Genomic DNA, 144,179 nt, shown 5'->3' on the forward strand with positions numbered 1-144,179 from the left:
TCCTGTGGAGCCCTAAGAAATAGAAATTCAGATGGTACAATACAAGAAGTAATATTTTTAAAATTCAGAGCATGCCAAACAAAAAACAGTTGGTCAGCAGAAACTGTATGAATATGAGACATGCAGGAGAATCCAAACGTGGGCTTGAGGACACAGGAAGTGACTAGCTGATCATCGGTATTCTTTCTAACCATGAGCTGCTATGATTCTTCTTTTCCTCCCTTCTTTAATCCCAATTCCTACAGCAGGACTAAATTTCATGGATCTGATATGACAAGAATGACTGAGATACTTCAGGATACAAAGATAACTTTTAAAAAATGTGTGTTGATTAAAATATAATTTACATACTTTCATAACTGATGAAGAGTCAATACAAAACCTTCACACGAATGTTTGCAGAAGCTTTGTTCATAATTGACAAAAATTGGAAGCAACCAAGTTGTCTTTCGACAGGTAAATGGATAAAGAAACGATGGTACCTCCATGTAATGGAATATTATTCAGTGATGAAAAGAAATGACTATTGAGCCACAAAAGGACATGGATGAATCTTACAAGAAGCATATTGCTAAGTGAAAGAAGCCAATCTGAAACGGCTACATATTTAATGATTCCAACTAGATGACATTCTGGAAAAGGCAAAACTTTGGAGACAGGAGAAAGATTGGTGATTGCCAGAAGGTTGGGGGTGAGGGGGGAGTGAGGAATGAATAGGTGGAGCACAGGGGATTTTTCGGGCAGTGAAACTACTCTGTATGATAATGATGGACACATGTCATTGTAGATGTGTCAAAACTCAGAGAATATAAAACACAAAGAGTGAACTATATGTAAACTATAGACTTTAGTTAATAATGTATCAATATTGGTTCATCAATTGTAACAAATATACCACATCAATGTAAGACATTAATAATAAAGGAAACTGAGTGGAAGGATGGGAGTGCATGGGAACTTTCTGTACTTTCTGCTCTATTTTTCTGTAAACATAAAAATGCTCTAAAAATGTAGTCTATTCATTTAAAAATATGGATAACTACTTACATAACTTTCGTAACGGATGGAGGAAGCTTTAAAAACCCACGCAATAGGGCTTCCCTGGTGGCGCAGTGGTTGCCAGTCCGCCTGCCGATGCAGGGGACACGCGTTCGTGCCCCGGTCCGGGAGGATCCCACATGCCGCGGAGCGGCTGCGCTCTGCACTTCTGGAGCCTGTGCTCCGCAGCGGGAGAGACCACAACAGTGAGAGGCCCGCGTACCTCAAAACAAACAAACAAAAAAACCCAACGCAATTAAAGTGATCAATGCAATATTAAATGGAGACCTTGCTTTAAACGTTGAAAAGATAAAATACTGTACTATCCCGAGTGCTTTTTATTCTTCTTTCTTAACAGAAAAAGTCACAGGATAAATTTTACGACTAATCAGTACTGCTTCCTTAGGGATCAGTCTTCCTACAAGTTTGTTTTATGGTCCACCGTATTTGGCACAGCTAGCTAGGATTATTTACTTTTTTATTGAGGTGTGTTTTTTGGCTGACTTTATCACTTTTTTAAAATACAAGGCTCCAGGGCATATCTTGCTTTCTCTTCAATTTAGATTTCATTTTTATGTGGGAAACTCTTAATTGATGTAATTTATATCCAGTCTCATACACACACACACACTAAACACCATATATGATTGTGTATTTATGCACACATGTACTAGCCCTAGAATCAGCCACGAATTACTTTGAAACTGCATTACTTCCTAATAGATGCTGTATGGCCTTCTTTCAAAGATATTTTCGATTGTGCATTTTGAATCTGCCTGAGGCACTTCTAACTGGAGGCTGGGAATCTGCTTCTCTCCTCCAGTTAACTCATGTGAGGCAGTAGTGATTGGAAATAATTCATTCTTTAAAATTATACAACATAATTGGTAGAATTTGTGCAGTTGGCAAATTGTTGCTCATACCTATTACTTTGTCTTCTCCTCTGGTGGCCAAGGCAGATACACTATATTTAAACCTGGGCCATTTCTATTCTTGCCTTTGGGTGTAGATCCTGATGATGTTTAGAATTCAATTCAGCCCAAGTGAGGATTCAAACAGGAAATTTCTCTGTTTCCTTGGAAACCTAAAAGACACTTCTTTCTAACATGGAGGCTAGAAGCTTTTGGCATCAGTGTATCGTGCCTAATTCTCAGGACCAGGCTTAAAATATTTGGATAAGTCTCTCACTTTTGAGAGTGGTGGGAGGCACTCTTTTTAACCTGATGAATCGCAACTACCTAGAACTGTGAGTTGTTGATACAGTCTAGGAGACTCACTGAAGTAAAGGTATTCACAAACATCAATGGAAAATTGTATGATTTGTCACATTAGAAAAAGGTGCTATTCCTTGGAAGGATAGCATAAGGGCCTAAAAAAAAAAGTAAAAGAGAGTAGGATATTCTTAATATCTTATTTTGTAAAGAAGTGTACTACATATTGACTGTGTTTATCTGAGTGTTCTATAACTTTAGGATCTACCAGAATCACCTGGAAGGCTTATTCAAACACAGATTGCTGGTCCCTAAGCTGGAAGTTTCTGATTCAGTATGTCTGGGTAGAGCCTGAGAATTTACATTTCTGAGAAGTTCTCGGGTGTGACTTGGAACTTCTTGAATTTCCAGATAAATTTATTCTTATTTTCTACCAGCAATAGTTGAAAGTATGTGGCATTCCATAATTGCAATCCCAAGCAATTAAATGATGGATAAGATAGTCTTCTACTTATAGGAATTCTTAGCCTTCCAGAATTGACAAATAATCATAGTTTAGTGTTGTTTTATTTACACACTCAATGCCGCTAGATTGTATTAAATGGTTATCTAATGCAGAATGGCTTAATGCAGAGGTGGGGACAGTTTTCTGGAGATTAAACCTACTAGTTTCTACAACTGTCGATTGGCATCTTCCTTCCTGCCTTGCTTCCTCCTATGGTAGAGGCCTGTTACCCTTTACCAATTCATGTGTATATGGAAAGAATTGAATCTATTTTGGACCTACCTATCTTGAATTCATAAAGCACTGAATACCTTGACTAGGATATGGCTTCTTTTTGTAGAAAAAGAAAAAAAGGAAAAGAAAAAATATCTTTATTGAGATATAATTCATATACTGTGCAATTCACCCATTTAATTTATACAATTCAGTGTTCTATAGTATATTCTCAGACTCAAGCATCTATTACCAGAATATAAGTTTAGAACATTATCATCATGCCCAAAAAAATCCCGTCCCCATTAGCAATCACTCATCGTTTACCATACTTTCAGCCCCAGGCAACCACTAATCCATTTTCTGTCTCTAAAGATTTACCAACTGTGGACATGTTATATGAATAGAATCATATGATATTGGTCTTTTGCAATGGGCTTCCTTCGCTTAGCATAAAGTTTTCAAGTTTTGTTCATGTTTTTTTTAAAATTTTTATTTTATAGTGGAGTATAGTTAATTAACAATGTTGTGTTAGTTTCAGGTGTACAGCAAAGTAATTCAGTTATACATATACATGTATCTATTCTTTTTCACATTCTTTTCCCATTTAGGTTGTTACAGAATATTGAGCAGAGTTCCCTGTGCTACACAGTAGGTTCTTGTTGGTTATATATTATATTTTAAATACAGTAGTGTGTATATGTCAATCCCAAACTCCCAATTTATCCGTCCACCGCACCTTTCCCCTTTGGTAACCATAAGTTTGTTTTCTAAGTTTGTGAATCTGTTTCTGTTACGTAAATAAGTTCATTTGCATATATATTTTTTAGATTCTGCATATAAGTGATATCATATGATATTTGTCTTTATCTGACTTTCTTCACTTAGTGTGATAAGTTTCGTTCATGTTGTAGCATATATGTCAATACTTTGCTCCTTCTTTATGATTGATTAATATCCCACTGTATGGATACATCACATTGTGTTCATCTATTCATCAATTAACGGACATTTGAGCTATTTCAAAAATTTAGCTATTATAAATAATACTATGAACATGTACAAACAAATTTTTTGTGTTTTCATTTTTTCCCTAGGAGTGGAATTGCTGGTGATACTGTAACTCTATAGTTAACATTTGTGGAACTACTGAACTGTTTTCCAAAGTGACTGATCCATTTTAAATTCCCACTAGCAGTGAATGAGGATTCCAGTAATTGTCTATCCTGTTGATTATAGTCATCCTAATGGATATGAAGTGGTATCTCATTGTGGTTCTGTTTTGCATTTCCCTAGTGAATAATGGCATCAAGTGTTATTTCATGTGCATGGCTATTTGTATATTTTCTTTAGAGAAATGTCTACTGAAATCCTTTGTAAATATTTGAGTTGTCTTTTTATTATTGAGTTGTAGGAATTCTTTATATATTCTGGATACAAGTTCCTCATCAGATATATAATTTGAAAATATTTTTCCCATTCTGTGGGTTGTCTTTTCACTTTATTGATTGTATAATTTACAAAAGCAATCTCATCTGGTTAGGGAATGCATTCCATTGGTAACAGCACAACAGGGACACACTTCTCCTTCTGAAAACTCTCAAATCTTTGTACCAATTCCAAAGCATCCACATTCCTTCACAGACAGGGACTTTAATGAAAAATTAGTTTCTTTATTATTACCAAAGCAATATTTGATCTCTGTGAAAAATAAAAAAGTATATAGAATAAAAATTGAATTTCTTATCTTAATCCTGTACCCTCAACCAACCCCCTGTGTGTTTACAGACATATGATTTATTAACCAAAGAATGAGATTTCTTCTATTTAGCATTGCGATTTTAGATTTAACAAATTTTCATGCATATTTTACACGGTAATAAACACATCTGATGTATCATAATTTATTTTACCATCATTTTTTGATCAGTGTATTCATTTAAGATACTTCTTGTTGTAAGAAGTTGAAGTCATATTAATAAGGGATAAATGTTTTCACTGTGTCATTTTAATTTTAATTCCTCCAGTAACTAATATTATTGGGCATTTTTAGTACATGAATTGTTCATATGTATTCTATGAATTACTTCTCCACTTTTGCCGCTTTTTCCAGGTAGTTTGTCATTTAAATTTTGATTTGTACAGACTCTTAATATACAAAGGGTATTATTATAATTGTCTTGTTACATAACAAGCCACCCATGAAAGTAGTTGCTTAAAAAAATAACATTTATTTTATTCACAAAGTTGCAATTTGGGTAAGATTTGGTAGAGACATCTTATTTCTGTTCCACTCTGCCTAATTTGGTCTAAATCAGAGGTTAAGGACTAGAATCATCTTAAGACTTATTCACTTGCATATCTCTTGGGTGATACTGGCTTTCATCTTGGAAATTAGCTGGAATTATTGACCAGAAACCTACATACGGGCTCTCTTTGGGCCCTGGGCTTGCTTATAACATGGTAGATGAGTTCTAAGAGCTAGCACCTCAAGAGAGATTTGGGCAAAAACAGTACTGCCTGTTCTGCACTAGCCTCTAATGTCAGGCAGAGTCATTTCTGCTGCCCTCCATTTGTTAGATACAAGTATTTTAGACTGACCCATATTCAACAGGAGGATAATTAGACATTAGGCTACACCTTTTGTTGGAAAGAATGTCAAAGAATTTAAAGAACTGTTTTAAAGTCATCGCAGTTTCATCACAAACTGAAATTCATGCCTTTGGAAATGTCTCGGTTATTTCAGCTAGTCGAAATGGCTCATGTTCTGCTATATTCTTCCAGTCCCCAGGACCATTTTCATATGATTCGCACCCTCTTTTAACCTCTTCCTAATGTGCTCCTCATTTGCCCAATACTTTGCTTCACAAGATGACTCTGGAAATCCAGTTTTTCCCACCTGTTTTGCAGAGTAAAGTTGTTCTCTTTTCTACTTGCCATTATGATTCTTACCTGAGACTCCCCATTTCACACCTAAAATGTTCATCTAAATTAAAAAATATATTTTAAATACTTTAACATTTAGTTTTCTAGACAGTTTTAGAGTCAAGTTGTTGTATTCCTTTAAAACAATTGGGATTTGGATTTAGAATGTTTTATGTTTGGGGGTACATTTTATTGGCCATTGCCACCATTATAATCTTGCAACAATTTTTGTATATAAATCTTCCCAAGCATACCTCCTCCCGCCCTCCAGAACAATACTGTCTGTTGCTCAGGTTTTTATTGTCCTTTAGCACAATTTTATTGTTTTCCACCTTTTGGTTAATCCTTTCCTAGCCCTGCTAGAAGGGTCCAACATTCCTGATTATAATAAGGGACAGGGATAAGTTATTAACCAATAGGTAGCTGTCACTGCTTAGATCCCAAGGCAGGAGGACAATGTATTTTTACACTTTCCAAACCTTTGTTCTTCCCAGGTAGCAGTTACTCTCTAACACAATGGGTGGACAGTAGAGATAACCAACTCGTGAAATATCACTGGCCAGAATTAGCTGGAGTGCTTTTTGCCTCATGCAGAATTATTTTAAACATACAGGCTCAAGATATCTCTTATATTTGTAAAGGAAATTCTTTCCCTGCATCTCATCCTGTGTGGCATAAATCACTGTCAAACTCCTTTCCAGATACTCCTCAGGGTAAGGATAGCCAGCCACTAATTATTGTTTACTTCGTTGTCAAAGTTTAAGTTGATGATACTGTAATTAATGCAAAATGGAGATTCTAGTGCCAGAATAACTGGCATTGGAGGAGCTGAGTGTCAGCTCTCGTTAGAGGCACTGACTCTATTTTATTTCTTTATTTAAAAAAATTTTTTTCATATCTTTATTGGCATATAATTGCTTACAATGTTGTGTTAGTTTCTGCTGTACCATAAAGTGAATCAGCTGTATGTATACATATATCCCCATATCACCTCCCTCTTGAGCCTCCCTCCCACCCTCCCTATCCCACCCCTCTAGGTCATCACAAAGCATTGAGTTGATCTCCCTGTGCTATGCAGCAGCTTCCCACTAGCCATCCATTTTACATTTGGTAGTGTATATATGTCAATGCTTCCCCTTCCCCCTTTGTGTCCTAAAGTCGATTCTCTATGTCTGTGTCTTGATTCCTGCCCTGACACTAGGTTCATCAGTACCGATTTTTAGATTCCATATACATGTGTTAGCATACGGTATTTGTTTTCCTCTTTCTGACTTACTTCACTCTGTATGACAGACTCTGCGTCCATCCACCTCACTACAAATAACTCAGTTTCATTTCTTTTTATGGCTGAGTAATATTCCATTGTATATATGTACCACATCTTTATTTATTCATCTGTTGATGGACATTTAAGTTGCTTCCAGTTCTTGGTGGGGCTAATGGCGGACTCTGGGAGGGCTCACGCCAAGGAGTACTTCCCAGAACTTCTGCTACCAGTGTCCTTGTCCTCACGGTGAGGCAAAGCCACCCCCTGCCTCTGCAGGAGACCCTCCAACACTAGCAGTGACCTCGGCATATTCCACCTTATCCAAGGGAGGCAGGAGAGTTTAACATCAAGGGCATGGACCCTCCCAGCTCTGGAAATCTGTAGGGAGAAGCAAGAACTACAATCCTGCAGCCTGTGGAACAAAAACCACATTCACAGGAAGATAGACAAGATGAAAAGGCAGAAGGCTATGTACCACATGAAGGAACAAGATAAAAGCCCAGAAAAACAACTAAATGAAGTGGAGATAGGCAACCTTTCAGAAAAAGAATTCAGTATAATGATAGTGAAGATGATCCAGGACCGCGGAAAAAGAATGGAGGCAAAGATCGAGAAGATGCAAGAAATGTTTAACAAAGACCTAGAAGAATTAAAGAACAAACAAACAGAGATGAACAATACAATAACTGAAATGAAAAATACTAGAAGGAATCAATAGCAGAATAACTGAGGCAGAAGAACAGATAAGTGACCTGGAAGACAGAATGGTGGAATTCACTGCCGTGGAACAGAATAAAGAAAAAAGAATGAAAAGAAATGAAGACAGCTTAAGAGACCTCTGGGACAACATTAAACGCAACAATATTCTCATAATAGTGGTCCCAGAAGGAGAAGAGAGAGAGAAAGGACCAGAGAAAATATTTGAAGAGATTATAGTTGAAAACTTCCCTAACATGGAAAAGGAAATAGCCACCCAAGTCCAGGAGGCACAGAGAGGCCAATACAGGATAAACCCAAGGAGAAACATACTGAGACACATAGTAATCAAATTGGCAAAAATTAAAGACAAAGAAAAATTATTGAAAGCAGCAAGGGAAAAAGGATAAATAACATACAAGGGAACTCCCATAAGGTTAACAACTGATTTCTCAGCAGAAACTCTACAAGAAGGGAGTGGCATGATATACTTAAAGTGATGAAAGGGAAGAACCTACAACCAAGATTACTGTACCTGGCAAGGATCTCATTCAGATTTGATGGAGAAATCAAAAGCATTACAGACAAGCAAAAGCTAAGAGAATTCAGCACCACCAAACCAGCTCTACAACAAATGCTAAAGGAACTTCTCTAAGTGGGAAACACAAAAGAAGAAAAGGACCTACAAAAACAAACCCAAAACAATTAAGAAAATGGTCATAGGAATGTACATACTGATAATTACCTTAAACGTGAATGGATTAAATGCTCCAACTAAGAGACACAGGCTTGCTGAATGGATACAAAAACAAGACCCATATATGCTGTCTACAAGACACCCACTTCAGACCTAGGGGCACGTACAGACTGAAAGTGAGGGGATGCAAAAAGATATTCCATGCAAATTGAAATCAAAAGAAACCTGGAGTAGTAATACTCATATCAGATAAAATAGACTTTAAAATAAAGAATGTTACAAGAGACAAGGAAGGACACTACGTAATGATCAAGGGATCAATCCAAGAAGAAGATATAAAAATTATAAATATATATGTACCCAACATAGGAGCACCTCAATACAAAAGGCAACTGCTAACAGCTATAAAAGAGGAAATCGACAGTAACACAGTACTAGTGGGGGACTTAAACACCTCACTTACACCAGTGGACAGATCATCCAAAATGAAAATAAATAAGGAAACAGAAGCTTTAAATGACATGATAGGCCAGATAGATTTAATTGATATTTATAGGACATTCCATCCAAAAACAGCAGATTACACTTTCTTCTCAAGTGCGCACAGAACATTCTCCAGGATAGATCACATCTTGGGTCACAAATCAAGCCTCAGTAAATTTAAGAAAATTGAAATCATATCAAGCATCTTTTCTGACCACAATGCTATGAGATTAGAAATGAATTACAGGGAAAAAATGTAAAAAACACAAACACATGGAGGCTAAACAATATGTTACTAAATAACCAAGAGATCACTGAAGAAATCAAAGAGGAAATCAAAAAGTAACTAGAGACAAATGACAATGAAAACAAGATGATCCAAAACCTATGGGATGCAGCAAAAACAGTTCTAAGAGGGAAGTTTATAGCAATACAATCTTACATCAGGAAATAAGAAAAATCTAAAATAGACAACCTGACCTTACACCTAAACGAACTAGAGAAAGAAGAACAAACAAAACCAAAAGCAGAAGGAAAGAAATCATAAAGATCAGAGCAGAAATAAATGAAATAGAAACAAAGAAAACAATAGCAAAGATCAATAAAACTAAAAGCTGGTTCTTTGAGAAGATAAACAAAATTGATAAACCATTAGCCGGACTCATCAAGAAAAAGAGGGAGAGGACTCAGATCAATAAAATTAGAAATGAAAAAGGAGAAGTTACAACAGGCACCACAGAAATGCAAAGCATCCTAAGAGACTACTACAAGCAACTCTATGCGAACAAAATGGACAACCTGGAAGAAATGGACAAATTCTTAGGTATAACCTTCCAAGACTGAACCAGGGAGAAATAGAAAATATGAACAGACCAATCATAAGTAATGAAATTGAAACTGTGATTAAAAATCTTCCAACAAACAAAAGTCCAGGAGCAGATGCCTTCACAGCTGAATTCTATCAAACATTTACGGAAGAGCTAATACCCAACCTTCTCAAACTCTTCCAAAAAATTTCAGAGGAAGGAACACTTCCAAACTCATTCTGTGAGGCCACTATCACCCTGATACCAAAGCCAGACAAACATACTAAAAAAAGAAACAAACATACTAAAAAAAGAAAATTATAGACCAGTATCACTGATGAATATAGATTAAAATATCCTCAACAAAATACTAGCAAACAGAATCCAACAGCACATTAAAAGGATCATACACCATGATCAAGTGGGATTTATCCCAGGTATGCAAGCATTCTTCAATATACGCAAATCAATCAATGTGATACACCGTATTAACAAATTGAAGTAGAAAAACCATATGATCATCTCAATAGATGCAGAAAAAGCTTTTGACAAAATTCAGCACCGTTTATGATAAAAACTCTCCAGTAAGTGGGCATAGAGGGAACCTACCTCAACATAATAAAGTCCATATATGACAAACCCATGGCAAACATCAATCTCAATGGTGAAAAACTGAAAGCATTTCCTGTTAGATCAGGAACAAGGCAAGGATGTCCACTCGCACAACTACTATTCAACAGAGTTTTCGAAGTCCTAGCCACGGCAATCAGAGAAGGAAAAGAAATAAAAGGAATACAAATTGATAAACAAGAAGTAAAACTGTCACTGTATGCAAGCAACCTAAATGCCCATCGACAGATGAATAGATAAAGAAGATGTGGTACATATATGCAATGGAATATTAGCCATAAAAAGAAACAAAACTGGGTCATTTGTTGAGACGTGAATGGATCTAGAGATTGTCATACAGAGTGAAGTAAGTCCGAAAGAGAAAAACAAATATCGTATATTAACGCATATATGTGGTACCTAGAAAAATGGTACAGATGAACCGGTTTGCAGAGCAGAAGTTGAGACACAGATGTAGAGAACAAGCGTACGGACACCAAGGTGGGAAGGCGGCAGGGGTGGTGGTGATGGTGGTGCGATGAATTGGGTGATTGGGATTGACACGTATACACTGATGTGTATAAAATTGATGACTAATAAGAATCTGCTGTATAAAAAAGAAGTAAAATTAGATTAAAAAAAAAGTTGCTTCCATGTCCTGACTATTGTAAATAGTACTGCAATGAACATTTTGGTACATGACCCATTTTGAATTATGGTTTTCTCAGGGTATATGCTCAGTAGTGGGATTGGTGGGTCATATGGTAGTTCGATTTTTAGTTTTTTAAGGAACCTCCATACTGTTCTCCATAGTGGCTGTATCAATTTACATTCCCACCACAGCGCAGGAGGGTTCCCTTTTCTTCACACCCCCCTCCAGCATTTTTGGTTTCTAGATTTTTTTGATGGTGCCCATTCTGAGTGGTGTGAGGTGATACCTCATTTTTGTTTTGATTTGCATTTCTCTAATAATTAGTGACCTTGAGCATCTTTTCATGTGTTTGTTGGCAATCTGTATGTCTTCTTTGGAGAAATGTCTATTTAGGTCTTCCACCCATTTTTGACTCTGTTTAAACCACACTGCCTTGCTGTTAGTACTTTTGTACTGACAGAAGGTAATCAAAGCATTTCACAGTTCTGTGCTTTCTCTCTCTTGCTTATAAAGTTTTGATGGATTTATACATTTTGCTAAGTTTTTTGGTAGCTAATTTCTCTTCTGAATGTTCTTCTTAACATAGTATTTCACATTTGTTTCATAAGATATTATATAATTTTGCTACTAATTGATGGAGTTTTTTTCACTTTTTAGGTGGTTATTACATTTTTAGGTGTAAGGATTGATTTTTTGTTTGATTATCTTGAATATATATTGATATATATGATATTGATATACCAATTGATATACGTGTACATGCATATATGTATTTTATATATATATCAACTGATTATGTACACATATATACATACATATTACATAGTTTATACATGTATATATCAACTGATTTTCAAGCTCATTGACATAGAGTATTTGCCTTTTAAAGACATCTGTGTAGAGTTACATTAGCTTTCATGTTGCTATTGCTGTATATTATTTTTGGTCAGGTTGTCTGGATTTATCTTTATTGTTTTTATTTATTTTGTTAAATTAATTAAATTTTAATTTTTAAAAATACATTTATTTTTTAATTTATTGGCTGCCTTGGGTCTTTGTTGCTGGACGTGGGCTTTCTCTAGCTGTGGCAAGCAGGGGCTACTCTTCATTGCTGTGTGCGGGCTTCTCATTGCTGTGGCTTCTCTTGTTGCAGAGCACGGGCTCTAGAGCGCAGGCTCAGTAGTTGTGGCTCACGGGCCTAGTACTCTATAGAGTACTCCGCTTTATGAAAATGCTGTGTTATTTTCTAATAACTGAACTGAATAGTGTATTTTTCCTCTGAATGCTATAGATGACATGTACAGAATGCTCTCAATTCTAATCATTTTTTTAAAAAAATTATTTATTTATTTTTGGCTGCTCTGGGTCTTCGTTGCTGTGCACAGACTTTCTCTAGTTGCGGCGAACGGGGGCTATTCTTGGTTGTAGTGTGTGGGTTTCTCATTGCAGTGGCTTCTCTTATTTTGGAGCACAGCCTCTGGGTGCGTGGGCTTCAGTAGTTGCAGCACGCAGGCTCCGTAGCTGTGGCTTACAGGCTGTAGAGCACAGGGTGAGTAGTTGTGGTGCATGGGCTTAGTTGCTCCACGGCATGTGGGATCTTCCCAGACCAGGGATTGAATCCGTGTCCTGTGCATTGGCAGGCGATTCTTAACCACTGCACCACCAGAGAAATCCCAATTCTAATCATTTAAAAAAATCCCTTATTTTGGTTTTAGTTTCCTCTATAACCCAAGTTATTTAGTTATTTATAGTTATTTATTTATTTATAGTTATTATATGTATTTATGTATTTAGTTATTTATGTATATTTAATTTCCAAATTGGTTATTGTTCGCTATTCTTCTACAGTTAATTACATGTTATTTTATATTGTTTTACATAGTTTTTCTACTTGTTTCTTTCTTTTTTTTTTTTCTGGCTGTGCTGCACATCTTGTGGCATCTTAGTCCCTGGCCAGGGATCAAACCCGGGCCCCAGCAGTGAAAGTGCCAAATCCTAACCACTGGACTGCCAAAGAATTCCCTACTTGCTTGATCTTTGCATGATTTAGTGCACTTTGTGTATTGCTAACAGTATAACATATATTTGTATTTAAATTTTTCTTGAGCATCTGAATGTATTTTATTTTTACTGGATAGAAGGCCCCCAAATATAAAATATGTGAATCTTATTAAACTGTTATTCAACTTATTTCTCTATTTATTGTATTATAGCCACTTCATATATTACTTACTGAGATAACTCTGTTAAAACTTTCAGCTTATAATTGTCGTTGTGCCATAGACTTCTATTACATATTAATTTTCATTTCTAACTTTTGTTTCCTATATTTATTTAGCAAGATATCTTTTAAATGGGATACCTTGTTGTGGTATAAGGCATATGTGAAATTAATGCTCATTTTTTCTAGTAAGTGATGGAAATAGAAATCACTTTAACCATATCTTTATTCTGGAAAACATTCATTTGTGTGTTCTTCTGTGTGTTTCAAGTGTAGAGTAAGAAAGTATTAACATTTTTTTGTAAGTATATTTTATTTTCCTTTAGAACAGCTTGAAAAAAACTACCTCAGTCCTTGTTATTCAACAAGTTTCACTGTGGAAGACCTGGGCAAACTTATTGAATTAACATCTCCAGTTGTGAAGTCCAAGATCCAAGGTTAGGAAGATTATTGCAATGGAAAAGTAGTTCTAACCAACCAAATTCTAGTGGTGAAGAAAGCCAGGGAAAATTCTGAAATAACATCATCTTGAAGAATGAAAGATGAGTCTAGGATAGTGATCCAGCTTTAAGACAAAAGATTATTTGTGATAGGTGGCAATACTGCAATAAGAGCATGTCACAAGACATCTGATCTACACTGGGGAGTTGGGGTAGGGGATCTTTTTTTGAGGAAGTTGAAATTTGAAGAAGAAGACCCATTTAACTGGCAGCTTTCTTTGCAGCATCATAATGCCAGAATTAAGTAGACTTTTTCTTGCAAGTACATAAAATATGTTGAGCTAGCTATAACAACAAAAACAATAAAATAAATATGACGGATGTTGAAAGAAGGTTGTGGAATCCCCTTATAGCAGAAATAAAGTGGAATCTTAAAAGAACCTGCTTGTGAAGTGATGTAGCAAGGAACTGGGGAAATGTCAGAAGAGGATTGAGACTGAGGATTTAACATCTACAAAACTGGAAAGATGTGCCCACTGGGCCTTTGAAAGGGGCAGAGAACCTTGAAGGAAGTGGAATTAAAAAAGGCCAAGTGACAAAGAAGCTTGACTCTGTCCTGGAACTCTGGGTGACTCCTGTGAGAGACATTGTCATGGAGTCTTAATTTAAATAGCAACATGTAGAATGTATCCTCAAGGTGGTGAAATTACTGTGAGATTATTCTAATCAATAAAACAACAGCTGCAAACAACACACACACACACACACACGCACACAAACACGGCAGTTGGCAAGAGGAATTTAAAAACCATCTGTAGGAATTTTGTCAAAATAAAGGACACGTTAGATTCCACATGAGGGGAATCAGCAATAGGAAGGAGATAAAAATTCTGAATACCCATGGTGTGAGTGACTAGAACAATTTGAAAGGCACTATAAAGTAAATATGTTGAAAGGATTAGATGGATAAAATAAGGATTAGAAAAAATGGAAACTATAAGAAGAATAGCCATATTTTAAAAAGAATCAAATAAAACTTCTAGAAATAAAATTATAGCCCTTGATATAAAAAACCTCAATGAATGTTAAATAGCAGATTAAGCACATTTAAAGAGAGATTTAGTCAACTGAAAGATAGATCTGAGAATATTATCCACAATGCAGCACAGAAATGGAAAAAGGAAATTTGAGAGGTAAAAGTTATAAAGAAGAGATTGGGAACATATCTAAGAATCAATCTGCCAAGATGTACAAGGCTACTATAGAGAAAACTTTAAAATTTTACAAAGTACAGACGCAAGAGCGAGGGGATATGGGGGTATATGTATACATGTAGCTGATTCACTTTGTTATACAGCAGAAACTAACACAACCATGTAAAGCAATTATACTCCACTAAAGATGTTTAAAAAAATTTATTTTACAAAGTACATAAAAGAAGGCCTGTATTAATAAAGAGATATCTCACTTCATGGATGAAAGACTCAGTATCTTAAAGATGTCACATCTTCTCACATGTAAATAAACAACTAAATGTGTTTTTTTCCACAGAGCTTTAACAGAGTGATCTTAAATTTAGACAGATGATTTAGAATTTAGAATTTCTGATAACAGACAGACATGACAGTTTTAGAGCAGAATAAGGTGGGAGGTAGGTAAAAAGAAATTGCTGTACTAGGTACCCAAATATGTTATAAAGCTATGGTAATGAGAACAGTGTGATATAGGCAGAAGAATAGACTTAGAGGGAAACAACAGAATAAAGATTCCAGAAGCAAATCCTTTATGGGAACTTGGCATATACAAGTCACAGTTTATAAAACAGTAAACAAATGATTGACTAGTCTGGGCATTGGAAAATTTCTTTAAGATCTAGATATTAACTATTTTAGGTATTGAGTGCCATATAGTCCCTGTCACAACTACTCAGCTCTGCTGTTGTAGCACAAAAGTAACCAAATATATAACAGGATGAGGGGTGCTGTGTTTAGTACAGCTTTATTTACAAAACTAGGCAGGTGGCCCATAAGCCACAGTTTACCAGTCTCTGGTCTGTTTAATAAAGTACTTTCAGATATCTGACAATTTGATTTGGAAAATTATGAGATTAGATCCCCACCTTATCCTCCTGCACATAGGACAAATCCCACATGGTCTAGTGCTTTAAATAGAAAACAAACAAACAAACAAACAAAATAACTCTTTGCTTAGAGAAATATACAGGGGAGTGTCATGGTAGGATAAGGCTTTTTGAACAAGAAACAATCACAAAAATTAAAATGTAAGATATTGATAAATTTGGCATTATATTTTTAAAGTTTCTATATGTCTAAATATATGACATGAGCTAAGTTTTAAAATAGGCTACAGTTTGGAAAATGATATTAGCAACATATAAAATGAGACCAAAGGATTCCCTGGTGGTCCAGTGGTTAAGACTCTGTGCTTCCGATGTAGGGGGCTTGGGTTCGATCCCTGGCCAGGAAACTAAGATCCTGTATGCCACTCGCGGCCAAAAGAGAAAAAGGAAAAGAAAATAACCAAAAACCAGCCCAGGATTAAGTAAAAGAATGCTTATAGAACTTACAGATCAATAAGAAAAACTAGCCAAAATAAAAATAGAATGAGCAAACAACATCTAGAGTCTATTTAGGAAGAGGAAATTCAAATATTGGATACATATGAAAATATGCTTAATTTCTAGTAATCAGGTAAATATAACATCTTCTTTAGCCATTCATCTGTCAGTGGACACAAAGGTTGCTTCCATGTCTCAGTTATCATAAACAATGCCATTTGCAGCAACATGGATGGACCCAGATATTATTATACTAAGTGAAGTGAGTCAGAAAGAGAAAGACAAATACCATATGATATCACTTATATGTGGAATCTAAAATATGAAACGAACTTAATCTATGAAACAGAAACAGACTCACAGATATAGGGAACAGACTTGTGGTTGCCAAGGGGGAGGTGGGATGGATGAGGGATGGATTGGGAGTTTGGGATTAGCAGATGCAAACTATTATATATAGAATGGATAAACAAGGTCCTACTCTATAGCACAGGGAACTATATTTAATATCCTGTAATAAACAATAATGGAAAAGAATATGAATATATATATATAATATATATATATCTGAATCACTTTGCTATATACCAGAAACTAACCAACATTGTAAATAAAGTGAACTTCAATAAAATACATTAAAAAAATATTGCTTCCAAAATATATAAGCAGCTCATGTAGCTCAATATCAAAAAAAAACAAACAACCCAATCCAAAAATGGGCAGAAGACCTAAATAGACATTTCTCCAAAGAAGACATACAGATGGCCAAGAGGCCCATGAGAAGCTGCTCGACATCACTAATTATTAGAGAAATGCAAATCAAAACTACAGTGAGATATCACCTCACACCTGTTAGAATGGGCATCATCAGAAAATCTACAAACAATAAATGCTGGAGAGGGTGTGGAGAAAAGGGAACCCTCTTGCATTGTTGGTGGGAATGTAAAATGATACAGCCACTATGGAGAACAGTATGGAGGTTCCTTAAAAAACTAAAAATAGGGGCTTCCCTGGTGGCGCAGTGGTTGAGAGTCCGCCTGCTGATGCAGGGGACGCGGATTCGTGCCCCGGTCTGGGAAGATCCCACATGGCGCGGAGTGGCTAGGCCAGTGAGCCATGGCTGCTGAGCCTGCGCGTCCGGAACCTGTGCTCCGCAACAGGAGAGGCCACAACAGTGAGAGGCCCGCGTACTGCAAAAAAAAAAAACTAAAAAAACCCACTAAAAATAGAATTACCATATGACCCAGCAATCCAACTACTGGGCATACCCAGAGAAAACCATAATTCAAAAAGACACATGCACTCCAGTGTTCATTGCAGCACTACTTACAATAGCCAGGTCATGGAAGCAACCTAAATGCCCATCGACAGACGAATGGATAAAGAAGATGTGGTACATATATACAATGGAATATTACTCAGCCATAAAAAGGAATGAAATTGGGTCATTTGTAGAGACTTGGATGGACCTAGAGACTGTCATACAGAGTGAAGTAAGTCAGAAGGAGAAAAACAAATATCGTATATTAACGCATATAGGTGGCATCTAGAAAAATGGTACAGATGGACCGGTTTGCGAGGCAGAAATAGAGACACAGATGCAGAGAACAAACGTATGGACACCAAGGGGGGAAAGTGGGGAGGGGCGCATTAACTGGGAGATTGGGATTGACATATATACACCAATATGTATAAAATATGTAACCAATAAGAACCTGCCGTATAGCACAGGGAACTCCACTTAGCTGTACAGTAGAAACTAATACAACATTATAAAACAACTATACCCCAATTAAAAAAATTTTTTTTTTAAATTCACAATCTTAAAAGTTATTGTGTATTTTGGCTTGAGAAGCAGTATACCTGAAACTAACATAATATTGTACATCAACCATATTTCAATTAAAAAATAGTTTCAGTTACAATATTTCTGTAAACAAAGTCAGTATTATAATCTTTATATAATACTAAGATACTATAATATCTGCTCATCAAACTGTAGAGAGTAGTGGAAGTAAATCACACTTAAGTTAGAAAGTGTTGAAGCTACCAGACATTTTTTTCCTCTTATTTAGCACAAGCCAAAACACTTTATCAAAGCTTGCTTTGGGTATCCGTATACCCAAAGCTCCCCGTGGGAAAGCCAATGGAAAGGGGGTTTGTACAGGACCTATTTAAACCAAAGGACCTGGTTTCAGCATTGGAAGCCTAGAGTTGTATTTACTGGGAAAATGTAGAGGGGGGGAAACATATTGCTGCTTTAAGTGCCTACAACCATGGTGGAAAGCAATTTGCCAATATTTAATAATGCTGAAGTTGTGTGTACACTAATATCCATCAATTTCCAGTATATATTCAGGAGAAACTCTTACACATATGCACATGGAGACATATAAGGACTTTCTTGTGACCTTTTTTATAGTCGCAAAAAGAAAGGCAAGCAAAAAAGAAATATTCCTCAATGGAGGAAAGATGAATACTTTCAGTGTTAATGAGTACATTATTTTCACAGATATATTTTATGTATATCAACATTATAACATTGAAACCTTGCAGAATTATAATAATATTACTTTTTCATAACAATGGAAAATGCAGAAAACAATGCAGTATATTGCTGTTTTAGTCAGACAGAGAGAAAGAGGGGGAAAATAAATGGATTATAAATAGATAAGGATTTGTGGACTTGGCTGGAAAGGAAAACCACAAATTTCCAGAGTCTGCATGCCTCTTGAGAAATAGAGGAATGAAATTGGAGAGAAATTCCATGGGAACATTGTATTTATAATATTTTATTTTCTTAGAAGTGACATTAAGCAGTTTTGACAATGATACCTTTATTATATATGGGTGATGGGTACAGCTGACATCACATCTTATTTATGTAGTTTTCTCCATGCTTAAATAATAATTTTCGAATAGGAAAAGAAGAAAAACAATGTGTGTTTGTCTTTTTCTATATGTAAACTGATGTATATATACACATATCCATACACATAAAAAGAGTGAGGAAGAGTGGTGGAGGTTTGGTTATTCAAGGCAAAAGTGTGCAAAGAAAGTAAAAAAAAATTGAGAAATTTCAGGGCTGCAGGTACAAGATAAGGTTTGAAATATTTGTAGGTAATAGATCATGCAGAGCATTGTTAGGCAACATAGAATTTCATTGAAGGTTTTTAAATTGAGGTGGGAGAGAAGTTGGTTATAATAAATTCTGTTTTAAAGGATCTTGGAGAATGCAGCAAAGAAAATGTACTGAGAAGCACACCCGAACATTGCAGATTAGCTACTTAGAGATCTATTTCAGCGGTTTCAAGAAGAAACAATGGCAGCTTGTAGTAGTCGAGGGTGTAATATCAATAGAACGTGGTGATAAATTGGGTGAAAGAAATGAAAGTATCAAAATGGTTCAGAGTATTTAGCCTACACTGTGCCATCCCATTAGGCAAAGGATATAGGAAAAAGTGAAGATCATAATTTCAGTTTGAATATGTTTAGTTAGGTATGAACTTGAGACATGTAAGTGGAGATGTCAGGTCATCCCAGAGCTTAGCACAGTTTTGGTTGGAGTTTGCGAATTTTGCATATTTTGGTAATTGAAGTTATGGGCCAGTATTGTACAGCCTAGGAGAGCATAGAGTCAGAGGAAAAATGGCCCTTATCTTTAACCTTGAAGAACTTCAGTTTCAAATGTCAACGTGAAGAAGAGGTGCATGGGAATAAGACTGAGAAGTTGTCAGGGAGTTAGGGAGAAAAGCAGGCTACAGATATGTCAGTAGTATAAAGAGAAGTAAAAGGAAGACAGTGCTTCCAGGAAAAAGTAGTCAAATAGGATTGAAAGCTAGTGGGAGGTGAGATAGGATGAAGACTGAAAAATACCTACTGGACTCAGTGACTCAGTGGTTCATCTTTTTGGAGAGAGGGATGGTTATATCTGGAAAGGGCTGCTGGATCAAAATTTGATATAGTATATTTAACGGGAAATTAAATTGAAAGGAAGAAAGATGTTGAATATTCCAGGCAGAAAGGCAGACATTCTGACGTTAGTGAGAACGGGAATTCTACACATGGGTAGAGGAATCAGACTCAAATACAGGGAAGGACAGTTTATTTTCTGTAAAAGGAGGGAGGGGAGGAAGATTTGTTGGATAGTATATTCCTCAGAAAGAAGCTGAAGAATTCTGACTTTTCTCTTAAGGAAAAGTACACGCATCTGTAGGACTAGGGGTTGGGACTGAGGGGCAGAGTGTTTGAGGAGTGACGACAAGGTATAAAATTGTTACTGCAGAGAGTGAGAGAGCAGAAAGAACCAGAGTTCTTTCTTGCAGTTTTGCAGGCCTGTTTGAGATCATGTTCATGAATTTATGGCTGTAAGGATGTGCAATGACAAGTGAAATTCTCTAGCTGCCTTTGACTCTTCAGATGTAGGCATAGACAAAGCATGCAGCTGCAGATATGCTGGGGGATGGGGTGCTTTTGCTCCCCTGGTGCAATAACGATTCAAGGTGTTTCTGCATTGGGGCAGAATGGCCTGGAATCTAAGTTGTATACAGAGAAAGGACAGGAGAGGACTGACAGAATCTTTTACAACTGGTGCCTTCCTTTTCTGGGGGAAGATAAAAAACAAAATTGTCAGATTACATTTTTAAGGAAATTTTCCTGTAGTTCACGGATAATTAAATTTCCGAGCCCTTATTTGCTCCATGTATATTTTTTTCCACACTGTGTGAACCATAATTTAATGAATTTTCAGAGAGTCAGCACTCATGTATCCACATCCAGACAATTAGAGCATTTCCAGTGCTCAGAAGAGCACAGTGTACACATCACAAATTATAGCCTCATTATTCTCCCCTAGAGATGATCATTATCCTGAGCTTTATGATAATCATTTTGTTGTTTTTCTTCATATTACTATCCATATATGTATCCCTATAAATTATAGGTTGGTTTTTTTCTGTGTTTTAAATTCTATTATATGGAATTATACACTGTGCATACTTTGGTGCTTTTTTTTTTTTTTTTTTTTTTGCGGTGCGGGCCTCTCACTGTTGTGGCCTCTCCTGTTGCGGAGCACAGGCTCTGGACACGCAGGCTCAGCGGCCATGGTTCACGGGCCCAGCCTCTCCGCGGCATGTGGGATCTTCCCGGACCGGGGCACGAACCCATGTCCCTTGCATCGGCAGGTGGACTCTCAACCACTGCGCCACCAGGGAAGCCCACTTTGGTGCTTTTTGAGCTTCATTCATGCTTTGCAAGTGGCTATACCTTGATTATTTTCATTGCTATATAGTATTCCATTGTGTGAATATTGTATAATTTATCCATTTGCTGTTTATGGACATTAAGATTGCATATATTTTGGAGCTACTGTGAACAATACATGTAATCTAATACACATGGGCTTGAGTTTTTCTAGGAGAAGTTGCTTGTGATAAGGTATTGTAGTCTTCTGATTTCTAAGCCCTTACGTATAGAAGAGTGAGAGCAAGGGGTAACTGTAAGAAACAGAGGGACATACCTAATGAACTTTTCTAAATCTGTTGGTTCCTTTGTACAATGCAGACAATGCAAGTTTATTATATCAGTAATGGACCAATACCTGTTATTTAGGAAAAAATCTTGGTGAGTTAAATAATTTTTCACTGTAAGGGATAATAAAAAATATTCTGGGCATCAACAAATAACACTTTTGCATGAATTGACTTTTCTTACTAAGACCCACTAGTTATAGTTTATTTGTTCATCTTAGTGACTTTGAGTTCTGTTTCCTCAATCTGGAGACCTCATTCATTGTAAAACATACCAGCAATTTAATAACAGCTCTTCAAGAAATAAAAAGAAAAGATATCAACACACTAAATATATACATATACTGTAAGAAATATTCCAGTCCCAGAATCATCAAGGTGAGAAATATGTAAATATTAAAAAAAAAGGAACTGTGGTGGGTAGAGGAACAGTAACCATGCTATTTCATGTGAGCAATCAGGTGATAACAGAGTTCTCTGTGGTTTGGGTGTGTGTGGGATATTGACTTCTCCCATTCTGTGGAAAAGGAAATTGAGACTCAGAGGAGTTCAGTAATTCCCCTATTTAACAAATTGTGAAAACAGCATGGAAACATATGTCTCCATGATTTCCAATTCCAGGCTTGATTTGGTAAACTGTAATGCCTTTATGAGTCAAAAAGTATCACCACTTAATTCCACCAGAGGCATTGAATTTGGCCTACTTAATAAGTTTAGAAAAATAAACTTCATTATTTCTTTAGTGCTAACCATAGAAATGGCATCACTATTCCTTGGGTGTGAAATCAATCCCAGCTTCTCTTTGAGAATGTTTTTCAATCTTTATTCTCTAACAATTTAGCAAGCAAGGAAAATCCTTAATAACTTGGTGTACACAGGGAATGTAGACATTTTTTTCAACCTAATTGGAAGTGAATAAAAGTTACAAAGCTTTTTGTAAATCCATGTATTTTCTTTTAACTTTGAACAGAATTTACATTTAAGTACTTTTCTGCTTATCTGCAAAAAGACCACAGAACTTTTCTGCCTATAGGTAAGTGCAGGTAGATTCGATGAGCTGATGGTGAACTACTGAGATTTCTCTTAGTTTATTCATGGTTATTCTGTATGTGGCTTCTAAAGTGTTCTTAGCCATTTTTTCTCTTAAGGAAAGTCATGGACCACTTCAACTAAAAGTATGCAGACACAGAGTACGTATTTTCTTTTGCTAATCCCAATTCTGAATGCATCGCTTTCCCTTGCCCTGGCAACTTGTATTACTACAAATGTGCTATTTCTCTGTTTTTGCTGCTATCTGAACTCAGATTGTTACAGTGCTATTCCTAGAGTGATTCCTTAATAGACTATTGCTTAGAGGCATCATCATAGACTGGTGATAAAAGAATATGCCATGGAATAGACTGGGATGCAATCCAGTGTTTTCATAGTTGGTTATGTGTTCTGTCCCCTGCTAACTTCTACTTCTTCATCTCTGAGGTTGAAATAATTAATGAAATGATTACCTGTAATGAGAATTAAATGAGAAAATGTGGGAAAACTTTAACAAATGCTATAGCTACTTCTCAACATATTTCATTCTAATGAAAAATATTTTCCCTAGTCTTTAGCCTCGTTGCCTGGTGCACCTGTTAACTGACTTGTACACAAGTGTTTTACTTTCTCCTTAGAAAGGTAGAGTTTTACATCAATAACTGAGGTTTCTCTTTCCTCTTCCCTCCTCTCTCTCTCTTTCTCTCTATTCCTCCCTCTCTCCCTCCCTTCCTTCCTTCCTTCTTCTTTTTCCTTTCCTTCATAGGGAAACCAGGAGAAAGAAAAAGGATTAGGAAAATCTGGCAAATTCCAGATATTCAAGGAAAGGATTTCACGTGGAAAATGAATATTGTCTTCATCTCTAGTATCATACAAACAAAAATGAGTTATAATATCCAAATGAATTATTCAATCATTGGGAATTTAAATATCTACAGAGTCAATTTACACTCGATAATAGATTATGGTATACTTGGATTCTTCTAGGCATAGTCTAAGTTTGTTTGGAAGTAGGTGGTAGTTAGGAGCTTGGTGTAACGTATAGAAGATTTTAAAGATTTTACATGAAAGTTGGTTTCTAGCTGGGTGCTCAATAAACCCTTGCCCTAGTCAAGGCAGAAGCCACCTCCATAGGCTATGACCTTCTACTCTTTTTGTTCATTGATGACCCCCGTTTTATTCATCATTCTCTGTTGAAAACAGCTGGAAGCTTTTCACCCTATCCAATATTATTCCCCTGAGTTTTTCTTTTCTTTTCTTTTTCCCTGCTTCCTTCCTTCCATCCACAGAGGAATTGAATTGTGTAAGGAAAGAGGATTCTTTCATTGTTAAGTGGTCCTTGGGTTCTTAGGAGCCGCATAATAGGTACTTGACCTCGCTAGTTCACTTCAATTACTTAAACTAATAAGAGACCTAGAGAAAGTTGTTTGCTAGCCTTCAACTTCTACAGTGTCAAAACCGTAGGCTTTACAAGATGATCTTTGATGCCTTTTGTAGCATACCACAGGACGACATCTACAGGTGGAGAGTCTCCCAACCCTGCATTTGTTGCTGAACATGGGTGTTGGGCATAGAGTTTAGCCACTTCCCATGTTCTTTAAAGAGGAAGTAAAACCACGCAACTAAGGTGATTGTTTATCTATATAGCTTTTTGAGCTACATACGTATCTTGAATGAATGATGATTTTTAAATGGCAGTTTAAGGACGTAAGTGATATGTGCTAAAAATGTAAATCATGAATTTTGCACAAAGTAAACTTGTAAGAATAAAATATTCTAAAAACCTATATAACAGGGCTTCCCTGGTGGCGCAGTGGTTGAGAGTCCACCTGCCGATGCAGGGGACACGGGTTTGTGCCCCGGTCCAGGAAGATCCCACATGCTGCGGAGCGGCTGGACCCGTGGGCCACAGCTACTGAGCCTGCGCGTCTGGAGCCTGTGCTCCGCAACAGGAGAGGCCGCAACAGTGAGAGGCCCTCGCACCGCGATAAAAAAACCCATAAAAACCCCTATATAACATTAAAATGAACAAGGAATCGGAAAGGGCAGGCCACACATTTATAAATGCTGATTTATTCTTCTCGTGAGCATAGTCAGGGTGAATTTTTGAATCGAATATCAACCACACGGAGCCTCTTCCAGTGCTGTAGGATTCCAGAAAGTGGATTGCTCACAAACAGTTAAAGAAGTTTTTTTTCTTGACTGTGTAAACAAAAGTGATCATAATAATGTAAGCGGATAGGTTAGGGGGTTCCTGGAGAAAGAGAAGCAGGAATGGCTTTCTTGACATAAGAGAAGCCATTTTGTGATCTACAACTGGCCATAATGCTTGCCCTTGAACAGGTCTCAATAATTAATGATCTTAAGGGAACAAAGGAATGCAGGAACAGAGAAAGGGCAGTCAAACAATAGTGTATTGATAAAGGAGAACCCTAGTTCCTCCTCAAGGGATATACATAATAATATATCTTTGAGTTCTTCAGTAACTAAGGCCCCCACCCAGGTGGAGAATGGAATGATGATGTTGACCCTACTGACTTAAATCAACTAAAGCTTGGACTCTGTTGACCTTTGCCCAAATTCTATGCTGAATTCTCCTCTGGTCAAGCCCCTTCATGAATATTCAGGTACCCTTAGCTTAAAACTTCCTCAATTTTGCTGTTAAGGGGAGACACTGCTTTGGGAAATGTCCCCGTTGTTCTTACTTGGGGCAAGTAGTAATAAATCCTTCCTTCCTTCCAACCTTTGGCTTGGTTGTGTCTTTTGGCTAGACACCCACGAAGAGGCAAACCCAGTTTTCAGGTAACAATAATGCCAAATATTCATTTTTTTATTTATAAAGCTTACAATATTAGTGTAATATGTGAATTTTCTTTAAAATAACAATCCAGTGTAAATATCTTATTTTTAAATAATTAGTTGTTCACAGTTATTTAGTGACTCACTAAAATCACATAGCCAGTTGGTGACAAATGTCAGAAGCCATGATAGCTTTCTTGAAAAATACTGTTTCCATACTAAATGCTCCCCCTTGACCCTTGGGTATGGACCTTTAGGTCATCCTTTTTGTTGTTGTTGTTTTCCCTCTAATGTTCCTTCTCCCTGGTGCTCCAAAGTGCCTACTGTTTGGATGTGGACTGAAGCAGATATTTACTGGGGACATAGTCCAAGGATCCTGACTTGGAGATCATTATGCTAGCCAGCTATGCTTTGTTAAAGAAACATTTTTTCATAATACTTGGTAAAGTCAGTAAGGATAAAGGACTCCTGCAATGAGGGTTTTGCAGTAGGGCGGAGAGATTGGGCTCAACTCCACATACAACAAGGGCTAGTGAGGATTTATAATGGGGGTTGGGTGAGAGGAAACATTGGGGTAAGGGAGATTATGGGTAAACAGAGTTGGCAGGATTCTTGCTGAAGGAAGGCCAGGGTGATAATACATCAAGGGTGGGGGATGAGGAATTTGATCAGGTGTCCAGAGTGAGGATGGGGGACTGCTAACTGAAGCAGCAGGATTCTTGCTAAAAATGGACTAAGCAGGTAAAAGACAGAACTCAGGATCAGGGTCTAGTGGAGGAGAGAGCTCCAAGGAGCCTGACTCAGGTAATGGCAGAGTCTTGATGCCAGCTTCTTTGGCCCAGTTGGAACAAAAGGAACCTTCTGTTCCTCGCTGCACTCCCAATATGGTTGTCCTTTGTCTCCATGGGAGGAAAGATGTCAAGCCAAGGGCCAAATGTTAATCTCACTACAAACAAGCAATTTAAGATGTTCTGAGAAAAAAAAAAAAAGTCACTGCTTCTTTCAGTTGTTAGTGAACCAGTAACCTTTTTTCCTTGGACAGCATTTTAAAGAAGCCCAGGGCCGGGGAACGGCTCATTTGCCATAGGTTGGCCACAAGAACTGAAATATCCAGAAAGACCTTGAGTGTGTAGGTGAAGCTTAAGCTGTTCATCTTCCACTTGACATAGGTTTTAAAGTGCATTGGATACTTATGCAAGGGACATTGATTCTTTGTTTGCTTTTATTCATTTTTGCAAAAGATTAAAGAGAGACAAGTTGTTCTCCTTGTATTTCAAGTTGCATGTATGGAATTGTAATTGTAATTCAGTTGTATTTAGTTACAGAGCCCGGTAAATTTTTGTTGTTGGTGGTTTTTCTTTAGAACCTTATATCAACATTACTCTGTGCTCTAGGAGGGAGGTTCCCCCTCTCTCCTGTGTTGTCCAGGCTGGCTCAAGCTGTCACCAACTCTCCCTGAGAATCACAGCTGAGTGGGAGTCCCAGCTTGTTATGCCCAAGTAATGATACCTGCTTGAGTGAAACTCAAATGGTCTGGGATTAGGTGTGGAGACTGTCTGCTGCTCAAAACATTCTCACTGATACTGAAACTATGTCATTAAACAGTAAATGCATCTTTACTTTTCGTTATTTTATTGTGAATTTAGAGCCTTCCTGCCGCTTACCAATTTACAGTGTTAGGGAAAGTTTTCCTTTTATTTGTCTCAAAACTGATCAGTGTCAAACCTGACCATTCATTCTAAAGTCTTAATTTTTAATCCTAGAAGATCTAGAAACTTTTGTGCTTTGGGGGAACTTGGTGGCAGGTTCCATTAAAGACATACATTTTTTGCAAATTAGATGTAGGATAAATGTTAGTATTACAACTAACAGGTGCAGAGACATTTATCCAGTTTGGGTCTGTGCCTACAATAATGCTTTTTAATGACACAAATTATAGTAATTTTATTTGAATACATTGAATTTCACACGTGAACAATTAAGTCATGAATTTATATGTTCATTTATTCAAGAAATATTAATGAATACCTTATAAATGACAAGCACTGTAGTGATGAGCAAAAATAAAACAAAAACAACCGACAAAAATCAGACACAACCCACAAACTGCTTATGATCCTAGTTCATTTTTTGTTACCATCTTTGGTGAGAAATAAGATAAACTGTATCAATTTAAATTGTTCATTTCAGTTGGTTTCAGTAGTTATAGAAACCTATGAAGCCACAACCACAGATAAGATACAGACCATTTCCATCATGCCCTAAAGATTTCCTGTGCACCTTTGCAATGCTCCCAATCTCTGCTGTCATTCACAGGCAAGTATTGATCTATACAAGATTAATTTGCATTTTATAGAAATGGAATCATACAACATATACTCTTTTGTGTCTAGCTTCTTTCTCTAAGCATGATAATTTAGGGGTTCAGTTGTGTTGTTCAATGTATCAGTAGATGTTTCTTTTTATTGACGTGTAGTGTTCCAGCATATGGTTCCCCCACCTTTGTTTATATATTTCTTTGTTGATGGACACGTGGGTAGTTTCCAGTTTTTGAATTTTATGAACAAAGTTGTTTGAACCTTTCTGTACAAGTCTTTAGGTTAATGTATGTTTTCATTGCTCTTGGGTAAGTACCTAGGGATGGAATAGATAAGTTATATGTTAGGTACATACTTAACTTTTTCAGAAATTGCCAAACCATTTTTTAAAGTGGTTGTACAATTCCACTTTACTACCAGAAACAAGTATGAATTCTAGTTGCTCTACGTCTTCACCAGGGTGTTGTTTTTTTTAAATTTTAGCACTTCTCTTAGGTATGTAGTGATATTTACGGTGGTTTACATGTGCATTTCCCTAAAGACTAATGATGAGCGTATTTACATATGTTATTTGAGTACTTTTTAATCTACCTTCTCTCATGAAATATCTGTCTAAATATCTATTTAAAAAGTTATGTTCTTTATGTAATGATTATATAAATATCTTTATGATATTATACTATGTCCTAAAACTGGGTTACAAATATTTCCTCCTATGTTTTCTTAAAAGAGTTTTATAATTTTAGTTTTTACATTTAGGTCCATGATCCATTTCAAGCACATTTTTCTATATGACGTGAAGTAGTGTTGTTTATGCTGTGTAGATAACCAGTTGTTCCAGTACAAGTCTTTTTTTTTTAATATTGAAGTATAGTTGATTTACAATGTTGTGTTAGTTTCTGCTGTACAGCAAAGTGATTCAGTTATACATATATATATTCTTTTTCATAATGGTTTATTACAGGTAATTGAATCTAGTTCCCTGTGCTATACAATAGGACCTTCTTATTCCAGTACAAGTCTCGAAATTATGTTGTGTAGGTGTTCCAACTTCGTTTTTCTTTTAAAAAATTGCTTTGGGTATTCTACATTTTATGGATTTCCCTATATATTTTATTTATTTACTTAGTTGTTTGGGCTGCACTGGGTCTCCGTTGCTGCATGCGGGCTTTCTCCAGTTCCGCGAGCGGGGGCTACTCTTCGTTGCAGTGCTCAGGCTTCTCATTGCAATGGCTTCTCTTGTTGTGGAGCGCAGTCTCTAGGCACGCAGGCTTCACTAGTTGTGGCACACGGGCTACAGTAGTTATGGCTCACAGGTTCTAGAGTGCAGGTTCAGTAGTTGTGGTACACGGGCTTAGTTGTTCCATGGTACGTGGGATCTTCCCAGACCAGGGCTCGAACCCTTGTCCCCTGCATTGGCAGGTGGATTCTTAACCACTGTGCCATGAGGGAAGCCCCTCCCTGTATACTTTAGAATCAGCTTGTTAATTTTTATAAAAATGCATGTTATAATTTGTAAATTGCACTGTTTATGTATTGTACACCGATGTTATGGGCATTGTATGCCCATTTCCTAAGTAATTTGTATGTTTCAGTACATGTTATAAAATTTTATTTTCCCATCGCTAGCTACATGTGCATAAAATACAACTGATTTATCTAAATTAACTTTGCATTCTGTGACCTTACTAACTTCACTTTTCAATTTTACTAGTTGATTTGTAGAGGCTAAAATTTCTGCGTAAACATGATGCCACCTGCAAATAGAAGTGGTTGTAATTCTTCGTGATCTTTATTGTCTTTATTTTATCTTTCTAGTTTTATGTACTGGATAGTACTTTCTCTTAGCAATGTTTTGTAGTTTTCAGTGTTTAGTTTTGCATGTCTATTATTAAATTTTTTTCTAAAATTTTATGTAGTTTTCAGTGTTTAGTTTTGCATGTCTATTAAAATTTAGTTTTCAGTGTTTAGTTTTGCATGTCTATTATTAAATTTTTTTCTAAAATTTTATGTGTTTTGGTGGTATTGTAAATGTATTTTTAATTTTATTCTTCCATTGTTTGCAGTCATTGGTCTCTCTATTCTGTTCCATTAATTCATTTGTCTATGCTTTCACCAGTATTTTGTGGTTTTGATTACTGTAACCTTAAAAAAAATCTTAAAATCCATACTGGGAGTTCTCTAACTTTCTTCTTTATTGTTCCTTTTTTATTATTTTTTGACTTTATTTTTTTAGAGCAGTTTTAGATTCACAGCAGATTGTGACATTTCCTGTTTACTGCCTGCCCCCATATATGCATAGCCTTCCTCGTGATCAACGTCCCCCACCAGAGTGGTACATTTGTTACAACTGATGTCACCTTGCTTGGGTCTTACCCAGAAGTCTGGAAGTTAACTCAAGTCTCTTTATTTTGATCTCAAACTCCAGGCTTTGTCTCCATATTACGTAGCCTCTGAGATTTCTTTTCTTGGCAGTTTTTTTGTTAATCATTTTCTGTTCTTAATATTGAATTTTTGTTTACATTTTCAAATATTTATTGTCATTTCAGAATATTAATGGAGTTTCTTACATAGAGCCTTTTTTTTTCCTTAAATGCCTATTTTATATACTAATATAGATGCATTTTCACCAAAGTTTTACTTTACTCTCAACAGATCACTCATATTTTTCTTTCTTTTGAGTTTATTTCCCTTAGAAAAATATGTCCAGTCATAAAACAGAAGAATTTTCACCAAAATATTACTTCACTGTTCAGAGATCACGCATGTCTACTTTCTTATTGGCCATAAATTTGTGTTCGTATTACTTTTTCAATATGAGTGATGAATTAGTATTTTTAATCCATGAATTTCACACCAAAAACTATAATCAGTAGAAAAATGGGCAGAACTGTTTAATAGACATTCACAAAAATAATAATAAAAGAGCAAAAATGTACACTTTTATTCTTTAAAAATTTAAACTAAAATAATCCACATATTTTTTTATCTTGAGGATTTAAAAATTAAAAAGAATGTTAATATCAAGTGTTGATTCAAATGTACACCAACAGTGTTAAAGACTAGAAAGGGTATTAATGTCAAATATTTGAGAAATTATGAACTGCGTGATACGTTCACACAATGAAACATATGCAACTCTTGATAATAATAATGTATAGTTTAATGAACATAAAACACTTTTATTATTGTATTTAAAAAGTCAATATGTGTACAAAATATTGTTTACAATAAAATCCCATAAGTGTGTATATGCATCCTGAAAAATATATGTGTAAATGTTAATAATGCTTATTTCTGGAGTGGTGGCATTTTAAACGATTTTTATTTCATCTTCCCTTTAGAATATCTTTATTTTCTAAATTTTTATAACAATCACACATTAATACACTACTGCTTTTTAAGTTATTAAAAATGTAAAGAAATTGGCAAATCAGTTATCACAGCTTTGTGTGTGTGTGTGTGTGTGTGTGTGTGTGTGAAACAGAAAGAGACAGAGAGAGAGAGAGAGAGAGAGAAATAAGGAAGAGAATTGTTCTGTATAAGTTTGACTCCTGGTCTGGTTGATTTTTTTCCCATTATAGTGTGCTTTCCTTCCTGTATCTGATCTGAATATTGTCATCAGTGTCAATGAAATCTGCTGATGGAAACTTATAAGTTACTTGAGATAACTTCTTGCATTGTGAAAGGGAAATTCTTTTTCCTCACTGTGCAAACCCTGGAGATATGTAGGCAACAGCCTTAAACAGAAGGCTTAATAACAATGGAGTAAGTCCTATAAATTTGCACATCCTAACCATAAAATATCATTGGAAAGTATTAGCGATTTTTCTGTAAATGGAAAACCCTCATTTATCATTGCTCCATAGAAATGATGTTAAAAAGTTAGCACAGGGGCTTCCCTGGTGTCGCAGTGGTTGAGAGTCCGCCTGCCGATGCGGGGGACACGGGTTCGTGCCCCGGTCAGGGAAGATCCCACATGCCGCGGAGCGGCTGGGCCCGTGAGCCATGGCCGCTGAGTCTGCTCGTCCGGAGCCTGTGCTCTGCAACGGGAGAGGCCACAGCAGTGAGAGGCCTGCGTACCGCAAAAAAAAAAAAAAAAAGTTAGCACATTCGTTGTTTTATAGCCTCTATTTTTTATGACCATTTGTCCTTTCTCTACAGAAAGAATTGTTATATCAGCTGTTGAACTACTTCTGTTTTCTTATCTGTCTGTTTCTCTGCTTTACTGTGGCCATACAGTCTTCATTCACCTTTATTAGATCTGCAGAAGCTGAAAAAGCCTGTCTAGTGTGAAAGTTCTTGTCAATTATTTAAAGAGGGAAAAAGCTAAGTTGGTAAAGGCTTATGGAATTGTTCTGGTTTTTCTTACGTAGTTAGGCAATCCTTGCTGTCCAACCCCATAATTCAAGAGGACTCAGATTTTCTTAAACCCCATAAATCATGGCACAAAACCTTCCAGCCTAATTAAGAAGAGAGGGAAATTAGATCCAGTCCAATGGTTAATGAAGTGTGAATGGTGGTCTACATGAAGTAGAATGTAATGACCCATTTTAAAAGTTGGCCTTATTCAGAATTAGACTAATTTCTGCAGATCCAGATAGAGCACCATTCACCCTGGTTTTCTAATCTTAGTTTCTCAAGCCTGATAATAAATAACATTATTATATTTCCATTCTTTTGGGTTTAGCAACCAATTTCTTTCAGGTACGGCACTCAAGTGCCTAATCCAGAAAGAGGATGGTGCCTAGGGTATCATGCCTCATCAGTAGAGCTTCCTGAGAGGGCATAGGACCAATGTTTACATCTTGGAGCCAAGGTTAGTAAGGTCTGTTGCCTGGAAGGCAGTGAGAAGTGTCATACAAAGAGGAAGAATGTAATCCAAGAACCAGTAAGTGACACATGGATAAAGTGCCAACAGACTAATTAAGTAGACTGTGAGACTGAAAAATCAGAATGTCTGAAAAGCAAAGGGAGACTCCCAGACAGACAGAACGATCCAGCACTAATACCGCATACAGTACATTTAATTCCATATTTTTGTTGGGCTCTTAGTATTCTTTTATTTAAAACCTCTCCCATCCATTAAACTTTATTAAAATAATCTGTGAAATATATACATAAAATTTACTGGTAAAAAGTGTTACTCATACTTCTGTTATACTGTATATGTAATTTTGTAGCTGGTCATGTAAGCATTATCCATAAATTTGTATTAATTAGCTATATAAAGGTATAATCACATGGATGGTTTGATTTTTAGCAGTTTCCATACATTTGAGATATTTTTCCTATAATATATAGCACTGCCACGAACAGATTTGTGTAGGTACTTTACCTTAAAAATATTGCTGGACTTCCCTGGTGGCGTAGTGGTTAAGAATCCACCTGCCAGTGCAGGGGCCACGGGTTCGAGCCCTGGTCCGGGAAGATCCCAAATGCCGCGGAAGAACTAAGCCCGTGCACCACAACTACTGAGCCTGTGCTCTAGAGCCCACGAGCCACAACTACTGAGCCCGCATGCCACAACTACTGAAGCCCGTGCGCCTAGAGCCTGTGCTCTGCAACAAGAGAAGCCACTGCCGTGAGAAGCCTGCGCGCTGCAACAAAGAGTAGCCTCTGCACGCAGCAACGAAGACCCAATACAGCCATAAATAAATAAAATTCTTACTGGTAAAAAAGAAAATATTGTTAAATTATTTTCCAAAGTCATTGTAATACATTGTAGTCTCAAAAGTAGAGTATTTGGCCAGTGCTTCTTGAATTTTAATGTGCATATGAGTCACCTGGGGATGTAGTTAAAATACAGATCCTGATTCAGTTAGGTCTTGGGTGTGGCCTGAGATTTTGAAATTCTAACAAGTTTTCAGGTGATGCCAACATGACTGGTTTATGGACCACACTTCCAGCTGCAAAGTAATAGGTTCCATGTTCAATAAATCCTCATCCACTGTGAATATTTTCATTTTTTGAATGTTGGTTATTTTGATAGTTGATAAGGAATAATCACAGAATATTAATTCTCATTATTTTAAATTGCTGGAAAGAGTAGACAGTTTTGCAAATTCTTACATTTTTTTTCTCTTTCCTTATTTGTCTGTGTCCTTTTTTCATTGCTTAAGCAAGAGCTGTGACAAAGAACTCACTATTTTATGGATTTTAATTTTGTATGTGCTTGTCGTTTGACAACTTGCTTTAATCTCCAGAACAAGTTTGAATTTATTATAAATAAATATATTATCCATAAAATGGATAAATTTGAATATAATAATGTTAAGGAATTCTATTTATCATTTTACTTTAAAGAAAGTAAAAGATTATAAATTCTGAAAGGATTTTTTAAATGTATAATTTACAAAAGATTAGTTTCAAATATATAAATAACTCTTAAAATCAATAAGAAAAAGCGAATAGAAAAGTCAGCAAAATAAATGAGCAGCATTTCAAACAAAAGAAAACACACATAGCTAAACATTTTTAAAAAATGTTATCTTCATTAGAACCATAAAAATATCAATCAAGATCCCAATGAAATTCCATTTTTAAAAATAAAATTTCAAAATGAAGCCTGACAGTGCCAATTGTTAGAGGACTCATGGATCAGGATCCCCCTACACATTATTGATGGGAGTTTAAATTAGTGCAATTGCTTTGAAAACTATTCTAGAACTCTTTGTAATGCTGAACTTTCATGTATCATACACTTGGAAATTCCATTCTTGGGTATAAACTGATGAAAAAAATATGCATATGTGTAACATGTGGCATTTACAAGAATGCTAATAATAACAAAAATTCTGGAAGCAACATACATCCACAGAAAAGAGAAGGGATGCCACAATATGTATAATGGCATATTCTTATAATGCAATACCCAAAGCTATCAAAAAGAATCACAGTCACATACAATATCATGGTTAAAGTTAGTAGTATTATATTGCATAAAAAGGAAAGTCAGAGAAGAGCTATATTACATGATATCTTTTATATACAATTTTCAAATGAGAAAATCTAAATAATTTATTGCGTAGGCATGTATATTTATATGAAGAACAGAAAGAAAGAAAGTACTCACAATTGAGTATACTTGTTACCTCTGAGCAAGGACATAAAAAGATGGGCTAGTGAAAGAAATGGGATAATCATTTTTTTGGTGGTGTTCCAGTTTATTAATTGGACAGTTTACTATGTATTTTATTTTTTAATGTCAGGTCAAAATCTGGTTTTGGATTGGAGGCCCTGGATTACCTGGATCACAAAACTGGGCATAGAAAGGTAATGAGGGAGAAAAAAAAGAGAATTTCAATCAAATTTATAACACATGAGCTAACATATTACTCTAAGAGAGATAGCCAACAAAACCGACAAACTAATAACCAGATGATGAAGAAGATAAACTAGTATAAGAACCTAGAAAATAATTTAAAGCTGCTTATTAGAAAAAAGTAGGCAGAACTAAAGTGAAAATAGTTGGGTATAAAATAAAACCAATTAGAAACTTGTTTTAAATGCAAAACAGAAACTCTAATGAAAAATAAGGGCATTTGTTACTATTAAGTGGGTAGAGTATGAAAATATTTAACTTGTTCAGGATCTGTTTAGAAATATTGAATGATTATTAGATATATTAGAAAAAAGCATAGCTATGCATGTATATTAAGCATTTAATGACAAAAGATTCTAATATCAAACTCCTTTCTTCTATGAATTGTCATTTTATTATATTTTATTTTATTTACTAAATGTTTATTTAAAACATTTATGTTTACTTTCATTTTATTTGAATTATTTTTCATTTATGCTAATTACTTTTCATTTATGCTAATTATCTATCTGGAATATATTTTCACGTTTTACATGAAAAATGAATCTAATATTTTAAGAGAATTTTCCACTTAAGAAACCAGTAGTCCTAGCATTGGTCAAAATAGTCCCTTTTCCCACTGATAATGACTCTACCATATATCAGTTTCCGATTATGCATAAGTTTTATAGGCTCTCTAATCTTTTCTATTTGATTATAAATAAACAAAGAAAAAAACTGTATTTATTACCATATCTTTGTAAAAACTATTTATATAGTAAATAGCAGGGCAAATCATTCTTTCTCTTTTTCATACTTTTTGTTGTTGTTACGCTTGACCCTGTGCCCTCATATTTATAACTTTCTCCATTAAAGCCTGGCATGTATTCTATTGGATATTCTTAGACCCACTGTGGATATTATGTTATTGTGAATGAAATGTTTAGTATATTTCCTAATTGATTTTGTATATTGATCTTTCATCTACCATCCCTGCCAAATTTTTTTAATACCTTAAGCAGTGTATAGATTATTTTATATTTTCTAATGTGGATAACTATATTGTTTGGAAATGAAGACAACTGTTACCTCTTACTTCTTTCCAATTCTCATACTTCCTTATTGGCTAGAATCTCTAGTAGACAATAGAAGTAGTTACAGTAGCCTTCTTGTCTTGTTCCTGACTTGTAAATTTTGATCCCTATGCAAGTTGTTTTCCTTATAATTTTCATACATACCACTTAGCACATTGTGAAAATTCCCTTCTATTCCTCATTTGCCAAGAGTTCCATTATGAATGTTTGTTGATTTTTTTATCGAATGATTTTTCCACATTATAGACACATTTTCTTCTCTTATCTATTAATATACATTTTCCTTTGTACATTGCTTTAACTATTGTGGAATTTGTAAGATTCACAAATATTCACTATTCCCATTCCCTGTAAAAGGTTTAGAAATCTGCACCCATTGTCATGTGACATGATATTGCTATGCCAACGGTGGGAAGACTATATATCACCTCCTCCAACTTTGCTCTTGTCTAGAGGAATGTTTTGGTTAAAACTTGAATAGAAACACAGTCTGGAGCAAAGCTGCAGCTGAGAGCAGAGCCATAACTGACCTGCAGCCTACATGAAAAAAGAGTTATAGAGGAAATTGTCATTTTAAGTCACTGAGACTGGAGGATTGTTTATGAGGAAGAGCTGATTAAAACAGACTTACTACGTAATATCTGTTCCATAATATTTTTTCTAGCATCATTTTATAAAGATTTTGCAAATTAAATTTTGATTCTTTTCTTATAAACATTTCCAATATCGGGGTTTATTTGTTTCCCCATTGAACTGCAAATTTCACTGTATTGTTTTAAAATATGTTGGGTTATATTTTTCCTATGAATTGTCATTTTATTATATTTTATTTTATTTACTAAAAGGTCAGTTTTAAAACAGTCTCCATGTGTGTTTGAAAAGATACTTCTGTTTTTAGAGAACATGCTAGTTATGTGTGTGTGTGTGTGTATTCTACACATACATGCTATATAAATCAAAATGACCATATTTATTATATCTTTTCACACCTCTATTCTTTTAGGTACTCTAATTTATCTCTGAGGTGTTGAAAATGAAGAATAAAAGTCTATAACAATCTGTAAATATCTATTTTATACATCATAAAGGACTGACTCTAATAGTTTTTCTCCTTTTTTTTTGCCTTGATTTTAATATCATGACTGTTCCTTGCTATTCATTTACAAGTATCTGTTCTGTCTTTGTCTATTCTTTGCTTTTAAACATTTATGACATCTTTTGTTTCAGATTATTTTTGTATATTTTAACACTATCTGCATTCCTTTCACTTTTAAAAGTTTTACTTTCATTTATTAATATGAAAATATGTTTAGTCTTTGTTTCTAGCATTTTCATTTGTTTCATTTTTGAGGAACATATATTCCACTTACATACTATACTTTGTTGTGTCATATGAGTTTCTTTTCTTTTTTTCTATGTATTTGTTTTCCTTTTTAGAGTTTAAAACATTTATAGCCCCTTTTTTATTTATAGCTATAACTTTCATATGTAAATATATTGATATATAGTTTTTAAACTTCTTTATTATTAACTTTAATCAGTGTGAATTTACTTGCAATTTCAATAAAAAATATAAAATCGGTGCTTTTAATCTTCCAGTATTCTCTCTCCCTAAATGCTCATCTTCCCTGGTTATATTGCTATAATCATATGTTTTTTTCTTCTAGCTTTGAATTACATTCATTTGAATAATATACTTAAACTGTTTGCTCCCTTATTTATCATATTTAGACTATATTATGTGGAATACACACTATGAAAGATGAGAGCTGTGCCCTCACTTCTTTAAGTCTCTTACCCATTTTAAAATTCTATTTTTACATTATCAAGGCTTACTAAATTTATATTCTATTTTGTCCTAAATATCCTAGACTTTTCTAGCCTTATATATTTCAATTGCTTTGGTTCTCAATAATGTTTTGTTATTTTTTTGTTTGTTTCTAGTAATAGCAGCTTAAGTTAAATTTTAAAATTTGTCTTGTCTCTTGGCTAGAAGAATTTATTTTGGTGAATCTATTGAGATGATCATATGTTTTTTGCTCCTTTAATGTTGCATATGTTAAATTATATTGATTAGTGAATGTTTAATGAAACCTGTCATTCTTGGTCTGGGAAAAACTACTTGGTTATTGCATATACACTTTTTATATCTTGGGAATACGCCTAGCTAATATTTTATAAAATATTTTAAATTTTGGCTCTGGGGGATATTTTTGTGGTGTTTTTTCTCCCTATTTTCGGGATCATGGAATTTCCTGCCTTATAAAATAAGTTGGAAAATGTGGTAGGCAGGATAATGGTTCCCCCCAAAGATGTCCATGTCCTAACCCCTGGAACCTGTGAATATGCTATCTTACATGGCAAAAAACACTTTGTAGATGTGAAAAAATTAAGAATCTTGAGATGGAGATTACCCTGTATTATCTCGGTGGCCCAAATACAATCATTGTTATCCTTATATGAGAGGGACATGTGGGTCAGAATCAGAGAAGATGTTAAAGAAGAATCTTGAGGGCAGCAAGAGATTAATTATGCCTTACCTATAAAACAATTTGAATGATGTATTTCTCAACAGAACCCATAGAGACCAGAAGGAAGTGGCACATTTTTTAAGTACTGAAAGAAAAGAACTGACAACCTGAAACCGTGTAACTCAGATTGGGACTTGAATCCACCAGCCAGAACTGGAACCCAGCCAAAACCCAGACTGGGGCTTGAACCCATGGTCTTTTAATTGAGATCACACACCTGGTCTCAGGACTTAATGAAGCTCAGGTTCTTCTTGTCTCAATGCAGAAGGAATTCAGCAAGAGGCAAATTGATAGGTAAGAACAACTCTATGCCAATAAAATGGACAACCTGGAAGAAATGGACAAATTCTTAGAAAGGTATAACCTTCCAAGACTGAACCAGGAAGAAATAGAAAATATGAACAGACCAATCACAAGTAATGAAATTGAAACTGTGATTAAAAATCTTCCAACAAACAAAAGTCCAGGACTGGGTGGCTTCACAGTTGAATTCTATCAAACATTTAGAGAAGAGCTAACACCCATCCTTCTCAAACTCTTCCAAAAAATTTCAGAGGAAGGAACACTCCCAAACTCATTCTGTGAGGCCACCATCACCCTGATACCAAAACCAGACAAAGATACTACAAAAAAAGAAAATTACAGACCAATATCACTGATGAATATAGATGCAAAAATCCTCAACAAAATACTAGCAAACAGAAATCCAACAACACATTAAAAGAATCATACACCAATAAAAAAAAAAAAGAAGTGGATTTACTTAGAGAGAAACACACTCCACAGACAGTGTGTGGGCCATGAGAGGCGCCAGGGTATGGCATTGTCAGTTTTTATAGGGATGGGTAATTTCATAGGCTAATGGAGGGCGGAGTATTCCAGCTATTTGGGGGAACGGTTGGGGATTTACAGGAATTGGGCCACCACCTGCTTTTTTTTTTTTTTTAACATTCTTATTTATTTATTTATTTTTGGCTGCCATTGGGTCTTCGTTGCTGGGTGCAGGCTTTCTCTAGTTGCAGAGAGCAGGGGATACTCTTTCTTGTGGTGCCCGGGCTTCTCATTGCAGTGGCTTCTCACTGCAGTGGTTTCTCTTGTTGCAGAGCACGGGCTCTAGGTGCACAGGCTTCAGTAGTTGTGGTGCACGGGCTTAGTAGTTGTGGCTCGCAGGCTCTAGAGCATAGGCTCAGTAGTTGTGGTGCACAGGCTTAGTTGCTCCGCGGCATGTGGGATCGTCCCAGACCAGGGATCGAACCCTTGTCCCCTGCATTGGCAGGCGGATTCTTAACCACTGCGCCACCAGGGAAGCCCCACCACCCACTTTTTGACCTTTAAGGTCTGCCTTGGAACTGTCATGACGCCTGTGGGTGTGTCATTTAGCTTGCTGATGTTTTGCAATGAGCATGTACTGAGGCTCAAGGTCTAGTGGAATTCGACTTGTCCGCCATCTTGGACCTATTTGGTTCTGATCAGTTTATGTCCTGTCCTTGGGCTATGTCATTCTTTTAAAGGTTGTGCCCTGCCCCTTTCCTGCCTGTTTCAAACCCAGAATCCTATGCCCAGAAAATATCTTTCCATAATAAAGGGAAGACCAAGACATTCTCAGATGAAAGACAACTAAGATTTGTTACCAGCGTACCTCCTCAAAAAGAAGGCTAATGAATTCTTTAAACAGGAAGGAAATGAAGAAAGAAGACATTTTGGAACATTAATAAGGAAGAAAAAATATGGTAAGCAAAAATATGAGAATATACAATAACATTTCTCCTCTTGGATTTTAAAAATTATGTTTGTTGAAGTAAACATTATAATTCTGTTTCATGTGATTATAAATGTATGTAGAGAATATATTTGACAGTTGTAAATGGGGAGGGCAAATGGACTAAAGAGAGATAATGTTTCAATATTTCATTCAGACTGATAAAGTCATACCATAGACAGTGATGGAAGATAATAAAGGTCTCAGTAATAGAAGTACACAAATTTGTCCAACTTATTTTTGACAAAGGTGCAAAAGCAATTCAATGAAGAAGAGATGGATTTTTTTAAACAAAGATGTTGGAGCAGTTGGGTATCCATAGGCAAAGAATGAACTTCACCTTATATAGAAATTAACTCAAAATGGGTCACAGAATTAAATGTACAATGTGAAAATTTAAAAAACACTTTTAGAAAGCAATATAGGCAAAATCCTTCTGGATCTGAGGATAGATCAGTAGTTTTTAAAATTGACCCCAAACCCCACAATCTGTAAGAATAGTTTATAAACTGCACTTCATCAAAATTAAAACTTTTGTTCTGTAAAAGATTTTCTTAATGGTGTGGAAAGATAAGCTGTAGAGTGGGAGAAAATATCTGCGAACCACATATGTGACTAATCACTAGTATCTAGAATATAGAACTCTCAAAACACAAAAGTAAAAAAAAGAAAATCCAATTAACAAATGGGTAAAAAGATATAAACATAAATTTCACTGAAGCTGATATAGAGATATCAAATGAGTGCATTAAAAGACCTTTAACAGGCATTAGAGAAATGCAAATTAAAACCACAGTGTGATATCACTACACAGATATCAGAATGGCTAAACTAAAAAACAGTGCCAACATCAGATGCTGGTCAGGATGCAAAGAAACTGAATGACTCATACATTGCTGTTAGATATGTAAAACAGCTCACCCACTCTGCAAAACCTTTTGGCAGTTTCTTAAAAAAAAAAAAAAATTATACGACTACTATATGACCCTTCAGTTGTACTCTTGGTCATTTATTTTAGGGAAATGAGTATTTACATTTACACAAAAACGTGCATGAATTTTTGTAGCAGCTTTATTCATAGCTCCAAATTGGAAACAACCCAGGTATTCTTCAATGAGTAACTGATTAAACATACAAACTTTGCTACCATACCATGGAGTGCCGCTAAGCAATAAAAAGGAATTTTAGTTTATTTTAATTTTTTTTTTAGCGGTACGCGGGCCTCTCACTGTTGTGGCCTCTCCCGTTGCGGAGCACAGGCTCCGGATGCGCAGGCTCAGCGGCCATGGCTCACGGGCCCAGCCGCTCCGCAGCACGTGGGATCTTCCCGGACCGGGGCACGAACCTGTGTCCCCTGCATCGGCAGGTGGACTCTCAACCACTGCGCCACCAGGGAAGCCCCCAGGAATTAATTTTTAATACATAGTTCAACCTGGATGAATCAGAAGAATTATACTAAGTGAAAAAAGCCTATTGAAGTTATATACTGTATGATTCCTTTGAAGTTACATTTAAAAAATGACAAAATTATAGAAATGGAGAACAGATTAGAGGCTGCCTTGAAAGGCAAAAGTGAAGATAGAAGGGAAGTCGCTATAGCTTTAAAAGAGCAAAATGAAGAATACTTTTTAAAAAAATTTATCTTATTTATTTATTTGGCTGCGTTGGGCCTTTGTTTCTGCACGTGGGCTTTTCTCTGGTTGCGGCGAGTGGCGGCTACTCTTCGTTGCGGTGTGTGGACTTCTCATTGCGGTGGCTTCTCGTTGCGGAGCACGGGCTCTAGGCCTGCAGGCTTCAGTAGTTGTGGCACGTGGGCTCAGTAGTTGTGGCTCATGGGCTCTAGCGCGCAGGCTCAGTAGTTGTGGTGCACGGGCGTAGTTGCTCCACGGCATGTGGGATCTTACCAGACCAGGGCTCGAACCCGTGTCCCCTGCATTGGCAGGTGGGTTCTTAACCACTGTGCCACCAGGGAAGCCCTTGAAAAATACTTTTTGTGGTGGAAATATTTTGTATCTTGACTGTATCAATGTCACCATCCTGGTTTAATATTGTAGTTTTTCAAGATCGTACCATATGGGGAGACTGAAAAAAGGGTATATGGATCTCTCTGTATTTCTCTTACAACTGCATGTGAATCTTTGCTTATCTCAAATTTAAAAGTTTAATAAGGTATAATGGAGGATGTTTTGAGCAATAAATTTGAAAATTTAGATGAGATTTTCCTAGGAAAACATGTCCAATTCATTAAAATTTAAATATCAAATTTAAAGTATCTTACATCTTCCAAAGAAACAGAATTTTAATAGAAATAGTTTCTAGAAATTAATCCTTCAGTCTATTTGTCTTCCAGGATGAACTCTTTCAAATTTTAAGCAAGAAATATTCTCCAATCTTATACAAACTCCAATTATAAGAAAGGAGGGAACACTTCCTCTATTTATTTTCTAGTGCTGCCATAACAAATGGCACAGATTTGATGGCTTAAAACAAATCAAATCATTCTTTCAGAGCCATGGAGCCCACAAGTGTGAAATCAAGGTGGCAGCAGGGCCACCTTCTCTGAGGGCTGTATGGGAGAATCCCACCTTGCTTCGTCCAACTTTTGGCCCCAGGGGTTCCTTGACTTGTAGCAGCGTAACTCCAGTCTCTGCCTCCATCTTCACGTGGTCTTCTCTCCTGTTTTCTTGGACAGACAACTCTCCCTTAATTTAGGGCCCACATTAAACCCAGGATGGTTTCACGTCAACATCCTTAATTACACTGGCAAAGACCTTTTTTTTCCAAATAAGGTCACATTTACAGGTTCCAGGCATGAGGACATGGAAATATCTGTTGGGGGCCATTATTCAACCTGCTACATGTCCCAACATATTGTATGAGGCCAGAAGTACCTTAATACCAATATTTGACAAGGATATTACAAGAAACCTATAGGCCAATTTCTCTTAAATATAATTAAAATTTTTCTAAAGAAAATATTAGCAAATCAAATCAGTATGAATTAAAAGAAATATCACAGGAAATTGTGTTTCTTTAAGGAATATAATATTAGCTTATATTTAAAAAAATTAATCATAACATTTGCTATAATAAAAAGAGCATATAACCATTACAACATTTATTTATTATAAAACCTCTTAGTAATCTAGGAATAGAAAGGAAATTCTTTGGTATAATAAAAAAAGAATTTCATTGAAAACTTTGAAAGCTTTTTCTTTGCTATCATAACTTTTATCAGCAATACAGTATAGTTCCTTGCTATTGTCAGAAGGCAGGAAACCAACAGTAAAAGTCATGAAAAGGAAGAAATAAAATTGTCATTATTTCCAGACGACATGAATGTGAATGAACAAAATTCAAAAGAATCTACACTTAGGACGTAGGACTAAGTGAATTCACAAGGTAACTGAATAAAATGTCAATATAAGAAATCAATTTTATTTAAATTTGCTGGTAATCAACAAAAAATTAAATTTAGGAAATAGTGCCAGTTAAAAATAGCATTTAAAAATCAAATACCTAAAAAAAATTTATTCCATTTTTGAAGATTATATGTTTGGTCCTGCAATTTCTGACAAAGAATGTTATCCAAAATATTGATATGTGAAGAAAACATTCAAATCAAGTTTTTTAAAAGGCAGTCAACTAAATAGAGAAAAGAGGCAAACGATTTAAAGACATTTCACAAAGCGGTCTATCCAAATGGCTGATGAACTTAAAAAATAGTGTACAACCTCATTAGTTATCACAGAAATATAAATTAAAACCGCAATGGCATAATGCCTAAAATGAAATGACTAACACCAAATAATAGTGAGGATTTAGAGCACCAGTAAGTATCAAAAGAAGCATAACTGTGGTGTGTAACTTTGTATAAACACTTCTTGACAATATTTACAGATCCCACGATTCAGCATTTCCACTCTGAAAGGTTATGAATAACCATATAATGCAGACATATGTTTATCAAAATATATGTACAGTGACATTCGCAGTGGCGTTATTTATAGTAAAAAAAATTGGAAATTGTAGAATAGATAATTTATGACATGTTCTTACATAGAATACTACTTTACAACAAGAAGAATCTAAAAACTTAAATTTGAGCAAAAGAGTCTTGGTGTAAAATGTTACAAACTGTAAGATCTCATTTACATAACCATCAAAAACTGATCAAGATGTTATTAAGAGTTACCATGGGAGAGGGATGGTGACTGGGAGGGCCAGGGATACTTCTGAGGGATAGATGCTTTTCCATCTGAGGTCTAGTTACATCCATTAAATAATTTCTGTCCATTATATGCATCATGCTTCGTTAAATGTTCACAAAATAAACACTAGAGATAATGCCAGCTTTAGTTATCTAAAAATTTTGCTTTGATCTTCACATTTGAGAAGAATACACATTGGGATAAAAAAAGAGCATTTTATACAAGTGGGGGGAAATTATAGACTTTCGAAAAAGTTGGAATTATTGGCTATCTCTTTGGAAGAGCATAATTTTGTTGTTCTGAACCTTGAATCATCCATTAAAATAAATTACAGATGCCTTAAAAAGATAAAAAGGAAAAGTTAACCATATAAGAATGAGAAAAAATATGAACAAACATTGCTATAATTTTGAGGTGAGGGAAGAATTTCTGAGCATAAAAGAAAAACAGGATAATTAAAGTGAATATACAAATTTAACTATATCTAATATAAATATTTTGAGTGAGTAATGAATTATCCTATATAAAATGAAAAATTGAATAATAAATAATTTATAGATTAGGCATAAGATTAACAACCTTGATATTAAAAGAGTTCTTCCAAGTCAATTAGAAATTAATAAATAGATACAAGGATATTTAGAGGAGAATCTCTCAAAGGAAAAACTAAAAATATTAATATTATAATAAACAAAGGAGAAAATGTTCACTTTTTGCAGTCAGATAAATTCAGATTAATACATGTGCTTCCAATAAACTATCAGATGCAAAACAGAGTAGAGACTGAGAGAGAGACAGAGAGAGGGAAAAAGAAGGAGGAGGAGAAAGAAAAAAAATGAAAATAACATGTCGAGTATTGTCCTGGGGTAGGAGGAAAAAAACCCACATATGTTGGGTAGAATGTTTTATCCTTCCTTTTGTTTTAACCTTTTTAATGTAAAAACAAACATTTAGAAAAGCATACAAATGTCTAATTTAGTGGAATATTATAAAACAAACACCCTTGTAAGCACAATACAAGCCTAGCCATTGAACTCTGCCAGACATTCCAGAAATTCTTTCTTTTGACCTCTTTTGACTTGTAAGAATCTTTTCATTGGCAGGACCCCCTCCCCCCACCCCCCCCACACACCCCTACACCCCGTCCCTTTCCTTTCTTTATAGTTTACTAGTTAAAAATCTTGGCCTTTTAACCTGTAGGTTCCTACAGTCTTGATATTGCTGATTGCATCCTCAGTCAGGATTGCATCCTCAGTTGGAAGGACTAAAGGAAGGATAAAAACTTTGGATATCTGTCTTTTGTGATTTTAGTGACTCAGTGCCTAGACAAAGCCACAGTCCAGTAATCCTTTGGGAGGATGCCACATGGTGATGTTCAACTTTTATAACTGTTTTTTCATTTATTAGTTAGAATTATTTTTATAAAATAACACTTTCCTTTATCTACTACTATTTGATTATCCAATGGTATAATTCATAAAGAAAAGGCAGGAAAAATGTTTGATACTTTCTTGCATTTTCTTCTTTTACATAATGGATTTATTTCCAGTCATTTTCCTAGGGGGGCTTATTAGCTTTTGTTTTAATAGTTTTATGAATTTACTGATTTAAACACATTTGGTGGGTTTTGATAAATCAAAATTATTAGCTGTTTGGGAGCTCAAATTGTCCAATTTCTGACCAGTCAAAGGCTCTTCTAACTAGATCTTGACATGACCATAGCAGTTATTGAGAGTTTCCTTGTTTCCTGTTATGTGAAAATTTACATTTCCTGCCTCAGACATGGAGTCAGCTCTTTCTTTAAGATGCCCTGGGTTTTTTAATAGTACTTGGTATTTCAAAATCATAATCCAGACACTAGGGTTCCTCATTACTTTTGGGTTGTTAATTATTATTTCTAGTACGCTTCTGTTGTTAGAACAAAGAAATTATATGTGCTAAAAATACAGACACACACACACCCATAAATTCATATCGATACTCCAAATTCACATTCAGGATTAGAGAGATTTTAATGTAACTTCTTTTGTATTGTGTCTGTATCTCATGAGAATTCTGGTTCTTAAGGATACAATGGATGATAGAACATTTCATAATTACACATTTACTTTATGTCCACTTACACACACATATCCATCTCAGAATAACATTGCTCATTTACCACCAACAATACACCAAAAGGAGTTAACATTTGTTTGCATATACTCTCCCAATTCTCCCCCATTTTCGTACTTGTATAATACCTACATTGCCTGAGCATGTAGCCATGACAACCTGTGCTCTCTTTTTAATCCCAATTTATTCTTAGTTCTATAAGTAACTATGTTTAATGATCATCACTAATTCTTATAAAAACTTTTAAAAGTTGCTTTGTTTGCCTAAGCTCATTGTCTAACAGATTCTTCAGGAAGTGCTCACGGGAACAATATTACCAAAGTTTTATATGTTAATTAATAACAGTTGTTTTGTATGTGGTTTTTAGACTTGAAAGTCACATTTGCTGGATATAAAGCACTTGCTTCAAATTTTCTCTCCTTTAGTGTATAAATATTTCTGTTTTTTCATGTTGTTCATATGCCGCTTTAGAAACATAAGATGATAATAAAATTTTCTTTCCCTTATAAATATCTTTTTTTTTTTTCTCCCTTGGTGAGAAGTGAGGTTTTTTAATTTCCTTTTTCTATTTCCTTTTTCTAATACCACCAGCTATATTCTAGTAAAACTTCTGGGTACGTTACTAGAAATTTTACTAGAAATTTTACTAGAATATAGCTGGTGGTATTCATCCCAGGTTGGTATTATCAACATGGGGTGGGCTCTTTAATATATATTGTAGTTTTAGGAAATTTTTTGTGAATTACAAGTTTTAATATTTGTTTTATTCCCTTGGTTTGGTCTTATTCTTCAAGCATTCCTATTATTCATAAGATGGATATAGTATATTATTTGTAACTTTCAAAATTTTTGTTTTTTCTTTCTGCTTATTAAAAATTTCACCCTTTTCCACCTTCTTTTAAGGCATTGTCTATTGTTTATTCACTCCTGTGTTCTTTCTAATTCAGTCTCCATTCAAGAATTTTCATTTATTTATAATTATTTTCTGACTTCTGTCATCTCACTTGAGGTTTTAAAATTATGATATATGTTGTTCTGTCACGTCTTGTAAGCTTTCTTAATGTCTTTTAGCTCACTTCTAAGGTGTGAATTTTGATGTTTTCTGTGACATGTCTTTTTAGTGTTCTTTCATTTTACATAGGAATGTTATTATTATTCTCCTCTTTCTGTTGTTAACTTAGTGTGGAATTTGACCTCAGTACTTTTCTATTGCTCATCTTTTGTAAAATGAATTATCCTTAACTTGTGGAAGGAGGCGTAGTTCAGAAGAGCTTTTCTCATTTCTCGGAGCTCCTTTTCTGTTCTTTTCATGAAGATGTAACCGACCGTCTTGGGTCAGGCGGACCCCCAACTAGGTCCTTCCCTTGCCCCGCGCAGCTCGCGCCAGTTGAAGGAGGCCAGGTTCGGCAAAGCTGAGGAAAAAGTTTATGCCTTGATCAAGGAATTGGGAAGGGAGAGATCATGCTTTAAAGACCTCCCCAGAGGAGAGAAGAGGGAAACTTTTTATTATTTGCGGTACGCGAGCCTCTCGCTGCTGTGGTCTCTCCCATTGCGGAGCGCAGGCTCCGGATGCGCAGGCTCAGCGGCCATGGCTCACGGGCCCAGCAGCTCCGTGGCATGTGGGATGTTCGTAGACTGGGGCACGAACCCCTGTCCCCTGCATTGGTAGAAGGACTCTCAACCACTGCACCACCAGGGAAACCCAGAAGAGGGAAACTTTTAAGGGGTAAGTGTAAGGTCGGATCTTAACAAACAGCACCGCGAAACAGAGGAAAGCTTCAAGTGAGCTTTATTAGGGAGCGCTCCCGGGCGAGGTTCACTGGTCCGAGAGAAAGGGGCCAGAGAAGTCGCACCCGGGCGAGGGTTGGGCAAGATTTTATAGGGGAAGAAGGGAAAGGGGTGTGGTGAATCTGGGAGGGTGCAGGGTATTCCTTATTTGGTGGTCTTTTCGGGTATCCTGGGGGACCGTTAGTCCCGCCCCTCGAAAGGCGGGAAGGCCGGGCTGGGTTCAAAGTCCCCAGGTCAGTTCCTGGAACTGGGTGGTCCGGAGAATTTCGGTCTGATGCAACCTGTGAATCTGATTGTGTTCCCCTGACTCGGGCCAGTTGGCCTTACAGTAAGAGGTGGGTACGCCATCAGAATTCAGGGAAAGGGATAGCAATTTCCTAGAAACAGCCAGAGAATGTGCAGTTCTTTGGGCTCCCTTGCACGCGGCGCTAATTGTGCCTAGCAAAGTACAAATTTCCGCTTTGGGCGGAGATCCTAACATGGTAAAGAGGCAAAGGCAACTTTCGGATGCTCCGTGTCTCGTCTGCGCAGGTGCTGCCCTTGCGTCTCATCTGCGCAGGTGCTGCCCTTGCGTCTCATCTGCGCAGGCGCTGGCTAGAACCGGTTCAGGGCAGTTGAATGTTGCCTTCTCAGGCTGGTCTGGCGCCGCAGGTTTTGTGGTTTTGTTTGTGTGGCGTCTGCCTTAGTTTCTGTTAAGCCAGCATGCTGTGGGCATGGACTAACAATTGTGGTGCGGAAAAACGAAAGAAAGTAGGTCCGCCTCAGTACAGGTGTGGGTGTCTTCTTGGGAACAAAGACTTCAGAATCATGGTGGACTGCTTTATGGCATTTCCAGACTCTTACTTGGCTCATTTTTACCTGCACCTTCTCTTTCCTTTTCAGTACTATCTCTGGCCTGACGGGTTTTAATGCCACAACTAACCGCGTCTTCTGAGTGTGGATCCCTAAAGTGCCCTCCAAGGAAGGAGCCCCAGGAAGTCAGTCCTTGGGACCGTCTGGGAACAGACTGGAAACAACCGTCCAGCCTCTCCCGTCTCCATTCTCCTTGTGCTCAGCTTGAATTAGAAGCGCCGGTACCAGCCCCCAGTTTCAGATGCTGTTCTCCAATTGGTCGGCCATGTGATCCGGTAAGAATTAATGGGCTATGTTGAGAATCTATTATCCTCGCGTCTGTCAGCTCCTTCGCGGCTCCCTTTTGTTCACTTCACACGGACCCTGATGCCATGTACGCCTTGTAGCGACTGGCAGTTTGTCTTCTGCTTATAATTTGAGAGTTTTGGTTATAAGGTGTAACGTAGTTTTATTGTAAATGCTGTTCCCACGTCTTCGGTTTTTGCTATCTATTTACTGTTTGCTTTAATACGTGTATTTGGGGATATTCAGGATCTATGCCACCACTTCATCTTCCCAGGATACTCATGGGTGGAATTTTTAATTAATTAATCAATTAATATTTTTACGAATTAAAGTAATTCAATAGATAATGCTTCCCAGCTTGGCCACATGCACAAAAGCCTTGGATACCTATTAGTAACCAAGGAATTTGACTTCTCAGAATTCATTCAAAGAACATAATTATGTAAGACTACAGTGATATCTGGGCAAGAGTTTCCACTGGAGTGGGTTTATAATTGCAAAAACTAAGCACAGTGTACAGTTACAATAACAGTTGAACGGTTCAAAAATAAATGAATAAAATGCTGTCTACTCATTAAGAATCTGATACAGAAACATGTTCAGAAATAAAGGTAAGTGAGAAATAAAATAAAAAATAGGCTCTGCAGTACAATACTCACAGCTTATAAATCTATATATAGACATATCTCTTTATATACGTCTATCTGAAGATAAATGTTACAGTGATTGGTTAGTATGGTGAACTTTAATAATCTATTTACACTATTAGCTTATATTTTTTAAAATGTGAATTGAGGATCCTGATCATTCAATAATCTGACCTGCATTTGGTTGTTAAATAGTAATCTAGAAGGAGTAGTTGCCAAGATGCATTAACATTGAAGTTGTAAATAAATTTCAGAAAGTCTTCTGGCATATATTACAAAAAGGATTTTCCTCTCTACTGACCTCTGCAACTTAGTTTATTTTGCAATTACTATAGAGTTACAGGTTTGCAATTTCTGATTTTGATTTGGGGTATGGAATTTGCCATTACTCAGCAAAGTCTGTGACTTTCCATTAGATTTTTGGAGGTGGAAATACTGAAGGGAATAAGATCCTCTAGTCCATAGGTAAACTGAAAGGAAATAAGAAAACAAAGTCTCTAATTTTTTTCTGTCATGTTTCATTGGTTTTTAATGAACTGTTTAATTTTATTGAGTAGCAAAGACAAGCCAGATGTTTAATGGTCCAATAAAGTAATTAATTGGTACTTCTCATTTAACAATGTTTTGCCTATCAGCCTCCCTGGCACAATTTCAAATACATTGGATAGTTTAATTGCACTGACCATGCCCAGTTAACTCTTTATCAACAACTAATGACAATGAAATATTTTTATTTATCACTTTTCTTTTACTTTGTGTAATTATATATGATCATAGGAAGTTGGAAATTGAAACTTTATCAATTTCCCCCTTCCTATAACAGTTATTAATATTTGATTAATCATTATATCTTGTTCATTCTGCCACAGATTCTTTGCTCTTTTATCTATCTCTTTTGCCATTGTTGTAGCTCGGATACATGTTGTCTATATTTTGGGATCTTAAACTTGTTTTTCCTTGTTTTAATACATTTTCATGAGAATGTTCTTAATAATCCAGATCTTATATCACTGTAGATTCAAAATGTTTGATGGACCATGCATCATAACAGGGGTTGCACACCAAAAATGCCTTTGTGGGCCAGGCGGGTCAGTAGGTAACATGAACAAAAGGAGTGTCTAGACAATAGGTCCTAGAGTGCTGGGTGGCCAGTTAATTTAAAAACATCCTTCTGAACCGACGGAATGCATCTGCAGGTCAAAAAGCTACAAGTTTTTGCCCTCTGGGAAAATTGAAGTCCAAATCCAGATGCAGGCATACAGAGCACCTCATAACCTGTCCCACACTCATCTTCCCATTTGTCACTATTCTCAAGTATCGACAGTCACTGTTTCCAAATAGGCACCAACCCTCGTGCCTCCATGCCCCTGCCCCCAGTACAGACATACACTTTAGGATCACACCTGGTCATTTTTCAGTATTCAAATCATTTTTTTTTTCTTTTCTGAATAATTCCCTGGCATCTTAGTATCCTCTGCAGCTGATTAATTATACTTTGAGCTGTCTCCTATTGTCCCTTGTTGATAACTCAGTTTGAATATATTATCCTTGCATTGTGATTATTTACTGATGTGAGCTTCTTAAGTTATGCTCCAAGCTTTTTGGGGAAAGGACTGTGGGCTCTTCCCCTGTTAATGCTCTATCCTTGTATCTAGTACATGCTTAATGAATACATCTGACTAAATTTATTCAGCCTTTTAATTTGTTTATAAGACAATCAATAACATTAATATTTTGTTTATTTTTTGTGTGTGTGTATTCTAAAACCTGGACTCCAGTGTGCATTTCAGAAAAATACTCACAGTGGTCCCCTATCTAATGTATGATTCTTAAGTTTGCTTGTAGCATTTGACTATTGAAAATCATCTCCAGACAGTAGGTTCATTAAGTAATAGAAGGACAGATTACGTGGATTGTAAACAGGTCAAAATAAAAACTTCTGGTTTAGTGGGAACATTTTATAAACTGCACCACAGTCGGTGGAAATCTTGGTCCCATCCATTTACTGTAATATTTTGGAAAGATGATTTTCTTTTTTCTTTTTCTTTTTCAGTCTATTCAAAGGAATTGACCATACACACTTTATCAAGTTGCTGTCAACATATAATTAGGTACTTGATACAAAGTGTTAGCACAGTGCCTGGCACATTGCAAGTATTGACCTTCTTCACAAGCCAAGAAAACGGCTTCCTCTTCCCTCCATCCCTCTGCTTGGGCAGCTGAATAGTAGCTCCTCTAACAATATTACACCGCAGTCGTATCCTGATGAACACTTTCCTAGACATAATCTTTACTACATAATATCCTTGGGATCTAAGCCAGGTGTGGATATTTTTAAAAGTTTTAGAGAATGTCCAACTCTTCCTTCACCTACAAACCATCCGTCAGTTAGACCTAGTTTCAATTCAAGTGCTCTGCTCCACTTGAAATTCGAAATGTGTTCTTAATCATCTCAGGAATAAGAATCCTAGTCAGGACACCGAAATAGTTTTCACAGAAAAGGTCAGCATTTTTGCTGCACGGGAGAAAACAGGTATGCCTCTATCGCACCCTGAGCTGTCATTACTTGTCACACAAGACGGGCACATTGGGTTTAGGACCTAAAGCAAGATGATGTGTTGACTTTTTCGACATCTTGAGTTTGAGTTGTTCACTGAACATCTTCAAATGCAGGAGTAGTCAGGGGAAGGCTTTTCACTAACACCCCTTGGAAAATAATATGAGGGAGAGAAACAGAGGATAGTTACTTATATAGAGGTGACATTTCTCATTGACCCAAACAGAGTTCCTCAGTCTTCACTGGTCTGAATTTTTCTGCTTTGGAGATTCATGAGGAACATTTGGATAATAAATATCAGTTTTACAAAACAAAACAAAAAACAGCTGCCAGCTGGTTTTAGGCTGAGGGAGGCAACCAGGTGCTGAGCACAGGTAACCAGAGCCCCAAATTCCAAGAGTGTCATGAATTCCAGTATTTCACTGTCTTGAGATTAGAGTATCTGACCATGCTATGTGTTTAAGCACACCTGAAATCCATCACTACATACAGAAAAGTATATCATGCATCTAAGAGCACCTTACGTATCATGAATATTTTTGCCACTAATTTTTCTTTCCATTTCCAAGCCAGAAATTCTTCAGCAATATGTCTCTGTATTCGTGAATAACAGAAAGAAAGCTAGCACATTCCTGTGACTCATGTTCCGAATCTGGCCTCAGTTCCCATCCTCCTCTTACCATACAGTGCCTAGCACTCTTGGTGTGACTTTTCAGTCCTGTTTTTGACTCCTGTGTCCAGTATATGATATTTCAGTCCGCTCTGACCCCAATTTAATATATCCAAAAAATGAAGCTCTGTTGTCACGTACGAATATGAGATAGACAGATGTATTTGTTGTCAAATATATATCTTGGTTTCAATTTATTGACTTGCTAAGAGCAACTACCATGAGGAACAATTCAAATCTCCTAAGCATTCACATAAACAATCTTAGAAAATTTCTATTCTAATGCATTTCCTTTGTGGTAGCTTAATGGACTTCTTTGGTTTGCCTGTACAACTCTGGGAGGACTCGTCAGCTTTGTAGAAGAATAAACCTTTACTCAGTTGTGGTTTATCTGTCATTCTTAATCACTTACCTTCTCTGACTGTTGCTTCTGGTTAGAATTAAGCTGTCACTTCACCACTTGATATTTGTATTTCCTATATTTTTGAATTTAGCATATTTTTCTGGAATCAAAATCAGCCACGTAAGCATTAAACTTCTCTGCTTGGGGAAACTCTGATCTTAGTATAAGGAACTCTTTTCTTTCGCGCATTTGGAGACCACACGTTTAGAGCCATTGGTAAGGTCTGTGTCAGTGCCCTTTGCAAATCAAATCAAGTGTAATTTTTAGTCAAATTAGAGAATTAATTAGGCAGATGAGATTGCAATTTTTCCTTAGTATTCTGTCGAGAGCGTGAGTGGATGGCTGCCATTTGTCTTGCAATCTGTCTCTTAACCGTATAGTACCACAGATTTCTAATCAACCTTCAATTCAGTTATTCAGTTTTGGAACTGATAATGGTTCTCAAAGATAGCCAGTCCCTCATTTTAGAATGAAGATGCTGAGAACTGATATTACTCAAAAGGCGAGTTGTAAAGCTGGCAACAGAAATCACATCTCCTGAACCCTCAGTTCAGGTTTAGGTTCTGGGAAGTTACTAATAAGTTAGAAAACCATCAGATTGTACTAATGCAGAGCACATTAAACATATATAACACAGAAAGATTTATAGCTACGATTAAAAGCAAAGTGTAGCATTGTTTTATTTGCTTAAGCTGTTATACAAAAGGAAAAATGAATGTTTTTATGTTTATATATGTACATCTGTTTGTGCATATGTGCCCAGATATTATCTAAAGAATGAGATGACTTAGAAGAGTGGTTTGAGGATTTCCACTATTAAAATTTAATGAGGAACATTTTCAAATACAGATGCCCAGAAATTTTTCTAGAGATTTTGATTTAGTAATATAGGGTAGAGCCCAATAATATTCATTTCCCCAAACCCCTGTCTGAATTCTGGTGCAGTTAATCATGGATCATACTGTTTTAAAAATTTTATTTATTTTATTTGTTTTATTTTTGGCTGTGTTGGGTCTTCATTGCTGCGCACAGGCTTTCTCTAGTTGCAGTGAGCAGGGGCTACTTTTCGTTGCGGTGCGCAGGCTTCTCGTTGCGGTGGCTTTTCTTGTTGTGGAGCACAGGCTCTAGGTGCGCAGGCTTCAGTAGTTGTGGCTTGTGGGCTCTAGAGCACAGGCTCAGTAGTTGTGGCGCACGGGCTTAGTTGCTCCGCAGCATGGGGGATCTTCCCAGATCAGGGCTCGAACCCGTGTCCCCTGCGTTGGCAGGTGGATTCTTAACCACTGTGTCACCAGGGAAACCCCTTGGATCATACTTTAAATTACACTGATTTATAAGGTTGCTTCTCATTGTTATTGTGGACCAGTCTATGACTGTAAGTAATAGATTCACATTGCCAGCCAATAAGCCTTATCCTTAGATACCATTGGCCGTTGGCCATCCACGGAAAAAAACAAAAACACTGATGTGTATTTAGACCCTTAAGAATTCAGTAATGCTGCATTTGAGATTCAACTTGAAGAGATCTAGGAAGTCAGATTATCAGCTGAATCAGAAGGCGTCTTTGGGATCGTACCCTGATTTAATCCTGTTTCTGGGGCTTTAAACTTGAGGGGAGGGAAGGATGGAGGGGGACTTGGACTTCAGAAACTTAATAACACATTTGCTCTTTTTTTTTTTTAAATAAATAAATTTATTTATTTATTTATTGGCTGTGTTGGGTCTTCGTTGCTGTGCGTGGGCTTTCTCTAGTTGGGGTGAGCGGGGGCTGCTCTTCGTTGCCGTGCGGGGACTTCTCATTGTTGTGGCTTCTCTTGTTGCAGAGCACGGGCTTTAGGCGCACAGGCTTCAGTAGTTGTGGCACGTGGGCTCAGTAGTTGTGGCTTGCGGGCTTTAGAGCACAGGCTCAGTAGTTCTGGCGCATGGGCTTAGTTGCTCCATGGCATGTGGGATCTTCCTGGGCTAGGGCTTGAACTCGTGTCCCCTGCGTTGGCAGGCAGATTCCTAACCACTGCACCACCAGGGAAAACTTGCTCTCTTTTTATAGTTTAAAAATGTACAAGCTTTCAGGTTTTACAGAAACCCTCCAAATTTTAGTTCTGGCCTTAACTTACTTAGTTTGGGTAGGGATTAGAGGAGGGGGTTGTATAAGGAGCTAAACCTGAGTCTGGTCTGTGTTTAAGGATTGGTGAGAATGAAAACTTAGAGTCATTCCAAGGTTGATTTTACCTCTGTTTATTCTCAGAATAGTTAGGAACTAGGATGATGGGTGTTAAAAGGTATAAGACAGGGAATGTGGCTCCCCATTGACTCCCCCACGAAGTTAGTATTCTTGTGGAGTTTGCCCAAACTTTGATGGTCTTAGTATTTTACAGAGAGGATACCCTTTGGGTACAGGGAGCTTAGATTGAGGGTGTGCGGTATTTTAAACTGCTGCAATATCTGTATCCACAAACTATTTATACAATACTAAAAAAATAAATAATTCTATTACTAAGCAAGCCCTGTCCTTCAAATATAAGATCAAGGTTCCAGTCTTTGAAATGGAAGCTGGACCAACACTGGGACAATCTCTTTTTTTCAGCACTTGTGCTGTAAGATCTGGGAGTTTTCACTGTATATTAGGAATCCTGAATTGTGGAACACTCCTCCACCCCATTATAACACACAATTTTTCTTGTGTAGGTATTAATTCTTCCTGCTACCACAGATGATTTGTTTCTGAAACCTTACAGTGGGTGTGCCATGTCTGTGTTTGTGGAGGGAAACACAGTGTGGATGTTATAGAAGTACTGAAGGAGGGGACTCCAGTGGGACACAGGCTGCCAGGGCACTGAGCTAAAAACAACCAGGAAGAGAAAAATGAATGAATATACAAAAAAAATGAATAAAAATGAATGCTAATTACATAAGACAGGTTCATCAAGCCTGTTCCATCCATAGGAAACAAAAGGCACAAGGATTAAGACTTTTAAAGACATTACAGGTCCGAATGCAAGATTTGTGTGGAGGTGAAAAGACTAGGTGAGTTCTCATGTGTCTACAAGTAATGCTTCGAAATGAGCTGTACATGGTTATAACTTAGAAGTGAAATATGTAGCCTTGCTTTCTAAGTAGAGTTACTACTGTTATCAGTGGCAGTGGCACTGTTTTGAAGTCTAAGGAAGAAGTGTATGCTCTTGTAGATGCTTGCTCAGCCGTGCCGTAGAGTTATAGAAGGGAGACAAGAAAGAACAAAGGAGAGTCTGGAGTTTAAACCTGATGGGTTCATGTGGAACCTCTGGTGAGGCCACAAGGACTAGCTTACCATTCTGGCTAAGTGACATGAAGGAAGAAAAAAAAAGCAAACCTTTAATTCCCAGACTCTGGGTTATTTGAGGTTTATTATATTAACACATCCTCTGTAAGAGATTTCAACCATCGTGTACTGGTCCCTCATTCTAAAAGTGGAGAGTAGTATTTGTCATCCATATGAATTTATCTTGAAAACTCAACAGATCGCTGCCTCTTTTCTTTGCAAGTATCAAAGCATGAGGTTACACATAGACACACACTGTGGGAAAAAACAGTTGAGGGGTTCCAGACTTTAGACATAAGTACTTAAATCTTAAAGTATAAGAAGATTTCCTGAGATGCTGTTCGTACTGTTGATTGCTGTTTTATTCCCAATAATTGTTGAACTCTGTATATTTTGCATATATTTGTCATATTTGTGTATTTGTCATTGTAGGGGTGGAATAATGTTCCCTTCTTCCCTTGTAGACTCTTTGGCTAGTCTAATAATTCAATTGATATAAGACAAATTAACAGGAGAAAAACAAACAAAATTAGAAACATGCAGAAGCCCCATGGAGATATGAAGACTCAAAGGGCAGCCAGGTAATTGAAGCTTATGTTACATCCTGAGCTGAGGAAAGGATTAGGGAGGAAGGCCATTCACAGGAAGGGAGAGAAGATGTTTGGCAAACAAAGGTTATGCTGTTATGCAGATGAATTTATTAGTTAAAAAGGAATCTCTGGTATAGCTGTCTTACTGCTACGGGCCCCCCTTCCTGTGTCAATTTAGGCAGTTGAGAGGGAGGTAAAGAGCTTTTCCTGAATCTGCTGGGTTTTGATTGCCTTTAGCTCAAATAATCCTCATGCCAAAGTGGCATATTTTAGGGTGACAATTTTTGCTCCCCTGCATCATGTATGTGGCATGTGTGACTTTGTTTATAGTGTCTATACAGAAGTGTAACATATTTAGGTTAGATTTCACTTGATTTACATACTGATCCTAGCCATTATAAATTCTCCCTTTGTTTGTTTTGGGCATTTGGTTTAGTTATTAAAGAGCAGAAAATGCTGATGCAGCTACTTTCCAGCCCCTGCCTTAATCTTAATTTGAGCAATTGACTTGATTTTTTTAAGCCTCTGGTTTTCAAACTATAAAATTGTGATAACAGTTGTATCCACTTCATGGATTATTGTGAAAATTAAATGAGATAGTTTATATAAAGCACCTAGCACATATTAAATGCTCATTAAATGGAAGATATTATTAAATATTATTTGAATTATCCATCACCCTGGACTATCTAGATTACATCTCCATATTATCAAAATAAAAATAAAAAATAATAATAATGACAACAAATGCATATATTGTTTATTATGTTCTAGACACTGTTATAAGAATCATGTTTACATATTAACTCATTTAATCATCATAGCAGTCCTCTGAGGTAGGAGTCTTACTGCTGGCATTTACAGATGACAGTGGAATCAGGAACCCCAAGCCGTGGCATCTTTCTTTGAGAGCTTTTCTCCAGGCTTCTGCTTTGGCACTGTTGATTAAATGGTACTCTTTGTGGTCTTCAGTTATTTTCAGTTTTTGGAGTTGAGACAAAGAAACATGACAGGAAATTTTTTTCTTACAATAATAAAAAAAAATTTAGATTAAAATAATTTTAAAATATTTTTTTTAATTGAGAAAAATGTATTATTTGATTTTTCTTTCCCAAAGTTAGTAAGGATAGGGTTTAGAAACCAAATACCAATTTTCCTATTTGGGCCTTAATTTTTTTTTTTTTTTTTTGTGGTACGCGGGCCTCTTCCTGCCGTGGCCTCTCCCGTCGTGGACCACAGGCTCCGAACGCGCTGGCTCAGCGGCCATGGCTCCCGGGCCTAGCCGCTCCACGGCATGTGGGATCCTCCCGGAACAGGGCACGAACCCGTGTCCCCTGCATCGGCAGGTGGACTCTCAACCACTGCGCCACCAGGGAAGCCCATGGGCCTTAGTTTTGATATATTTTGCAAGCCAGATTCAGTGCACTGATTAAATCAGTCTTGGTTTTGCTGCAGCAGCAAAGTGATGTCAAAACACACCTGCTTGACCTCAGTTCTACTGAAGCTCTTCTGTTATGCTCTGAAGACAAGGCTCGGACTTACAGTAATTCACCTCCATTTGTTTCCCTCTTGGGACAAGCCAGCTCCCTGAGCTCTTCTTCCTTTTCCTGGGCTCCAGGGAGGTACAGTCATTGATACCTTCCGTTCATTGAGAGGGTATAGTTTGGAGTGAATATTGGTTATTATTTGAGCTGCTCCCTGGATTGGATTGCAAGTTTTTATTCATACCTTTTTAAAATAGTTTGCTGGAATCATGTGACTTAAGATATTCTGCTTCTAATGATAGATTTCATGTCTTCAAAAATCTCCAGAGTGGTTACAGTGAAACTTGCAAAAACTTCAGGTTTTGCAGCATAATCTTTAGGAGTACATAGTTTTAATGTTTAATTGTGTGACACAAATGCAGTTTTAAAAGTAAGCCATATTTATCTCACCATATGGTGTGTGATGCCTTGGTCTCCTCCAGCTAGTTACTAACTGCCTATAAAAGACCATGAAGCAAGACGTTTATGCCTGGGTGTCATCCGTATTTGATTGGGTTTTCATTTCATTTTAAAATGCCACCTGAGGACTTCCCTGGTGGTCCAGTGGGTAAGACTCCATGCTCCCAGTGCAGGGGGCCTGAGTTCGATACCTGGTTGGGGAATTAGATCCCGCATGCACACCGCAACTAAGAGTCCACATGCCACAACTAAGACCCAGTGCAACCAAAATAAATAAATAAAATGCCATCTGAATCTCCTTAATTCCCCTTCATTAAAATGTGTCTATTTAAAATGCAGGGCAGAAATAGTCTTTATTGTTGAGTGTTGATTGGGGTCTTATTCACTCACTGTTCATTTCAAGGAATAAATTACCAACAGATTAGGTCAAATAAGAAGAGACCCCACCTAAGTGACATAAAAGACAGCAAAGCAATGAGTTTGATTAATACCCACTGAGAGTCTGATCAACACACGAGGAGAGAGAAGCCAGGGATGGTTCTACACAGCACAAATGGACTAGGTGTGAAGTAGAGACAAGGTGTTCCCTTCTTTGGAACTACACCTCTGACGAGTACACCTCCTCCAAAAAAATTTCCTTGATTCCTTCACCCCCACTTTTTCTTTTTTTTATAACCTTAGGTTGAAAACAACTCCTCCTTCTGCAAATATCCAGAGCCCAAAGATAATAGTCATAATAACAGTAACCATTTGTGTGCTTACTACGCACAGATCAATTATCTTATTCAACCAAATTTAAAATTTTATTCTTTTAAAAATTACTGCAAGTCTCATACCATGTGTCTGGCATATAGCTAACACTTAATAAATGATTGTTGAAAGAAAAAATAAATAGTGAGCCTCCATTCCATGGGGTCTTACTACTTCCAATTTAATCTGATTTCTGTTTCCAACACACAAGTTGGTTTTCTCCATTTATTTCTCCCCACATTTTGTCCTCTTCCATGATATTCTGGATTTATCATCTCTTTTCAGTTCCTGTGTCTCATTCCTAAAATGTGTGGAGCTTCGAGGCTAAATGGTGACTTCTACAGAGATCACCCAAATCCCTGTCTCTCTATTCCAGTTGAAATGACCAAACTCAGGAATGTAGCTGACCAGAATCTGGACAGTGCTCTCTCTACAACTTAGTTTGCTTATCTCATGAGTGTCTTCATTGAGCTACCAGCATGAGAAGAAGATCTAGGTCTAGAGGAGCCAGAGTTGGAGGACAGGAGGTCAAGATGTCTGAATACAGGGCGCATTACCCATGTATGTCTAACTGAAACTCCAGCAGAGCTTCCAAGCACAGGAGAGAGGCAGGGGTAAACCTTCCTGGGAAGAAGAAAATTCAGGAGTAATTTTGGTGTTAGATTTAAGTTTGATCACCTGTAAAATTGCTAAGTGCTGATGTCCTCAGGAAAACATTTTTAGGTTATGCTTCTTAGGTAATAAAATGAGGAGGAGATGTCCCAGAGTTGTAAAAGGGCTCAAAGTGATATGATGCCTATGATCATCAACAATAGAAGGGTGGGAAAGATGCCAGCACAAGAGAGAGTGAGGCTAGGGGTCTTTAATTACACTTGGTAGATTAAAAAAGATCATCATTTGCAACAGAAAAGGAAGCTCCCTTTAATTTCAGATTAAAAGTAACAAGGTTAACATAATAGATTGTGTTGTGCCTAGTCTCGTATCAGCTAACATGTTTTCTCAAGAATACACCCAAAATGTACAAAAGCTAGCATTGCAAAATGCAGAGTTTTTATAGCCTACACATCACTGCCTGGAAGAAATAGAAATTAATAACAAACCATAACATCAAAATCACACAACTTGGACATTTGTAAAGAACAGCATACAATATCTTAAATAAATGTTTGGCCAAAGGATAAATCAGATCCCAAAATATAAAAAACTACAAGATTCAAGAATAAGAACCATGTGCATAACAAATGCCTGCATTCTCACAGAAGCTTTTATTGGGCACAGATTCACAGCCTTGGGTATTTTACTGGCAAGCAAAAATAATGAAAATAAATTAAGTATTCAGTGTAAATAGTTGATAGAAGGCTTCCCTGGTGGCGCAGTGGTTGAGAGCCTGCCTGCTGATACAGGGGACATGGGTTCGTGCCCCGGTCCGGGAAGTTCCCACATGCCGCGGAGCGGCTGGGCCCGTGAGCCATGGCCGCTGAGCCTGTGTGTCCGGAGCCTGTCCTCAGCAACGGGAGAGGCCACAGCAGTGATGAGGCCCGCGTACTGCAAAAAAAAAAAAAAAAAAAAAAAAAAAGTTGGTAGAAGAATAAGAGAACACAAAGAAACAGAACAGGCACATTGATAAATACAGAGAAAAAAATAAAGGATTTGTAAAGAGAAAATGGTAAAAATTAAATAAAAGTATCCAGACTTATGAAGACAGATAAGAACATATCTAATTTTGAACTCGCTTCATCAAGAAAAAAGATGGAAAGAAATTGACAACTTTATAATATATGAAAATCTAACAATGTATATGAAAGGCAAAAAGATAATTCTATATATGAATTTATATTAATAAAAAAGAAATGAATTATTTTTTAGAAAAGTAGCACTTTAGGAAAAATAATAGTCATAACTCAAGAAGGAATTGAGGAGCAGGTAAGACTAATAACCCCAGAAGCTCTGTCTTGTCTATTTAACTGCCCACTTAGTGTCTCAAAGACATCTCAAACCAAACTTGGCCATATGGAAGGGCTGAGTTTTCTCCTAGTCAATCTGGTCCACCCACAGGTTTCCCCTACTCAGGAAATGACACATCTCCCATTATCTCAGGCTAAAAACCTTGAACTCATCATTATCAATTTTTTCCCTCATACTCAGCAAATCCTGTTGTCCTTGCCTTTGACTGCATCCAGAATCCAGACTCTATCCACCATCTCTATCCTACAGCCCTGGCAGTCTTTCATCTGGATTACTGTAATGAACTCCTTCCTGGGCTTAGAGCTTTGACTCTTGATTTAGTAAAAACTTGAATCAGATTACTGCTTACAAACCTTCTATGCTGCCCATTTTGCTCAGGGTAAAGGTCAAAACGTTTATCATCCCCTCTAGCCCTGATCTGCCTCCCAGTTCCCTCTCTGACTCCGCTCTCCTCCCACTTGCCCCGTTACGCACACACCCATGCTTCCCACTAGCTGCCCCACTGCCTGTGGGCGTTGATATGGGTAAAACATTTTGCAGGCTAATTTGAAAATATGTATCAAAACCTTTAAAAATGCACATACCCTTTAGTGCAGCAGTTTTTTTCTGAATTGATGACATAACCACAAGTGTGCACAAATTTGCAAGAACAGTCATTATAATGCAATTTTAATATTAAAAATAGAAAACATCTTAAATATCTGGTAAAAGTAATGAGTGAATACTTTAATAAATTATAGTATATGCATTGAAAGGCACAATTAAAACTTCTTATTTTATAATATGGGAGATTTTTACTATATATTTTTGTGACTATGTTAAGATACAATATATATACTATAACCTTAATTTTAAAGACACATTTGTATTATATATATGTATTATATATATATATATTATCATCTGACAGAAATACTGCATAGATTTTCACCAACGTGAGTATTAAAGATATATGGCTCTTAATTATTGGACTAAGCATGAATTTAAACATTTTATATTCTTTTCAATATTTCTCCCACATTTAAAAGGAAATTACTGATTTTTAATCAGAAGATTATAATAAGATTAAAAAGAATTGAGGAGACTTTACATGAGAAACTCTTTCGAAGTCTGCTGATATGTTCCTACCATTATTGACAATGGTAACCATTTATTGAGTGCTTATTATTTGTGACAACCACTCCCATAGAAGCTTCAGAGTTTTTTAAAGTGAACAAAGTTCTGTTGTTTTGTTTCTTTAGCAGATGAGAATACTGAGGAAAAAGATAGCCCAGTGCATTTTACTGATTTTCACCCTGGTACACAGCAGTTCTGACTTCACATGCTTGTGTGTCTGTGTGTATGTATATCTTGACTTCACAAATAAATTGTGAACACTTTCAAAGGAGAATCGGTGTCATATGAGAACATCAAACAGCAAGCATTTTCAAGCATTTTTTGATATCAAAGATCTCTTACTTTATAAGATGGTATCTTTCCCCCCTTCCTATCAGTCTTCTTTCATCTGTATGTATAAGTCATAATAGCTGTTTTGAAATCCACAATCCTGATTGTCGAGTACCTTCCTACTCAGTATGATGTTGGGATACCAGCAGCACTGGCCTCACTTGGGAGCTTGTTGAAATTCAGCATCTTCCTCCCTCCTCCTAGACCTGTGGAGTCTGAATCTGAATTTGGCTAAGGACCCAGTGATCTAGAGGCACATGCATGTTTGAGAAGCTCTGGTTTAAAAACTGTCTTAAAACATCAAGTGAAGAAAAACCTTTCCTTTTCTCTTGGTTTTTCTTGTAAACTGATTCTGACTCATTGTCCTTGGGAGCACGAGAATTATCTTATTTTGTGATGCAGACAATCGCATTTAGATCTCTTCTGTGCAGTTTTGCTCTGTGGTGTCTCCTCCAGAGCATCTGGCTTAAAGTAATCTGAGGTGTAACAAGTGAACTGTGCTTCTCAGTGCTGGGGAGACATGATTGGTATTTTCGGTTTGCTGCTTTGCACATCTGTGAGTTCACCTTGATTTTTGGCTCCTTTTTCAGCTCCCACTACTTGTGTGGGCTTTGGTAGCTGGGAGGTGCACAGAGAGAGGGCCTTTGCTCCCTGCACGCTGGAGGTGGTGCGATGATACCAGCGCCTACACGACAGTGGTTGGCAGAGAAGCGAGGTATGCCTTAGAGGCTGCCAGTCATCCTCCCTCTTACATTATACCTGGCAGACTTGCAACAACTTCTTGTCTGAGGAAAGGACCAGGTTCTCACAGTGGAGGGATTCCCAGTGCCACCTTCCTGCATTTTATCTGGACCTTGGGCTGTAAGTGCCCAACCCCTCAGAAAAATTACCTGCTACAAAACAATTCACATAGTAACTTTACATAGTAACGTAAAATTTACAATGTGGTTCAGATGCTGATCTCATTTACACAGTCATATGAGGTAGGTATTACTGTTCTGTTTGCTAGATAGACCAGTTATGTCTCAGACAGTTTAGTTACTGCACTAGGTGTCACTTTAGTGAAGGATGGAATCCCATGTCCCATATCTAGGGCTCTGTCTGAGGCCCTGGCCCCAGGACTGGGAAGTTAAAGATAGCAAAAGTTGTTTAGGCACCTAAGGAATATCAGGCTCTGCTGCTTTTTGGTCACATCAGATCCCTCTCCATATCTATGCCCTCCTTTTCTCCTTTGTATAAAACTACACAGTCCTTAGGACCTATCCTAGCATCAGGCAGCTCATCTTCAGTCATGTATGGTTCCTTACTCAGCTGTTGTCCCTTAAGCTGGAGTTTCATCATCCTATAAAATAGACATCCCTCTTTAAGAATGGAAGCATCTCCTCTGTCCCGCTCCTCAAACCTTGTTGTGTCCCCGTTTGACTAACTTTGTAATTGCAAAACTCACCCATACTACCCTTCAATCCCTGTCTTCTCCTTCAGATTTGCTGTATTTTGTTGTGGTTTCATATCTTCAATTCAGCAATTCTTTCTTGGGTTTCCTAATATGCTAGGCCATACAACATGGTCTGATACCTTATATTTATCCAGAAGCCACTGCCCCAGGGGCAGTGGGTGCTACCAACTTGCCCTCTCATATCTTATAGGAAGCACTCAGATGGCTGCACCTCACACACCTGCAGCTCAATCAAAACCACATTTGTGCATCTATTTCCAAGTCCTGGGTTTGTCTTTCTCTCTGTCTGATATCTTGTCTTGGTAGTATGTTTATTACCAAGAGTAGCATCTGGCCTCTGATTTCCCTATTGCTTCATCTTCTCTCTGCTTAGAGCTTGAAATCCAGGTTTGTGTCTTGGATCCCAACACTGGCTAACAGTGATGACTGGCTGCCTACTGGTGAAGCATCCTCCTCTGTGTACCTGCCTTGTGCTATACTCTCCCTCTGGGACACCTCAATCACTTTGTCTGGGTCCCTGATACCAAGGCTTACCTGTATTATGATTTATGGATGATGAGCATTTTGGATATTGTGGTCACATTGAAGGTACCCACCCTTCTTTCTTCTCCACCCAACTCCCTTATCCCGACCACTTCATGTTCTCTCCATAGCAAGAGAGTCTAATTGTAGTTCTTACTCTCATTGCCTGTAGTTATCCATGCCCTGACTGACTAGCCTGCTTCATAAAACAGAAGATAAGGAGAGAGAGAAACAAGTGTGAAAATATTTTAACAACAAACTGCAAACTTCACACTTTTTCCCTTCTGTTCAGTTTTGTGTCATGATGAATAGTAAGTTTTGATGAAAACTGAGTTACACTAACACGTCGTTGTCTGTCCTGCCCTTTTCAATCCTTGGCTGAAGATGGATGCCTGGGAAACAACTTATGTCTGGTGGGTCTTTTCCCATTTCCTTTTTCATATTCTCTCACCATTTCTGTGACACAGTGACCTGAGTGGGCATAATGGGAGGCATTCCTGTTACTCTGAGAATGAGCAAGATTGAGATTTATTGATTTTTTTTGCACTGTCACTGACTCTACAAAAATAGCCTATTCAATGTGATCAATTTTTTATCTCGAAGACGATAGCATGCATTAGGAAGCTGTCCTTTTTCTTCCTCTCCTCTTCCTTTTATTCTTTTCTTCCTCCTCCTTCCTGTTTTTTCTCTCTCTCAATAATGTAGTTGATAGGGATAAAACTTGTAAGTGTAATATACCAGAAATTTCAAACTGACTCTCAAACACGGGAGGGTATTGTACAAACCCATGATCATCTTTTCAATATACATAAAACCTGAATCTTCTATGATTTTTCTAAATAAGTTAGGTTTGGAGAAATCAGTAGAGAAATAATCTGTTTGGAGTATTAGTTATTATCCTTGATTTCATGGTACTCACCATATGGGTATCTCAGGTTCTTCAGTTGAGTGGATGCTCTATCTTGTCAGCCCTGCTCTCAACTATTCACTGCAATAGCAGCAGCAGCAGCCTATACACTCAGCATTGACCAAAGGTCATCCCTTAGCTCCTTCAAGGCTTCTTGCAAGATCATCATGCTTCTCTAAGTTAGCAGGCATTCTGTGTCCGAGTCAAAAATGTATGAAACCCTGTCTAGGAATCCAGATTCCTCTATAAAATCCCTGACTTGAGTATGGTATTCAAAGGCATCATTTAAGTTCAGTTGGAATGGGAAACTGTGGTCTGTGATATGCTTGCTACCTTTGAGATGTTCCCAGGGTTTGAGATCCAGGACTCTAAATACAACTACTTCATATCTTCTTTTAGTTTAATTTTTGGTCTTCTGTGATATCACTGTGTTTTCACTTATAGCAAGAAAGGTAAGTGTTATATCATCCACTCATAATATCCCACAGCTTCAAATCCTAAGTGAAGAGATGAACAAGATAAGACAGACGTATTCTTTAAAACCTGCTGTGGATTATAAGGCATCTTTGCAGTTATAACAAGGTTTTGCATAGCGACTTGAGTGTGGAGAATGATAACCCTCTGTTTTAGAGGATGTGGTGGTGGTACCTTACAGAATAAGAGAGCATATACCCTTGATTTTACTAAATGAGATAGAAAACTGCCATTCTTTGTCTGTTTTATAAGATGTTATTTTTGCATGTACAATGTGTAACTTACGTATTTTTATTCCTTGTTTCCCATGCAAGGATTTGAGAACTTATTGTGGTAAATGAAAATCTTTTTAGAGTTGCTTTCCTTCTGGATGACCATGGGCAAGTAACCTAGCCCTTTTTAGGCTCAGTATATTTTTAAAGTAGGGACCTAGAGCTATTTTCTTTGTAATGTTTTGTGAGAACTTACTTTGATTATGAGAGATTGTAGTAAAACCCAGAAAATGTTATGCAGCTCTCTTTCTCTTTCTCCTTCTCTCTCCCTTTCATTCACTCTCTAGTTTTTATTATTATTATTCATTTTGAGAGGAGATTATCTTCTGACAAGCATATAGTATCTGGTATAATGCTCAGTGCCTGATACATTATATAAATTGAGCATATATATTTGAATATATGTTGAATGAAGATTTGGCATCTAGATCAAGGGTGAGATGTTATATATTGATTTTAAATATAGTAACAATATTTACTGAGCATCCACTATTTATTTGACGTGCATCTGGATACTTTATATTTTTTATTATTCTTGCTAACAAAGATCATACAAGGTTAGGATTACATCCTGCACTTAACAATGGTGGAATTTGAGCCTAGTTTGAAAACTTATATATAGTCAGTAAATGTCAAAACCAGGATTTGAATTTGAGGACTAGCTCAGCACTACCCCAACTCCTGTTTCCCCACTACTCCATTCTAACTATCTTAGGAAGGTAATATTGGAAAGCATAGGTGTTATGACCACTTGGAGAATGTTTTCAGAATCTTCTTTAATCATCTGATTAATTTTGGCAGTAAACTTACTTCAGTGCATCTGGCAATAAAATTACTTTGATCAACCAAAATCCAATTGCCACGATATTTTTACTACTTTAGACTATGTTTAACATATGCTATTTAAAAAGATTATGTAAGATCTACTCAATGATATTTGAATCATAAATTCTAAAACTCCTAATTAATTAAAATAGGTGATACTTATATTGAAATCTGACCTTGGCTGTGGTGAGATGATTCAGTCACTTGCTTTACTGCCTTTTCCTGAGTAATTAGGGTCTTGCTTTGAAGTTAAGCTTTCACTGCTGGTGTCACAACTCTTCTGCCTGGTGAGACATGTCAAATAGGGCCACCATATCTCTGTTCATGCTAGGCAAATATACATTCCTCATCCAAGGGGAAGCCAGTGTCAGGACATAATCTCATAAGAAGCTCTGGTTTGCAGAAGAAGGGGTGGGTAGAGCTTGGTGTCTCCCACTTGGAGTTCTCTTCAGGCGGGTTCCCATTTGGACTCGCTGTAGATCACTGGATGGAGGAGAGACTGAATATTAAATGAAGAGAACTGTTTCATTAAAAAATCTCTTGGGATACTAAGACCAAAGACGCCCACAGAACAGTGGATGTCTTAAAGGGTGAGAGGTATTCTTCCCCATTTCTCATCAGTACACATCTACAATCACATCTGTATCTCCAGGACACCAGTATATTGGACACTGTTGTGCTCTGAGGCCCTATATGATATAGCAGCTGAGTCCAGATAACAGCCCCAAGCTAATATGGCATCCTCAGAAGTTCTCAGAGTGGCAATGTCTGATAAAAGCAGCAACAATCCCAGGCTAGGAGAGGTAGACTCTAGGAGAGGAGACTGGGCACAGAGGAAAATTTAAGAAATCACAGACCTCCAGGGCAACTGAGCTGGTCATAGTTGCTTGAGATCACTGGGATGATGCCCTATCAATATCCCCTGAAGTCTCAGTGAACGCCTTAGGGCTTTCTCCTGGGCTTTTGACCCTCATTAGCAATTCATTACATGGAATTTTAGGTTGCATTAAATAACTTCATTTTTTGGTTATTTTCCTTCAAAAGTTAACAATATTATGGCTTTGGGCTTTTGGGGCCGTCTTTTCCTTTTGCTTTAGTTTTTAAATGCAGTCAATATTTCTGAACACGCCCCAGAGCACTGAATGCATTTATAGTGTATGTTGTAGCCCAAGCCTCATTTCCAGTGTAGAATTTATGATGTTATTTCAACCGAAATACAATTTTAGAAAATACAGACTTTTAGAAGTTAAAAATGAGCTGAGGGCCAGCAGTTGGTTTTATATCACAGGGTACTGTGTCACAGTTCACCATCTTGTCCTGCTTGAGTGGAGGACAATGGAATCTATAAGCACAGTCCTGGGACCATGACTGGATATATTTCATGCCCATGAATTGGGGTGGTTCATACTTATAAGGCTATACACCAATATCGAGAAGAATAATCAGTAACTGGTTATAAAATTCAAATGGGACAAAGGAACCATGGGGAGCTGTGACATGTGAACTATGGATGTGGGCAGAGGAAAAGAAACCTGGCTGAATTCTCTGGAGATCAGTTATCGACTGCAAAATATTGATCATCTGTAGGTTCAGCTGAGTGAAATAAGCCAATTGGAAACTGCTAGCAATGTGTTTAGGTACAGGAAAGTTAAACAGCATTACTCAGAGTATCTGATTCCAGCTCAATATGCATTTGACTCTTCTTTTCCCTGTAAAAAATTCCATCCTTAGTGCATTTTCCATTTCTGCAAAAACTCATGGGCTATTAACTGATTTACACATACTTCCCTGGAGCAAAGTGACTTGGAAAGAAAACCTTTAAGCCAGACTTCTCTGTTGGATATGCTAAAGTATTTTCCATACCAATAAACTACTGTGTGTCCAAGTAATTTCCTCCATGCAGCTTGAAGGTGCTCTAAGATAGGAAAGATAGTGATTTCCAGCCAGATGGATGTATAGTGATAGTAATCACCTCACAAAGATTAAACTCACTAGGGCTGCAGGGTGCTTGGTTAGAGGGTGAGTAATCCCTACTGTCACTCAGTGAAAAGATAAAGAGTAGCTGGAAGCAGGAATGGCTCAGAATCCATTACCACCCTCCAAAATCTCGGCTCTTCCTACGTCTTCCCTATTTCATTAGTAGTATCAGCTTCTGCAGTCTCCAACCACAAATCCTGCAGTCATCCCTGTTTTCTCTATCACCCTTACCCGCTCATCTAATGGGTCTCAGGTTGATCTCTAGCATGAAGAGAGCTGTGGAGTTTTAAATCATTTGGAGAGATGAGTGTTAAGGAGTTGATGAGCCAGAAAAACAAAACAAAACAAAAAACATATTAAAAGAAGACTTGACATAATTACCAGGACTGGAAGGCCTTAGTGACCTTAGTTATGGACCTCAAACATCTCAAAACATCTGTGCAGTCATATCCAGATTTATGTGGCCTATTTCAGTCTTCATCATTTATCATTTCCCAATGCTGCCAGATCCTTAAAAATCCAAATCTAAGTTAGATCATTAAAAAAAAAAAATCATCCAATGCCTATTATTTTCACACAGTGTATGGCTTCTTAGCTTCAACTCTATTCATCATCCTATTTTCCAGGCATAAAAGTTTATATATAGTTTCTAAGACAAGTAATTAGTTTTCATACTTGAATCATGCTGTTTCAGCTCCATGCAGTTTTCTTCCTTCCCAGTCACCCCTGTTCACCTACCATCCTCATATCGTCTACCTTTTGCCACCTCCTGCTAGCTGACCTTGAAATTTTCTTCTCAACGTTAGAGTCAACTCCTGACTCAATTCTTCCCCTAATTCTTCATGCAGAATTAAGCACTTCCATATTTCTGGTCTGATGATCATTTTATTGAAATTGCCATCACCATATGTCGTTCACTGTATTATGATTAGCTCTGTGTATATCTGCCTACTCTGCTGGATTGTGAATTTCCAGGAGTTCAGACTTACAACTTTATCCCCAGCACCTAGCATACTGTTTGGCAAACAGTACTCAACACATATTTAAATGAATTAAAAATGATTGGTAAATTAATTGATCAGTTTACTTTTCAAGGGTTTAACCCACCAGTGCTTGGTTAAATATGTATTTGGACTGAATGCCAAACCCAGGTAATGATTTTCAGACACATTTTTCTTGTTATCACTGCTTTTAGTTCCTGAGATTTCTGAGGACTGGTTTAAGTATGGAGGATGTTTCAGAGAAGAGAGAGAACAGTAGAACAGGTACAATTACCAAACAAATCACTTCTTCTAAGTTCTTGTATTTAGAGAAAATGATAGTGCATACAAAGAAATGTAAATTTTTGCAACTGCTCTCTTATTGATGACCTTGGAGAAAATCAGCCCTACCTCTAGAGTTGCACTGTCCCATGTGGTATCTCCAGCCACATGTGGCTATTCAAATTTCAATTTAGATTACTTAAAATTATATAAAATGAAAAATTCAGTTTCTTAGTAGCACTAGCCACATTTCAAATGCTCAATAGCCATGTATGGTTAGTGGTTACCATATTGAACAGTGCAGACAGAGAACATTTCTGTCATCATCACAAACAGTTCTACTAGACAGCAGTGATCTATAAGATTGCCCAAACTACTGAAAGAGCCATCTTTGTTAATGCAGCATGTTTATGTCACTCTCATGCCTAAATCTTTTAGTGTCCAATATCAAATTCAAAAGCCTTAATATATATCCCTGCCCTCATGAACTGCCTTTCCTGATGATCTCTCTAGCCTCATGGCTTGTTGTAGTCCGACAATCACCCTGTGCGCTGGAGGAAATGGTGTTCTTACAAGTTGGTAAATTAGCGGAGCTCTAATCACCTATATCTACCTTTTGCCTGGAATTCCTGCCCATGTGCCTAATTCCCGCGACTTTTCCAGGCATAATAACGTGAAACCTTCCTTGACTCTGTCCATTGGTAATACCCTTATTGGTATTGCTGAATTTTCAGGTACAGTTTTCCCTGAACAGTAACAGTATGCCCTTTACCTCTATCATATGGTAAATATGGTTGATAAAGCATAATGATTATTCCTATGGAATGAACCCGTCAATGTTAAATACAATGTCCTCTTACCATCCATCTTCAGACTCCAAAATGGGTATAACACATAAATAATTCCTAAATTTGGCAATATCTCTACATGATGACTGGCAGATATCTCTACATGATGACTCTACACTCTCTGGCTACACTCTTCTCTGATTTACAAATTTATGCTCTTAACATATCTTTATAAAAATAAAAACAAAGCATTTATTTTTTAGTTTAGTTATCCACTTATTTAATTTACTGATTTAAGTAGATTTCTGTTTTGCCTATACCAAGATTATGGTTACATATATTCAGAGATGCTTTTTTGAACACAAAGAATAACACAGGAAGTTAAAGAAATGTATCATGAGATGCAATATTGAGAGAAATTGGAGAATGTATTATATTGTCAACATTTAGCCATTATAATCAAATTTAATCATCAAAGCTGCCTTGGAGTCTTTAGTATCTTAGCATTAATTTCAAAATAATTTATTCTATTATTACACTGACTTTCATACTAATGTAAATGAGCTTAATAAGATGAAACTCAAATGTAATGTTAAAACAGAAACATAATAGAAATTGTAACCCAAATGAGAACACTCCAAAGCAAAGAGGCTTTTTGGCTGCCTTCTGTGGAGGAATTTTCATTTCCTTTAATCCATATCACAGCCGTCTTGTCACATCACCAAAAGGGGAGATAAAAATTCTAATGAAATCTTTTTGCATTTAAATGATAACTTGTGTTTTGTGTTCCTTTGCCTTTGAAATTGACTGAAATTGTTCTGAAAACATGTGCATTCTAGGGTTAAAAGTACAATTGTGAGCCTGAGTTGCTCACACACATACCTGCTCCCTCCCCTATATAGCCTTCATTCCACAGAGATTTTTCTGACTCTTCATCCTTATTTCTCAATTAAAGAGAAAATGATCTTTGTTTAATTTTAATTTTTAGACATTATAAGTAGTTCTCAATTAGTCTTTGTCATTAAGTTTAATCTGCATTGATTACCTGGGAAATGACAAAATTAAATGTGCTCGTTTAACTCTTGAATCCTGGATAAATATTTCTTGATGTTACTTCATTCTAATTAAAAGTGGTGAGAATATAAAACTACACCTTGAATCCAAGGCTATGCAGTGTGCGCATCTAACGTGGATTAGTCTTTGGGACTTCAGTCTCTCTGTTGTTCATCACTGTGCAAATTTCTAACAATTAGTTCATATGAACTGGGGTTAAAACTCTGGTGTAAAATATTAAATATATGAACTGTAATGTTTTGATACCCTGAAAATATATGAAGATAATATCATGACTATTAATAAATATATGATAATAGAGTACATTATTTCTCAGGTCAGGCTAATGGAAATACATTTTAAGACTAATAATTAAACAACCAAACTAAAAGAGAAAGTGAGTGATAGAACACATACATGACACAACACCTTTTATCCATTTTACTATTTGTGTCATTCTTTTATTCTGTACGTGCATACACACACACACACACACCCCTGTACAACCACCATGCCCCCCTGGACACTGAGTCATTTTGTAGTTCACCCTACCAAGTGTGAGACAATTAAAAAAAAATTGTTCTAGTCCTAATACCATTGGTTCCATGACAGGACTCAGTCACTTCTGTGTTCAAAGTGCTGATATCCGCAGAATTGCCTTTTATCCTTGTCATACTCTTTCTTCCATGGTATACATGTGTCTTTCCTTCTGTCTCTGTAATCACTTCAGAGGCTATGCTTGTAGATGAGTTTCCTTATATATATGCTCAATTACAATTCTTTCTAAGGTAGGAATTGCAAGAATTACAATAATCTGTGTATGCTTATAACATCCAGATCATCCAGGATACTGCTTTAAAAGCACAACTGGTTTGTAGTTACCATTTGCTGTAACATGGAGTATCTGCTCTTCTTTTACTTGAATTGTCTGTTTCGTCCTCCTAGGTAGGCTGTAATTAAGGCCCTTGAATACAAAAGGTTTGTAGCAAGAATCTATACTACTGCAATTGCTTCTGACTACAGTATCTCCAACAATAAGTTGGCTGTTTCACAAGTCCCACTTGGACTCTTATAGTTAGAAACTGTCTATGTAAGTCATATTAAACTACTTATTTTTGAAAAGAAAATAGAATTCTTTGTATTAAGATTGGTTTTTGATGGACACCACACCTAATTAAGCACCATTCCTATAGTCTGTGGCTATTTCTTCTATATGGGTCATGGGTCACTTTGCACTAAATGTCATTAAAATATTTTGCTAAGACAGAGTGCAGAGTGTTGAAAAATTTTATGTCTGAAATCAGATTACTGGATTTGAGTCCTAATTCCACCTCTTCCAAACTGTGAGACCTGTATCACAGATTCCTGGGTTTTTATCAGTTTCCTTATGTAACATGGGGGTAATAATAGCACCTCCCACAGAAAACTGTGAGGATTAAATGAAATAATTCATAAAAATACTTAACAGAGTGCCTGACACAGAGTTAGCTTTCTATAAATGTTATTTATGATAATTTTGGAGAAGTGAAAAGGAAATTTCTAAGTACAAAACCTATCTACTATAATCATGGATTTAGCAAACTGATTACATACATGGAATTTTGCAAATGTAATTAAGTATTTATGTTAATTTGAATCAAACATATCTTATTACTCATTGCATTCCCATTACTGGCATAGTGCATTGCATTGTACATAGTAGGTATGGAATAATTTTTCTTATCTGACAGACACATAAATGATTTGATGGATGAATAAAAACATATGAGCACGTAGTTGAAACAATAATATAAATGGGTAAAACTCTAATAGTTTTAAAAATATTATTTTATTCATTAATCATATAAAACCATTCTTCTTTTTAAATATTTATTACATTAAAATGAAATGAAATACAGTTAGTCTGAAATCTCTGGACAGCATTGGTCAGACAAGGTCCACTGTTCTCAAACGCTTTGGCTCCAGTTAGAATCTTCTTGTCTTATCCTGTCTCCCTACACATGCCTTCTTGGCTGATTTGTACCATCAGAGAGAAATTGGGCTCTGAAGCATCCCAGTCGACAGGGTAAGGAGAAAAAAGAAGGGAATGTGATATAAAGTAAATATGTTGTTTATTTAGCATTTCTTCCTTGGAGGGACCACCTCTTTCCAAATCCATAGTCCTGGTAAAGCTATGAATACTATCCTGACCTCTGGCAGCCCAGCTAAAAGGTAGACAGTGCCTCTCATCTGGACAGCCAGAGCCCTTCACAAGGCATTTCTGAGAGTGCTAGTAGGGAAGACTGTTTCCTGCTTTGGGTACATAAGGCTGACAGGATGCGAATTTGGGGCTGCCAGAGCCAACTTCCCTGACGACATGGAGGAAGCCCATATGTCTTAGGAAGGAATCAGGTCAGCCTTCAGAAAGAAATAGATCCAAGAAATTGAGGAAAAGAGAGAAACTTAGGAACTTTATTTGAAACCTTGAATGGAATTGTGTTTGAAACCATTTCCTACACCTCCTCCAGGAGCTTCCCACTTAACTGAAGCCAATACACTCTCTTTTTTAACTCAAGTTTATTTGAGTTATATTTTTGTCACTTTTCTACAGGAAGTGTCCTGATTAATTTAACTAGGGAGAAACATTAAGATAACTTTGATTTTAATTATTCCCTAGTGTACAAGAAAAGGGAAGGAAAAATTAAAAGGGAAGCCATGCTCTAGAACCAAGATATTTTCTTCTTTCAGTTAATCATACATTTATTGAGTGCTTTATATGTGCTAGGCATTTTTTTCTTAGGTGAGATTAGTTGCTTAGGTGAGATCCATATACAAAACAGACAGATATTCTTGCTCTTGTAAAACTTACATTCTAGCAGGGAGAGGCAGGAAATAGTAAAACATAATAAATAACTATATTATTTGTAAATGTCATTTATTTGAAGGTCATATTTCCAGCAAAATGTGAAGTGGTATGGAAAAATAAAGTATAACAGGGTAAGATGTGGGTGTATTGGGGAGACTAAGGTAGGAATTTTGTATACGGCGATCAGAGTAGGCCTATTTGAGAAGATGGGCATTGAGCAAACCTTTGAAGGAAGTGGAGGGGAAGAGCTTTCTAGTTGTAGGGGACAGCCACTGCAAGGGCCCAAGGTGAAAGCATACCTGAAATACTCGAAGGTGTCTCTAACAGAATCAGCACAAAGGAGAATAGAGGAGAAGATGCTAGAGGTGATGTAGAAACCTCTCCCAGAAGCTTTGGTGGGCCATTTTAGTTTTACTCTAAATGGAATGAGGAATAGCTGAGAATTTTGAAAAGAAGAGTGACATCATATGACCTCCAATTTAAAAGTACATTCTGCTGCTCTATCGAGATTAGACCTTGGAATGTCAAGTAGACAGAAGGAGGGAGACAGGAAGATATTGCAGTGATACAGATGTTGGTTACTTGTCCAGAGTGGACAACAGTGAAGGTAATGCGGGATCACTAATTAGCATGTATATTTGGATTGAAGAGCTTCCCTTATTTCCTTTCACATTTGGCATGGAGTGTGAAAGAAAGAGAGGAGATAAGGGAAATGTCAAGATTTCTGCTGGTATGGAGAGGCTTCAGAAGGAGTCTTTGGGGGAAGTTAAAGAGTTTAATTTAGGGCGTGTTCTGTTTGAGACGTCCAAGAGATTCATAAGTGGAGATTTTAATAGGCATTTAAATATATGTCTGTAGTTGAGGAGTGAGATCTGATCTGGAAACATAATAATGGGAATTGCTGACTCACAGATAGGTTTTAAGTCCTAAGACCGGCCAGGATGTCTAAGAAAATATCATTTTTGTGTAAATGAAGAGGACCAGGGATTGGACCTTGGGGACTTTTACATAAAGAGTTAAAGTAGAAGAGGCGGGCCTAGAAAAAGAAAATGAAATATGACCGGTGAGTTAAGAAAAAATACAAAAAAGGGCACAGTATCTGAGAAGGCTTGTGGAGAAAGTGTACTAAGGAGAAGAAAAGAATGAATGAAGTCAAAAACTGATGAAGAATCAAGTAGATTAGGAACTGAGAATTGAGCATTAGATTTAATAATGCAAGTTGTCATCTGGTGACCTTGATAAAGTATTTTTATGGTGCGTGGGAACAGGAATGGCAAAAGCATGATCAGAGTAGATGTAGCAAGAATGAGAGGAGAGGACTTTGAAACAATGAGCATAGACAACGGATTCAAGAAGTTTCCTGCAAGGGGAGCAAAAACATGGAGTGGTAGCTGGTAAGTCAAGTGAGACTTTTTTTTTTTTTTGCTTTTATTTTTTCTTTCCTTGTAAGATTGGAGAGAATAACAGATTGTTTTTTTTCTGACGGGAATGACTTAACAGAAGAAAGAACAACTGATGATGTAAGTGAGAAAGGAGAAAGAGAAGTGCTGAAATGGTTTCCTTGAGTATGTGAGACATAGGATGGGGTCCTAAAACAAACGTTAAACAATTGACTTTATAAAGGAACATGGGTGGTTAATTTATGGTAGCAGGTGAGAATGCAGAATATGTGGATATATGGATATAGATGTTAGTAAGTAGGTAGATTTGGGGATGGGGGTGTACAGAAGACTCAGTAGTCTCACTGAATTAGGTAGAAGGTTATCAACTGGGAGGGAGAATGGGGGAGGAGGTATTGGGGGTTTCTGTGAGAGCAGAAGATATGAGAAAGTCACCTAAGCAAGAAAAGAGAAAATGGGTAGGCTAAGCAGAGTACAGGCACTTGGTAGCGTTAAACGTCGATTTGAGATTCACAGCCATGCCTTCAAAGAGAGGTGATTAGTCAGGTTTTGAGCATTGTTCCAACTACATTCAACTTTATGAACACAGGCACGGAGCAGAAAGATTTGGGTTAATCAGCATTATAGTTTTACCAAATGAATACCGCAAAGTAAGAAAAAGTAAGCAAGTGTGTATATGCAATATAGTAATCATACTTGACCATGCAACATATCTAGGAAAAGAGGAAGCAAAGGATGTAAAAGAGACAGTTAAATTTTATAGGATCAATGAGTTTCAGGACCTAGTAGGGTTAAGGATAGTTGTAAGCCATTGTACTAGAGTTAGTGAGCTGGAAAAAGAAAAAAGGTACTTGCTGAGAGTACTCAGAGTACAACACAGATTATGGATGGGCAACTGGTATTGTAATGATAAGATCTACCATGTATGACCAAGGGGATGCATGAATGAGGTGTGGTGGCAGAGGATCATTGGAGAGGTTGTTGAGGAAGTGGCAGGTGAAGGTACTGAAAGCATCATTTATTGTACATGTACATTGTAATTCCAAACAATTAAGGCAGAAGTGATATTAGTGAAAAATGGCAATAAGTAAGATACTGAAGTCATTGAGACATGAGGGGGAAATGGGTATTCTAAAAGAGGAGAATAAGACAATTCCAAGGGACCCCAAACTCCATCGGGACCATTCTGAGAGGAATGCTCTATCATAGAACAATGATTTATGAGCGATATTAAAGGAAAATTACTTAATGACATTATATCTGAGTCTCAGTGTCAGTGTGGATTCTTTTCTTTTTTTTTTTTTTGCGGTACATGGGCCTCACTGTTGTGGCCTCTCCCGTTGCGGAGCACAGGCTTCGGACGCGCAGGCTCAGCAGCCATGGCTCACGGGCCCAGCCGCTCTGCGGCATGTGGGATCTTCCCGGACTGGGGCACGAACCCATGTCCCCTGCATCGGCAGGCAGACTCTCAACCACTGCGCCACCAGGGAAGCCCCTGGATTCTTTTTTTTTTTTTTTTTTGAATTTTTTTTTTTAACATCTTTATTGGGGTATAATTGCTTTACAATGGTGTGTTAGTTTCTGCTTTATAACAAAGTGAATCAGTTATACATATACATATGTTCCCATATCTCTTCCCTCTCGTGCCCTGGATTCTTGATTTAAGATGAATTTAAGAAATTTGGGAAAATTTGGTTATTTGTGCATAATTGGCCTTAATGCTTCTTGGACCCAAAACCTCTGCCTAGATTTCAGGAATCGCTGTGTGGTTTGTAAGGGAGCTGGTGATCTTCTGTGTCAGGTTTAAGAACTGAATTGTTTTACATACTGATGGCTAATGAGGACAAGAAAACAGCCAACATTTGTCCATTAAGATTTCTTTTTTCTTCCTTTTATTTTATTTTTTCTGTTTGAGAGAATGCTGCAGAGTATCTCTGAAGTCTTATGTAATTCATCAATAGCTGATGAAGAGTGTAGTTGGGGATATGGACTATTTGGTCCAGTTAGCTAATTTAAATGATATAATTTATAACATAAATAAATAATAGCTACAAAACAGATGTGTATTCAACTGAAACTCTGTTTTTCTAACAATTTAATTTTCTTCATGAGCTCTCATGTCCACTTGGCAGGGAAAACTTTAATTTCAACACCTTCAGGAATACTCAATCTGATTCAGCAGGGTGTTTTTTTTTTTTTCCAGTCAAATTAAGCACTTTTTTCTGATTCACTGTCTAATTCTACATTACCACATCAATACTGCCTCTTCCCTTCCCTCCGGGTTTCCTAACATCCATGCAGAAACACACGTCACTATGAAGGTGTTGGAAGAGAACAAGACGTATGTATGGTCTTGGGCATTGGTGGCAACTGATTCAGGTTTTTGGGATGACTTAAGGGAATGAGCGGCTGAGATAAGTGGAATGACAAGATAATTTGAGGAAGGCATTTCAAGGTACTGGAAAACTAGGATATTGTAAGAATCCTCTACATGTATGTTGAAATAGCAAAGAATTAATATTAGAGGTAACATTAGAAAAAATTATCATAGGCAGTATGTGTAGCTAACTTGGTTATCTGGAACTCTTGTAACTTTCTGGCACATAGATGGTTCTACAGAAGTCTGTGAATCTTCACTGTTACTCCAGGAAAGAGGACTGTTTCACAGAGACAGTACTTTTTCTTTTTTAACATCTTTATTGGAGTATAATTGCTTTACAATGTTGTGTTAGTTTCTGCTGTATAACAAAGTGAATCAGCTATATGTATACATATATCCCCATATCTCCTACCTCTTGCGTCTTCCTCCCACCCTTCCTACCCCACCCCTCTAGGTGGTCACAAAGCACTGAGCTGGTCTCCCTGTGCTATGCAGCTGCTTCCCACTAGCTGTCTATTTTACATTTGGTAGCAGCACTAATTTTTGATTGGGTTCAGTAATAGAGGTACTGAGAAAACTGTCCAATCAGTTTCACCTTCAGACCACTGACATTATCTCCAAAAAGAGGACTGGCCATTTAGAGGTATATAGAGTGTATTTATGATGGAATATGGCCTGCTATGAATCTTGGTCAGCTCCCAAAGACTGTGACCATGGAACCCATGAATTAATCAACCACAGTCCTTTAGCACATTCTCTTGTGCTGGTTGTATTTTGGTCAAGAAGTTATAACTAGGACAGATGTAAAGAGTAAGAAATGTTTAAATTATCAGAAATTTAAAATTTTATGGCTGCTTTTATTATCTCTAAATACCCACATAATTTAAAATGGTTTTGTTAAACCTACCAAGAACTTTCAACTCAGACAGAGGAGAGAGTGGAAATGATACTTGGTATTCCTGGTCCGTGACATTAGAAAATCCAGCATTTCTCTCACTACGTTGCTCATAGTGAGTGAAAGGATAGGGATCCCAGTTGCCCGTTTTTCCTGCTTTTAGGTAGATGAAAAAGTGATTAGGACAGGTAGTGCTAATTAGTACTCACTTTCCATTCTCCTTCCTTTGTAATAAAATTCTCAGTAGAACATGGCCACCCAACTAAAGACTTTATTTCCCTTTATTGCTTGATATTATGTGTGGCTCTTCAGCTAAGTTTCAACCAATAGAATGTGAGCATATGTAATAAGTACCATTTCTGAGTCCTGCCCTTAAAGAGAATAGGCATGAATTCCTTGGTCTCTCTCCCTTGTTTAGAAGGCAGTTATGATGATAGGAATTGAAGCAACCATTTAGACTATGAGATGGAATCCACATGTTGAGGATTGCGAAGCAAAAAAGCAGAAAGAACTTGGTCTACAATATCAATCCTAGATTCCTAGTCTTGAACTGATGTGTGAGAAAGAAACAAACTTCCACTTATTTAAGCTGCAACATGTTATTTTGATCTCAGATGTAATAATTTAACTGATAATCTGACAATTATAGAAGAAAATAACTACTTTCTATGAGTATGTTTGAAAGGCTAATTGATTGGGGGTTATGGTACTCCGCATTAAAAAAAATCACTATGACATTCAGGTTCAGTGTCATGAGATACAGAATTTGGTGGTTTCAGACAAACATAAGCTAGCAAATTAAAAGTAGTTTCATATTTGAAAGTGAAGACATTAGCATTCTTGTCTATGAAGTATAGCTAATGGCCAAGGGGGAGGCAGTCAAGCTGATGCATTGAATTCATCTCCTATTTCTGTTTACTTGTTGGGGAGCACACGGACAGGACAAGAAGACCCAGGACTTTGTTAACCAAGGAAGCTCCAAAACAGGTAAAAGGCACCTCACTTCCTTCCTTTCAGAAAATAGAAGGAGTGAAAAGTCAGTTGTGACTCTTAGAAGGTGACTAGCTGATGTGGATAGGGGCAGGAATCTCACAACACTGACATAAGGAGAACTCAAACTGTCCTCTGTATTCCTTCACAAAAACACGTTAAGCATTTGAAACTGTAGAAACTGGTCAATGCAGGTGGGCAAGGCACACAGTCACTCATCCATTCATTCAGTTACATTTAACTCTGCACTTAATAAAGAATCTAAACTAACAAATAAGAATTCACTTCCATCCACTTCTTTGTACTACTGGTGGCTGGACTTGGGACCTCGTGGTTTAAAAAAATAAATTGTACCACTCCACCTTAGGAAGACTGTATTTTAGAGCCTTACTCTAGCTGTAAGACTATAGAATTTACAACCTATTGTGTTAAATGTTATATTACTTCTTTAAATAAAGGAGATTTCTAGTTTTCATGTATTAACTGCTAATGTGCTTGGGGATTCCCATTTTTTCATAGATAAGTAATAGACTGTACTTTTCTCTGGAAAAAAAAGTGAGAATGCTATTTCCTGTGCTTTATTTACTTTATTGAAGTACTGCCCATCTTCCCAAATACAGTTCTGTTAAAGGAATCTACTCTGCCGTTGGGACCTTTAGTAGAGCATTTATATTCACACTATTCTGTACTAAACTAAGCATTTTGACAGTCACTAATGGTACAGTAATAAAATAATAGGTCCAATTTTCTGGTAAAGCAAAGGGAGAAAATTGTTCTACTTCTTGTAAGTGTTGAACTAATTGGGAAAAATACTTGTGGTAATCACAATGGCTTATTCCGATAAGAAGTTGGTTGCAGTGATTTTATTTTTTCTTTTACATTTATTCTTTTCTCTATGATGGTTAATGAGATCAAATACTCATTTAATGATTGATTGCATTTTATCACTTAACAAAAATATTTACAAGAGCTATCACAAGGAAATCTCGTAATAAATTATTTCATGTGAACTCTAAAGACATTTGGCTGTTTAGTTTATATAGCATGAAGAAAGCTAGTACTATTAACTTTGGATAGGATGTGAATATAAAGAAATCTGAGGAATTCAAATAAATCGATTAATGGCAGATTAGGATCTTTATGTAAAAAATTGTTATATTTTGAAAAGAACTTGAAATTCATACAGTCCCTATTTTACATGTGCTGAATTTTTCAGAGGGGGAAACTGAACTTAATTTATAGGAAATTACTTTCTACAGATCATACAATGAGTAAGATTTGATAAGCTACAACTAGATATGATAGTATGATAGTATTATAGCAACTTAATCATTCTCAAACTATTTCTGTTCTTAAAGTTGGAATCTGAGTTATTTCCTCTTGTCTTACATAGTTTGGAATACTTTAATTATTTTGTTCTGTATTTTCAACCAAATCTTTAATCTTCCTTGCAGGTCATTGGAAATTGGAATCATTATGTTTAGTTATTTCTAATATCCTATCGAAAGAATATTTCATTTTGTTTTTGTATCTGAAATTGTAATCCACTTTTACAGATGTGGAAACTATATCACAGAGAGATTTAATAGTTTTCCTAAGGCCATACCTAGAAGAAGTTAGAATTCGAATACCAGTGTTCTGAATCCAAAAGTTTATTCTTTTAGTGCTAATTCTCCTATTCTAGAAGTCAAAGACCTAATATATTTCCAAGGTGGGTTGTGATTCACTGTTCATTTTTTTGGTCATTTTAAGTCTTTTACTTTATATATATGGTGATTATATTCGAGTTGTATGAAGACTGATAAATTTTCAGCAGTGGTCAAAACTATTGAAGTTTTGCTGACAACTAACCTATTTTTTTTTTAAGTGGATGTAAAGAGGATATAGAGCTAGACCTTCTATATTGGTGTCCTCCATCTAAATTCCTAAATCTAAGAAAACTCTTGAGCAGCTTGGTCTACTCTCTGTGTTACTTATTTTCAAAAGATGCTGTCTTATGGGATAAAGAGAGCAGTCATACTGGCATTTCTCGACAGCAGTTATTCTTCGCATATGGTAGATGCCAGAAAACTACATGCTACTCGAAATGAGAGATATTATAAGCTATGATATAATGAAAAGGGTTTAGTAATCAAATAGACCTAGGTTCCAGTGCTGGCTTTACCGTTGATTACTGTGTGTACTTTGATAAATTAAGTAACTTCTCTGACCTTGCACATTTAAGAATGGTAATAGTTTTTAACTGTTACTCTTAAAGGGTCTATTCCAGGATTTCACAGATAATAAGTGGCCTCCATATGATTATTTTCTTTCCTAGAACTTGAAACTAAACATGAAAGGGCATCCAGGGATTGAAAGACAATGAAGAATCGATTTATCTATTTTTACCAAATTATTTTGTTGCTTTTTATTGATATTTAAACCTAATCACACAGCTGTTGTAGAATTTTATTAAACTGGTCTCTAGTATCAGAAAGCTTAGGACTTTTTTTCTGGCTGTGGCCCTCTCCAACTTCGATTACCTAACTGTGCCGAGTTTCAGTTTCCTCAATTGTGAACTGGGAAATATCTTCCTTACAGTATTATCCAAAGGATTAATTATGGATAAGGATTATAAGAGTTGTAAAAACAAATTTTCAATTATATAGTACAATATAAATGCACAGGGCATTTTTATTACTTTTATTATTACCATTGTTTCCAGTATTTACGACTTAGAAGATCTTTGAAAAGACACCTAACAAAAATTTACAGAACATTAATGTGCTTCCTATTTTTATACACTGAAGTTGACAAAATCAAAAAACAGTCTAGAGGAAAACACAAATGCAGGACTAAGAAAGGCACTTGCATTTTCCCTGAAATAAATATGTAATTTAAGAATGTGCATACTGCATTATACAATGTGCAAATTTTTTAAAAAGAGAAAGAATGTAGGTTAAAACCTATCTTCTTTGCAATTCCATAATCAGCCTTTTCAAATATGAGAAATTGTGACATTCTATTCGATAGTGAGTAGTCTGTTAAGAATTATCCTTTCAAAATTCTCATCCTGTTTTCCATAATTCATAACAAATCACATCTATTTATGTGGGAGCTGTTTGCTCCAAGTGCCACCTCTTCCTTCTGATCTCTTATAATCAGGCTGAGATGTGCTCATGCTAGAGCATCACAGCAGTAACCACAGCCAAGAGCTCAGGATTTCTAAACCTGATTAGTTTCTGCAATTTATATTTCATCATTGACATATCAGTCTTTAAATAGATCGAGGACTGTGCATGTTTGAAATGAAATTTATACATTTAACAACTGAAGATCATTTATTTCTTCAAGAAATTAATTCACTCCTAATGAAGAATGAAAGACTGTCTCAATCATTCATCAGTGTAACCTTTTTCATCTCCTAGAAATCAACCCTTCATTTATAGGACTATACAGAGAGAGTATTATTTTCCATAAACTTAATAATTATTCAGAATAATCACTTCAACTTTTAACTGGGCATTTTGCTTTAAACATTTTATTTCACCAAGTTATTGAAACATGAATATTAGACAAATTAAGAATAAATACAATTGGCATTGAGTTAGTACTCCATGAGTCATTCTTTTGTAATTTCCCCTTAAACACTCTTAATAACTTATTGAAAGGAAAGCACCTTTAACAAACACTAAGACAGAACACCTTTTTATTGAAAAAAATTTGTTAAACTAAAATCTTATATAGGTAATAGAGTACTATACATAATGTTTTACAGAGAGAGAAAATCTGCCACATGAACCCTCTGACAGAATAGGCTTAATCCCTCTTTTAGCCCCTATAGATTTAAGAGTCCAGGAATTGTACCAGTTTGAAAACTGGACCTGCATATTCTGGTGTGTGTATGTGTGCAACTGTGTGGCCAGATGTGGTTCTTATCTATTTGCCCCACTTCTATCACTTCTCATTTTGCTAATATTTGGGAACAATATCAGCAACCAAAAAATAAGGCAGGATGTAGAAGGCCTTGGAGGTGGAATATTACCCTGTTTATTCCCTGTAATATTGGTCAGGAAGAGAAATGATGGTGCTTTATAGGGATTGCAGGTTTTATTGTCCATTATTTAGTATCATAATTCTAATTCATTTTGTTCCTTGATGTTCAAACATCTGAACTGAATTGATCCAAATATTGGTCACATTTCATTAATGTTTCCATTTATAACAACTCATTTGATCTTCAGATTTGTAAGTTTAGATAACTTATTATTTGATGAAAATGTTTGAATTTAAAATATTACATTTAGCAATATCATGTAATATTGAGTATGCATTAAGCATGAACTAACAGGACGTCATGATTATTTTATATGTATTATCATTTTTAATATTCCCGGTAATTCTGTAAGAGAGATATGACTATTATACTTATTTCTCAAATGATGACACTTGGGTATGGAGAGGATAAATATATTGCCCAGTATTGCTACCCTGTGGGTAATGATAAGGGTAGTTCAAGTGGAGACCAAATTTGAGCCTAGATCTTCTAGTGCTCTTATCAGTGCTCTACTGCTTGTATGTTCTCTTCAGGGACACGAAGTTCTGCCTTTTATGACCCCATTATCTGTCTTCCACATTTATCAACTTCTCTGGAATATGTTTTAAGTCTTAGTACTTTTCTTCTACATTGTTACACAACAGCTTAAACTTTTCCTCCACATACAAATTCAATATTCAGAATTTGATGCAGTTTAAAATCTTTGATGGCATGGTATTTTCCTTTACTTCATTTAACATTTCAGCTTCATTTTTAATTACTTCCTCAAGAGTGGAAAGCAGCAACTTTCTCATAGTTTTTTCCTGTTTTCTGAATTATCATCATCGTCATCACTATCATTAACATCACCCTGTTACTTTTATGGTAAAACTAGTGTCTTCTATTGAGAACTTGCAATGTGTCTCATGGCTCCAATTGGAAATACCTCCATTTCTCTCATGATTTGCTGTGCGTTCAAGACTTGCCTCAGTTGGTCCCCAAACTCCATAATTCCTGTGGGTGTTGTCATTTTCTAGTTGCAGTTATAATGTATTTTCCACCCTGTTACTTTTTTCGTTCTGGTAATTTTAGTATGTTTTCACATGAGAGGGTAAGACACCTGCTTTTATGCCCCCATCTATTCCTAAAATCAAAGTTTCATGTCCTTTTGAAGCTTATTAAGAGTCCAGTTAGATTGCACTGAATTTTTTTTCTTCTTCCTCACAATAGAGCATTTTACGAAGGAGATAGTTGCAAGACTGTCTTGTCGTTTCAACTGATTTTTCTCTGTTTGCTCTTGTTTTTAATACATTGCGTTGGTGAAAGCTATTATTTAAATTTTACCATCCCAAATAGAGGCAGCAGGAGATGGGTTAGTTACCCTAGGGTAGGACAAATAACAAATAGACTCAAATGTGTAATTTGACAACATGATAGATATTTTTTGATTGCTCCCATTAAGGTCCAGTGCAGTTCCATTTTGGAGCAGGAGAGTGGGGAGGGTGGGGAAGCTATATTTAATGTACCATTGGAGGACCCATGCTGGCAGTAGCTCTGTTACCTTTAACACATGGATTCCTGGGTTGCCATCAGTTAACAAGAAGTAGAATGATTTGGAGCAGCACAGGAAGGTGTTTTGTTTTGTTTTGTTTTGTTTGGCTAGGTCTGGAAAAGTCACATATATCTCCTCAAATTCCATGTATTATAGCTGACTGCAAGAGAGTTTGGGAAATATTGTCTAGATGTATTCTCAGAAAGAGAAGATGTTTTTGTGGGAAGTACTTAGCGGCATACTTTATTCTCACCTTCTCTATGTGGGTTTCATAACTATTTGCACAGGGTATATGCTGGGATCAAGTGCTTGATCTTCCCTTCTACTTGTAGCCTCTATTGTAAAAGATCCTTTTCATGGGGCCTCCACACAGGGAGATACTTTACATGGATAACGAAAAGATTCTCAAATACCATCCACTCCCAACTTCCAAACTCTGTTTCCAGTGTCTGTACATCATTTATGGTTGTATTAGTTGTGTTGGGGTCTGCCGTCTAACTTTTCAGCACACTCCTTTTTCAAAGTTCAGAGACAAACATTAGTCTTTTTCTTGCAGAAAGTAAGTTCTATATTTAGGAAAAATATTTAGAACTTTCTTGGTTTTAACTCTACAGTAATTCTTAGGAATAATAGAGTTTTCAACTTTTTTGATGTATCATTTAAGTGGAAAATCAGGATGGGGGTTAGTTACCTGCTCTCATTTTGCCTTCTTGCCTAGAAATAAGAAAGTAAAATAACATTTATGCAAAGGTTATTCTTGTTTTCTCAAGTTGCTCATTGTGAAGGATTTTATGATTGAAGAGTACAAGCAAACCTTCATATATCTTTTGTTTATATTTTCATTTAGGCTTCTTAATTTGCTTAAATTGAGATATACTTAAAGACTTTAATACAGATAAAAACTGGGGTCATAATTTTGTATTCTACAAATATGAGGATTTCCATTACTGGGAAGATACATTAACAAAATATAATATCCAAAGAATTTAGGAGTCCTGTGCTGCCATAGAAAAGTTTTGCCCCAACAGGCTGTGAAAAGAGATGTAGGATGAGTTCATGTCTTCTCAGTGCAGAAGAGGTGAATGAATATGACACCCTCTGGATTGTAGATATGTGAATGCTGCAGTTAAGGCTTTGCTCATTTCTTCTGCCTTTATCTAGGTTATGCTGCCTTAGGTGAATAGCAAAGATGTGGTTAAAGTGTGTAATGATATTCATATTCAACCTTGGCAATGTAAACTCAGAAGAATTAGACTCTGATTTTTTGTTATCCTATTTTTTTTTGTTGTTGTTATCCTATTTTAAAAGTACAAATACTATTATGCTTAAATGGAGAAGACTTCTCCATTTGATATTAATATGCATAGCATTTAAAAATTGTGTAATGTTTCAATATCAAGTACTTTTCCTTGGCAAACTATTAATAGCTTGGACATGTTTTCCAGATTTTAGGCATACTTTGTGTCCAGAAACCTTGCGTATTCTCACACAATGGACATGCCAGCCTCGGGAAACAGTTTGGTGACCATTTTCTTTAAGGCCCAAAAGTAAACTAATCCTGAATCAACTTAATTCTGTTATTTCACTGTGTATCATATCTTTTTTATTCTGCAATCAGAAGCCATCAAAAAATGAGAATATTTTTATAGTAGCATGAACTTAATAGGCTGGGAGAAAGCCCCGGGGATTCTTTCTGTTTGGCTGAGAGTTTTCTTGTCCGTTAATTTTTTTTTTTTTATTTATTTTTTTGCGGTACGCGGGCCTCTCACTGTTGTGGCCTCTCCCATTGCGGAGCACAGGCTCCGGACGTGCAGGCTCAGCGGCCATGGCTCACGGGCCGAGCCACTCCGCGGCATGTGGGATCCTCCCGGACCGGGGCACGAACCCGTGTCCCCTGCATCGGCAGGCGGACTCTCAACCACTGCGCCACCAGGGAAGCCCGTCTAGGTTGTCTTGACTAATTATCTGGCATCAGTTGGTGGGTCCACTGGCAGCTAAGTGATTTAGGATAGCCTTGCTTATATATAAGTCTGGTATAGGACAGCTTGTCAGTAGGGCACCTACATATCCATCACATGGCCTTTCCAGAGGCTAACTTGGGATCATTCGCATGGTAGCCTCAGGGTTTTAAACCCAGCAAGCAAGAAAACCCCAATGTGTAAGCTCTTTCAAATTAATATCCTGTTGGCCAAACCAAGTCACATGCCAAGCCCAGAGTCTGTAGAGTAGAGGACATTCCAAGAGAGTAGATAGAAGTAGGGGAGCATTTCAATCATTTCTGCAGACAACCTGCCATAGGCAAAACTACCTGTGAGATTTTGGGGATGGAATTGAGGAAGTCAGAGAAGTAATGGGACATTAGACCCTTAAATAACTACGATAGATGTGGCACAGCCAAGCATATTCTCTTTGTGGGAATTATTGACCTCATAGGGGAGTTCTGAAAATGGAATGCATATGTGCATTGCTTACTTCTTATTCCATGCCAGTTTTCTAGATTCTGATCTTGGTTATAGATATGCTTATATCGAGAATCCAAAACATAGTTTACTCATTTTATGACACCCATCTAAGATTCTAAATTCAAATTACATTCATATAGGTAAATAAAATGCAACTTAAAATTTTCCCACAACTGATTTGGTCTTCTTTATTTCATCTAATTTGTGTCTTTTTCACATTCCTTTGCCTTTTCTTCCTTTTCTAAATCAATATTGATTGACAGAGTTAATGTATGAATGAAATTGAGTGTCTGACAGCTCATTAAGGTAAATATAAGATAAAAATTGATGTGTTATATAATAGCATAAACATTTAGGAACTACTACATGTGTAGTATTATCACTACTCTTCCTTTCTTTTGCTGAAGAAAAAATCCTTATTTTTGTATACTCAAACACTCAAGCCTTTTAAGTGTCTACCTTTTCAAAAGTGTTCATTCTCTTTCCCTCCCTCCCTCTCTCTTTCTGTATGTGTGTTTCTAAAGTATTGGTAGTGTTACTTCAAATCCAGTTCAGTTCCTCAGGTTGGCACAAACCATCATCAATCATAAGAACTAAGATTTGTAAATTTGTATTCAGGGCATTGTGATGAGCTCCTTGTCCCAACGTTTAAGAGTCTGCATCCTTTTGTCAGTCATTTATATTCCTTCCCACAATGAGGGCAGAGAATTCCAGTGTATAATCAATTAGCATTTATAGAATATCCACCATGTGCCTGGCACCATCTTTAGTGCTTTCACAGTTCTAACCAAATAACAACTCATTATAATGTTGTTGTCTTCACCTGTATTCACCTTATCCTTGTAGAAGCTTATATTCAAAAAGGTTACTTGTCTTGTTCATGGAAGGACAGAATTGATCGAGTAATGTATGAAGAAATGTATTTTGAAGACATTAAGCTGTTGAACACTACTTATTACAGTACATTGGTTCCTCACTTCCTTATAAATTGTCATCAAGATAATTGGAATGGGCAATAAGTAAGCTAGGAGAAGACTAGTCTAAGAAATGGCATTCTAAAGGAGCTTTCCCTAAGTTGCTTTGCCTTTGGCTATGATTTGGTTCCACTGACTACATAATGGGAAGAGGTAGATGAGTCTCTACTTTTCTCCTTCTGCACTAGCCACATGGTAGATAAATTCTAACATAGAAACTGAATTCAAACAGAAAACGATAGGTCCGATCTATACATTGATCTTCTCTTAATTCTTCTAGCCAGCGTGTTCTACAACCAGCCACTCTAAGAATAAAGAATATAAATCCTAAAAGCAAAAATTAATAATAATAATTATTATATTATTAATAAGCCGGGGGCCATCTATATCCAAGTTTAGGAAATAAAAGTCTCTAAAGAAAACATAATCTTCCAAGACAAAGTCTGCTGAAAGATACATTCAATTAAAATTGATAAACAGAATACAGTTTCACTCTAAGGATACAGACTCTGATAGTTTTATTGCACTCAGGTCTTCACTAGGAACAAAGAGCCCTTGCTTTACATTTGCATAATAAAAGGGCTTGCTGAAATGTACCTTCCAGAACAAAGGGACTTTCTGCTAGTGAGGAAAAATTCAGATTTAATATAGAAGGCAGATATTGGTAGAAATTTTTAAACTTCAGCTTTCCCTAATACTGGCTTTCAGTCCTCCTCAGATTTACTAGTCACACACAGGAGGGTCTCATATAGAGTATGTGTACATGTGTACAAATATGTATACAGGTATATGTATTCTAACGTGCATGTGTGGGTATGTGACCATGTGTGTTATTGTGTATGGCTATGTGTACATGGGTATGGGTATGTGGTCTTGTGCTTGAATGTGTATGTGTACGTGTATAGGAGTGGATCTGAGCAGTGCCTTAATAGAGATCATCTACAGGTGTTAGAGTATTGTTGATTTTTTAATGCTTTTAAAAAATTTTTCTTTAAAGTGATCATGTGTTGCTTAGGTAATTAAACATTAAGAGCTATTTCAAAACGTTAAAAAAGATCTATTGGTTAAAAGCTTCCATCAACAAACTAATTGGGAGGAGTAACATTTATATAGCAATAGAACAAATTTATCTCAGTACCTCCTTCGGCAGTTAGGCTCTTCCTTTGGAGACTGGCCTCTAGCATCCCCTTGCATTAGGAGAAATTCTAAAATGTGCACTGGTAAAACTCGGCTCCCAATCTTCCTTAAAACCACCTTTCTTAACTTTCCATTCCAAATATTTAAAATATCTCAGTTTTCCTTCCTCTTCTAGCGTTTTGCATCCTGCTTCATTAGTAAGAGTTTATTAATAGATTTATATCTGCTAACTTGGTGAATGGGCAACTCACATTTCCAGTGAAGAACTCTGTAAGTAAATTTCTTCCCCAGAGACTCAACATCCATTGCAAAATTCAAAAAACTTTATTACGTTTGTACTCTCAGTTTTTCTTAGTATCTGCTAAAATTGCTACACTAAATCTTGCTCCTAAGGGAGGTAAGCCGCCTCCTTAAAGAGAGCTGGAGCTTCTGGGACTTGTGGCTATGTCTCCATATACCCATAGCAAGGCTCAGTGAAGAGTGACATGTATTCCACTATTGCCTTCATCTCAAAATCTTACCTTTCTTCCACTTTTGGATTCAAGGTCTGGATTCACATTTTCTACTTCAGTAAGAGTAGAAAGAGAGCTTTTTGTCACTCTTTTTTTTTTTTTTTTTTTAATAAAGCAGAACCAACCTCAGCTTCCTCTGTGGTTCAGCTTTCTCTTTCATTCAAAATGTATAATAATATTTGGAAGAAAAAATGTCTTAGAGAAAGTTTAAGATAGTAGAATGAACAGATGAATCTAATTTTACTTCCTCCAGAAAACCACCTGACAATACAGTAAAGTGATTCTTTTCTAAAGGCATAAATTCACTAGGATGGAGAAAAAAAGAGAAGTGAGGAGAAAATTATAACAAAAGTTTGGAAGTTGGAAAACATATGGACAATTGTTACCTGTTGTATAATAAAGAGTTTGGCTGTCCTTTGTCCTTGGTTCCTGGGAGGAAAATTCTAAAACCCTTGGAATTTCCCAAATGAATACTTGTCTTCATTATTCATGAGCTCCTGTGATAACAGCAGAGTTTTTACTGATCTGGTGACCCATGATGGGCCTCTAGATAGCTTCTGGATGGAGACTGGTCATCAGAAAGATAACTGTGTGGTTGGGGGTGGGATTTTGAGCTAGCCTAACCCTCCAGGGATGGGAGCCAGAGATTGAGTTCAAACATGTGGCCAATGAGTTAATTAATCTCACCTTAGCTATGAAATCCCAAACTCTGGACCTCAAAGCTCATTGAAGATTGCTCTTTGGTGAATACATCCGTATGCCAGGAGGATGATTTGCCCTGATTTCACATGGAGAGGGCACAGGAGCTCTGCATTCTATGTGCCTTATTGTGTCCCAAGCACTATAAGGTAGTTTTTACTAGTTCCATTTTTTAAATCTAAAAAACACATTAATTAAATGGCTGATAACATTGCTAAGAGTGGAGTTGATCTTTCTAGATTCTAAATCTTATTCTTCTTGATTGTTTTATGATTTTTTTCTGGCTCCCTTGAGTATGATCAATAAGTATCTATTGATCTAATAAATAGGATTTAATTTTATCAAATATGTTTCATTAAACAGAATTTCAAATTAATGTTTCCTTCTCTATGTCAGAACGCTAGATCTCCATAGATTATCTATGAGATTGTAGCATTAGTAAAAAATGATATATTCCACTGGGTGATATTTTGTTTTTTGAAGCCAGATAAATTATCGTCTCATTTTCTTTATTCGTTCTTTGAAAACAGATTTTAAATTCTCAAAAGATTATTTCAATTCCTTTAAGACCAAAGGAGGGTTTATCTCCCCACACAGTATTAGAAGTGATTCAAAAACATTTTGAGACATTGAGCAAGATTACTGAGAAATGATATAACTTATTATGCAACAGGAAGAACTCTTATATTGTTTTTGTGTCCTTAGAGCTAATTAAAAAACATTAAGCCTTAAAAATAAATAGAAATATTTGTGACTAAAAGAAAGAGCAGCAATGCTGGCTATTTGTTGCCAGCTCACCTTAGAAGCTTTCATTTATTTGCTTAGAATGAAATATCTTGGAAGAAAGACACTCAAAAAAAATCCTTATTCCTTAAAATAACAAAAGATCCATATGAACAACACCAGAACAATAAAATAAGTCATACTAATAAATAGCATATTGTCTTGTTTTTGTTTGAAATAGTCAAAGAAAACATGCGGCTTTGTAAAAACCAAAGTGCGATACACTTTGAGAAAAGTTGTGTTGTCACTATAAACAGATGACTTTAAGCAATACATTGCTATTCAGTGGAAGTTCCTTGTGAATAGGCATAGGGAACCTTTCTCACTTGATGGGGTTCTGACAGCAATGATTACAGATGGGGAAAACCCACCTGCTGATCAGAGAGGTAATAGAAATTCAGCCAAAGAGGCATGGAAACAACTAAAAATCATGGAAATGTACCAATTTCACCACTTGTGGCTCTTGCAGATACTGTGATAAGTGTGCAATCAAGAAAACCAAAAATATATGACACTTTTGGTTTATAAAGGCCTCCTGCCCTGGGCAGCTCTCAAACAGGGATTGGCAGAGCATCTAAGGCAACAGAGGTCCAATCTCTAAAAGTACAGGTTGCCTCCTTGTGAGATCCATTTGCACTCAGTGGAATAAGCATTGTCATTAAACAAATCTCTCACTACATCACGCCAAGAGCGAATATTTTGCTATCTGTACACTGCCAACAACCAAAGTTTTGCAAACCTTTGTAGCCCTTGGTAACAATCATTCTTGCTTTTTTTTTTTCCTTATAGCCATGTAATTGGCAAGTGGCTGTAATCAGTTTTCCAAGTGAAAACAGTAAATGCTTTACTTTGTGTATAAAGATGAGTTTTGCATTTTGAGGCACTTCTGTCAAATAGTAGGAATTATTCAAGTTGAATCATTTTTAGCTCTCCTATTTGACTTATTTATGCGCTGGTAAATATTATCTATATTCTTACTATGGATTTGCCTAGGATGCCCAGACTCCTGAAGCATTCACTCTGCCTTCCAGGAAATCATAGTTGTGTACAACCCATACACACAACAACTGTATGTAAAAGTTCTGTGCCAATTACTATGGGAAATCAGAAGGGTACCAAAAACATTGGCAAAGATAAGTCAGGGAAAGTTTCATAAAGAAATTTTCATTTGAAATAGGGTTTTTTTTTAAATTTTAATTTTATTTATTTAATTTTTGGCCGTGTTGGGTCTTTGTTGCTGCTCGCAGGCTTTCTGTATTTGCAGCGAGCAGAGACTACTCTTCATTGTGGTGTGCAGGCTTCTCATTGTGGTGGCTTCTCATGTCGTAGAGCATGGGCTCTAGGTACGCGGGCTTCAGTAGTTGTGGTGCGTGGGCTTAGTTGCTCCGTGGCATGTGGGATATTTCTGGACCAGGGCTCGAACCCTTGTCCCTGCATTGGCACGCGGATTCTCAGCCACTGCGCCACCAGGGAAGCCCTGAAATAGGTTTTAAATAATTAGTAGAAATATATCTCTAAGGGTAAATGAGATGAACATTTATTAACCTGTGCATACTCTCTGTGCTACAGGCTTTGTTTAAGCTATTTCTGCTAATTTTCATGACATCCCAATGAGGAATCTTTATCTCCATTTTAAAATTAGGAAACAAATGTTCAGGTGGGCTAACTAACAAGAATGTATATAACTAATGCAAAAGTACCAAAGCAGGGAAAAGAGAAGAATCCTAAGTCCCTGCATGACCAAAAGGAGTAGGATGACCCTAATACCCTAGCCTTGTCAGACTGTTATATGAGAGCAAAATAAACCGCTATATCATTTAAGTAACAGTTTTCTCTCTTTGATATAGCAGCTAGACTTCTTCCTAATATATAATCTAACTGCTGTCTTCAGTTTCTTTTCTACGATGTGTCTTATTAAGTCTCTAGTTACCTGATGAGTAATCTGTCATGACCTCATTGATTGCATCCTTTCATCAAGTTTAAGAAGGACCTGAAAATTTTGGTAATACATTTTCTTCCTCGAACTTCTTGAACTTCCAACAGTTGAAAAACACAGATTTTTGTTACCCTGTTGGTGCTCTGTAATTATGTGCAACATGCACTGTAAACCATCAAGATCTTGGCTCATAAACCAGATTCCTTGGTCTTTCTGTGTAAGTATTAGCAGTGAGGAAAATGGCAGCAGATGGCGTTCCCCTGGCAACTGTATTTCTACCTTACCAGTTCCTGTCAGTACCTGTTTGAAGGTTTCAAACTTGTAGGCAGTTTAGTACCTTTGACAGACTTGTTGAAGAAACAGCTGAGAGTATCTCTGAGAGCAAAAGCTTTCTAAAACTGTCAGTTTACTGCATCCAGTTCATTCCGAGGGCATTTGGTTTTATCAGGGGTTCAGAATTATGATCACTTCTGATGCACCATAAACTGAATATAACTAGCCCTTTTTCTCCACTGGTTGGCTTGTTCAGGGAGGCAGTACTTAAAACCGTAGGGATACGAATTATTAGTGTAGTCAGTACTTAAGCTAGGTAGCCATGTTCTGGTGGTAAGCACAAAAGATAAGTGGGTGACAGTATCTCTGAAATGTATTGTTTGTACTTATCATCTAGTAAGATAGTAATGACCACCTTGGAAAAGTTTCTGCTCCAGTTTGGAGAAGCATCCCATCTCTGGCAGGTCAGTTCTCTAGGAAGCAGATTCTGAGGTGGTGAACAGGATGTTTATTAGGGAGTACTCTTCAAATCAACTTCATGTACAGGAAAGGAAGACAGAAGGATTGGGCAGAGGGAGAAGTTAAGTTGTGTGAACATCAAAAGCCTCATCCAAACCCACAGAGAGCTCTGAAGCCAGAATACCTGTATAGCTGACCTGTATTGTGGACAGGGGACTAGACCCCTCAACTTCTAGGTTGACTCATCACAGGATATACTCTATCGACCATTCTAAGCACCTCCACGGTGACTCCAAACAACAGATTCTTCTCTTAGATTCAGGCCCTTCTCCTTACCCTTCTAGAAATGATGATTTCGTCTCTGGAGTCATCTACAAATACCTTTTCACTATGGTACCAATGAGAAATGTATCCCAATCAGGGAGTGGCGTAGGTGACACTAGATGTCAAATAATCCCTTTACTCTGATGTTCTTAAATGTCACTAAAATGTGACATGCTCGTGTCTCTGTTCCAGTACCACCTGCAACTTCTCTTCCCTTGACTTTGTTATTCATTCTGTTATTCACCATTTACATGCCACATATTCTTCCTTGTTGAACAGTTTTCCTCCTTGAAACAAGGTTTTTATGCAAATTATTATTGGCTTCTGTCTGAACTTGTCAAAAGTATAGTGTTTTCAAATCCAGACCTTTTTCTCCCTTAACACAGGACTGGTGTCTACACAGTCTGGCACCTAAGAACACAACAGTCACTCAGTAGGAGCTTGTTGAACTTAATTGAATCATATAGAATTTCTTCCCTGAAATGTGAGTGTCCAAACTATTTGTGTTTCATTTGCTGTTTCACAAATCTGGAAATGCATGAATTTCAGGAATTCAAAATGCCTTTGAAAATACTGCTTATGAGATGTCACTTTAAAAATGTCCTTTGCATTACTGAACTAATGTAGGCTATTGTTATTGTTAGTATTAATAGTATTATTATTATGGATCTTTGGTTTAAAATAAGAATCGATGTTGGCTGACTTAGGAAAAAAGATAATTTACTGTGAAATTATTGATTGACACAGAATCAAATGGTAGACATGAAAAACAGGCTGGGACATGGGCAGGGCTTAGCGAATTTCCAGCGACCCCACAAGCAAGAATTAATTAATCTCAAAAAGACATCATCATGGGAATACATGTATGCATTCTATTTTAATTATACGTTTTTTCTTTTATGCCTTCACTCAAAATTCAAATACTAGTTTTGATTGATTCTAGTCTGATCAAATGCCTATTCCCTACACACACCATGATATGTCTCCTGATTCTTTTCATATTGTTCATTCTGTGTTTCTCATCTCTATGGATATCTATCAATACTTATCCTCCTAGTTGTCCAAGTTAGAAATCTAGACATCCTATGACATTCATATATAGTTTTTTCTATAGGTATAAGTACATCTATTATAACATTTACATATCCTAATCTACTAAATTCTGTCCACCCTTCTACCTCTACCCTGACTCCTACCCTGAATGCCCATTAGAGACTGCAAACTTTTTATAACATGGACTGTCATACCTTGTCTACTTTATTGAGTGTACATTATATGGGCACAAAAATTTGCAACAAAAACAAAAAATATCTTTCTTATCCCCAACCACTCAGGAGAGTTCAGTCACATTTCTAGCCAGAGCTTAATATTTATGCAGAGATAAATATTGTTTTCAGAATAATACATGCAAATATTTTTAAAATGTTGAATCATATTAAAAGACTCAGAGTGATGACAGGAGTTCTCCTCTATATCATAATCCAACTACCTTTAAACAAACACTTTCAACTTTTATTTGCTATTTTTCTGACATTTTCCTGAATACATATTGAATGTGCTTTTACTAGCATTTCTCAAGTAATTAAGGTTAGACTTAGGTACTGACTCCTATTATGTCAAATATGGGTGCACTTTTTCCTGGTACTTCCTCTTTCAAAATCCTCCTAATGTAGGTCTGCCCCACATATATAAATTCCTTTGAAATCCCTTTATCTCTCTCTGTTTTCTTGAACACTCTCTCTTTTTTGCTTATTTATTTATTTTAAACTCATTTTATTTGGAGATTTCCCTCAGAAGTCCATTGCGTTTAGCTCTGTATCTTTAAGAGTGAGCTGCTGGCTAGAATGCTGACTGGAGTTGTTGTATCTATGTTCAGCTTGCTGACAGGATATGGAGTCAACATATCAATGCTTTTTCTGAGCACCTTGGTAGTCTAAATCAGTCTACCTCTCACTCCCTCTTATTTATTTAACACGTTAGAAGCTAGCTCATTCTCTAGACAGCTGCACTTTTTTCTGTGTATGTCTGTTATTTTTTAAAATTAAAAAAATTTAATTAATACAGTTTTAAAGGACTTTTTCCATTTACAGTTATTACAAATTATTGGCTACATTCCCTGTGTTGTATAATGCTTCCTTGAGCCTATCTTATACCCAATAGTTATTACCTCTCACTCCCCATCCCTATATTGCCCCTCCCTCCCACACTGATAACCACTGGTTTGTTCTCTATATCTGTGAATCTGCTTTTGTTTTGTTCCATTCCCTAGTTCTTTGTAATTTTTAGATTCCACAGATAAGTGATATACAATATTTGTCTTTCTGTATCTGACCTATTTCACTTAGCATAATGCCCTTCAAGTTCATTCATGTTGCTGCAAATGGCAAAATTTTGTTCTCTTTTATGGCTGAGTAATATTCCATTGCATATATATACCGCATCTTCTTTATCCATTCATCTGTTGATGGACACTGAGGTTGCCTCCATATCTTGGCAATTGTAAATAATGCTTCTGTGAACATTGGGGTGCATGTATCTTTTCGAATTAGTGTTTTTGTTTTTTTGGATATACACCCAGGAGTAGAGTTGCTGAGTCATTTGGTAGTTCTATTTTTAGTTTTTTGAGAAGCCTCCATACTGTTTTCCATAGTAGCTGCCCCAGTTTATATTCCCACCCACAGTGTAGGGCTCTGTTTTCTCCACATCCTCACCAGCGTTTCTTATTTTTGTTCTTTTTGATGATGGCCATCCTGAGAGGTATGAGGTGATACCTCATTGTGGTTTTGATTTGCATTTCCCTGATGGTTAGTGATGTTGAGCAGCTTTTCATATGCCTGTTTGCCATCTACATGTCCTCTTTGGGAAAATGTCTATTCAGTTCTTCTGCCCATTTTTTAATCTGTTTTTTCTTTTTTGGTGGGGGGCACACCGTGTGACATGTGGGATCTTAGCTCCCTGACCAGGGATCGAACCCACACCCCCTGCATTGGAGTTGTGGAGTCTTAACCACTGGACTGCTGGGAGATTCTGGGTTGTTTGTCTTTTTGATGTTGAGTTGTATGAGCTGTTTATATATGTTGGATATTAATCCCTTATCAGTCATATCGTTTGCAAATATTTTCTCACATTCAGTAGGTTGTCTTTCTGTTTTGTCAGTGGCTTCCTTTGCTGTGCAAAAGCTTTTAACTTTAATTAGGACAACTGCATTTTAGAATTCTTTAGTCATTATCCAAGTCACAGACATATACCTCAAAATGGAAAAAAATTGAAATTAAAGTTTGCGATTGGTATGGGAAATGAGAAGTAAGAGAATGTCACAAAAATACTGTTAAGGTGCTTGATGTAACTGGAATGTGTAGATGTGAGTTTCTGAAACATTGTTTTAACTTCTTTGTGAAACTTATCCGTACACCTGTTGAACTGTACTTAACTTTCTTAGCCAGTTCCACACACCAAAAATGAACGTACTGAGTGATCTCCACAGAAAAGATGCAAACTGAGTCAGAGAAGTAACTTTTCAATTCTTATAGTTATTTTTGGTTATTTCAGCAGTGTACAATACTCAGTTTCAATGATCAATTACTGAATATTCTTTTTAAGGTTTGCCTTCTGGGCAGTCCAGGTGGAGATCTTGAAACACTTAGTCGCTTGCTCACAATTGAAAACCTGTTAAAATCTCTTCAGAATGCTTTCATACTTTGGCTTATGGTAGTGAAATATGTTAGAAATAAAATTTGGCCAGTTTGGCATGTTTTGGTTCTCCTGCTTGACATGAAGGCATCAAAGCACACACATGATGGAGGCACATACGTGAAGCAGGAAGGTATCTTCCTGTCACAGTCATTGTGCTAACTTGAGCCCACATGCATATAGCCTTGAGCTATTCTTCAGTCACAGTTTCTATAGAGTAACATGGGTGTGGATATGCTTCCTCTTTTAGTAATGGCAAATAGAATTAAGAAGTGAATTAATTTTCTCCATTTAGAAACAATCTGCTAATATCATGTAAGTAAAGAGCAGGAGCTTTAACACTACTGAAATAAGTTAAAACTTCAGTTTTCTGCTATTTGGTCTTGTGGTGTTAGGGCAAATTACTAAATAGCTTAGGAATTGGAATTCCATGTGAAATGGAGGTAACTCAGTGTTTTGGCTATGCTTCTGTTTTTGTTTGAGCAGTTAACTTCCACTTACAGTGCCTTGGAAAGAATTGGTACTTAGTCAATTCCTTTCCTCTATTTCAAAAATCCCAAATCCCTTCTGTATCATTTTAGACAAACTTTTATTTTCTTCCTATCAGGCTCATAGGATCGATAGGCCATTGGTATCAGCAAATATATTACTCATTCTTTAACTCTAAATATTTCATTTTCAGTAGATCTTTCTTCATACAATATATGCAAAAATTTGGAAGAGAGGGACTCTCTCTTAGTCCTGTTGTAAATAGGATACAGTATTAGCAACAGAACAGAATATAGTACATATTTGCTAATGGAATCAATGAATTGAGCCTGAGAATATTCTTTAAAATCTCATTAGAGAGGATCTGAATCTTTTTGAGTATATTATAAAATAAAGTTTGTAATTAAATCTTAAAAAAAACCCTCCAGGCCCAAACAGTATCATGGTAAAGTCTATTATATACTTAAAGAATAAATAATACCAACTCAAAAGTATATTTCAATGAATGGATTAAGAAGATATGGTATAGATCTATATCATATCTGTATACACACACACGCGCGCGCGCGCGCACACACACACACACACACACACACTGGAATACTACTCAGTCATAAAAAAGATGAAACCTTGCCCTTTGCAACAACATGGATGGATCTTGAGAGTATTATGCTAAGTGAAATAAGTCAGATGTAGCAAGACAAATACCGTATATGATTTCACTCATAATGTGGAATAAAAACAAACAAGCAAACAAAGAAACAAAATAAATGAACAAACCAAACCAAACCAAACAAACAGGTAGATACAGAGAACAGCATAGCAGTTATTGGAGGGTAAGGGACAGCGGGGAGGGCAAAATGGCTAAAGGGGATCAACTACGTGTGGCGAATAGAAACTAAATTTTTGGTGGGGAGCCCAGTGAAGTATATACAGAAGTAGAAATATAAGGTTGTACATATGAAACTTATATAATATTATAAACCAATATTACCTCAATTAAAAAATTAAAAAAATCGTCCTGAGAATTGAATTGTCTAAGCAGAAAATACCAAATAATCTATAAAAGAACTCCTAGAACTAATAAGTGAATTTAACCGCATTGTAGAATAAATATGTATATATGTCACAACCATATACTTATATAACTGTGATGAATAAGTGGAAATTAGAATTTAAAAATGCCATTTAAAATAGCACCAAAAATTAAATGCTTATATATGAGTCTAACATTATCTGCATAATTGTATGTGGAAAATTACAAAACACTGATTAAAAAAAATCAAAGAAGTCCTAAATTAAGAGATTATTAATTGGAAGATTCAATTTTGTTGAGATGTCATCTCTAACAATTTGATTTCTAGATTCAAGGTACTCTCAATTGAAACCCCACCAAAGTTTTTCTAGATATTGAAAAGCCAATCCTAGAATTTCTATGGAAAGAGAAAGAAAGGAACTAAAATAGACAATTCTGAGACTCTAAAATTCTGAAAATGAAGAACAAAGTCATAGGCCCCACCTTACCCAATTTTAAGAATTACTGTAAAGCTACTATAAATGAGACAGCGTGGTATTGTCAGAAGGATAGGCACATAGATCAGTCACACAGAGTTAAGAGCCTGGAAGTATACCCATATGAATATATTCAACTTATTTTATTTATTTATTTATTTTTGCGGTACGCGGGCCTCTCACTGTTGTGGCTTCTTCCGCTGCGGAGCGCAGGCTCAGCGGCCATGGCTTACGGGACCAGCCGCTCCGTGGCATGTGGGATCTTCCTGGACCGGGGCACGAACCCGTGTCCCCTGCATCGGCAAGCGGACTCTCAACCACTGCGCCACCAGGGAAGCCCTCAACTTATTTTTGACAAAGGTGTAAAAGGAATTCAATAGAGAAAGGATAGAAAGCCTTTTCAAATAATGAGTTTGTTTCATTCCTTACAAGCAAAACAAACAAAAAAAACCTCAAAATAGATCATGGATCTAAATATAACATATAGAATGATAAATCTTGAAGAAAATGTAGGAGAAATCTGTGTTGCAATGGGTTCACTAAAGAACTTTTAGAAATCAAAAGCATGATCCATAAAAGAAAATGTTGATTAATTGGACTCAGTCAAACTTTAAAATATTTTGCTCTTTGAAGACATTGTTATGCAAATGAAAAGACAACCTGTGGAATGAAGAAAACGTTTGCAAATCACTTATCTGATGAATTACTTATACTGAGAAGATATAAAAACTCCCCAAACTTAATAATACAAAACCAACAGCACAATAAAAAATATTCACAACACTTGAACAGACATTTACATATATTTGGCAAATAAGCACATGAAAAGATAGTTGATATCATTAGTCACTAGAATAATGCAAATTAAAACCACAGTGAGATACCACTATACACATATTAGAATGTTTTAGAATTTTAAAAACTGGCAATATCAAATGTTTATGAGGATGGGGAGCAGCTCTCATGAATTGCTAATGGGAATTTGAAATGAGACAGTCACTTTGGAAGACAATTTGGTAGTTTTTTTTTTTAAAGCTAGTACTTCAACATCAAAATTATCTTTTAAAGATCATAGTTGTCATATGACCCAAATCTGACACATAGGTATTAACCCAGTGAATTCTGAAATTTATGTTCACACAGCTTTATTTATGATCATCAAAAACTGGAAACAGCACTGTGGTGAACAGAATAATAATTGCCCAAAGATATCTACATCCTAATGCCTGAAGTCTGTGAATACGGTAGTTTACATGGCAAAGGGGTATTAAGGTTTCAGATGGAATTAAAGTTGCTAATGCACTGACTTTAAAATAGGAAAATTATCCTGGATTATCCAGGTGGGCTGACGGTATGGACAAGAGTCCGTAAAAACGGAAGAGAAGCTGGAAGTCAGACCAGAGAACTACCAAGTGTGAGATGGACTCAGCTTGACATAGTTGACTTCGAAAAGGGAAGGAGATGGCCACAGGCCAAGGAATGTGGGTGGCTTTTTGAAGTGAAAATGGATTCTCTCCTAGAGGCTCCAGAGAGAAATGCAGCGTTGCTAACATGTTGATTTTAGCCCAGTGAGACCCATTTTGGACCTCTGATATCTATTAAAAAAACTGTGTGCTACTTTAAGCCATTAGGTTAGTAGTTAACAGTCTATTTACTTATTCATGAACACCATAGATGAAACGTAAAGGCATTTTACTGAAAATGAAAGGCATTTCATTTTCAGGCAAAATGAAAGTGATAGGGATGGAAACAGGTAAGTGGTTGCCAGAGCTTGGAGTTGTAGGACTGTGTTGACTACAAAGGCCATGATACATGACAAATGCGTTTGTAAAAACCCATGCAACTATATACCACAAAGAGGAAATTTTAATTGTGTACAAATTAAAAAGAAAAATCAATCAGGAAGTTAGGGAAACTGCAAAGGAAATATGTATCTTTCAATTTGATAAAAATATAAAAGCCAATGGAGAAATCACTTATATTCCTACCATGGAGAGAAGCATTGTCAACTGGTAGTGCATATATTCCCACAACCTTTCTATTCATATAGATAGATAGAGATAGCTTGTAAATTCATGAATGCATCCTGAACAAATTTTCATATTATTTCAAAATCATTTGTGGTTTTTAATGTCTCAATTGTGCCATTTCTATGAAGTTTCAGGAACTGTCAAGTTCTCAAACTGTTTATTTGTTATGACTAAACTGGTGTCATTAATGCTGTCCTATTAATGTTGAGATTACAAATTAGCAGTTGTCTAAAGTTGTTTGCTTCTATTAGTTACCTATTGCTGTGATCAATACTACCACAAAGTTAGCAATTTTAAAAACATACATCTATCATCTCATAGTTTCTGAGGGTCATGAGAGGCATAGTTTAGCAGGTTTCTCTGTTTAGGGTAGCATAAGGCTACAATCAAGTTGTTGGTCAAGGCAGAGTTCTCACCGGGAGGCTTGGTTGGGGAAGGAACTGCTTCCCTTCTTGTGTGGTTGTTGGCAGTATTCGGTTCCTAGTGGTTGCATTACTGAGAGTTTTGGTTTTTTGCTGGCTGTCACCTGGAGGCCCCCTTCAGCAACTAGACACCCTCTGCAGTTCCTTGCCATGTAGGGTTTCCGAACATTGCTACCTGCCTCCTTTCTGCCAGCCATGGAAAGAAAGAGAAAAATTTCAACCAGACAGATGCTGCAATCTTATGTAACATAATCACATACATCTTGTCATCTTTGCAAGTAACAGGTCCCACCCACACTTAATGGGAGTGGAACACACAAGGGTCTGAACAGCAGAAGGCAAAAGGTGAGGATGATGGGGGCATCACAAATGTGTTTATCAAGAATCAGCTGATATTGGGACTTCCCTGGCTGTCCAGTGGTTAAGAGTCCATGCTCCCAGTGCAGGGGGCATGGGTTTGAACCCTGATCGGGAAACTGAGATCCAACATGCCACACAGTGTGGCCAAAAATAAATAAATAAACAAAAAAGAAAAAAATGAGGAAATTCTGAACAGGAAAATATTCCAAATTTCTTAAAAAAAAAAAAAAAAGAATCAGTTGATATGGATGGACCTGGAGACTGTCATACTGAGGGAAGTAAGTCAGACAGAGAAAGACAAATATCATATGATATTGCTTATATGTGGAATCTAAAAAAGGGTACAAATGAACTTACTTACAAAACAGAAGTAGAGTCACAGATGTAGAAGACAAACTTATGGTTACCAGGGGGTAAGGGGCATGGGAGGGATAAATTGGGAAATTGGGATTGACATATACACACTACTATAAATAAAATAGATAACTAATAAGGACCTACTGTATAGCACAGGGAACTCTACTCAGTACTCTGTAATGGCCTATATGGGAAAAGAATCTTTAAAAAAGGGTGCATATAGGTATATGTATAACTGATTCAATTTGTTGTACACCTGAAACTAACACAGCATTGTAAATCAACTATACTCCAATAAAAATTAAAAAAAAAAACAACGAATCAGCTGATGAAAGTCTCCAGGGGCATCCCATGTCCTGTGGCTTACAGTGCTGGTGTCCTCTCCAACGACCTCGAAAGAATTCTTTTATTGTCTTTAGTGCCCACCTTAGTTTCTAGTTTCTAGTTTACTTGTGGTAAGTAGTCTCTTTTTACTTCTTAGGGAAACTGCTTTCCACTTGCATCAAATAGCTGAGTGTTCCCTTCTTACTCAGTTCTTATTTGTTCTTCATCTAGAAATGCCTTAAAATTTCCAGCATGTGTGTGGTGCCCAGATCTGTAGCTGATGAAACTTTTCATATTTTACAATCCTTTTTTTTTTTTTTTTTTACCAGGACTCTGGAAGGAAAGGTGATGTATCCAAATTACAATATTTATTCAGAATTCGTGGGCATCTTTTAAAGTCTTGTTTGAGAAGGAGAGGGGAGCAATTCTGTAATAAATACCATGTATCAACTAGGATATCTGCATCCCATAGTCTGAAAATCTGTTGAGTAGGGGTTAACATCTGGCTTGCAATCCCTACCCACTAGTGATGGTATGAATTTTTGTATTTGCTCGTACTTAAGAAATATCCCAAATTAAAAATATGTATATATTTTTCATATATATACACATATATGTATATGGAAATAAACAGTAAACATGACACTTCTGCACATCTTTCATGCTCTCTCATTGTTCTTTTGTGGCTAGGCTTGAGATTTTTGCTTGCCCAGAGGACCTGGTGGTAGGAAGAAGCCATCTCTGTTTTCCTCAGTGAGTCCCATTGCCTGGGACCTGAGAGAGTCTGTCAGCAGGACACATTCCCAGGGTTACCCTTGACTGTGCATCAGACAGAACTCTGTGTGTGTAGGTTGGGGGGGTCAGTCAGCAAGCATGTGGGTTCTGCCAAGAGTATGTCTCCTCATGGAATTTGCAAGTCAGCTGTTTGATGAACATACAAATGACTATTTTTAACAGCATGTACCTGTGTAGTGTAAGTTAGGAGATGAAGGTAAATGTGTTTATTTCCATTTTTTGTATACCTATTAAAATTGTCCTTGACATACAGTGTCCAAAAACTGGTCTCAATTTCCAGTTTCACTTTGTTTACAAACAAAATATATATAACTCATGCAATGCTGATTACATTTTCAATGCCAGATAATGAAATCATGATGTCTGTTCAATTTATCTCCTCATTTTATTTCCACTGGGATTATTGGAGGTTTTTTTAAAAAAAAATTTTTTTTGTTATAATGAGTATTTCTGTGGACCTTAGAAATATTTAGTTTTTCTCTCCTTCATCTATGTTTTCCCATTTTTCTGCCTTATCAGAAAGCCTGCATAGTTTAAGATAATAGCCACTTATGTGGCTTGTCTCAAGCAAAGCTTTTAATTTACTTTGCCATAAGAAAGCTAAGGTTTATCCTTAGGTTAAAATGTAGTTGCTTTCCTTGAAATAAATAGAATTCACCATATATTTGCATATAAAATATGCTATGAAGTATGAATAAATGCCACAGTTGAGATAAAAGCATATCTTGGTTAGATATTCATGCATATGGATATATAATTATATACATACATCTAAATGCATGTGTATCTGTATATACACAAACACAATTATATGCACTTATTTCTAAATTTACTATTATTTATGCCTTCTCTTCTGGTCAAGTTTTCCTTTATATGTACTGATGGGGGGAAAAAAATAAAAACTAAAGAACTATTGATTGGATTGTTTACCCAAGATCTGAAGCCCTCAGTTTGGAGCATTCCTCTTGCATTGACAGCAGCTTAAATTTAGTTCACAGTATTGGTTTTGCCACATGGAATTTTAAAGAAATACTATAAAAAAATAGTAAAATCTCTATAACTATTTATATTTAAGGCATTAATTCCTTATCTTATGTACCAAAACTCTGTGTCTGTTGTTCAACATTGAATCCACCCTATGTCTCTTAGTCAAATGAAATTTCACTTCTTCATCTTTTTAATGATCATCTCTGTCAGGCTATGCTCTTGGCTATTATTAAAAACATTTCTGAATGAAAATGATACATACTATGAACTTTGTCTTCGTAGAGTGAATTCAGGTGCCTTCTCCTAGAATGAGTAGAGTCAGTGGCATACCAAAATAATCAGTTAACCTCTATCAGAAGTCCCTGCTGGGTAAGATTCTCTTTAACTTTCCAGGTCCCTTGGCAAGGACCTTACTCCTCTCTACTTGTGCTGCTTGAATGATGTCCACATTCCTTATGGATGCATTTAAACATGGTCAGGAAATGCACTTTGGGATCAATTACATTTCTTTTGTAGCCTCTTTTTTGTGAAGAACTAGTCATGAGTTTGAGAAATAAAATGGCTTCTCAAGCCTATGACTAGTTCTGAAACACTTGGTGTTATCTACTTGTTTTGTGGCTACATATCTCTTGCCTTTCTGTACTGCTTTTTCTGTGGTTTTATATTTTAAAGAAAATGGACCATAACATTGAATTTTACCATGTGTAGAGTGTTAAATATCTCTAGTCACACCATATATAATTTATAGGGTCTTAGACAAGTTAATTAAAATCTTAAAGCCTTTGCTTCCTTGTGAATAAAATAAGAGATAATTGCAGAAACTTTCTGAAAGAGTTTGAGGATTTAATTATATGTGAAGCACCTGTACACTGTCTGGTGCATGCTCACCACCTAATAAATGTTATCTATTGTTTGTTTTTTATGAAAAGGGACTTAAAGCACTTGTTTATACATAATCTCATTTGATTCACAAGTAACTTTGTGATACAGGAATTATCTTTCAAATTTTACATGGGAAATAACACCAGAGATACTAAGATACTAAGTGACAAGTTTCCACAGGAAGCGTGGAGAAGCTTGGACCATTTGCCTCTAATCTTACATGCTTCACATTCTAGCATAGCTACCAGGAGGTCTAGAAAGGAGATATATCCTACAAGATGCTGCCTGTCCATCAGCTCCAGTTGTCAGCATTGTTTTCAAAATGTAGAAACTCCAACCCTTCAGTAATTTGATATCACTTCCACTCTACCACATTCATCTAAGGACCATTATCTGTCTATTGGATTATTGTACTGGCCTCCTTACTTGTCACTTTGATTCTGCCCTTGCCAGCTGTCACCCCAACACACAGAGTGTATCATCAACACCTTAGATGTGCTTCATTTGTCATGATGTTTTGTAAAAGTTAAATGGATATAGGTGAGTACACAGTTAAGTGGATGTAAATGTCCTAAAATAATGTTTAGCATTACATATATTGCTGTATAATGCTATAATTGTGTATATACACATGTGTAAAACATATATATGTAGTAAAACATATATATGTAAAGCTAAACACCATATGAAGAACAATGTATATGTATATATGTATGTGTATTATATATATGTATATATATATATGGGTATTTTATATATATATACACACACACGCACACACACAGTTGACCCTTGAACAACATGGGTTTTGAACTGTGTGAGTCCAGTCATACACAAATTTGTTTCAATAGTGAATATTGAGAACTACACAATCTGTGGTTGGGGTGAATCTACAGATGCAGAACCTTGGATACAGAGGGCTGACTGTAAGATTTTCAACTCTCTGGAGGGTAGGTGATCTTAACTCCCATGTTATTCATAGGTCAACTGTATATATATTTCTCTTCCCTTTCTTCATAGCTCATACCCATCATGTAAAGAGTGTGAACTGGGGATCATTTGAAAGAACTTCCCTAATATTACAAGGGTAAACTGAGTGAGACAAAAAAGACCAAAGATCTTATGGTTCCTGAACCAAAGCCCTTTTTACCACGTCACTTCTTTAGAAGAGTTATTCTTTGATTATGTTCCTTGGAAGTTGAACTTTAAATGTATGCTCTTAAAATAGGGATAAAATCTGGTTTGTTTTATTTTTGTTTTGTTTTGTTTTGTTTTTTTGCGGTACGCGGGCCTCTCACTGTTGTGGCCTCTCCCGTTGTGGAGCACAGGCTCCGGACGCGCAGGCTCAGCGGCCATGGCTCACGGGCCCAGCCGCTCCGCGGCACGTGGGATCTTCCCGGACCGGGGCGCACGAACCCGTGTCCCCTGCATCGGCAGGCGGACTCTCAACCACTGCGCCACCAGGGAAGCCCTGTTTTATTTTTTTCATGATCTAATGTTCCAGCAGGCAGTTGAGATGTAGGGAGATCTAGCTCATATTCTAGACTGTCATTTTCTCTGTTTGATTCTGAGTAAATTACTTCTACTCTCCATGCCTCAGTTTCTTCAACTGAGAAAAGACTATATTATAATTATTTCCAAGTTGAAACATTTTGCAATTCTGTGAATAGCAATAAAGTTTAGCAAATCCTTGGAGTTGTGTTTATCCATTTAAACTTTGCAGTTCTGTAATTAAAATGATTAAATATGAGCATAAAAGAGACCTTTCCATTTACTAGGACCTTTCTTAGAGAAAATAGCCAGTCCATGATAAAACAACAAAGCTGCTTACATTTACTGCAGAGGACTTTCAAAACGTATATTCCATATTCTTACTGCTTTACAAATATATCCTAGTTATTGTTTTATCAGTCTGGGCTCTACATTATACTTGGACTCAAACCCAGTGAGAACGTTTCTGCTCTCCTTCTATGGGATATAGCTTTGGTTTGGGGAAGCTTTGTTTTTAGCACTGATGACAACTCTAAATAAAGTCTATTTTACCTGTTTAGTTTGCATTGACTGACAGAGTCTGTGTAAGAGAAAAAAATTTCAAGGTTGCTTGGTTCAATGCTTTGGACCCATTGCTCATGGTCTGTTGGTTTCTTTGAAAAAGTCTTAACTTATTTAATGCTTGGACCACTTAAACTCACTGTCATTTCCAAATTAAATGCTTTAAAATGGAATATATGACAAATTAAGATTTAACTTCTGCTATTCTCTCCAGTATCTCTTCCCATCACTCATTTCAATGAACCTGACACTTGATAGGGAACCCAGAATTCAAAATGTGTTTTTTTCACCTTTTGTACGTGGTGGATCAGTCATTTTGTTTGAAAAGCCCAGTAAGCCTTCTCACTTTCTTGTCTCCCCCTACCCTAGCTTATTTTAGTATTTTAAAATTATATATTTGGGTGATTTCTGGATGCTCTACCCTTCCTTATTATACTGTAAGCTCCATGAGGTCAGGTAACATGTTTGTGTTACTGCTCATCACTTTAGAGTCACCATACTTTATACTCTCCCAGGACAGTGCCTATGTGCCCATGTTTATATGTACTTAGGATGTGTTTATTAAAAGGGTGAATGTGTGAATTAATGCATTCTTCAAGATTAAGCAGAATAATTCTCTCTACAATACAGTCTTTGATTTTTTTCCCCTATCTCTTCACAACTCTTATCAAAACTATTTACATCCTTCTCTGTTCTATGGGCATGTTATTTATATGCCTAGTTGGTACATTTTGTGTGTGTTAAAGATACTGGCTTAGGAAAGTGCCTTGTCTAATTTGGACTTATTTTGCTGACCACAGTGTCTGGGTATAGTCATTCATGCAGCAAATATTTCTTGAGCAGCTGATATGAACCAAGTAATATTTATAATCAGAAGACAGTTTACCCATCCTTTCAAACCAGTATTTAGCTCTACTTCTGACTTACAAATAATACCCAGTGGTGGTGTGCCAAAGAAGGAATAGATGAGTCACCTTACCCCTCACTCTGTGCTAACACATTTCTACACATAAAGCTGAGTCTCTATACCACTTGCAGTAATTTAGCAAGATCGAAATAATTATGTTTTTAATGGAATTTGAAAATCATAGTTATGGTGCTTATACTAATGTTTAATGACAATCAGCTATTGTGGACCGAGTGACTTTGAAATCTAAGGTAGAAGGTACAAGACAAATTCATCTGTGTAAAATCTTGACATTACTTAAGTATATCAAACTCCTTGTCAAATTAAAAAGAGTAAGTGATTCACATTTGTGTACGAAAATTTCTCTCTGCTTTGGTGATTTCAGTGTAGCTTATTAGTAAATCACAGTGATTGTGAGATAAATGGTGGTAAATTGATGTGGATGCAGTAACTGCTTGATTTTTATTGTTTTCTTTAGTCAATAAATAACATAGTGGGTGTATGTTTTGTAGAAATTTTCTCCTACCTGGTGAGTAACACACTTCACTTTCTTTCTAAATGTATTGCTAACATTGATTATAGAGCACAGCTTAATTTACCAATGCAGGAAGCAGCAACCTACTATTTAACAAATCCAAATACACTTTCTCTCATTTAAATTTCTCTTCATACTAAATTATGTTGTATGTGTTGTTTCTGTAAAGAATTATCATCTATTTTCAGCAGCTCTCTTAGAGGTGTGTAAGATCATTTTACCCCAGAATATAAATTATGCTGATATGTATCAAAATTGTGTAGATTATCAATTTTTGGAACATTTTTATGATACTTCACAAATTAAAAAACCCATCAATATATTGTTAAAGGAAGTAATGATGCCCACATTGAGATACTGTGTTAAATAAATAAAATATTGAATTTAAATAACCAAACAGTATTTGAAGAATAAAGGCACTTGATTAATGTTACTTCCTTTATCTTTTTCCTGGGAATTATACAGCTACAAACACTTAAAGAAAAGGGAAACTAAACATGAAATGAAGAATATAATACAATAGAAATTATAATCTTGGGATTTTTCCACCCACTTTTATAGCATTTTTACAATAGGAATTTGTTTTTAATTGTTATGTTAATATATAGAATTCCTAAGATACCAGTGAGTATTTTTTGCTGTGTGAGCATCTTTCCCTGTGTTTGTTTTGTTGGTTAAGGGTTGTTCTATCATTCTGTTTTTTTTGGAATAAACTATGTAAAGCAGAAGGTTTTTTTCCTTTTTTTTTCATAAATATTTGGTAGGAATCTCCAGTTAAACTGCCAAGGCCCTATACTTTTGTGTGGGAGGGTATGTTTGTGTGTGGGCATTTTGTCTGAAATACTAATTAAAACTTTTTAATGCACAATGAGCTAATCCTGTTCCTTATTTCTTCTTGATTCAGCTTCGGTAACATACAGTTTTTAGATATTTCTTCTGTTCAGTTCATGTAAGTTTCAGACTAGAACTGCTATTCCCACATTTTGATTGGAACATGTAGTCCATTTACATTTAAAATAATCACTGTTAAGTATTATTGCCATTTTGTTCGTTGTTTTCTGGTTGTTTCTGTAGTTTTTCTCTGTTCCTTTCTTTTTGTGTTCTCTTCCCCTCTGATTTGATAACTTTCTTTGCTGTTAGGTTTGTATTCCTTTCTATTTATTTATTTATTTATTTATTTTTTGCGGTACGCGGGCCTCTCACTGTTGGGGTCTCTCCCGTTGTGGAGCACAGGCTCCGGACGCGCAGGCTCAGCAGCCATGGCTCATGGGCCTAGCCGCTCCACAGCATGTGGGATCTTCCCAGACTGGGGCACAAACCCACATTCCCTGCATCGGCAGGCGGACTCTGAACCACTGCACCACCAGGGAAGCCCTCTATTTATTTTTTGTATATCTGTTACAGGTTTTTGGTTTCTGGTTGCCATGAGGTTCATATATAACAATCTATGTAGTTAGCAGTCTATTTTAATTAATTAATTTATTTATTTATTTTTGGCTGTGTTGGGTCTTCGTTTCTGTGCGACGGCTTTCTCTAGTTGTGGCAAGCGGGGGCCACTCTTCATCGCGGTGCGCGGGCCTCTCACTGTTGCGGCCTCTCCTGTTGCGGAGCACAGGCTCCAGACGCGCAGGCTCAGTAGTTGTGGCTCACGGGCCTAGTTGCTCCGTGGCATGTGGGATCTTCCCAGACCAGGGCTCAAACCCTTGTCCCCTGCATTAGCAGGCAGATTCTCAACCACTGCGCCACCAGGGAAGCCCAGCAGTCTATTTTAAATGAATGGTGTTTTAAGTTTGAGCGCATTCTAAAAGCACTACATTTTAACTCTCCCATCCACATTTCATGTTTTTGATGTCATATTTTATATCTTTTTGTGTATCACTTAACTAATTATTGTAGTTTTGGTTAATTTTACTACTTTTGTCTTTTAACCTTCATCCTAGCTTTACTGGAGGCTGCTCCACTACCTTTATGGTATATTTATCTTTACCGGTGGGATTTCTTCTTTCATAATTTTCTTGTTTCTAGTTATAGCCTTTTCTTTTCCATTTAAGGAAGTCCCTTAACATTTCTTGCAAGGCTGGTTTAGTGGTGATGAACTTTTTAGCTTTTGCTTTTCTGGGACACTTACCTCTCTTTCCATTCTGAATGGAAACCTTGCCAGGTAGATTATTCTTGGTTTTAAGCTCTCTCCTTTCAGTACATTGAACATATCATGCCAGTCCATTCTGGGGCTGCCCCCCAGTTCGGGCAGGGTGGGAGCCATTTTGGAGGGGCTAGTCAGGACAAAAAGGTTGGATGGGGTGGTTCCTTCAGGGAATGCCAGGGCAGAGGTGCCAGGTGTTAGCTAGGTTGATGGAGAGTGACAGAAATGGCGCCGGCCAGTGTCAGGCCAGTTAGGTGGAGAGTTTAAAAAAAAAGTGCCTTCCAATGCTTCTTTCCCCAGAGAAAATTCCATCAGATCCCTACCCCTTTGGCACACATCCTAAAATAAGTCAATTAATCTTATTCTCATATGACCCAGGCATTTTTCAAGCTACTGCTTCTGCACAAAGATTCAGAGTAAGTGAGTTTGTGCAAAATCCCTTCAAGAAGAGTCATGATTTCCTACAGCCATCCAGCTTTCCTGGACATAAGCCCTGCTGGTTTTCTAAGCCAGACATTGTGGAGGTTTGTCTTCCCAGTGCAGGTCTCCTGGGCTAGGGAGCCTGAAGTGGGGCTCAGACCCTTCAGTTCTCATGAGGAACATAAATGGTTGTGATATCCCTCCTGCTTTTGGGTCCCTGCACTAGGGGTGTGGGTTCTGGCTAGACCCTGTCTCTGCCTCTCCCACCTGTCTCAATATGACCTTTTTTATATATATCCTTATTTGTAGGAAATCTCTTCTGCCAGTCTTCAGGTCATTCTCAGAGATAGCTGTTCTGTGTGGAGCTGTTTTGGTATGTCCACAGAAAGAAGTGAGTTCAGGATCTTCTTACTCTACCATCTTGACCTGGACCCCCTCAATCATTTCCTACACACTGTCTCATTTGATTTCTTCAAGATTCTTAAAAATTAACTATTTTAGAGAAGTGGAGATCCTCATTCAAAATCACACTATCAGCCCCTAATGGAACCCATCTCTTTTGGTTTATAAGTCCATTATTCCTTCTACTACCCATACATAATTTCTATCTCTGCATCATCCAAATATTGTACTTGATATAAAAGACTAGATAATTCATGGTATGTGATCAGTTAAAATATTATACTGAGAAAAATATATAAAAAGTGGTGAACTTTCTCTTTTCTCACTAAGAAGTCAAGTCAGAAAAACAAATGTAGGGCTTGGTCTAGAATTCAGTGACCAGGAATATATTTGAAGGAGCATGAATAGAGTTTTTGTTTGATTGGTATGCATTAAGATATTGTATATTATGCCACAGATTATGTTTACAAGATCTAAACCATGGTTTTTGATCCATTTTTTTGTTGTCTGTTTCCATACAGGAGGCACAGTTAAATAGTGGAAAGAACAAGGGTTTGAGTGATAGAAGACCTGAGTTCTGATTTTTGCCTCCCCCATTTGGTTGGAGTGACCTGGACAAATCATTTCTGCTCCCTGAGTCACTAGCTCTTTGATTTTTAATTTAAGGAGTTGAATAAGATGATTTCTAATGCTCCTTTAAGTTCTGGCACAACTAGAAGGATAGAAAAATGTTCTCAGAAGCAAAATGGGAACGACAGCCACAAAAAATCACCCTTGCTTTTATGGCCTCCCTGTTGTGAGAGGGTTTCAACAAGTCTCAACTCTATCAAGCCAGCCTGAGTAGTTAGTAGTCACTGTTTTGAACAAAGTCACATTTAAGTATAATGAAAAGTTAATTTTATGTGTTTAAAATGTTTAAATGTGTAAATATATGAGAAACTGAAGAGCTATCCAGTGATGGGATTTTAATGAAAGTAATTAAGCTACTTCATCCTTGAAATATTTTCGGGGGAAAAATCTGTGCTAAAGCCTCTTCAATGACTATTAAGGGAATGCTAAGAATAAATACTAATAGGACTAAATGCCTGTTATATACATGTTTTTGTGTTATTGAAAACAAAAGGAAATTATCTTAGATTGATCAGAGAAAAAGATAAAAATCCATTAATTCCCTTCAGGCTCAGTGAACTGATATAACTGGTAATTTTTAATATTTCAGGAATATATCTTTCTTTTTTCCTCTTTTAAAATTTTTTTTAGGGATTTGGGATAGCAAGAGAGTTAGATATCAATTAACCATTGATCCATTTTTCTCCTTTCTATATTTTGACATAGTTTCTATTTAATCAGTGAAATGTCATCAGAAATGTTTCTCAATTCTGTTATGTTTTTATAGCAATTCATGATTTCATCTAGATTCTTATGATAGTTTATTGATATGAGTCTTGTTTCTCTGTATTTGTGTCTTCTATTTTTTATTAGTAAATATTTTAGTTGAAAGGAGAGGTTACATAAGCTACTGCTAATCAAATATTTAAACATCATATTTGTATTTGAGTGGGACTTTAATTTTTTAAAATTACCAGTTTTATTTAAATAACCAAATACATTAATTAAAGCATTCCATGGTGAGATCTAAATTCAGGTACAAGGAAAGTTCTATTGTATAGTACTGTTCTAGAAAGCCTAAATCAGTGGCTTCCCTAGTGGAGCATCAAAAACTCAAGTCTTGGGGTTCCCTGGTGGCGTGGTAGTTGAGAGTCCACCTGCCGATGCAGGGGACGCGGGTTCGTGCCCTGGTCCAGGAGGGTCCCACATGCCTCGGAGCGGCTGGGCCTGTGAGCCATGGCCGCTGAGCCTGCACGTCCGGGGCCTGTGCTCCGCGACGGGAGAGGCCATGGCAGTGAGGGGCCTGCATACTGCCAAAAAAAACCCCAAAAAAACCCTCGAGTCTTGGGTACAGTACTGACAGAACCAGTGACTCTCTGGAGTTATGTTCTATATACCTCCGTATGTTTTCAATAATCCAAGGAACTTTTAATACATTGACAGAACTTTTTTGTTTTGAATTTTATTTTATTTATTTTTTTATACAGCAGGTTCTTATTTATCTATTTTATACACATCAGTGTATACATGTCAATCCCAATCTCCCAATTGATCACACCATTACCACCCCTGCCACTTTCCCCCCTTGGTGTCCATACGTTTGTTCTATACATCTGTGTCTCAATTTCTGCCCTGCAAACTGGTTCATCTGTACCATTTTTCTAGGTTCCACATATATGCATTAATATACAATATTTGTTTTTCTCTTTCTGACTTCACTCTGTATGACAGTCTGTAGATCCATCCATGTCTCTGCAAATGACTCAATATTGTTCCTTTTTATGGCTGAGTAATATTCCGTTGTATATATGTACCACTCCTTCTTTATCCATTTGTACATTGACAGATCTTAGAACTCTTATTCTGTAAAATGAAAAACGAAAACAAAATGTTTAAAAATTATAATTTTAAATGAGGTAACTCAATATCCATTATATATAGGAGATATTATATATAGTCAATTATTTTTCTGGAACATCCAATCAAATAAATTGAGACCTTTTTAGAAATTGCTAGGTGATTTTAAATGGTATGGTAAACTATATATGTATAATATATATATTAGAAGGTCAACATTTTTTATATAATCTAGTAAAAATGACTTGAAATTATTCTGGAAGATGCTTTCAATAAAAGTAAGATTATTTTATTAAAACAAATACATAAAGTACATAGTTACAAATACAATAAGAAATTTATGGAAAGCATAAAAAGAAAATTATAAAAGAAGACAATTTTTAAAGTCTAAAAAAAAGAATGGTGTGGCATATACTTAAATCACCACATCACAAGCACATCTAAGCATTAGAGAAAAAACAGATAATATTAAGACAATATTGATAAATCTTGCTACTCCAATTAAAAAAATCTGTAATTCAAAAATTAACATAGATAAATTTAAAATGAAAATAAAGATGTAAATAAATGGAGCATATCTTATAGAGGATAGAGTTTTAATAAAGCACTCTTAAAATTGCTAATCAGAAGATGAAAACACAACTGGAATTATTAACAAAGACTATAATAAGCCATTTACTAAAATAAATACAAATGGAAAACGGACATAGGCATAAATATTCAAACTCACTAGCAATCAAAAAATGCAATTTAAGCAAGAATGCAAACCAATTTTTTGCCTATTGATTTTGAAAAGAATTAAAAAAATCTAATCCACCAGGTGGAAGGTGAGGAGAAATGAGCACTCTGAGAAATCACAGCTGACAAGCATGTTAATTGCTAGAAACTTACTTTACTTCAATTTAGAAATATTATCAGAGGCTCTGAAAATGTTCTTGTAATTTTACTTAACAAGTCTACTTAGGGAAACTCATCCTGAGAGAGTAATCATAAATATGTACAGCAATTTGGTATAATGGCAAATGGTATATAATATGAAAAAACTGGAATGAACATCCTAAATGTCTACAAAGAGGAAAGAAGCTAAATACTTCATGAGTGTAGACACAGAAGTCCAAAACATAATGTTATTTTAAAATAACATATATAAATACAAATAAACAAACTTAAACAATCAATAATAAAGGAAAGACCCAAGGATTATGAATAATTCAATGATCTAAGTCTGTGGGCTACAATTAAAAAACTCATTTTCTCAATTTTTGCTATCAAGAAAATAGATGACTTGGATATTCTTAGATGTACTAAAAGCTAGTTTCTTTTGGAGCATAGTAATGTATTTCAAAATAATATAAGTAAGACTGCCTGCTAATATTTAACCTGGACTAACTAATATACTCCCCATGACAGCCCTCTAAAATCATAATGGTTTTTATCTCTGCTGATAAATGAGAAACTTACCCATGAATTATAGATGGAAGTAGGATATAAAACTTAGTAGATTGTCTCCTGTATCTATGAGGCAAGGAGTGTCTACTGCACTATCAACAATAGTTTATCTAAATGGAAAATAAAAACATTCCTTAGAACCACAAGTGGAATAATCACAGTATTCAATGATATATAAGCCAACAAAGGGTGCCTATATGTTACAAATAATTAACATCATAATACTATGTTCTAAGTCTATAAATAAAATAATGTATTTTACAATTATTTTATAATTCTATATATCATTTTTATATTTTTATATATTTGGAAAGTAAACCATAAGCTACTAAATAACATTTAAGAAAATAATTAAGAATAAATAATAAATAGTGAAGGAAATTACAGTATATTCAGACATGAATCAAAATTATGTATTACATATTAAGCTCTGCATGTGTCAAAGTTTGTAAGAAACACATAGTGTTTAGAGAGAAAATTAAATACATTCATTAAGAAATATGAAGGAGGGGCTTCCCTGGTGGCACGGTGGTTGAGAGTTCCGGGAAGATCCCACATGCCGCAGAGCGGCTGGGCCCATGAGCCATGGCTGCTGGGCCTGCGCGTCAGGAGCCTGTGCTCTGCAACGGGAGAGGCCACAACAGTGAGAGGCCCTCATACCGCAAAAAAAAAAAAAAAAAAAAAGTATAAAAAGAAATATGAAGAAATGAAGAATTAATTGCAGACTAGATGAGAATTTAAATCTATAGCAGAATAAGTTCCAGAAATTCAAGTAAATTTAGAACAGATTAAAAGAAATGAGATTATAAATTAATAATACAGAGAAGAAAAATTAGAAAAATTAAATCAAGAGCTGTTTTTTGAAAATATTAGTAAGACACTCTAGCAGAAGGGATGACAAAAACAAACAAAAATAATAAAGGAAAGAAAAAAAAGAAAAAAGAAAGAAAGAGATTATGCCATAAAAAATGATAAAGAACTATTTTAAAGACTGGACTATGTAATGTAAATTTTAAAATGTAAATAAAATCGATACATATTTAGAAAAATATAAATTGCCAAACATTGCCTAAATTTTAATTGAAAAGTTATAATTGGCTTCTAATATTTAAAGATTTTTAGTGGTAAGAATATTTCTCTAAATTTTCAGACCATGATGATTCCATAGGTGAGGTACTTTTAACTCATTCTAAAAAGAAACATACCATAAACACACCATAAAATAGCCTTATTCATTCAAAAAGATTAATGTAACTTTAATTCCAAAATCTGGTAAAAATATAAAAAAGAAAATGAATTCTCATTCTTCACTGGTGGGAGTGAAAAATGGTACAGCCACTTTGAAAGACATTTTGGCAGTTTCCTGCAAAACTAAACATACTCTTACCATATGTTCCAACAATCACACTCTGGCATATGCTCAAATGAGTTGAAAACTTATGCCTGCACACAGATATTTGTAGCAGCTTTATTCTTAATTGGCAAGACTTGGAAGCAACCTGGATATCCTTCTTTAGGTAAATGATAAATAAGCTGTGGTATGTCCAGACAATGGAATATTATTCAGTGCTAAAACAAAACAAAACAAAACAAAACCAAACAAACAAACAAAACCCAAAAAACTATCAAGCCATGAAAAGACATTTAGGAATCTTAAATGCATATTACTAAGTGAAATATACTGGTATAAAAAAGGCTGTGTACCATGTGATTCTAACTACATGACATTTTGGAAAAGGCAAAATTATAGGGACATTAAAAAATTAGTGGTTGACAGAGGTTAGGAGGGAGGGAGAGAGGGATAAATAGGTGGAGGATCTTTAGAGCATTGATACTACTCTATATGATACTATAATGTTGGAAACATGTCATCGTACATTTGTCTAAACCCTTAATGTACAACACCAAGAGTGAACCCTAAAGTAAACTATGGACTTTGGGTGATAGTGATGTGTCAATGTTGGTTCATTCATTATAATAAATGTACTGTTCTGGTGGGGGTACGTCGCTACTGCGGGCAGCTGTGCATGTGTACAGGTAGAAGTATATGGGAAATCTCTGTACCTTCCTCTCAGTTTTGCTGTGAACCTACAACTATTCTAAAACTTGAAGTCTTCAAAAAAAAAAAAGAAACTGAAAGTTAAATTTAATTACTAACAGAAATGTAAAGATCTTAATTTATTGAATGAATATTTACTTATTGAATGAATATTTCATGTAGGTAAATGTTCTAGGCTCTGAGTATAAAGCATTGAATTTAAAAAAAGATCAAATTCTTCTCAGTGTGGAACTTAAAATCTAGTGAGAGAAAACAAATAATAAACCATCAGTAAGTATGCATCTGTTGGAATCAAAAGTTAATAGAGAAAAATACATCAGAGTAATGAGCATACCAGGGAAAGGATAGGTTTTTCTGTTTTACCACGAGCTGATTAGATGTTGAAGTTGATGCTGTTAGTGCCAGACACTAATCCCCAATCTAGTGATTAGGCAGAGGAGAAAGTAAATGATGAGTGTCAGTTATGGCCTTAGGATCAACTCTTGGAGTAAGGGCTGTAGTTTATCCCACTAACAGTGGTCTTGTATGTTTTCCCAGAAGATGTGACCAACCAGATAGGTTCACTTTATCCTCTCTCCAGGAACAGTTTACTGTAATGTGAATAGGAGGTATATCTGAGCAGTGCAAGGGGTGGATAGTACTAGATGCTGTTGGTGATTTCTTAATATTCCTTTTATTAAGTGGTGTGCACATCCCCCAACTGCTAATATTGTCTAATAACAACTCACAGCTGCCTTCTTTTCTGGACAGTTTCTCTTAAACAGATGTGAGCTACCGAGTCTGAGAGGCAACCCTTGTTCTCAGGGAAGGACTTTAGCTGATGACTAACTGAGACAGAGTTGAGAGAACGGCTCCCATTCTCTCAAGGTGGGACTGATTCTATGGAGTAATTTGTGCTACAGAGCTTCCTGGTTTGAAGTGGGTACTGTAGTGTTCTGCCTCGACTTGGGACAAATATGAAGTGCCAGTCTCACTCCAGAGTTCCTCTTAAGGTGGGCTGAGGGGTTAGTTGCAATCATAGTGTGGATTACGTTCTTCCTCTCTGCCTGAATTTGAACCTTTCATTTTCTTAGAAGTGTATTTCTTGAGAGTACACACCAATAAATCTTCTGCAAGCTTTCATCTCAAAGTCTGTTTCCAAGAAACCAAAACAATGTGGGAACAAACTGAAAGGATTCTCATGTTCATTCCATATCTTTGTTTAGATGTTCCCCATCTTTATTTGGCTTCCTTCACTCCCCTTTTCCTGAGAGAACATCCTCAAGAAATAACTCAAACAAGGCTGTCTCATGCTCTACTTTTAGGAAACTGATATAAAAGAGAACATTTGATTTATGACCTGAACAAAGGGGAAAAGAAAAGAATCCTGTGTGTTTAGAGTATACCAGCCAAACAGAATGACAAGTAAATTAGGTGAAAAAACTTACGTTAAAAGAACAACTAGAAGAACAGTGTGGCTAGAGCAGAGTCAGTGAAAAGGGAAATGGAAGTATTAAAAAAATGGCCTTGCAGGTCTTTGGAAAGACTTAACCAAATAATTTTGGGAAGAGATTGTGATCTCAGGTGGCCTTAGCCTGCAGTGGCTTGAAGCAGGATTTAGGTTCCCGGCCAGAGACTGATGTTGGGCAGCGGCAGTGAGAGTACTGAATCCTAGCCACTACACAACCAGAGAATGGTGGCCAGTGACAAGGCCCTGGCCTGTCAGCTGTGTAGAAATGAATTTCCACATAGAGATGGAAATTAGTGAAACAAGTAAACTGTTTATTAGGAGGAAAAAGAGTACAGTACGTGTGGATAGACACACGGGCAGGCTCAGAGAGAGAGTTGCACCATTGTGGTAGTTTGAATCACTTCTATGGGTCATTTCTTCTGGGTTTCCTTTGACCAGTCATCTTGCTTTGCCTGGTTCTGAGTCTGTATTTGGTTTATGTCAGGGTCCCCCATGTATGCCTGCGCATCTCTTAGCCAAGATGGATTCTAGCAAAGAGGCCTATGGGTAGTTGACTTCACTTACTATGGGGTGGCACTCCCTCCCTTTTTGACCTCCAAGGAGCCTTTCTACGCATGTGTAGTCGGGAAGGTCTCCTTAACTTTGAGAATGAGGAATATGTGGTTTTTTATCTCTTATCTGGGTAGGGCCCAGCCTCCTCTCTCACTCCAGCTGTTATGGAGTTTCTGTCCACAGAGAAGAAACTTAAGCTGTTCAGCCTGAGGCCCATCTGTCTCCTGCCTCAATTGGAAGAATTGGAGGTAAAAAGTTGGTTAGTATGTTTTAGGTTAGTATGTTTAGTATGTTTAGTCTAGGTTACTAGACTATAGAGGGACAAGAGAAAATGCAAAACCCTATCAGTGTGTGTGTGTGTGTGTGTGTGTGTGTGTGTATGTGTGTGTAAATTCATCAGTGCATTAAAAGATCATCCTCATATAGGATCATCCCCTGAATACAAAAATAGTTGGTCAACATCAGAAAGTCTATAAATCCAATTTACAATTTAAATAAATCTAAGAAGAAAAAATATTGTCTATTTCATTAAATCCAAAAAAGCATGATAAAGTTCACAGAATATTTATGGTAATAATTTTTGCTAGCTAAGATTTCAAGAGGATATAAAAATTTGATTTGTGTTAAATCTTGGAGATACACAACAAATATAGTAAGTGCTGCAAATTAAGGTATTTTAGGCTACTTAGTAACCAAATACTCCAAGATCTCAGGGGCTAAACATAATAAAAATTTATTTCTTGGTCATATCACATACTAATATGAGTTGGCCAACTCTCCTGAGCTATTATCCTGAGACCCTACCAGAGATGCTGCTTCCTTCCACCTTTTGACTCCAGGACCCATAAGGGATTTCTTAAAATCCTTCTCCCAGATCTCTGCATTTAGATATACAGAGAGGGAAAGAGAGAGTGGAAGATTGAAGGGAGCATTTTTTCTTTTTCTTTTTTTTTTTTTTGCGGTACGTGGGCCCCTCACTGTTGTGGCCTCTCCCATTGCGGAGCACAGGCTCCGGACGCTCAGGCTCAGCGGCCATGGCTCACGGGCCTAGCCGCTCCGCGGCATGTGGGATCTTCCCGGACTGGGGCACGAACCCGTATCCCCTGCATCGGCAGGTGGACTCTCAACCACTGTGCCACCAGGGAAACCCCATAGTTTCTTTTACATCAGAAATGAGGGCATTTACTATATCCTTAACATTGTCCTGGAAATTTGGGCCAATGCAATAAAATAAGAAAAATGAATAAAAATATGTGAAGATAAAAAGATGAGATATAGACATTTATTTTTACTCACTTAGAATAAAAGCAGTAGAATATATTGACAAAAATTGTGACTATTATATGAAAATTATACATTCAGCAGATACAGTATTCATTTCTTAGAATCAATAGTACTGTTAAAATTACCAGATATAATCAACTTGAAAATTATATAGATACATGATTCCATATGTAATATTAACTAAAAATGTAAAGTAGCTTGGAATTACCTTAAAGAGTATATAAGATACATGTAGACAAACTTGAAGCTCTTTTAAAGGGTATAAAAAAATCTAAAAAATGCCAATGTAATAGTTATCAGCACTACATATGGCATGCATTAATATTTTAATGTTTACTTTTCTCCAATTAATTTATTACAATCACAATCACCTAATTTTTTTAAACTCTGTATATATAGATTTAAATTTATAATTATGTATACACACACATATATATATTAATACACACACAAGTACGTATCTACCCACACATTGGCATGGAAGATTAGAGTCCCATGGGGAAATAAATCAATTAAAAAAAATGGTGGGATAAGTCTATGAGATATTAAGACATACTACAAAGTCATAGTAGTGAAAACAGTAGATAATTGGTGCAAGTATAGACATGTAGACCAATGGAAAAGGATAGAAAACCCAGAGAAAGATCAGTATATGTTGGAAACTGATATATAATAAAAATAATATCACCTTTATTTTTAATTATAGAATTAAATATAAATTATATAATAAAGGTAATTTATTCAGAATTTTAAAATTCTTTGGAGAGGGTAGTTTTCAATAAATTAACTCACTACAGGATAAAAATAAATGATTACAACTTTACACCAGATACAAAGATGGATTAAAAAGCAAAATATAAAACACATGTATATATATATATATATAAATTGAATAGAGACACTTAGGATAACATTTTTATGATTTTATGGTGGGAAAGAACTTCTTAAAGAAGATCTCTATTAAAACTTTGTTAGATCAAAATTAAGTGTTTCTGTTCAACAAAGGGCAACATTGACACAGTTAATGAAAGATAGATAAATAATACCTAGAATATAAAAAATATTTTACAAAGCACCAAAAGAACTCAAAACAAAACAGGAAAACAATAAAAATAGTTAAAAGTTGGGAACAGGCAGCAAAAAGGGAGAAAACCCTTTTCTCTGTAAGCATTTGAGAAGATATACTCATTTATAGGAAAAGAAATGCAAATTAAAACAACAATGGAGTGTCACTTTAGACCAATCTTACTGGAAAAATTGTAAAAATCAGATAATGCTGTGCTACCTGGTGTTTGGCAAAACTACACAGGTTAGGGGGGAACAGTCCTTATAGATTGTCCTCACTTCAGACATCAACCATGAGTTCAGAAGTCCCCAGGGCTGTCCTCACTTCTGAGCAGCTGGCTACAAATCTGAAGTCTTGACAGACTTCCTCAGATTCAATAATTTGCCAAAACAGCACAGAACTCTCGAAATTTTGTATACTTATATACTTAAAATTACAGTTTTATTATGGAAAAGTGGTAAATCAGAACCAGCGAAAGGGAAAGATGAATAGGGAGAGGTTTGGGAGAGTTCCAAATATGAGGCTTCTGTTGTGCCCAGGGACATGTTTCTCTCCTGGCATATTGATGTGTGCTGATATGAGGAGTGTTGCCAACTAGGGAAGCTCATCCAACTTCTGGAGTCCAGAGCTTTTTAGAGAGGCTTCATTACCTAGGCACAGGTGATTGCATCATTGGCCGTGAGTCTGAACACAATCTCCAGCCCCTCTCTCCTTCCTGGAGGTTGGGCTGATATCACATGACTGAAAATCTCAACCCTCTAGTCACATGAATGATCTTTCTGGGGTAGACAGTCCCCATCCCAAGCCATCTTGTTAGCATAAATTATCAGGTATGGTCCCAGGGGCCCACCATAAATAACAGATACTCTTATCACTCAGAAAATCCCTAGGATTAAGAGTTTACCTCCTGGGAATGGAGGGAAAAGGCAAGACAAATTCTTTTTCACACACAAATCTTGTCAGGGATATGGGCAAACAGGAAATCTTGCAAAGTGATGACGGGAATACAGACTGATTACTCCAGTTGAGAGCCAAATTTAAAGTACTTAAGTTACCTGGATACAGGCATAAACTATTACTGAGAAATATCACTCTTGGATATATATATATTCCAGGGAAATTCTCAAACTGATCATAAACGAATATGTGTTAGGTTTTTCCCAGTAGTATTCCAAGTGCCTGGATTTGGAGACAATTTTTGAGTTCATATGAGGCAGATAAATAAAATGTGTATGCAGCAGTTGTAGCAATCATGTATATGTATAATCAGTAACATGAATTTATATTTAACACATAGGCCTGTATGAACAAAAAAGAAAATAAGATCTACAATAATTGTATACTTTAAAAACACAACAACAATAACAAGACTTCATATTTGACAAAGATAGCTTAAAATTCAAGCATGTATGCAAAACACATAGCAACCCCCTATGTTTGGGGGTGGGTGGCAAATCATATGGAGATGGATATAAAAAGAGGGATTTTTTCTCTCACTGTTGTGGCCTCTCCCATTGTGGAGCACAGGCTCCGGACGCACAGGCTCCGGACGCACAGGCTCAGCGGCTATGGCTCACGGGCCCAGCTGCTTGGCAGCATGTGGGATCTTCCCGGACCGGGGCACGAACCCGTGTCCCTTGCATCGGCAGGCGGACTCTCAACCACTGCGCCACCAGGGAAGCCCTAAAAAGAGGGATTATAAATGAACTGTGAAAAGCCATTGGTGGACCAATGTTAGTCACATGAACTGAGAAGTGTGATCAACACTGTTTTTATGATTTACCAAAAAAAGAGGCATTACTATCTCCATTCTCTTTTTGCTAAAGGGTTATTTTAATAAAGTAGAAGTATGACTACGGATGTGAAAGAAATGCGTTAATTCAGTCATTCAAGAAATATTTATTGATCACCTAATATGTGCTGGAATTCTGCTACTTGATGAGGATAAAACAGAAGTCCCATTCTCAGCCCTTGAAGAACCTGGATTCCTTGGGTACACAGACGTGTGCACCAGCCTTTCCAATACAATGAGACTCATCACAAGGAGCTATACAAATGTGCGGGGACTGATGTATTCTCACTCCAGACCACACGTTATTTCACCACATACACTCTGTACTTTCATAGTCATAACACTAATTGTACTCTTTCCAATTGCTCATTTTTTGATTGCTTGAGGACAGGCACCTCGTCTGTCTTGCTTGTTATAGTATCATGAGTGCCTTACACAAAGCATAGGATCTAGTCAGTGCTCCATAAATATTCATAAAACAAATAAGTACACAAATAGCCCCTGGTGAAAATTCAGAAGTATAATTCTGTTTCTTTAGAATTTATTTCAATAAAAGAGCCACGGTTGATGATACAGAAAAATGCTGACTTGCCCAATTCTCAATAAACTAATAATGGCTGTGAAATTACAAGTAAATTTTTTGTTGTTTTTGCCACTATCCCAGTATGTGAAAATTCTGAATTTAACCACTGTAGTTTAATGTATTCATTACTACTAAATTGCCATACCAGCATATGATGTCATTCTGTAATTTATCTTATTTTCTTTGCCCACTTTAAAGACCATTTTCAATGCCCACTTGGAACCAGGCATTGGGTTAGTTGCTGAGGATCAAGGGATGAGTTAAATACACACACTGTTTTTAAGGGGCTCATAGTCCATCGATGGTGACATGTACATGAGTTCATTCACAGTATTCAGGTGTGCAGAAAGTGGTGCAAGAACATAGAGAAGGAAATGAAATTTGCTATGAAGTTGAAGAAGCCACGGGCAAGCCACAGGAAAGAGGATATTTGACTTAGGTCTTAAAAGAAAAGCAGGAGTTCGCCATCTGGACAATCAGAAAAAGGCATCCAGGAAGTATAAACAACATATTTTAGAAAAATAAAATCAGGGAAGAGAGCAGTATATCTTAGAAGCCTGGAGGAATCAGGTGTGGCTAAAACATAGGTTGTTCTTGTGGGGCAAACTCAGGATGAGCCTGCAAAGACAATATGGGCCCCAGTTCTGGAGAGTGGAGTTTCAGGTTTATTCAGTGGGCAACTGGAAGTTATAAGCAGCCTTAAAGTTCTTTCATTTATTTTCTTTCTAGAGTTGTAGCTTCCTGATTTACTAAGTTTCTCGTTCATGGGAAAGCAGCCTTTAAAATTGCATGTAAAATGGCCGAGAGTTCACACATCAACTAATCTCTTTTCAACCACATATTAGCACTTGGATTTGGCTTATAGCTCTAATTTCTTGCAAAACACTATTTTTATGTTCATATTCTTATTTAGGGTTAAATAGTCCAGAGCCACAGTGTTTGCTGAATCAGGAATATAACTAAACTATGAATAGCTCAACTTGACAAAATCTGTATTTACCCACTTGTATTCTGCTGAAGACATTAAAATTCTCTGTGGAGAATGGAAATTTGTTGCACATATATACAGTAGAGTAAATTAAATTAAAAAAGAGTAATGTGAGGCTGGAAACTCAAGATAAATGGTGTATAAATCCAGATATTAAATGTTTCACTGGGCAATGAAGAAGTGTTACACATTTGCTCTCTCCTGATGTATAAGAAATTGATTAGCTAAATTTCAGATTCACAAGGTAACTGACTGATACTCATTTTGTATAATTCCTGAAAGGGTGCCTGAGACACATGACAAAAGTCAACCATGATCTGAACGCAAAAAGCAATTTCTTGCCCATGTATTTTACACGTGAGCTGTGAGGATGCAAGAATTATGGGAAAACAGTAAGAACATGTCAAATGCAATAACTATCCTAAGAATGAGTTGCTTATTTTAATTGTCTTGCCTATTCTGTTAGCATGTATATTATAGGCAATATGAATGTAAAATGCTGGCATTTTTGGTATCCTGTTATTTTAAAAGAAATATATGGTAACTATTAAGTGTGCATTATCTCTCCTTGTAGGTCTTTTAAGATATTTCCATGAGTAAGATGCTAACTCTAGAGTCAGTCCCGTAGAACAATAAGGTTGGAGATATTGGTGGAGTGGGTGCATAGGGAACTGAGGGTCTCGTTGCTCTCCTAGCAACTAGTGATACAAAGTTTGGGTGTAAATATCGTAGTCACTTACTTTCAGCAAGGCAATTTGAGCTCATTTATTTAACTCTTTTTTCCACAGTTCTTGTGAAATGAGTAAAAAATATGAAATAAATGTGCAGAAATAGGTATTGTTAATAATGAAGGGTTTCAGACATCAAACAGTAGCTTCCAAATTCAGGAATTGAATGTAAGTGGTAACCCATTACATAGCATAACACAGAACAAGACTGTGTGGAAAGGAAATTAAAGGAGTTCCTAGTGGATCTAGGTTCATAGGAGCAAACACAAAGAAAAAAATGGGAATCAGCAGGAGCTGAGAATCATGCAAAACTTTGGGGTGGTGAACTGAGGGTAACTTGAATAACTTGAACAGTTCCTGACTGTACCACATCAACAACAAACCAATTTACCCTGGCACACATAGTAATTATTCTTTTAGCACAAATAAATAGATAAGTAAACACTGAAGATTACTACAGCCAACTCCTAAAGGCTTAAAGGGAGATGAACAGTTCTCAGCTAACTCAGGCATGGTTGGCAAACCAGTGGACTCCCCAGTTGTGTGTCCCTCCCTTTGTGTTCTTCACAGCCATCTAGAATATCTACAGACTAGTCAAGTAAAAGTACAGTAAATGTCAGCTTTCCCATTTCCCATCTACAGTTGTGCAAACTGAGTAAAAACAGTAAACGTGATACAGTTAAGGAGGAAAATGAGGAATCTTAGGATTCAGAGGAAATATCCTGCTGTGAAATTATTTTAGTCTAAGAAACTATAAAACATAAGAAAAACTCTAATTTGTATTAAGACTGAAGATTTTGCATTTTTAAGATAAATCAACAAAGAACAGTTATGGATGAATGGGATTAAAATTTTTAAACTTCAAGAATTATGAACACGGAAAAACTAAAAAGCATGCTAGAGAAGTCTCATGGCTCACTTTCTCATGTCCCACTTCCTTCAGGTGTCAGCTCCAATATCATCTCTTCTGTATGACCTTTCTGATCTTTCTTTCGTAAGCTTGGAGCCCATTCTTATACTGTTCTGTGTTTTGTTCTTGTCACTCTCTAACATGAAATATATTTACTTGCTTATTGCTTGTCTTCCTCCAAAAGAAGACAACTTTTTTTGGTTTGTTCATTGTTCTTTCACTCCATTATCAGAACTATCCATCACACGTTGCAGCTGCTCAAAAAATTGTGTGTACAACAAAGGAATGAGAGCTAGTGAGAGAGCTCCTCTGACCACAGAGGCAACTAAAACCATGGCATCAGCAAAGGAGTTAACCCGTCCTTCCAGGAATGAAGGAACTTTTCTTGTTTTAAGAAGTGTATTTCAAGGAATAACAAACTGTAAACAATGCCCATCTCTCCTATCCTAGTTATTTAGGAATTGTATATTCATGTTAAATTATCTTGAGCTCCTTACATGAAATCACATAAGCTTCTCTGAGTTTTCAGTGCATAAAGCCCTAAACTTCATGTCTCTCCAATGTACTTAGATTTCCTTTTATCATCTTGACCGTAGTAATCTTAACCTGGGATGCACATCAGAATCATCTGTGAATATCTGACGAAGTTACAAAAGACCAGGTCCTCCCTACAGCAACTGAAATCAAATTTCTGAGTAGGACCTAGGTATTTGTAATTTTTAAGAAGTCCCCTGAAGATCCTCATATAAAGTTAATGTTGAAATCCATTGCTTTACCACTTTCCCTCTTCCCCCAGACAAGCTACTGGTTTTCTGTATTACTAGCAAAAGACAGCTGATCTCCATTCCTTGTATAGATTTTCAGTGATCAGTTTTTCTAACATGAATGCTATAACGCGACAGAGATATGAGTGGGTATACCATAGAAAAGTTATTATGTTCATGACACATCTGGCTTATACAGAGATTCAGTTTAAACAGCTCTGACCTTTCTACCTAGCTCAGAGTGATTCCATAAGCTCTAGTCTGTCTCAAAGTAGTGACAATTAAGATCCTCCTTTACATCAGGTAAAGGGCTCAGTGCTTTTCGAAAGCTTACAAACTGGTTTAAGGTTTTACTGAGCTGCCATCTCAGGCTGTGACCAAATGACTAGCAGGTGAGGACAGAGAAGATAACATTTCCATAGACACTGAAAGATAAATATCAAAGCACAAGAAAGGTAATGGGCCCACTCACCTAAAGGCCAGATGGGGCAAGAAGTCTCTCAGGTGAGGATTCACTCGGAGTGAGATGGTGAGGCCTGCTGCTGCATGAAACTTTCTCACAGCCAATGGACTCCACTCCACTGAAATTTAGGGAGGCTGTCATTGGTAATCTCAAGTTTAAAACGTTATTTAGCTATTCCTTCTCTATTTCTCTTGAGGACCCTAGAATGCTCCCTCGAAAATAGCAAACATAAAATAACCCCTTCATTCCTTGTCTTTGATGACAGAACGTGACTGTGGGAATATCTCAGACCTGAGATGCACAGACACCCATTTTACATTTTCCCTGGGAGACGTCAGAGGGTAGGGAGCAAATTTTGGTAACTTCATTTTCCTCCTGATAAGACTTTCTATTCATCTCCCTAATTTCTCGGTGAGTCACTCTACCAGTTAAGCTTTGGTAAGTTTATCCTGCTATATGTCTAACATACATTTTGCAGTTCAGTCCTATGCAGACTTACATATTTTATTTCTTAAGGAGGGATGTGCCAGTGGGGAAACCCAACAATACTACCTGAATCACCCAGGCTGCTTACTAAAAAATGGAAATTCTTGGACACCAAATACAGATGAATTGGAATCTTCAGGTATAGAGTCTAAGAGTCTTCATTTCTATAAATCTAATGCACATAAATCTGAACTTCAGTGAAGTAAGGAAACAGATAAATGGGACGTCAGAATATAAATCTACAGATAGTGAAGTGCACTTGAAAACAATGTGTATTCCATATGTTAAAATCTTCCATGATGATTACTGATTTATCAGTTTCTCCATTTAATTCACTAATTAGTTATTTAAATCTTTAGAAATTATTTTTCGTGAGAGAAAACAAGTTCAGAAGTGTTATAACTTTCTTATGTACTGACCCTTTGATCATTATAAAATGTCCCTCTTTATATCTGGGATTGTCTTTTGCATTATACAGTGATTTACTTTGGGCCCTATTTTCATGAAAAGAGTTGTCCATTATTTCACTTTCAGTTATTTTATGTCCTTACATTTAAAGTGTGTCTTTTTTAAACTGCATAAGTTGATTTTATATATGTATGTATATATATACACACACACACACACACACACACACACACACACATATATATATAGACACTACAATATGTATATATGGTATTAAACTATATATATAGTCAGACTGACATTACTGGTTCTTAATTTGAATATTTACATGGAATGTAAGCATTGATGTATTTAGTTTAAAATACGATGTTATTTGCTCTTTTTTTTTTTTTTTTTGCGGTACGCGGGCCTCTCACTGTCGTAGCCTCTCCTGTTGCGGAGCGCAGGCTCAGCGGCCATGGCTCACAGGCCCAGCCGCTCCGCGTCATGTGGGATCCTCCCGGACCGGGGCACGAACCCGTGTCCCCTGCATCGGCAGGCGGACTCTCAACCACTGCGCCACCAGGGAAGCCCCTGTTCTTTATATTACATATTCTGTGCTTCTTTTTCTGTCTTTTCTTACCTTCTAATTGATCAGTAAGTATAGTTATTTCCATTTCTTCCCTCTGTTGGCTTGCTAATTTACTAGATCTCAGAAGAATGGCAAAGAATATAGAAGGAAATGGATACAACTTGAGATTCTGCAGTCTGATAACAATGTCATCCTCAGGGAGAACAGCTCCTTGTGTACTTGAGTTTCAGTGAGGGTAGTGTCGAATCTGTATGTTGTTTTTGCATCTCCTTAGATTCAGGCATCACTTACAAAAAAAGAAAGGTGTTTGTCCTGTCAAACCAAGGTGGTTAATATAGTGGAAACCTCTTGGGTTATTTTTCTAGACTGCTTGTTACTCTTACAGAGATGGCTCATTTCGGTCATGTTACTGCTGTGCAATCCTCCATGGAGACTGTGGCCTTTATCACCCCACCTAATTCTGCATATTGAAAAGACTGAGGAACTGTTAGCTTTTGAGAGCTAAGTTAGTAAAAAATCTAAAGGGAAAACACAAATTCCAAATGTTAGTGATCCTTATTCTAATACACCTTCAAGCCTCCTTTCTCCTTCATTCTTGCATTATAATACTCCCTCTAATGCATTTCTTTCCCCTTTTCTTTCCTAGACTAGCTCAAGTTAACGACTAATAATACAGAATTATTGGAGAGATCTACTATATTGTATGTCATTTTCCACCTACTGTGGAAAGTATGCTATACCAACCATAGTGTAAAATATATAATATTAACATAAGAGAAACTTATGAGCATTGTCTAGAAATCTTTAAAAACATCTGGTTTTACATTCCTGTATTCAGAGAATTGTGAGTTCACTCCCCATGTATGTATGTATGTATACAAAGAGGAAAAAAGGGTGTCTATTCAAGGGTCCTAGGCTTTTTGTCTTTGAATTCAAAGAATTTTTTAATGAGTTAAATTATAATAATTTCCAATTGAGGAATACTCAAAAATATACTTGTCTTTTACTCTGTAAATTTATATGTGTGTGTGTGTTGTGTTTATGTACATACACATATAATGTGTATATAAAATAACAATGAATGTGGGAAAAGAGGAAATGTTCAATGAGAAACAGGTTTTGTATGTTAGTTATGTACATGTGTGTGCAAGAAGGAAGTAGCCACTTAATGTGCATGTATGGTAAACATGGTGGCAATAGGTGCTGGAATTAATCATTTAAATAATGGGAGTTACTTTTCTAGATCCTAAATATCTATTTACAGATACTGAAAATAGAAGAAGACAAGTAATTAACAGCACTCTGATAGCTTTAATGATAGAAACAGATGTTCACATTTAAGGCATCAAATCTGAGTGGTTATCATTGAACTGCTGCTGCTCATGAGCAATGGTATTACAGTCCTTTTCATAGGAGAGAATATTGTAATGCAGATTATTGGGATTGTCTGAAAATATCTCCATGGCTGACAATACCTTTTTTTTTTTTTCTTTTCTACTCTCTTCTTTGATAGTTAAATGGGGACGACATTTAACAAGCACAATTATGTCCTTCCTTGTCTATTTTGCTGCATTTAAGCATAATTGCTTGCAGAAAGCCTATAGAAGTGTCTTTAAACTCAAGTTTCTCATTTCCGTCAGAACCAAAGAAGATAATCTATATATTATGTTTCCTTTACATTTTATGAATTAAAAGTGAGATGAGTGATATATCTATTAAACAAGACTGAATTAAGGCTTAAAAAATAGAATCTAGGAATTAAATCTGAAAATTCTGATTCAGGCCTAGTTTGACTTTTTTTTTTTCATAGAAAAATCAAAGACTCACTCAATAACAGCTTACTTTTAGGAAATAATTATTCTATTAAATCCAGTCTTATACAGTGCAATTTTCAGTGGGTCAGAGTAGACCTTATGTAAGTGAACCAAACGTTTCTTTTTATTCCTGAATTCATAAGTACTCAGTTAAGGCTTTTAAATATTTGAGGAATCTATTATGAGACAGTTTTATTTTAGTTATTCCATTTGATATGCATAAAATAAAAATATGTAACAAAGTAACCAAAATTTAATATTTCAAGATCATTCTGAACATTTTAATTCATTTATGTGTATGTACACAGACATATTTTATTTTTTAATTAATATTACATATTGAGACTTTTCCATATTAGTAATTCATTAACAGCCTAATTGTTAAAGTTTCACATTGTATCTTTGTAAGTATCGTAAAATTTATTTAACCATCTTACTCTTTTGCTGGATATTTGGTTTGTTTCTCATTTTTCTCTGTTGCAGATTACACTGAGACTTGATTTTACATAAAATTTTTTTTAGCTTTGATTATTTTTTCAGAGTAGACTTTTAGCATGGCTATTAGTGGATTAACTATTAAAAATGCTAAAATCTGATGACTTACACTTAAAAATTATTCTTCAGGAAGTTTTTATAATTTAGTCTGCCAAATGAGGAGAGGAGATCAGCAATTTAATAGGTAGGAAAATATTTCATTATCACTTAAATTTACATTTCTGTTGGATATGTTCAATCGGTTAAATAATTATTTAAGTTTTCCCTCTGTTTTTGTTTCTTCCCTTTCATTGTATTGACCATTGATTGTTTTCCACTGTATTTTTTATAAAGGATATTGACAATCCTGAGTGTTACATCCTTGCAAATATTTTTCAGTGGTAATAGTTTGCCTTTTTATTTTAACTTAAAATGTATTTTTATAAATATGTGTGGATATTTTAAATTTTTAGTTAGCCATTTCTACTGAATTTTTATTATGTATTTCTGTATTGCTTCCCATTATTAAATATTCATTTTAAAACTTTTTTATGGAAATAGTTAAAATGTAACACTTCATTCATTAAAAATTTTTAAACGGAGACACATAATTCTGCCTAAGCTCTCAATCTATAAAATATAAAAACAAGCTTTCATCATAAGAATGAAAATACTATTATCATCATCTGGCTTTGGTAGCTATATAAAATACCCCTAATAATGTTTCTACATAGAATATATGTAGATATTTCTTTAAATGTCACCATTAAATATGTCCTTTCACAATTTTAACAATCCATATAAATCTGTAAGCAACAGTGTTTCTATTTTAATGGTAAGATTTTTTATTTTTCCTACTTTAGTTCACTAGGTTTAGAAACAGATTTCCACTTATTATGTGAAGAACAAATGCACCAGACAGTTAAGGAGCTGGTTTTATTCAGGCTGTTGCGGTAGGATGAATGCTCATTAATGACAAATATCTCAAAGAATAGGAGGGGCCTGAAGATCTATAAAGGCAGGTATATAAGGGAGTCATTCGCCTATCTTGTGGAAGTCACAAAGAAGGATGGAAACAGGCGTTATCTTGGAATATGTGAGAGTTGGGGTATTGGAGGTTTCCAAAGCACAAAAATGTGGGGGCATTTCTTAACTCTTGCTGTTTTCCAGGAACATGGAATTCAGGTAGAGCCCAATGTCATCTGTTAGTATGTGGTATAATGTAATCAGAGACATATTTAAGTATTGACTGTTGAATTCTGTAATCATTTGTCTTGATGATGTGGAGAAATAGACAAACCTGATGATTAATTATAAATGGATAATTCTGACATTTTCAGAATCAAAAGTTTCATTAATTTTTTTCCTTTCCAGACTCAATAAGGTGTTTTTAAATGAACTATAGCTATTTAGAAAACTTTTATATATCTTCAAACATAGGGAAATTATTTCTCTTGCACCAGTCCAGGAAATTCCTGAGGGTACTCAAAATACTTTGTTGAAGTATTCAGGTGAAGAAAGTATGTTCAGAAGCCAGGCTCATTAGTAGGCAAATTGTAGAAGGAACAAGTACCACAGATTTTTGTTTGTTTGTTTCTCATGACAATGAAATTCTGCCTGAAAAATAGAGCTAAGTGACTAATTATGGCTGAAATTGGGCAATTACTCCTCAAATTAGCCAAATGCAGGTGTAATTATTATTTTAATAAGACTAATTGCTCAGTGGTAATTTGCAAAGGGGAGCCTGCATTTGGTGGAGACACAAGAACTCCAGATCCTTGACATATAGAAATACGATATGATATTAAAAAATAAGGAGTAGAAATAAATTATATATATTTATATGTAGAGAGAGGCAGACAGAGACAGAGAGATAGACACAGAGAGAGGATAAACTAAAGGAAAGATCAAGAGAGATCTAACATCAAACTATCAAGTTTTCTTTGAAAATGTCCATGAAAACTTGTCAAATAGGGAACGATATTCTAGTATCTGAAGTTAAGTATTCTGCATATGAGAAAATCCAAGCCTATTTCTAAAACCAGCCACACCTACCACAAATTATTTTAAAAATCACATCAAAAGAAAATTACCACTCTGCTTTCTCATAACCTAATACTTCTAAGCCATCATTATCCCTCACCTGGATCACTGAATTAACTTCCTAGTTAGCCTCTCTTTTCATATTTTTTCTAAAGAGTAGCCAAAATGATTTTTTAAAACTGTAGATCAGAGCAGATCACTCCCATGCCCAATACTTTCCAAAAATAACACACTTAACAAAAAACCCAAATTCGTTTTATGGCTTACCACCCAGTTCTCACTGAACCCATCTCCTACTTCCTGTATTACTTCTGACTTTCTCATACACTACTTGACTCATTCTTTCTAGCCAGACCAGTCTTAGTATTCTCAATCAACCTGAGATTTTCTGCCCCAGGGCCCCGGGCAATCATTGTTTGTTTTATAAATAACTTAATGACTCTCTCCTCTCTTTTATTCAAATGTCATCTCCCAAAACAATACAATTCTGATGATATTCCCTAAAATAGAAACAGTTCTATAATACTTTATATTCCTTATCAACAAATAGTTCTTACTTCTTCTTTATAAGACTTAGCAGAATTTGTAATGTTCTTACTCATTTATTTGTCTGTTTATATACCTTAGTAGATAAATGCTTGAAGGATGACGGCAGAGGTTTTGCTGATTTTTTTCATTGCTATATCTCTAGTTCCAGTAACCGTGTCTGGAACATGGGAAATTTGCAACAAATAGTTATTGAAGTATGAATAAGTAAAAGAAGTAAGTATGACCCAAGTTGGACTCTTTCAAACTCCTGAAGTTGGAGAAGAGAAAGATAGACTTTTGTGTTGAATGGAACTACAATGCCCAAGTAAGTGGTGTGAAGTAAAGTTAAAAAACCCTTTTCAAAGTAGCAGAGTTTGTCAAAGAAAAACCAGAGCCAAACAGTAATTAAAGTGGTAAAAACAGATTTTATTCAGGAACTACTGCAATAGGGGAAAATAGACCTCAGTATAAAACTAAATTCAATCCCAGATACAGCATAGGCAAGGGATTTACAGCCAAGGAGCAGGGTCGGGGTCCTGGATGAAAAATTACTAAGAGGAAACATCAGGGGTAAAAGCGCATTCTGACTAAACCAACTTGACAAGGTTCACTGAATGTAAGCCAGAATGATCAGATACCAAGGGTAAGGGGTGAAGAATTTGATCAGATATAGAAGGTGATAAGGTATCCTATATTAAGGGTAGAGATTCTTGCTAAACTGATTTAGCAGGGGCTTTGAGGCCTCTTTATCCGTACCAAAGCAAATAAAGGCCTAAGGCCACTCTGTGTGACTGTGCAGGGTGTGTGACTGCCTTTCCCAGCAGCCTACAATCACTCCAGCTCTGGACCTCCTACTGGTATACTGGATATACAGAGGATGGAAAAAAGTCATCAAATTCAGAATCTGGGTTATTCTACCAGGAAACTGACTGGACTGATATATTGTTTTTTAAGTTTATTGGTTTTATTTATATCCAAACCTTTCCTCCCACCCTCCAACTTTTTTTGTTTTTTTCCACCTCTTTTTGTAAGGCCAGCAAGCCAAACATCCATAAAAAAGGTTTAATTGGAACAGCAGTCACATTCATTCGCTTATATCATGGTCTACATCTGCTTTTGCTTCACCGCAGCAGAGTTGAGTAGTTGCTGCTGAGGCTGCATGGCCGTCAAAGCCTGAAGTCTTTACTGTCTGAGATTTTATAGAAAAAAATTTGCTGACCCTGGCTTTAGGTTAGATAGCAAGGGGCCTCAGAGCCAAGTCAACACACATGATAAAAATGATAGCAACTTGTATTTCTTTAGCACTTATAACATCATAGGCATGTCAAACATGTTTTACATTGCATTATCTCATTTAACCTTGATATCAACACTCTGAGGGATGTTGGCCCAGAGAACAAAGGAGAAATGTTTTTTTGTAGAGGAGAAGGGTGAATTAGGAGCTGCTGTAATAAAGAGTCCATTGGAGGAAAACTGGGAATTTGAATTGTAGTGGCTTTTCATTGGTTGAGTTTTGACAGTCTCTCATTGGCTGGGCTGTTGCTGGGCAAGGAGAAACTCTTCCTTCCTCTTGCTGGATAGTAAAGTAGTAATCTTTTTCCTGTTGGAGATGCAAAGGTATGTCTCTTCCTGTTAGGTCTGCAATTGACGTTGAGGACTTCCTTGCACATTTATTTGCAACATCCTGTGGATCTATAATAACTTTTACATAAAAATCTAAAAAAAACCCCCACATTTTGCTGTAGAAATTAAATGTTAATGTTAAAAGTTTTAAATAGACAGAGCTGGATTCTTATCTGGAGCAGGACATGAGGAGCTGCTACTCAAATCTTAATCTAGTTATCCAATCTTTCTAAAGCTCAGCTCCATCATTTCTAAAATAAATAATAGTTATATTTACCTTGAAAATTAATCAATCGAAACCTCATTATAAAATGGAGTCGGGAGGCCAGAGAGGGAGCTCTCATGCCTTACCACTCAACAGTATGTAGCTTGTCTTTTCATATTTCAAACAGGTTTTTCTCAGAGCAAAGTTTTTAGTTTATCAGTTTATCAGTTTTCCCACTTACAGATCTTGCTTTTGTGTTAAGCCTATGAATTATTTGCCAAATTCTGTGTCTCGAAGATTTCTACTTTGTTCGTTTCCTAGTTTTACAGTTTTATATTTTACATTCAATCTGTGATCTGTTTTTGTTGAGAGATGTACAATTGCTTCAGCACTATTTATTGAAATTAAAATTGTTTTGACTATTTTTGAGCTTTTGCCTTTCTATATAAAGTTTAAAATAAGCTTATCTATGTCTACTGGTAGAGATTTTGTCTGTGTTTACAGGCTGAGATTTTGTAAGGAATTGTATTAAACTCCTAGGTTAACTTAGAATTGATATCTTTACTTTGTTCAGTCTTCCAACCTATGAACACAAAATGCCTCTCCAAAAATTTCAGTCTTTGATTTCTTTCATCAGCATTTTATAGGTTTCCTCATTCAGAACCTGTATATGTTTTGCTAGACTTATTTCTCTTATATTATTTTCATTGGAAAAACTAAATGGAACTGTGATTTTGATTTCTGTTTCCACATGTTCATTGTTGGTATCTAAAAATATAATTGATTTTTGTGTGTTGATCTTGTGTCCTGTGACCTTACTGAACTCACTTCTTAAGTCTAGGTGATTTCCTTTTTTGTAAATTCCTTGGGGTTTTCTACAGACCTTGGGGTTTTCTAATATCTGGAAAGAGAGACCATTTTATTTCTTCTTTCAAAACTAAGTTCAGTTTTTTTGTTTTTAAACATTGTTGAATTCAATTTGATAAAATTTTGTCAAGGTTTTTTGCATCTAAATTCATGAGATATAATTTTGTTTGTTTTTTATGCTGACTTTGTCTGGTTTTGGCATTAGGGTAATCCTGGCCTCATAAAATGAGATGGGAAGTGTTTCCTCTTCTATTTTCTCGAAAAGATTGTGTGAAATTGAAGTGAATTTCTTCTTTAAATATTTGGTAAAATTATCAATTAAAATCATCTGGGCATGGAGATTTCCTTTTCTGAAGCTTTTTAATTACAAATTCAATTTCTTTAATAGTTATAAGACCAACACTCTATCTTCTTGGTGCTTTTTGGACTTCATTTATTTTGAGGAATTCAGTTCTTCTAAGTTGTTAAATTTAAAAAATGTCATGTTGTATTCCTTTATTATCCTTTTAATTGTTGCAAGATCTTTGTTTGCTATTCCCTGATATACATTATAGTAGTTACTTGTCTTCTTTCTTTCTATCAATATCTGTGTCAGTCTATCCAGAATTTATAAAGAGCCATATCTGATACAAGCAGGCAGTTAGTGTGTGGTCAGATCACCCAAATCAAGTCTTAGATTAAGGTGACAAGTCTTAGATTAAGGTGATTTTTAGTCTTTTGTGAGAACTATTCTGGGTAGTCCTTTTAATATACTTTCTGAGATAGATAAGAGAGATAGACAATCTAGTATAGATATTTCATATTCTGGTAACTTGGATGCAGTCATTACTTTCCTTTGAAGTTTTCCATAATGTTTGAATGATTTTATAATAAACACATGTTAATTTTACAATATGAGTTAGTGTTTCTTAAAAACCAGGAATTTTTATTGCCTTGAAATATGTAGTTAGAACTTTTAAAATTAAATGTTCTAAAATAAAGGCTTTGAAAATGTTGACTGCATTTTATTTTTTAAGCTGGCTTAGATTTTTCAATTTCAAAAAATTGCTGACTAACATTTGGGACTGATTACCAATCAGGCAGTATGTAATTTGGAAGTGAAATCCTGCTGTATTAAACTCTGACCCTTTTTAATAAGATGCTTCTAGATGAGCTCAATTGTACACTGTCAAAAAGGTCAGTATTTATTATGTAAGAGAAATATGTAATATGGTTTGAGAACGCCGAAAGGCCAACTTGACTAAGATTCTGTCTTCCAATCAACACCCTAAATCCCCAACATTAGAGTCCCTCTGAAGACTTAAGCACTTTTTCCCCAGATGAGACAGGTAGCTCCAAGCAAAGTATAAATCAATGATGTGTGTTGAATTACAAGTTATATAGATGACAGTCATCAGCATTATCTAACACATAAATTTAAGGTTTATTTATAACTGCAAAGAGCATCACTGAGCTCGTAACTGTCCTGTCATTTGGCCTCAAATGGCAAGTATTTGCCCAAAGATTGCTCTGATTCTAAAAGATTCTAAAGCTTCAGAGCTATATATGCTTTCAGCCCTTTAAGACTTGCAAAGGGGCTTTCTGTTTTGGACTGTCTCAGTGCCGGAGGATATTATGACTCATACATTCCAATTGCAAATACAACCTATCTTTTGTCAAGAATTTTGGTTAACCAAGATAGTATTTGATGTATCACACCAGCCTTGATAATTAAATATCATTTTTTAAATTCTAGTTTTTAAAGATAATATGCACTAACATTGACTCTCTTTCTCTTTCTCTGATGAGAGGAGTCACAGTTCTGTTAGTTGAAGCGCATTTATAGATTTGTTTAACTACCACTGCGATCATGATAGAACTTTCCTATTCTCTTTGAGAATTCTTTGAAGTCACAACTTCTCTAACCTGTGACAATCACTGATCTGTTCTCTATCATTACATTTTGTCTGTTTGAAAATGTCTTACAAATGGAATCATGCATTATGGAACCATTTGACACTGGCTTCTTTTACTCAACAAAATTCGAGATTTATCCGAGTTGTTGAGTATATCAGTATTTCATTCTGGGCTTCCCTGGTGGCGCAGTGGTTGAGAGTCCGCCAGCCGATGCAGGGGACACGGGTTTGTGCCCCGGTCCGGGAAGATCCCACATGCCGCGGAGCGGCTGGGCCCGTGAGCCATGGCCGCTGAGCCTGCGCGTCTGGAGCCTGTGCTCCACAATGGGAGAGGCCGCAACAGTGAGAGGCCCGCGTACCGCAAAAAAGAAAAAATTTCATTCCTGTTTATTACTGAATAGTATTCCATTGCATGGCTACACCAAGTTTGTTTATCCATTAACCTCTTGAGAGACATTTGGGTGATTTACAGTTTTGACAATTATAAGTATGAGTGTGTGTGTGTGTGTGTATATATATATATATATATGAGATATTAAGCAAGTGTGAAGATTATTTGTTGAAAAAAAATAGTGTATGTGATTAATGGTACATGTAACTGATGGGAAGTAAATAGGTAAGAAGCATCCTGAGTTTTCTGAGGGCATTTCAATGCCAAAGAAACCAAGAACCTTATCTAACAAGCTTCTGACTATTTAAGGAGCATAAGAAGCAATCCGAGAATACTAGGCAGTGTCAAAAAAAAAAAAAAAGGCATAGGCAGAAACGACACTTTAGTTGTGGCTGAAGAAGATAGTAGACAAGGAAGTTTTCTAGAAGTTGGAGCCTGGAATCTTAAGGAACAATGGACAAGACAGAGAGAATCAAGGTCTAATCAAAGAATTTTCCCCTCCTTGTTCCTGTTCTGTAGAATAATCACTAATACTGCTTTGTGTGTCCCATTCTTCTCCCTGGAATATTTATTATAGATAAGCTGTCTCTGTTCCACTACTGGATATTGGTTGGGGAGGGTG

This window comes from Leucopleurus acutus (genome assembly GCF_964270905.1).
Source record: "Leucopleurus acutus genome assembly, chromosome: 14".
Lineage (NCBI taxonomy): Eukaryota > Metazoa > Chordata > Mammalia > Artiodactyla > Delphinidae > Leucopleurus > Leucopleurus acutus.